General features: G+C 48.1%; 2 protein-coding genes across 8 annotated transcripts; one reads left to right on the forward strand and one right to left on the reverse strand.

The window, feature by feature from the left end:
* Nucleotides 1-19,158: 19,158 nt before the first annotated feature.
* Nucleotides 19,159-73,147, reverse strand: PLD3 (phospholipase D family member 3). Of its 5 annotated transcripts, none has more exons than XM_063937675.1 (12): nucleotides 73,015-73,147; nucleotides 50,127-50,182; nucleotides 49,599-49,667; nucleotides 48,615-48,769; nucleotides 41,028-41,211; nucleotides 24,387-24,507; nucleotides 23,592-23,719; nucleotides 22,721-22,921; nucleotides 22,173-22,312; nucleotides 20,861-21,026; nucleotides 20,638-20,737; nucleotides 19,159-19,826 (listed from the first exon to the last, which is right to left on the reverse strand). In XM_063937675.1, the coding sequence occupies exons 2-12, from the start codon at nucleotides 50,151-50,153 to the stop codon at nucleotides 19,633-19,635; spliced, it is 1,485 nt and encodes a 494-aa protein (XP_063793745.1). In that variant the 5' UTR covers nucleotides 50,154-50,182; nucleotides 73,015-73,147; the 3' UTR covers nucleotides 19,159-19,632. The 5 variants fall into 5 exon arrangements, with proteins under 5 accessions (XP_063793745.1, XP_063793748.1, XP_063793746.1 ...); XM_063937678.1 differs by lacking the exon at nucleotides 73,015-73,147 and adding an exon at nucleotides 72,938-72,958; XM_063937676.1 differs by lacking the exon at nucleotides 73,015-73,147 and adding an exon at nucleotides 72,748-72,915.
* An 88-nt stretch (nucleotides 73,148-73,235) lies between these two features.
* C8H19orf47 (chromosome 8 C19orf47 homolog) lies at nucleotides 73,236-119,289 on the forward strand. 3 transcript variants are annotated; one of them, XM_063937680.1, is made up of 10 exons: nucleotides 73,277-73,337; nucleotides 93,966-94,056; nucleotides 95,264-95,306; nucleotides 95,455-95,542; nucleotides 96,498-96,612; nucleotides 97,824-97,899; nucleotides 98,635-98,769; nucleotides 99,976-100,122; nucleotides 100,250-100,320; nucleotides 118,500-119,289. In XM_063937680.1, exons 3-10 carry the CDS (start codon nucleotides 95,288-95,290, stop codon nucleotides 119,037-119,039), a joined length of 1,191 nt encoding a protein of 396 aa, XP_063793750.1. In that variant the 5' UTR covers nucleotides 73,277-73,337; nucleotides 93,966-94,056; nucleotides 95,264-95,287; the 3' UTR covers nucleotides 119,040-119,289. The 3 variants fall into 3 exon arrangements, with proteins under 3 accessions (XP_063793749.1, XP_063793750.1, XP_063793751.1); XM_063937679.1 differs by lacking the exon at nucleotides 93,966-94,056 and having other exon boundaries at nucleotides 73,236-73,337; XM_063937681.1 differs by lacking the exons at nucleotides 73,277-73,337; nucleotides 93,966-94,056 and having other exon boundaries at nucleotides 95,109-95,306; nucleotides 98,638-98,769.
* Nucleotides 119,290-121,896: the final 2,607 nt, after the last annotated feature.

The following is a 121,896-nucleotide window of genomic DNA, read 5'->3' on the forward strand; positions in this document are numbered from 1 at the left end:
AGCGGCTCCGCAGGAGACTGGGCACAAAGTAAAAGCTTTAGGACTAGCTGGTGTGCACTGGCTCCTCCCCCTATGACCCTCCTCCAAGCCTCAGTTAGGATACTGTGCCCGGACGAGCGTACACAATAAGGAAGGATTTTGAATCCCGGGTAAGACTCATACCAGCCACACCAATCACACCGTACAACTTGTGATCTGAACCCAGTTAACAGCATGATAACAGAAGGAGCCTCTGAAAAGATGGCTCACAACAACAATAACCCGATTTTTGTAACAATAACTATGTACAAGTAATGCAGACAATCCGCACTTGGGATGGGCGCCCAGCATCCACTACGGACTATGAGAAATAGAATTATCGGTAAGTAAATTCTTATTTTCTCTAACGTCCTAGTGGATGCTGGGGACTCCGAAAGGACCATGGGGATTATACCAAAGCTCCCAAACGGGCGGGAGAGTGCGGATGACTCTGCAGCACCGAATGAGAGAACTCCAGGTCCTCCTCAGCCAGGGTATCAAATTTGTAGAATTTAGCAAACGTGTTTGCCCCTGACCAAGTAGCTGCTCGGCAAAGTTGTAAAGCCGAGACCCCTCGGGCAGCCGCCCAAGATGAGCCCACTTTCCGTGTGGAATGGGCTTTTACAGATTTTGGCTGTGGCAGGCCTGCCACAGAATGTGCAAGCTGAATGGTACTACAAATCCAACGAGCAATCGTCTGCTTAGAAGCAGGAGCACCCAGCTTCTTGGGTGCATACAGGATAAACAGCGAATCAGATTTTCTGACTCCAGCCGTCCTGGAAACATATATTTTCAGGGCCCTGACTACGTCCAGCAACTTGGAATCCTCCAAGTCCCTAGTAGCCGCAGGCACCACAATAGGCTGGTTTAAGTGAAATGCTGAAACCACCTTAGGAAGAAATTGAGGACGAGTCCTCAATTCTGCCCTGTCCGTATGAAAAATTAGGTAAGGGCTTTTATAGGATAAAGCCGCCAATTCTGAGACACGCCTGGCTGAAGCCAGGGCTAACAGCATTACCACTTTCCATGTGAGATATTTTAAGTCCACAGTGGTGAGCGGTTCAAACCAATGTGATTTTAAGAATCCCAAAACTACATTGAGATCCCAAGGTGCCACTGGAGGCACAAAAGGAGGCTGTATATGCAGTACTCCCTTGACAAACGTCTGAACTTCAGGAACAGAAGCCAGTTCTTTTTGGAAGAATATTGACAGGGCCGAAATTTGAACCTTAATGGACCCTAATTTGAGGCCCATAGACAGTCCTGTTTGCAGGAAATGCAGGAAACGACCCAGTTGAAATTCCTCTGTAGGGGCCTTCCTGGCCTCGCACCACGCAACATATTTACGCCAAATACGGTGATAATGTTGTATGGTTACATCCTTCCTGGCTTTGATCAGGGTAGGGATGACTTCATCCGGAATGCCTTTTTCCTTCAGGATCCGGCGTTCAACCGCCATGCCGTCAAACGCAGCCGCGGTAAGTCTTGGAACAGACATGGTCCCTGCTGGAGCAGGTCCTGTCTTAGAGGTAGAGGCCACGGGTCTTCCGTGAGCATCTCTTGAATTTCCGGGTACCAAGTCCTTCTTGGCCAATCCGGAGCCACGAGTATAGTCTTTACTCCTCTCCTTCTTATGATTCTCAGTACTTTTGGTATGAGAGGAAGAGGAGGGAACACATACACTGACTGGTACACCCACGGTGTTACCAGAGCGTCCACAGCTATTGCCTGAGGGTCCCTTGACCTGGCGCAATATCTGTCCAGTTTTTTGTTGAGGCGGGACGCCATCATGTCCACCTTTGGTTTTTCCCAACGGTTCACAATCACGTGGAAGACTTCTGGGTGAAGTCCCCACTCCCCCGGGTGAAGATCGTGTCTGCTGAGGAAGTCTGCTTCCCAGTTGTCCACTCCCGGAATGAACACTGCTGACAGTGCTATCACATGATTCTCCGCCCAGCGAAGAATCCTTGCCACTTCCATCATTGCCCTCCTGCTTCTTGTGCCGCCCTGTCTGTTTACGTGGGCGACTGCCGTGATGTTGTCCGACTGGATCAACACCGGCTGACCCTGAAGCAGAAGTCTTGCCTGACTTAGGGCATTGTAAATGGCCCTTAGTTCCAGGATATTTATGTGAAGTGACGTTTCCATGCTTGACCACAAGCCCTGGAAATTTCTTCCCTGTGTGACTGCTCCCCAGCCTCTCAGGCTGGCATCCGTGGTCACCAGGACCCAATCCTGAATGCCGAATCTGCGGCCCTCTAGGAGATGAGCACTCTGTAACCACCACAGGAGAGACACCCTTGTCCTTGGAGACAGGGTTATCCGCTGATGCATTTGAAGATGCGATCCGGACCATTTGTCCAGCAGATCCCACTGAAAAGTTCTTGCGTGGAATCTGCCGAATGGAATCGCTTCGTAAGAAGCCACCATCTTTCCCAGGACCCTTGTGCATTGATGTACTGACACTTGGCCTGGTCTTAGGAGGTTCCTGACTAGGTCAGATAACTCCTTGGCTTTCTCCTCCGGGAGAAACACCTTTTTCTGTACTGTGTCCAGAATCATCCCTAGGAACAGCAGACGTGTTGTCGGAATCAGCTGCGATTTTGGAATATTTAGAATCCATCCGTGATGTCGTAGTACTACTTGAGATAGTGCTACTCCGACCTCTAACTGTTCTCTGGACCTTGCCCTTATCAGGAGATCGTCCAAGTAAGGGATAATTAAGACGCCTTTTCTTCGAAGAAGAATCATCATTTCGGCCATTACCTTGGTAAAGACCCGGGGTGCCGTGGACAATCCAAACGGCAGCGTCTGAAATTGATAGTGACAGTTCTGTACCACAAACCTGAGGTACCCTTGGTGAGAAGGGCAAATTGGGACATGGAGGTAAGCATCCTTGATGTCCAGAGACACCATATAGTCCCCTTCTTCCAGGTTCGCTATCACTGCTCTGAGTGACTCCATCTTGAACTTGAACCTTTTTATGTAAGTGTTCAAGGATTTCAGATTTAAAATTGGTCTCACCGAGCCGTCCGGCTTCGGTACCACAAACAGCGTGGAATAATACCCCTTTCCCTGTTGTAGGAGGGGTACCTTGATTATCACCTGCTGGGAATACAGCTTGTGAATGGCTTCCAATACCGCCTCCCTGTCGGGGGGAGACGTTGGTAAAGCAGACTTCAGGAACCGGCGAGGGGGAGACGTCTCGAATTCCAATTTGTACCCCTGAGATACTACCTGCAGGATCCAGGGGTCCACTTGCGAGTTTGCCCACTGCGCGCTGAAATTCTTGAGACGGGCCCCCACCGTGCCTGAGTCCGCTTGTAAGGCCCCAGCGTCATGCTGAGGACTTGGCAGAAGCGGGGGAGGGCTTCTGTTCGTGGGAAGAGGCTGTTTGCTGCAGTCTTTTTCCCCTTCCTCTGCCCCGGGGCAGATATGAGTGGCCTTTTGCCCGCTTGCCCTTATGGGGACGAAAGGACTGAGCCTGAAAAGACGGTATCTTTTTCTGCTGCGAGGTGACTTGGGGTAAAAAGGTGGATTTTCCAGCCGTTGCCGTGGCCACCAGGTCCGATAGACCGACCCCAAATAACTCCTCCCCTTTATACGGCAATACTTCCATATGCCGTTTGGAATCCGCATCCCCTGACCACTGTCGCGTCCATAATCCTCTTCTGGCAGAAATGGACATCGCACTTACTCTTGATGCCAGAGTGCAAATATCCCTCTGTGCATCTCGCATATATGGAAATGCATCCTTTAAATGCTCTATAGTCAATAATATATTGTCCCTGTCCAGGGTATCAATATTTTCAGTCAGGGAATCCGACCAAGCCACCCCAGCACTGCACATCCAGGCTGAGGCGATTGCTGGTCGCAGTATAATACCAGTATGTGTGTATATACTTTTAAGGATATTTTCCAGCTTCCTATCAGCTGGTTCCTTGAGGGCGGCCGTATCAGGGGACGGTAACGCCACTTGTTTTGATAAGCGTGTGAGCGCCTTATCTACGCTAGGGGGTGTTTCCCAACGCGCCCTAACCTCTGGCGGGAAAGGGTATAATGCCAATAATTTTTTATCGGGGGAAACCCACGCTTCATCACACACCTCATTTAATTCATCTGATTCAGGAAAAACTACGGGTAGTTTTTTCACACCCCACATAATACCCTTTTTTGTGGTACTTGTAGTATCAGAAATGTTCAAAACCTCCTTCATTGCCGTGATCATGTAACGTGTGGCCCTACTGGAAAATACGTTTGTTTCCTCACCGTCGACACTGGAGTCAGTGTCCGTGTCAGTGTCTGTATCGATCTGAGGTAACGGGCGTTTTATAGCCCCTGACGGTGTTTGAGACGCCTGTACAGGTATTAACTGATTTGCCGGCTGTCTCATGTCGTCAACAGTCTTTTGTAAAGTGCCGACACTATCACGTAATTCTTTCCATAAGACCATCCAGTCAGGTGTCGACTCCCTAGGGGGTGACATCACTAACACCGGCAATTGCTCCGCCTCCACACCATTTTCCTCCTCATACATGTCGACACAGCGTACCGACACACAGCACACACACAGGGAATGCTCTGATAGAGGACAGGACCCCACTAGCCCTTTGGGGAGACAGAGGGAGAGTTTGCCAGCACACACCAGAGCGCTATATATATATAGGGATAACCTTATATAAGTGTTTTTCCCTAATATAGCTGCTGTATATATTAATATGCCAATTTAGTGCCCCCCCTCTCTTGTTTTACCCTGTTTCTGTAGTGCAGGACTGCAGGGGAGAGTCAGGGAGCCTTCCTCCAACAGAGCTGTGAGGAAAAAATGGCGCTTGTGTGCTGAGGAGATAGGCTCCGCCCCTTTTTCGGCTGCCTTTCTCCCGCTTTTTTGTGGAAAACTGGCAGGGGTTAAATACATCCATATAGCCCAGGAGCTATATGTGATGTATTTTTAGCCATTTAAGGTATTTTCATTGCGTCCCAGGGCGCCCCCCCCCAGCGCCCTGCACCCTCAGTGACCGGAGTGTGAAGTGTGCTGAGAGCAATGGCGCACAGCTGCGGTGCTGTGCGCTACCTTATTGAAGACAGGACGTCTTCTGCCGCCGATTTTCCGGACCTCTTCACTCTTCTGGCTCTGTAAGGGGGCCGGCGGCGCGGCTCCGGGACCCATCCATGGCTGTGCCTGTGATCGTCCCTCTGGAGCTAATGTCCAGTAGCCTAAGAAGCCCAATCCACTCTGCACGCAGGTGAGTTCGCTTCTTCTCCCCTTAGTCCCTCGATGCAGTGAGCCTGTTGCCAGCAGGTCTCACTGAAAATAAAAAAACCTATTTAAACTTTTACTCTAAGCAGCTCAGGAGAGCCACCTAGATTGCACCCTTCTCGTTCGGGCACAAAATCTTAACTGAGGCTTGGAGGAGGGTCATAGGGGGAGGAGCCAGTGCACACCAGCTAGTCCTAAAGCTTTTACTTTGTGCCCAGTCTCCTGCGGAGCCGCTATTCCCCATGGTCCTTTCGGAGTCCCCAGCATCCACTAGGACGTTAGAGAAATATATACCGTATTTTTCGGACCATAAGACGCACCTAGTTTTTAGAGGAGGAAAACAGGAAAAAAAATATTCTGAACCAAATAGTGTAATATAATATTTAATAAACTGAGGGGGGGGGGGGGGGGGGGGAGTCACTTTATTATGGCAAATATTTAAGAGTAAACTTTGGCATTTGCTGAAATTGCGGTAGATCTTTACACACACACACACACACTCTCACTGTAAACACAGGTTTCCCGCATCCAGCCAGCATTAAACACACACACACACACACACTGTAAACACAGGTTCTGAGAAAGGAAGAGGTGAGGGGGGGAGAGCGGGGGGACTCACTTTATTGCCTGTCACAGCCTGTCAGTTTACGCTGCCCAAAGCACTCTACTCTGAGGTAGGAATCGGAGGAGGTGAGGGGAGGGAGCGGGGGAGTCACGTGATGCCGGCGCTCTGCTGCCGCGCTCTCAGATGCCGGGCTCTGAGATGACGGCACAGCAGCAGCAGACAGGACCCGCCGCTACCCGCACCCGATAACTGCTGCATCTCCCACCCAGTGCGCTCCCACCCAGCGCATTGAGAGCGCTCCATAAGGTTTTTATTGCTCTGCATATGTATTATTCGGACCATAAGACGCATGTACTTTTCCACCCACATTTTTGGGGAGAAAAAGTGCGTCTTATGGTCCGAAAAATACGGTATATCTCTTAAGACAGCATCTTTAATATATATATATATATATATATCTCTATATATACACACATATATATATATATATATATATATATATATATATACTAGGTGCTTCAGCGCGCCCTACGGGCGCTCTTCACACCGTCGCAAGGGGCTACGCCCCCTTAACCCTTGCATTCCTTTCTGGGGTTCAATATTTGTATTATATGGAGTATAACCTGCATTCTTTTGTTAGTGGTTAAATATTGCACAATGAAAGGGGTTTGCGATGGTGAAGGAGGCGCAGCCCCTTGCGACGGCGTGAACAGCACCTGCAGGGCATGATGTACAGAATGTAGCGGGTGCGGGGGGGGGGGGGGGCTGCAGATGGGGGAGGGTGTCTGTAGATCCTGCTGGTGGAGGGGGGGCGGATGCGGGTGGGGGGGGGCTCGGATGGGGAAGGGTCGGGAGGAGCTGCGGGTGGGGGAGGGGCAGAGGAGTGGGGGCTGCAGATGGGGGAGGGGTCCGGAGGCACTGCAGGTGGGGGAGGGGTGCCATGGGTGGGGGAGGGGCAGATGCGGGGATGTTGCGGATGGGTGAAGGGTTCAGGAGGTGCTGTGGGATGGGAAGGGGCGGGGGTGCCGGGGGTGGGGTAGGGGGTCTGGAGGCGCCGCGGGTGGGGGAAAGGCAGGTGCGGGTGGTGCTGCGGATGGAGAAGGGGGTCCAGAGGCGCTGCAGGTGGTGAAGGGGCAGGTGCGGGGGTGCCGTGGGTGGGGGAGGGGTGGGTGAGGGGGGGACCGCGGATGGAGGAGGGTGTCTGCAGATGCTGCAGGTGGAGGGGGGGCAGGTGTGGGGGAAGACATATATGGGGGGTGGATGGTGGAGGGGGTCTGGAGGTGCTGTGGGTGGTGGAGGGGCAGGGGAGTGGGAGCCGCGGGTGGTGTAGGGGGTCTGGAGGCACAGCGTGTGGGGGAGGGGTGGAGTGTCGCATGTGGTGGAGGGAAAGGTGCGGAAGAGTGGTGCATTGGGGAGGGGTCTGGAGGCGCTGCAGGTACTGTAGCTGCCAAAAATGTAGTTGGAGGGTATGCAGTAACAGGGCCAGGACTGGGGTGACGGGGCCAGGACAAGGGCGACGGGGCCAGGACAGGGGCGACGGGGCCAGGACAGAAATTACAGGGACAGGATAGGGGTGACAGGGCCAGGGTAGGGGCAGCAGGACCAGGACAGGGGTGACAGGGCCAGGATAGGGTTGACAGGGCAAGCACAGGGGTGACAGGGCCAGGATAGGGGTGACAGGGCCAGGATAGGGGTGACAGGGCCAGGATAAGGGTGACAGGGCCAGGATAGGTTTGACATGGCAAGCACAGGGGTGACAGGGCCAGGATAGGGGTGACAGGGCCAGGATAAGTGTGACAGGGCAAGGCCAGGGGTGACAGGGCAAGGCCAGGGGTGACAGGGACATGACAGAACACAGGGCATGGGAGAGATTGGTATTAGAGACAAAACAGTGGTGACAGACAGATGTGTCTTACCGGAGTCACTGCTGCTGGCTGCTGCTGTTCCACTCCAACCTGTTGGGATCTGCTGCTGGTGGAGACTTGGCATGGCTGACTCTCTCAGGCTGGAGTCCTGCTTCCTCTGCCTGTCCGCATCCCTCCCCCCACTCCTCGGTCACACACCGCGGAACTCGCGTGGCTGCCGGGCACTGTGGTTAGGGGAGACTGGGAGGGACTGGTTAGCCCCCAGGAGACGCTGCGGCTGGAGGGAGGAGGGGGTCGGAGCCTGCAAGCAGCACGGACTTCTGCAGCGCTGCCCGCTGGCTAAAGTGTGTGAAGGAGCTGGGCGCACCTCACTGCGGACGGCAGCGCTGCAGCTAGCGGTGGGGTTGCCGGGGCTGGAGATAACAGAGGCAGTACGGAACCTGCACAGCGGCAGGTGCCCCACAAAACTGCAGCTAAGAAGCGTGGAGTGTGCCAGAAAGTGATGCTTCTCCACGCCAGTATGCTGATGTGGGGGGTCAAGCACACAGTGAGCCAGTGCCTGTCTGTACGGCATACCCCCTCACACACCCCCATACCTCCCCACTGTCCCGATTTTCGCGGGACAGTCCCGTTTTTTTGGGTCTGTCCCGCTGTCCCACCCGCGAGCCGCAGTGTCCCGCAGTGGGGTGGGGGGTTGGGAAGCTCCTGTACTCGCTGTTCTGCTTAGCAGAGCAGCGGTGAATAGACGCTGTGCGCATGCGCACAGTGTCTATTTAGTGGAGACAGAAGGAGAGGGGGCATCAGGGGGTACGGATTAAGGGGGGGGGGGTTCCAGCAGCAGAGCTCTGTCCCAGCTCTGAAGCTCCCCCGTCCTGCCAGCAATAGCAGCAGCATGATTGTGCTACAGTCAGCACACGCTGCTGCGTGTTGGCAGGTCTGTGGTGTTGCAGGGAGGCAGCAGCCTCCCTGCTTTCTTCTGCCTGTGCGGGTGTGTAGGGGGGAGTGACCACCCCCTCTGGATTTACCCCTAGCTGAGGGGCCAAAATCACATAAAATAAAAAAATCCTGGAATTTGCATAAGGGGGCGTGGTCACGTGGGAGCGATTAGGCCACGCCCCCAAACTCCGCCCAGCGTTAGCAAATGAGGCACAAAGTCACAGATCTGGGCTATTATATAGGAGATATATACATACTAGGGTCTCAATCTCTGCTGATAAGGTACCTGTCCACGCTGCTACAGCGCTATAAACCCATGCCGACACAATCGCCGGTCTGAGTAGTGTACCAGAATGTGCACGCTATCTGCAGGATCCCTGAGAATAGCTGTTACGTCAGGGCTACCTTTTGGGCAAACGTGACACCCTAGGGGAAGATTCCCATTGTATCCTGGCCCTAGTAGGGAAAGGATACTCCCTGAGAATTCTTTTTGGGAAGCTGCAGCTTCTTGTCTGGAAATTTCCGCTCTTTTTCATCATGAGAGGAGGAAAATTTACCTCAGCTTTCTTCCCCTTAAACATGTGTACCCTTGTGTCAGGGACAGATGAGTCATCAGTGATATGCAAATCATCTTTTATTACAATAATCATATATTGAATACTTTTCTGCCATTTTGGCTGTAACTTTGCATTATCGTAGTCGACACTGGAGTCAAACTCCGTGTCGATATCAGTGTCTATTATTTTGGATAGTGAGCATTGAGAGACTCTGAAGGTCTCTGCGACATAGGGACAGACATGGGTAGATTTCCTGTCTGTTCTCTAATCTTTTGTGCAATAAATTAACCTTAGCACTTAATTACACATATCCAAACAGGTGTCGGCGTTGTCGACGGAGACACCCTCTCACACACATATTTGCTCTATCTCCTCCTTAGGGGAGCCTTTTACCTCAGACATGTCGACACACACGTACCGACACACCACACACTCAGGGAATGCTCATCTGAAGACAATTCCCCCATAAGGCCCTTTGGAGAGACAGAGAGAGAGTATGCCAGCACACACCCCAGCGCTATTAACCCAGGAATAACACAGTAACTTAATGTTAACCCAGTAGCTGCTGTTTATATTGATTTTTGCGCCTAATTATGTGCCCCCCCTCTTTTTACCCTCTTCTACCGTGTAACTGCAGAGGAGAGACTGGGGAGCTTCCTCTCAGCGGTGCTGTGGAGAAAAAACATGGCGCTGGTGAGTGCCGAGGAAGAAGCCCCGCCCCCTCGACGGCGGGCTTCTGTCCCGCTTTCATGTACAATTTTGGCGGGGGCTCATACATATATACAGTGCCCAACTGTATATTATGCAAACTTTTGCCAAAGAGGTCTCTAATTGCTGCCCAGGGCGCCCCCCCCCCCCCCCTGCACCCTACAGTGACCGGAGTATGTGGGTTTAATGTGGGAGCAATGGCGCACAGCTGCAGTGCTGTGCGCTACCTCAGTGAAGACTGGAGTCTTCTGCCGCCGATTTCGAAGTCTTCTTGCTTCTTTCACCGGCTTCTGTCTTCCGGCTCTGCGAGGGGGACGGCGGCGCGGCTCCGGGATCGGACGACAAAGGGTGAGATCCTGTGTACGATCCCTCTGAGCTAATGGTGTCCAGTAGCCTAAGAAGCAGGACCTATCTTCAGAGAGTAGGGCTGCTTCTCTCCCCTCAGTCCCACGTTGCAGAGAGTCTGTTGCCAGCAGATCTCTCTGAAAATAAAAAAACCTAACAAAATACTTTCTTATAGCAAGCTCAGGAGAGCTCACTAAGTAGCACCCAGCTCGTCCGGGCACAGATTCAAACTGAGGTCTGGAGGAGGGACATAGAGGGAGGAGCCAGAGCACACCAGTATCCAAATTCTTTCTTAGAGTGCCCTGTCTCCTGCGGAGCCCGTCTATTCCCCATGGTCCTTACGGAGTCCCCAGCATCTACTAGGACGTTAGAGAAATATTGTTGACCCAGGTCTATGGAATGGTTTCGGCTTCCTGAAACTCTGTCAACCGCGCGTCCACCTTGGGAGATCCAAGGTGAGCTGGTAGACCATCATGCCACAGTCTTTTCAGTGGGCTTAGGGTCCTTTTTACGGCCAGTTGGCTGGGAACGTCCCCTGCCTCTATTACCACGAGATTGTCCTCCATAACCTCTACCTCTGGCACGAAAGGAGTTCTGAACGAAGTGAAGGTTGGTCCTGAGTACCCTCGTCTGGCCGTGGGTGTGGATTTAGGATATGGGGGGTAATTCAGAGATGATCGCATCAGCAAATTTGTTTGTATTTTGTAGCAGTTTCTGGTTTACAAACCCCACACCACCGCTGTAATTGCAGGAGGATTCAGGCTTGTCTATTTCTTTCTCCCTCTAGCACGAAATGACTGCCTCTCTGATGCCTCTCTTGCCGGACCTGTCAGCAGAGAGATAGGCAAATATATGATTAGAAGTGAGGAGCAGTGAGTTTCCTCCCCTGCCTTTCCCGCCTGCAGATCGCGCCTGAATAATTTTAAAATGGCCGGCGCTTCAATATATGGAGCACATCGTAGTGTTAACAGTAGCAGGGGGAAGCGCCTGAACAAACGTAGCGGGATGCTCCGTCTTACCTCAGAGCCGTTCCGTCCCTCCGATCGGCACCTCTCCTCCGCGGCATCCCCAGCGCTATGTTCCCCATGCGGCAGAACCTGCGCCGCCGCTGCCTGACTTTCCGCGTCTCCGACAGCGTAACCTGACCGGAGACGCTGCACTACACCGCCAGTTGCTACGGGATGGGAACTGTGCTGCGGGACCTATGGCTGGCGATTCTTAACAGAATACACACTGACTAAATACCCTAGACGCTGTGGGGGAAGGGGGAGGAAGTACTCACTGTGCTCCTACTGTGATCAGCGGATCCTTTGTGACAGGATCTTGGTCACTGTTAACCAGCAGAGTAACTTAAACACCGTGGTCTCACCCTTTATTGGGTGGGAGTAGGTTACTGCACTTGTTAAATAAAATCCTAACAGGAGCCTGAGCTCCCTCTTGTGCATCTTCCTCCGTAACACAATTTTTCAAACTGGAGGAAGAGGGGCGTGAAGGGGGAGGAGCCAGCTGAACACTTCAATAAATTTACATATATTGTGCCACCTCCGGTCTCCATTCTTCACACTCCAGCTGTCTGATCTCCAGTGTCCCCTAGTGGATGACAGAAATATTAGAGGGCAGAATGTGCCTGATATAAAAGAGAAGTATCCACAGTCATTTGAAGGGCCTTTGCTCTATGTAGAGTTGACCTACAACTCCACATAATTCTCCTCAATGTCCCACACTCGGGGGGTAATTCCAAGTTGATCGCAGCAGGATTTTTTTTTAGCAGTTGGGCAAAACCATGTGCACTGCAGGGGAGGCAGATATAACATGTGCAGATAGAGTTAGATTTGGGTGGGTTATTTTATTTCTGTGCAGGGTAAATACTGGCTGCTTTATTTTTACACTGCAAATTAGATTGCAGATTGAACACACCACACCCAAATCTAACTCTCTCTGCACATGTTATATCTACCTCCACTGCAGTGCACATGGTTTTGTTCAACTGCTAAAAAAAAAATCCTGCTGCGATCAACTTGGAATTACCCCCTCTGTTCCCTCTAACAACAAGTTCAGCCCCTTCCTCTGTAACGGCTTTAGTACCCCCCTCAAATGGCCCATTTGTGTTAACCAATTCCTCCTAACACCCACTCTACTCCCAGCAAAAACACCCTTTTTAGACCGCGAGGACCGGCCTTCCCCGACATGACAGCGCGCTGAATTGAATAACACTGCAAGTTAATTCCCAGCACTATTCAATCTGCGCAGAATTGAATCGAGCCCTATATCACTTTATTTGCTGTACCCAAATTTTCCCTAAATAAAAGGTTTAAATTCATGAAAAACAATCTAAGAATGTTTTTATTCTGAAAACAGTGACATTTCATCACAAATGCATTACAGACTCAGCAAGAACAGGCCATAGAGACAAAAATGAGTCATATCGTCATTTATTAGGATCATATTTAGTAGAAAACAATGACATCAGAAATTTAAAATATAACATAAGATGATTTCAACATCTTTCAGTAGCCACTATGATCACTTAGTGGCCTACATATAGAATTATATAGCATTCAGGGTCTATTCAGACCTGGACACAGCCACGTGTTCGCACGCAGCGGCCACATCCAGGGGGTCTGTGCACACGCACTGGCCACACCCTTCACCATACGGCCGCATACCGCAATGTGATTGACATCGGTGCTGAAGCATTTTGTAGGCGCGGTCAGGACAAGGCAGGCGTGTCCGAACCGTTTTCGGGGTGGCTGCATGACGTCATACGTAGCCACTCCAATAAAAAAAATAAGAATTTACTTACCGATAATTCTATTTCTCGGAGTCTGTAGTGGATGCTGGGGTTCCTGAAAGGACCATGGGGAATAGCGGCTCCGCAGGAGACAGGGCACAAAAAGTAAAGCTTTAGGATCAGGTGGTGTGCACTGGCTCCTCCCCCTATGACCCTCCTCCAAGCCAGTTAGGTACTGTGCCCGGACGAGCGTACACAATAAGGGAGGAATTTTGAATCCCGGGTAAGACTCATACCAGCCACACCAATCACACCGTACAACTTGTGATCTAAACCCAGTTAACAGTATGATAACAGCGGAGCCTCTGAAAAGATGGCTCACAACAATAATAACCCGATTTTTATAACTATGTACAAGTATTGCAGATAATCCGCACTTGGGATGGGCGCCCAGCATCCACTACGGACTCCGAGAAATAGAATTATCGGTAAGTAAATTCTTATTTTCTCTATCGTCCTAGTGGATGCTGGGGTTCCTGAAAGGACCATGGGGATTATACCAAAGCTCCCAAACGGGCGGGAGAGTGCGGATGACTCTGCAGCACCGAATGAGAGAACTCCAGGTCCTCTTTTGCCAGGATATCAAATTTGTAGAATTTTACAAACGTGTTCTCCCCTGACCACGTAGCTGCTCGGCAGAGTTGTAATGCCGAGACCTCTCGGGCAGCCGCCCAAGATGAGCCCACCTTCCTTGTGGAATGGGCCTTAACCGATTTAGACTGTGGCAGGCCTGCCTCAGAATGTGCAAGTTGAATTGTGTTACAAATCCAACGAGCAATCGCCTGCTTAGAAGCAGGCGCACCCAACTTGTTGGGTGCATACAGTATAAACAGCGAGTCAGATTTTCTGACTCCAGCTGTCCTGGAACATATTTTCAGGGCCCTGACAACTCCTAGCAACTTGGAGTCCTCCAAGTCCCTAGTAGGTGCAAGGCACCACAATAAGCTGGTGCAGGTGAAACACTGACACCACCTTAGGGAGAGAACTGGGGACGAGTCCGCAGCTCTGCCCTGTCCGAATGGACAAACAGATATGGGCTTTTTTGAGAAAAAAACACCAATTTGACACTCGCCTGGTCCAGGCCAGGGCCAAGAGCATGGTCACTTTTTATGTGAGATGCTTCAAATCCACATATTTGACTGGTTTTAAACCAATGTGATTTGAGGAATCCCAGAACTACGTTGAGATCCCACAGTGCCACTGGAGGCACAAAAAAGGGGTTTGTATATGCAATACTCCCTTGACAAACTTCTGGACTTCAGGAACTGAAGCCAATTCTTTCTGGAAGAAAATTTACAGGGCCGAATTTGAACCTTAATGGACCCCAATTTGAGGCCCATAGACACTCCTGTTTGCAGGAAATGCAGGAAACGACCGAGTTGAAATTTCTTTGTGGGGCCTTCCTGGCCTCACACCACGCAACATATTTTCGCCACACGTGGTGATAATGTTGTGCGGTCACCTCCTTTCTGGCTTTGACCAGGGTAGGAATGACCTCTTCCGGAATGCCTTTTTTCCCTTAGGATCCGGCTTTCCATCGCCATGCCGACAAACGCAGCTGCGGTAAGTCTTGGAACAGACATGGTACTTGCTGAAGCAAGTCCCTTCTTAGCGGCAGAGGCCATAAGACCTCTGTAAGCATCTCTTGAAGTTCCGGGTACCAAGTCCTTCTTGGCCAATCCGGAGCCATGAGTATAGTTCTTACTCCTCTACGTCTTATAATTCTCAGCACCTTAGGTATGAGAAGCAGAGGAGGGAACACATACACCGACTGGTACACCCACGGTGTTACCAGAACGTCCACATCTATTGCCTGAGGGTCTCTTGACCTGGCGCAATACCTGTCCCGTTTTTTGTTCAGACGGGACGCCATCATGTCCACCTTTGGTATTTCCCAACGGTTTACAATCATGTGGAAAAAACTTCTCAATGAAGTTTCCACTCTCCCGGGTGGAGGTCGTGCTGAGGAAGTCTGCTTCCCAGTTTCCATTCCCGGGATGAAAAACTGCTGACAGTGTTATCACATGATTTTCCGCCCAGCGAAAAGTCCTTGCAGTTTCTGCCATTGCCCTCCTGCTTCTTGTGTCGCCCTGTCTGTTTACGTGGGCGACTGCCGTGATGTTTTTCCCACTGGATCAATACCGGCTGACCTTGAAGCAGAGGTCTTGCTAAGCTTAGAGCATTATAAATTTACCCTTAGCTCCAGTATATTTATGTGGAGAAAAGTCTCCATACTTGATCACACTCCCTGGAAATTTTTTCCTTGTGTGACTGCTCCCCAGCCTCTCAGGCTGGGCTCCGTGGTTACCAGCATCCAATTCCGAATGCCGAATCTGCTGCCCTCTAGAAGATGAGCACTCTATAACCACCACAGGAGAGACACCCTTGTCCTTGGATATTGGGTTATCCGCTGATGCATCTGAAGATGCGATCCGGACCATTTGTCCAGCAGATCCCACTGAAAAGTTCTTACGTGAAATCTGCCGAATGGAATTGCTTCGTAGGAAGCCACCATTTTTACCAGGACCCTTGTGCAATGATGCACTGTTTTTAGGAGGTTCCTGACTTGCTCGGATAACTCCCTGGCTTTCTCTTCCGGGAGAAACACCTTTTTCTGGACTGTGTCCAGAATCATCCCTAGGCACAGCAGACGTGTCGTCGGGATCAGCTGCGATTTTGGAATATTTAGAATCCACCCGTGCTGATTGTAGCAGTATCCGAGATAGTGCTACTCCGACCTCCAACTGTTCCCTGGACTATGCCCCTATCAGGAGATCGTCCAAGTAAGGGATAATTAAGACGCCTTTTCTTCGAAGAAGAATCATCAATTCGGCCATTACCTTGGTAAAGACCCCAGGGTGCCGTGGACAATCCAAACGGCAGCGTCTGAAACTGATAGTGACAGTTCTGCACCACGAACCTGAGGTACCCTTAGTGAGAAGGGCAAATTTGGGACATAGAGGTAAGCATCCCTGATGTCCCGGGACACTATATAGTCCCCTTATTCCTGGTTCGTTATCACTGCTCTGAGTGACTTCATCTTAATTTGAACCTTTGTAAGTGTTCAAAAAAAAATTTTTAGAATAAGTCTCACCTAGCCTTCTGGCTTCAGTACCACAATATAGTGTGGAATAATACCCCTTTTCTGTAGTAGGAGGGGTAATTTAATTATCACCTGCTGGGAATACAGCTTGTGAATTTTTTCCCATACTACCTCCTTGTCGGAGGGAGACTTGGTAAAGCAGACTTCAGGAGCCTGCGAAGGGGAAACGTCTCGACATTCCCATCTGTACCCCCGGGATACTACTTGTAGGATCCAGGGGTCCTGTACGGTCTCAGCGCCATGCTGAGAACTTGTCAGACGCGGTGGAACGCTTCTGTTCCTGGGAATGGGCTGCCTGCTGCAGTCTTCTTCCCTTTCCTCTATCCCTGGGCAGATATGATTTTATAGGGACGAGAGGACTGAGGCTGAAAAGACGGTGTCTTTTTCTGCAGAGATGTGACTTAGGGTAAAAAACGGTGGATTTTCCAGCAGTTGCCGTGACCACCAGGTCCGATGGACCGACCCCAAACAAGTCCTCTTCCTGTATACGGCCATACTGTGCCGTTTGGAATCTGCATCACCTGACCACTGTCGTGTCCATAACATCTTCTGGCAGTTATGGACATCGCGTTTATTCATGATGCCAGAGTGCAAATATCCCTCTGTGCATCTCGCATATATAGAAATGCTCTATAGTCAATAAAATACTGTCCCTGTCAAGGGTATCAATATTTTTAGTCAGGGAATCCGACCAAGCCACCCTAGCTCTGCACATCCAGGCTGAGGCGATCGCTGGCCGCAGTATAACACCAGTATGTGTGTATATACTTTTTATTATATTTTCCAGCCTTGTCAGCTGGTCCTTGAGGACGGCCCTATCTATAGACGGTACCGCCACTTGTTTTGATAAGCGTGTGAGCGCCTTATCCACCTTAAAGGGTGTTTCCCAACGCGCCCTAACTTCTGGCGGGAAAGGGTATACCGCCCATAATTTTCTATCGGGGGGAACCCACGCATCATCACACACTTTATTTAATTTATCTGATTCAGGAAAAACTATGGTAGTTTTTTCACATCCCACATAATACCCTCTTTTGTGGTACTTGTAGTATCAGAAATACGTAACACCTCCTTCATTGCCTTTAACGTGTGGCCCTAATAAGGAATACGTTTGTTTATTCACCGTCGACACTGGATTCAGTGTCCCTGTCTGTGTCTGTGTCGACCGACTAAAGTAAACGGGCGTTTTAAAACCCTTGACGGTGTTTTTGAGACGTCTGGACCGTACTAATTGTTTGTCGGCCGTCTCATGTCGTCAACCGACCTTGCAGCGTGTTGACATTATCACGTAATTTCCTAAATAAGCCATCCATTCCGGTGTCGACTCCCTAGAGAGTGACATCACCATTACAGGCAATTGCTCCGCCTCCTCACCAACATCGTCCTCCTACCTGTCGACACACACGTACCGACACACAGCACACACACAGGGAATGCTCTGATAGAGGACAGGACCCACTAGCCCTTTGGAGAGACAGAGGGAGAGTTTGCCAGCACACACCAAAAACGCTATAATTATATAGGGACAACCTTATATAAGTGTTTTCCCTTATAGCATCTTAATATATATATAAGCATATCGCCAAATTAGTGCCCCCCCTCTCTGTTTTAACCCTGTTTCTGTAGTGCAGTGCAGGGGAGAGCCTGGGAGCCTTCCCTCCAGCCTTTCTGTGAGGGAAAATGGCGCTGTGTGCTGAGGAGATAGGCCCCGCCCCTTTTTCGGCGGCCTCGTCTCCCGCTCTTAACGGATTCTGGCAGGGGTTAAATATCTCCATATAGCCTCCGGAGGCTATATGTGAGGTATTTTTAGCCAAAATAGGTATTCATTTGCCTCCCAGGGCGCCCCCCTCCCAGCGCCCTGCACCCTCAGTGACTGCCGTGTGAAGTGTGCTGAGAGGAAAATGGCGCACAGCTGCAGTGCTGTGCGCTACCTTTAGAAGACTGAGGAGTCTTCTGCCGCCGATTCTGGACCTCTTCTTACTTCAGCATCTGCAAGGGGGCCGGCGGCAAGGCTCCGGTGACCATCCAGGCTGTACCTGTGATCGTCCCTCTGGAGCTGATGTCCAGTAGCCAAGAAGCCAATCCATCCTGCACGCAGGTGAGTTCACTTCTTCTCCCCTAAGTCCCTCGTTGCAGTGATCCTGTTGCCAGCAGGACTCACTGTAAAATAAAAAACCTAAGCTAAACTTTCCTAAGCAGCTCTTTAGGAGAGCCACCTAGATTGCACCCTTCTCGGCCGGGCACAAAAATCTAACTGGCTTGGAGGAGGGTCATAGGGGGAGGAGCCAGTGCACACCACCTGATCCTAAAGCTTTACTTTTTGTGCCCTGTCTCCTGCGGAGCCGCTATTCCCCATGGTCCTTTCAGGAACCCCAGCATCCACTAGGACGATAGAGAAAATGGCTTTGGACCGCCTGCCAGGCCAACCTTAAATCAATGCGTCCGCAATTAAATTGCAGACACATCGCAGTGTGGCGCCACACATATGCCAGCCGGCCATGCCCTGTGATGCGCAGCCCCCCGCATGTGAGTAGATGGGCGCAGATCTTTCTGCGGGAAGAAAGATCTGTGTCCATCTCTGAATAACCCCTTCAGTACCCACTATGATCAACAAGTGGACTACTTATAGGTTACCTGCAACAAGTCACCTTCAATGTTTTTGGTGACATATCTTTCAATAAAACTCTTGGAAAATATATAAAACCATCTCGCAAGTGTGTATTGGGGCTTAGCCCTGTCCCGTTTTCCTATGGACTCCAGACGCGAGAATCTGGATCCAACACACCATAGCAGCTATAATTTTATTCTACTTATGCACAGAATCACATTGTGTGATGCATTTTGTGCAGCCATCCTTTATTTTAGAACAGCTCCTATAGAGTACAATCCCCTCACCAGCTCACCATACCCCATTTCCAGTTCCTGTATAATCTACAAGTGGTTAAAGCAATGGGCCCCAGCAACACTCCTAGCCGAGCCAGAACTGCAATCAACATACAAAAGACCGTTCATGTCACTGCTACGTGTAATGTTTTATTGTGAGGGGTATAACCAAAACAGATGGCTTGCTTGAGAGCAGATTTGTTCTAGGCTCATACAGATGCACAGGAATAACCACACGTATTGGCTGAGGTAGTGAAAACTCAATATAAAGTGCTGTGCTGTTTTGACCTAAATCAGACAATTAATAGAAGCCCTATCTGTGAACAGAGATAGGAGCCATATTTGCTTACCCCTTTATAATACTTCAGCACCTACTGTGTTCTCATTGGGGGGTATTCAATTGTTTGAAAAGTCAGTTGGGTGTCTGTTTTTTTCCTATCTAATAGACAGGAAAAAACAGGCACCCAACCGACTTTTCATACAATTTAATTCCCCCCATTATGTTCAATTAGCCTTCAAGTTCAAGTATTCTAGTATGATCCCCAGGAAATGACAGGGATAGAACAATCATTGCCGTAGTGTGGCCTCTCCGAGCTGTAACTCCCTAGAAGATGCACTTCTCCTTAAAGGAAGTCAGTGAGTGCATAGTGTGGCTGTAGTCTGAATTCCAGTCTCTCATGAACACGGCCTGTAGCTGTTCCTGCATGGTGCCTGTGGCATTGTCTGCGCAGGTCTGATTCACCACTAGTGCAGCTCCTGCTGTGCGGATAAAGTAGTCTCCAGACCAGTTGGAAGTACCTGGGTGGACAAACAGCTTCTGTCAGCAAACAAATGTAATAACAAGATAATACAGCATGTATAGTCAGGCTCAGTCATACACTACATCTACTCTGGCCATCAAAGCCATTTACTGCACTTAGGGGGATACTCCACTAAACGTGATGGACACAATGTGCTGTTCCAGAACGGCACTTTCCATCTGCCAGCATCACAAGTTTTCACTCACACCCCACAGAGGTGTAGAAAACTTCCCTGCCTGCTTCCCGTACTCTGTACTGGCTCCGCCCCCTTTGCATCATCCAGCAGCCGTTGTAGGAGCGGATGCTGGGGTGGAAAACACTGCAACACAGTATCTTGCCAGCATCGCAGAGGTGCCGATTATCGGAGTGCGTCCCCACTAAGGTATTACTGAACACCTGCAAAACATTGATATATATGCAAGGGATTAAGGGGGTAATTCCAAGTTGATCGCAGCAGGACATTTTTTAGCAGTTGGGCAAAACCATGCGTACTGCAGGGGAGGCAGATATAACATGTGCAGAGAGAGTTAGATTTGGGTGGGTTATTTTGTTTCTGTGCAGGGTAAATACGGACTGCTTTATTTTTACACTGCAATTTAGATTGCAGATTGAACTCACCACACCCAAATCTAACTCTCTCTGCACATGTTATATCTGCCCCCCTGTAGTGCACATGGTTTTGCCCAACTGCTAAAATATTTCCTGCTGCGATCAACTTGGAATTACCCCCTAATAGTAGAACACGACACACAATGTTCAGCTCTTGGAACAATAGTTTAATATGATCAGTGATACAGCCACACTTATACCTATATAAGCCACTCTGTCCGTCACCATATACTTGTTGTGATTGACTCGGGCATAGGGGATATGTTTCTGCTCAGGAGACACAGGTACCACGAAAATTTTCTGTATGATAAAAGGAGAAACAACTGGAGTCAGAAAGGAGAATCCTGGGAGATCAGGGACGCATTGAGCCCTACTCGTGACATCACACAGTAAGCAAATAAGCAAGGAGTTAGGCAGTCCTACCACGTCTATGTTGTAATGCGTCTTGTTACTGTGCAGGGCAGCCAGGGAGTTCAGGAAGGGGAACATATAAGGTTTAGTATTCGCCCAGCAGCTGATCAGCAGTTGGACAGTCACATGTCTCTCATAAATAGCTTTCCTCAGGCGGTTATCAATTTCTGGCCAATACCTAATACACATTACAGTGTAAAATATAAATACATAAAAGTTGATACATAAAAGTAAAACAGGATATGGATTTGCACTGAGAATTTTTTTTACTACAGGTTGAGTATCCCTTATCCAAAATGCTTGGGACCAGAGGTATTTTGGGTATGGGATTTTTCCGTATTTTGGAATAATTGCATACCATAATGAGATATCATGGTGATGGGACCTGAATCTAAGCACAGAATGCATTTATGTTACATATACACCTTATACACACAGCCTGAAGGTCATTTTAGCCAATATTTTTTGTAACTTTGTGCATTGTACAAAGTGTATCTACATTCACACAATTCATTTATGTTTCATATACACTTTATACACACACAGCCTGAAGGTCATTTAATACAATATTTTAATAACTGTGTGTATTAAACAAAGTTTGTGTACATTGAGCCATCAAAAAACAAAGGTTTCACTATCTCACTCAAAAAAGTCCGTATTTCGGAATACTCCGTATTTCGGAATATTTGGATATGGGATACTCAACCTGTATTAACTGTAGCAAGTGCCAAATAATTACAAGACAACTAAAATGGTCTTCTGCAAGTTCTCCAAATGACAGTGCACCTGGTAGTGGAGCCGGCACACAAAGCCCCACCACCACGTGGACACTACCACAAACCACTGTGCAAGAAGGTGTACATGTACAATGTTAAAATAATACAGGTAATAAATAGCAAATAAATATATAGATTTGCAAGTCTTAAGCGGTACATGGCAATTATAGGGAAAATATATCAAACCTTCTAAGGGGAACAAATGGAGACGTCACCCATAGCAACCACCAGATTCTACATGTTTTATAGTACAGGGGTAGGCAACATGTGGCACTCTAGCTGCTGGTATGTGTATTTCCACAGCAGCAGGAGGGCCACTGTTTATCTAACCCTGCTACAGAATGTACTAGATAAATAATAGTTGGAAACGGATAGGTTGCTATGGGTAACTACCAACCTAGTCCACTTTATAAGGTTTGTTGCATCTCCCCCCACAAAGAGAACAGATGGGAATTTGCCTAGTATCAGATTATACAGACGCGCCTGAAGTTACTCTTTTTTCGCTTCAGTGTTCCAGGGGGCACATAGAGCGCTGATCTCCACATTACCTCTTTGGCACAATGAATTCCTCAGTGGGGGTATAATCCATGACGGAGATATAAATAAATTTCTTGGCATCATCTATCACGCTCAGGATGGACTCAATGTCATCTGTTCTCCCCTTAGCGGAGAGCGGTGGTGGGGAGCTCTGACAAAGGTGGGAAGAGGATAAACCCAAATAACGTACAGCAATCAATAAAAGTGTCACATTTCTATGCATGCATAAGATACTGTTTGTAGGGGAGTACATTTATTTACTACAGGTATAATCTATATTGTGTTTGACTACAGGCTTGTATGGGACAGAGCCGTACTACAACCATCTCCATGGCTTGTCCCTTTACTGTGCTGTCTAAATTCTACAATAGCCACGATCACATTAGTCCCAGAATCAATTAAGCCACCAGGATGTCTTTGAACTTTGTGTGAAGAAACTGGAGCACCTAGTGAAAACCTCCAAGCACAGAGGAAATCCCCACAAACAATAATGTGAATAAATAAGCCATCGGGATGGCGATGAACACTGCGTGTGGGGTGGACTGACAGAAACACTTACCGAGAGATAAACGTGAGATGGTGTGTTGTTCAGAGTCACTTCCATGGGAGTTTCCTTGTTGAAGATGGTGGAGAACTTGTCCGGCCATGGAGAGGGAATGGTGGCATTGGGTTCCCCCAGTGCCCAGTAAGCCTCAAACATTTTCCCCAAGTCTTGAGCAAGACAACTGCAGTTATAGATTGTGGATCCCAACTCTTTAACCTGTCAGTGACAGATACAGATATAAGTACACTATATTTACAGAATGGAAGAAGAGACAGACACCCACCAAATGGGTACATCCTACCATTTGGGCCAAACAAATGGATGCTGCAGAGCTTAGTGTGATTGGCAGATCATTGCCATCAATAACAAAATATCTGTACAAGTAGGTCACTAGTTTGAGCAGGCAAAGTGGACCATGCAATACACAATAAGAGATTAGGAGTACGCTAAGGAAAGAAAGTTCCCCAAAGGGAGTAGAAGGGGAGGGCGAGTATATAAAAGGAAAGGAGCATGCACAGTAATAACCGCAGATACTTGTCCGTAACCGGAGTTGTACGCAACTATGTGTCCGCACTGTCCCTTATTCATACACTTGGTTTCCTAGCTGCTATCACTATCAGCCCGCACCTAAAAGAACCCTATCCCTGGTGCAAGAGGTCAGTCTGAATAAAGACAGATTTTTGTGTAAGCACATCTCTGCCGAGCCATAGTCTATGTGTGAATACCCCGTTACCATCCAGCCATGTTGCTTATGACTCCGAGTCGCCCTGAGATGCAAATGCATGGCTTCGGTGCATGCACATCGCGGAAAAATACAAGTTCCATCTGCAACACAGCGTAAGCCCTATTGTAGGCAAGCAGAGGTTCAGTGCCAGAAATACAATACCTGTGTTAATGCTCTCCAGTCCATGTTTGCACTACCAATATACAAGTGCTTGCCATCCACCACCCAAAATTTAGTGTGCAGAACACCGCTAGTTAGCTGCTGCATGTTTACATCCCTAACCTCAGCTCCTGGAATGAGAGGGAGAACATAGAACGTTGGCAGGTCATCGGAGACACAATCAAATTATAAATGAATGATGGTGGAAGCTTAATTAGAGGGAATAAAAATGTTCTCAGGAAAGAAAAGCCTACTGTGCGAGAAACCTGTATCACAGTTACCTAGCACCAATTCACTGCACCTGGTAATCACAGGCTCTCAGAGGATGCTGGGACAAAGTTCTACAACAGCTCTAGAGCCAGGAGGTTGCTGTAGTCTGTATATGGGGTTATGTCAGCATACAGCAACTGTATACAAATCAAATGCACTAATCTCCATACTGTATTTTCATTACTGCATGTAACATAGGGGAAAGCATGTGTTGGCCATTACTTTATGCCATATCCCACTATAGAGGCTAAGGGGTGTATTCAATAACTGTCGGAAGCGGCTGTCTTGTCGGAAAGACGGCAGCTTACGACAGAAATAGGTCGGAAGGGGTTTCGACCATAGGGGTTGTTTTTTTCCAACAAGTCGGGAATTCCTGAACTTAGTTCTAAAGTCACTGACTGGTAATCGCATGGAAGTACTCTTATTTATGGTTATAAGCCAATGCGGGAGGACAATCTCTATACAGATATGTGTCTGAAGTAATGGTAGCTCCCACTGATACAGTACAGCTAAGGTTAGCATTCTTACCGCTGTTTTTGAGGGCAATAAGGTCATCATCCTTCTTGGGAGATGAAGCCAGGTTGACTGCTATTCTCAGGGTGACACCACGCTGCTTTAACTTCAGCATTTCTTTTAGGATTGCTTCGCCCTGTCAGAGAAATCCATTATTTCACAGACTGTTTATTGCTCGATAGTTCACTATTATTATTTTTTTTAGCTGAAAATCCCTCTAAGGATGGTTTGAGTGCACGTCCATTTGGCCAGTGCACCACCTCCTACATAAACACAAAGGGGAGGGGGGGGGGGGGGAATTCAAATGTTTGAAAAATAAGAATTTACTTACCGATAATTCTATTTCTCGTAGTCCGTAGTGGATGCTGGGGACTCCGTCAGGACCATGGGGAATAGCGGCTCCGCAGGAGACAGGGCACAAAAGTAAAAGCTTTAGGATCAGGTGGTGTGCACTGGCTCCTCCCCCTATGACCCTCCTCCAAGCCTCAGTTAGGATACTGTGCCCGGACGAGCGTACACAATAAGGAAGGATTTTGAATCCCGGGTAAGACTCATACCAGCCACACCAATCACACTGTACAACCTGTGATCTGAACCCAGTTAACAGCATGATAACAGCGGAGCCTCTGAAAAGATGGCTCACAACAATAATAACCCGATTTTTGTAACAATAACTATGTACAAGTATTGCAGACAATCCGCACTTGGGATGGGCGCCCAGCATCCACTACGGACTACGAGAAATAGAATTATCGGTAAGTAAATTCTTATTTTCTCTGACGTCCTAAGTGGATGCTGGGGACTCCGTCAGGACCATGGGGATTATACCAAAGCTCCCAAACGGGCGGGAGAGTGCGGATGACTCTGCAGCACCGAGTGAGAGAACTCCAGGTCCTCCTCAGCCAGGGTGTGCCCCTGACCAAGTAGCAGATCGGCAAAGTTGTAAAGCCGAGACCCCTCGGGCAGCCGCCCAAGATGAGCCCACCTTCCTTGTGGAATGGGCATTTACATATTTTGGCTGTGGCAGGCCTGCCACAGAATGTGCAAGCTGAATTGTACTACACATCCAACTAGCAATCGTCTGCTTAGAAGCAAGAGCACCCAGTTTGTTGGGTGCATACAGGATAACAGCAAGTCCGTTTTCCTGACTCCAGCCGTCCTGGAAACCTATATTTTCAGGGCCCTGACAACATCTAGCAACTTGGAGTCCTCCAAGTCCCTAGTAGCCGCAGGTACCACAATAAGCTGGTTCAGGTGAAACGCTGACACCACCTTAGGGAGAAACTGGGGACGAGTCCGCAGCTCTGCCCTGTCCGAATGGACAATCAGATATGGGCTTTTGTGAGACAAAGCCGCCAATTCTGACACTCGCCTGGCCGAGGCCAGGGCCAACATCATGGTCACTTTCCATGTGAGATATTTCAAATCCACAGATTTGAGCGGTTTAAACCAATGTGATTTGAGGAATCCCAGAACTACGTTGAGATCCCACAGTGCCACTGGAGGCACAAAAGGGGGTTGTATATGCAGTACTCCCTTGACAAACTTCTGGACTTCAGGAACTGAAGCCAATTCTTTCTGGAAGAAAATCGACAGGGCCGAAATTTGAACCTTAATGGATCCCAATTTGAGGCCCATAGACACTCCTGTTTGCAGGAAATGCAGGAATCGACCGAGTTGAAATTTCTTCGTGGGGCCTTCCTGGCCTCACACCACGCAACATATTTTCGCCACATGTGGTGATAATGTTGTGCGGTCACCTCCTTCCTGGCTTTGACCAGGGTAGGAATGACCTCTTCCGGAATGCCTTTTTCCCTTAGGATCCGGCGTTCAACCGCCATGCCGTCAAACGCAGCCGCGGTAAGTCTTGGAACAGACATGGTACTTGCTGAAGCAAGTCCCTTCTTAGCGGCAGAGGCCATGAGTCCTCTGTGAGCATCTCTTGAAGTTCCGGGTACCAAGTCCTTCTTGGCCAATCCGGAGCCACGAGTATAGTTCTTACTACTCTACGTCTTATAATTCTCAGTACCTTAGGTATGAGAAGCAGAGGAGGGAACACATACACCGACTGGTACACCCACGGTGTTACCAGAACGTCCACAGCTATTGCCTGAGGGTCTCTTGACCTGGCGCAATACCTGTCCAGTTTTTTGTTCAGGCGGGACGCCATCATGTCCACCTTTGGTTTTTCCCAATGGTTCACAATCATGTGGAAGACTTCCGTGTGAAGTCCCCACTCTCCCGGGTGGAGGTCGTGCCTGCTGAGGAAGTCTGCTTCCCAGTTGTCCACTCCCGGAATGAACACTGCTGACAGTGCGATCACATGATTTTCCGCCCAGAGAAGAATCCTTGCAGCTTCTGCCATTGCCCTCCTGCTTCTTGTGTCGCCCTGTCTGTTTACGTAGGCGACTGCCGTTATGTTGTCCGACTGGATCAGCACCGGTTGACTTTGAAGCAGAGGTCTTCCTAGGCACAGAGCATTGTAAATTGCCCTTAGCTCCAGTATATTTATGTGGAGAGAAGTCTCCAGACTTGACCACACTCCTTGGAAATTTCTTCCCTGTGTGACTGCTCCCCAGCCTCTCAGGCTGGCATCCGTGGTCACCAGGACCCAGTCCTGAATGCCGAATCTGCTGCCCTCTAGTAGATGAGGACTCTGCAGCCACCACAGAAGAGACACCCTTGTCCTTGGAGACAGGATTATCCGCTGATGCATCTGAAGATGCGATCCGGACCATTCGTCCAGCAGATTCCACTGAAAAATTCTTTCGTGAAATCTGCCGAATGGAATCGCTTCGTAAGAAGCCACCATTTTTCCCAGGACTCTTGTGCATTGATGCACTGACACTTGGCCTGGTTCTAGGAGGTTCCTAACTAGCTCGGATAACTCCCAGGCTTTCTCCTCCGGGAGAAACACCTTTTTCTGGACTGTGTCCAGAATCATCCCTAGTAACAGCAGACGTGTCGTCGGAATCAGCTGCGATTTTGGAATATTTAGAATCCACCCGTGCTGTCGTAGAACTACTTGAGATAGTGCTACTCCGACCTCCAACTGTTCTCTGGACCTTGCCCTTATCAGGAGATCGTCCAAGTAAGGGATAATTAAGACGCCTTTTCTTTGAAGAAGAATCATCATTTCGGCCATCACCTTGGTAAGGACCCGGGGTGCCGTGGACAATCCAACCGGCAGCGTCTGAAACTGATAGTGACAGTTCTGTACCACGAACCTGAGGTACCCTTGGTGAGAAGGGCAAATTGGGACATGGAGGTAAGCATCCCTGATGTCCCGGGACACCATATAGTCCCCTTCTTCCTGGTTCGCTATCACTGCTCTGAGTGACTCCATCTTGATTTGAACCTTTGTATGTAAGTGTTCAACTATTTCAGATTTAGAATAGGTCTCACCGAGCCGTCTGGCTTCAGTACCACAATATAGTGTGGAATAATACCCCTTTCCTTGTTGTAGGAGGGGTACTTTGATTATCACCTGCTGGGAATACAGCTTGTGAATTGTTTCCACTACTGCCTCCCTGTCGGAGAGAGACGTTGGTAAAGCAGACTTCAGGAACCTGCGAGGGGGAGACGCCTCGAATTTCCAATCTGTACCCCTGGGATACTACTTGTAGGATCCAGGGGTCCACCTGCGAGTGAGCCTACTGCGTGCTGAAACTCTTGAGACGACCCCCCCCACCGCACCTGAGTCCGCTTGTACGGCCCTAGCGTCATGCTGAGGACTTGGCAGAAGCGGTGGAGGGCTTCTGTTTCTGGGAATGGGCTGCCTGCTGCAGTCTTCTTCCCTTTCCTCTATCCCATGGCAGATATGACTGGCCTTTTGCCCGCTTGCCCTTATGGGGACGAAAGGACTGAGGCTGAAAAGACATTGTCTTTTTCTCCTTTAAACGGCAATACTTCCATGTGCCGTTTGGAATCTGCATCACCTGACCACTGTCGTGTCCATAAACAACTTCTGGCAGATATGGACATCGCACTTACTCTTGATGCCAGAGTGCAAATATCCCTCTGTGCATCTCGCATATATAGAAATGCATCCTTTAAATGCTCTATAGTCAATAAAATACTGTCCCTGTCAAGGGTCTCAATATTTTCAGTCAGGGAATCCGACCAAGCCACCCCAGCGCTGCACATCCAGGCTGAGGCGATCGCTGGTCGCAGTATAACACCAGTATGTGTGTATATACTTTTTAGGATATTTTCCAGCCTCCTATCAGCTGGCTCCTTGAGGGCGGCCCTATCTGGAGACGGTACCGCCACTTGTTTTGATAAGCGTGAGCGCCTTATCCACCCTAAGGGGTGTTTCCCAACGCGCCCTAACTTCTGGCGGGAAAGGGTATACCGCCAATAATTTTCTATCGGGGGAAACCCACGCATCATCACACACTTCATTTAATTTATCTGATTCAGGAAAAACTACAGGTAGTTTTTTCACACTCCACATAATACCCTTTTTTGTGGTACTTGTAGTATCAGAAATATGTAACACCTCCTTCATTGCCCTTAACAAGTAACGTGTGGCCCTAAAGGAAAATACGTTTGTTTCTTCACCGTCGACACTGGAGTCAGTGTCCGTGTCTGTGTCTGTGTCGACCGACTGAGGTAAAAGGACGTTTTAACGCCCCTGACGGTGTTTGAGACGCCTGGACAGGTACTAATTGGTTTGCCGGCCGTCTCATGTCGTCAACCGACCTTGCAGCGTGTTGACATTATCACGTAATTCCTTAAATAAGCCATCCATTCCGGTGTCGACTCCCTAGAGAGTGACATCACCATTACAGGCAATTGCTCCGCCTCCTCACCAACATCGTCCTCATACATGTCGACACACACGTACCGACACACAGCACACACACAGGGAATGCTCTGATAGAGGACAGGACCCCACTAGCCCTTTGGGGAGACAGAGGGAGAGTTTGCCAGCACACACCAAAAACGCTATAATTATACAGGGACAACCTTTATATAAGTGTTTTTCCCTTATAGCATTTTAATATATATAGTCATATCGCCAAATAAGTGCCCCCCCCTCTCTGTTTTAACCCTGTTTCTGTAGTGCAGTGCAGGGGAGAGCCTGGGAGCCTTCCTACCAGCATTTTTGTGAGGGAAAATGGCGCTCTGTGCTGAGGAGAATAGGCCCCGCCCCCTTTTCGGCAGGCTTCTTCTCCCGTTTTTCTGAGACCTGGCAGGGGTTAAATACATCCATATAGCCCCCAGGGGCTATATGTGATGTATTTTTAGCCAGAATAAGGTACTATCATTGCTGCCCAGGGCGCCCCCCCCCCAGCGCCCTGCACCCTCAGTGACCGCTGCTATGAAGTGTGCTGACAACAATGGCGCACAGCTGCAGTGCTGTGCGCTACCTTATGAAGACTGAAAAGTCTTCTGCCGCCGGTTTCTGGACCTCTTCACTTTTCGGCATCTGCAAGGGGGTCGGCGGCGCGGCTCCGGGACGAACCCCAGGGTGAGACCTGTGTTCCGACTCCCTCTGGAGCTAATGGTGTCCAGTAGCCTAAGAAGCCAATCCATCCTGCACGCAGGTGAGTTCACTTCTCTCCCCTAAGTCCCTCGATGCAGTGAGCCTGTTGCCAGCAGGACTCACTGAAAATAAAAAACCTAACAAAACTTTTACTCTAAGCAGCTCTTTAGGAGAGCCACCTAGATTGCACCCTTCTCGGCCGGGCACAAAAATCTAACTGAGGCTTGGAGGAGGGTCATAGGGGGAGGAGCCAGTGCACACCACCTGATCCTAAAGCTTTTACTTTTGTGCCCTGTCTCCTGCGGAGCCGCTATTCCCCATGGTCCTGACGGAGTCCCCAGCATCCACTTAGGACGTCAGAGAAAGTAGGTTGGGTGTCTGTTTTTTCCTGTCTATTAGATAGGAAAAAAAGAAACCCAGCTGACTTTGCAAACAATTGAATTCCACCCAAAGCATTTTGTGTGGCCTCCCCCATGTTGCATATCTTTGCCTTCGCTTTGCAACATATTGTTATGAGAATTACAGAACGTCTGCCTAAAGTTGGCCAGGATCGACAGATGCTGGGTCTACAGCGACTCATCTGTAACAATGCTGGAAAGACGTATAGTATACAGATGCTGGGTCTACAGTGACTCATCTGTAACAATGCTGGAAAGACGTATAGTATACAGATGCTGGGTCTACAGCGACTCATCTATAACAATGCTGGAGAGACAGTAAGTATACAGATGCTGGGTCTACAGTGACTCATCTATAACAATGCTGGAGAGACGTATAGTATACAGATGCTGGGTCTACAGTGACTCATCTGTAACAATGCTGGAGAGACGTATAGTATACAGATGCTGGGTCTACAGCAACTCATCTGTAACAATGCTGGAGAGACGTATAGTATACAGATGCTGGGTCTACAGCAACTCATCTGTAACAATGCTGGAGAGACGTATAGTATACAGATGCTGGGTCTACAGTGACTCATCTGTAACAATGCTGGAGAGACGTATAGTATACAGATGCTGGGTCTACAGCAACTCATCTGTAACAATGCTGGAGAGACGTATAGTATACAGATGCTGGGTCTACAGCGACTCATCTGTAAATGCTGTAGAGACGTATAGTATACAGATGCTGGGTCTACAGCGACTCATCTGTAACAATGCTGGAGAGACAGTAAGTATACAGATGCTGGGTCTACAGCGACTCATCTGTAACAATGCTGGAAAGACGTATAGTATACAGATGCTGGGTCTACAGCAACTCATCTGTAACAATGCTGGAGAGACGTATAGTATACAGATGCTGGGTCTACAGTGACTCATCTGTAACAATGCTGGAGAGACGTATAGTATACAGATGCTGGGTCTACAGAGACTCATCTGTAACAATGCTGGAAAGACGTATAGTATACAGATGCTGGGTCTACAGTGACTCATCTGTAACAATGCTGGAGAGACGTATAGTATACAGATGCTGGGTCTACAGCAACTCATCTGTAACAATGCTGGAGAGACGTATAGTATACAGATGCTGGGTCTACAGCAACTTATCTGTAACAATGCTGGAGAGACGGTATAGTATACAGATGCTGGGTCTACAGCGACTCATCTGTAACAATGCTGGAAAGACGTATAGTATACAGATGCTGGGTCTACAGCAACTCATCTGTAACAATGCTAGAGAGACGTATAGTATACAGATGCTGGGTCTACAGCGACTCATCTATAACAATGCTGGAGAGACGGTATAGTATACAGATGCTGGGTCTACAGCAACTCATCTGTAACAATGCTAGAGAGACGTATAGTATACAGATGCTGGGTCTACAGCAACTCATCTGTAACAATGCTGGAGAGACGTATAGTATACAGATGCTGGGTCTACAGCGACTAATCTATAACAATGCTGGAGAGACGTATAGTATACAGATGCTGGGTCTACAGCAACTCATCTGTAACAATGCTGGAGAGACGTATAGTATACAGATGCTGGGTCTACAGTGACTCATCTGTAATAATGCTGGAGAGACAGTAAGTATACAGATGCTGGGTCTACAGCAACTCATCTGTAACAATGCTGGAGAGACAGTAAGTATACAGATGCTGGGTCTACAGCAACTCATCAATAACAATGCTGGAGAGACGTATAGTATACAGATGCTGGGTCTACAGCAACTCATCTGTAACAATGCTAGAGAGACGTATAGTATACAGATGCTGGGTCTACAGCGACTCATCTATAACAATGCTGGAGAGACGGTATAGTATACAGATGCTGGGTCTACAGCAACTCATCTGTAACAATGCTAGAGAGACGTATAGTATACAGATGCTGGGTCTACAGCAACTCATCTGTAACAATGCTGGAGAGACGTATAGTATACAGATGCTGGGTCTACAGCGACTAATCTATAACAATGCTGGAGAGACGTATAGTATACAGATGCTGGGTCTACAGCAACTCATCTGTAACAATGCTGGAGAGACGTATAGTATACAGATGCTGGGTCTACAGTGACTCATCTGTAATAATGCTGGAGAGACAGTAAGTATACAGATGCTGGGTCTACAGCAACTCATCTGTAACAATGCTGGAGAGACAGTAAGTATACAGATGCTGGCTCTACAGCGACTCATCAATAACAATGCTGGAGAGACGTATAGTATACAGATGCTGGGTCTACAGTGACTCATCTGTAACAATGCTAGAGAGACGTATAGTATACAGATGCTGGGTCTACAGCAACTCATCTGTAACAATGCTGGAGAGACAGTAAGTATACAGATGCTGGGTCTACAGTGACTCATCTGTAATAATGCTGGAGAGACAGTAAGTATACAGATGCTGGGTCTACAGTGACTCATCTGTAACAATGCTGGAGAGACGGTATAGTATACAGGTGTTGGGTCTACAGCAGGGGTGGGGATACTTTGGCCCTCCAGCTGCTGTTGAACTACACATCCCAGCATGCCCTGCAACTGTTTTAGCATGGCCAAATAACAAAACGGTAGCCAGGCATGCTGGTATGTGTAGTTCAACAACAGCTGGAGGGCCACAGGTTCCCCACCCCTGGTCTACAGCGACTCATCTGTAACAATGCTGGAGAGACAGTAAGTATACAGGTGTTGGGTCTACAGCAACACAACTCTAACAATGCCATACCACTATGGAGGTACAGATGTGTCCTGTTACATCTTTGCTTCGTGAGCTACAAGTCGAGTTACACATAACGCTTGAGTGCCGTTTGACTCAGTAGCACCAAGCATCTTTTATTTTGTGAAAATGCATCTTAGATGCAAAGTAATGTAATAGGATGCACAAGCATTAAAATGATATGCAGCATGCCTATATTCTGTGTGTGACTGCGACTGTATTTCCATACAAAATGCTCTGCTACAGTGTTTTCATGGAAAACTCTGTAACGTGGCATTTCGGATGCAGATGGAGCCGCAATTACACACAGAATATAGCTGCATATCATTTTAATCAGCAGAAGCTGCTTGTGTGTCCTATTACTTTGCATCTAAGATACATTTTCGCAGAAAGAAAAATGCAAAAAAAGACGCTCTGCGCTACAGAGTCCCGCCATGGCATGGCACAACATCAAGGGCCGTTTAGCATGAGTGCAGCAAGGATGGAGGAGGACACATCTGTATAGCTACACAGCCCATCACCTCTGTCACATTTTCAGAACAATGTTAAAAAGTATGCTGGCGTCTGCCAAAGGGGATGCCCACTGCTTCCCTGCAATGGCCAGTGACCACTCGCAACTGTACAGCCGGTACATTGCCAGAGCTCACTGTCAGTCAGTTTTAGATATTTCACATTTAGGATTTGTTTTTTGATAATCAGTTTTAATTGTTTTTCAATAAAGTGCAAAAAGTCAACAAATACAATTTCCATCAATACACAAAAAAGTATCAAGTAAAACAAAATAAAACAAAACAATACAGTGCAGTAGCAAAAGATAAATGGGATTGAAGTCTAAGGTCACATAGTAAATATGAGGCAATATACACAAGTCCATAATATGGACCAAAACAGAATCAAAATAAGTATGACACAAAAACATAAAAAAAAAAATAAGATTTTACTCACTGGTAAATCTATTTCTCGTAGTCCGTAGTGGATGCTGGGGACTCCGTAACGACCATGGGGAATAGACGGGCTCCGCAGGAGACTGGGCACTCTTAAAAGAAAGATTAGGTACTATATCTGGTGTGCACTGGCTCCTCCCTCTATGCCCATCCTCCAGACCTCAGTTAAGGAAACTGTGCCCGGAAGAGCTGACATTACAAGGAAAGGATTTTGGAATCCAGGGTAAGACTCATACTAGCCACACCAATCACACCGTATATCTCGTGATAAACATACCCAGTCAACAGTATGAACAACAACAGAGCATCAGACAAACCTGATGCAACCATAACATAACCCTTATTTAAGCAATAACTATATACAAGTATTGCAGAAGAAGTCCGCACTTGGGACGGGCGCCCAGCATCCACTACGGACTACGAGAAATAGATTTACCGGTGAGTAAAATCTTATTTTCTCTAACGTCCTAGTGGATGCTGGGGACTCCGTAAGGACCATGGGGATTATACCAAAGCTCCCAAACGGGCGGGAGAGTGCGGATGACTCTGCAGCACCGAATGAGCAAACACAAGGTCCTCCTCAGCCAGGGTATCAAATTTGTAGAACTTTGAAAAAGTGTTTGAACCCGACCAAGTAGCTGCTCGGCAAAGCTGTAATGCCGAGACCCCTCGGGCAGCCGCCCAAGAAGAGCCCACCTTCCTTGTGGAATGGGCTTTTACTGATTTTGGAGGCGGCAAGCAAGCCGCAGAATGAGCCTGCTGAATCGTGTTACAGATCCAGCGAGCAATAGTTTGCTTTGAAGCAGGAGCACCCAGCTTGTTGGATGCATACAGGATAAACAGCGACTCAGTTTTCCTGACTCCAGCCGTTCTGGCTACATAAATCTTCAAAGCCCTGACTACATCTAGTAACTTGGAATCCTCCAAGTCACGAGTAGCCGCAGGCACCACAATAGGTTGGTTCAAATGAAAAGATGACACCACCTTTGGCAGAAATCGCGGACGAGTCCGTAATTCTGCCCTGTCCATATGGAAAACCAGATAGGGGCTTTTACATGACAAAGCCGTAAATTCTGACACACGCCTAGCCGAAGCTAAGGCCAATAGCATGACCACTTTCCACATGAGATATTTTAACTCCACGGTCTTAAGCGGCTTAAATCAGTGAGATTTCAGGAAACTCAACACCACGTTAAGATCCCAAGGTGCCACTGGTGGCACAAAAGGGGGCTGAATATGCAGCACTCCCTTTACAAACGTCTGAACTTCAGGTAGAGAAGCTAGTTTTTTATGAAAGAAAATGGATAGGGCCGAAATCTGGACCTTAATGGACCCCAATTCTAGGCCCAAAGTCACTCCCGACTGTAGGAAGTTAAGGAAACGGCCCAGCTGGAATTCCTCCGTAGAGGCATTCCTGGCCTCACACCCAGCAACATATTTTCGCCGTATACGGTGATAATGTTTAGCCATCATGTCCTTCCTAGCCTTTATCAGCGCAGGAATAACCTCATCCGGAATCCCTTTTTTTCTACTAGGATCCGGCGTCCAACCGCCATGCCAACAAACTCAGCTGCGGTAAGTCTTGGAACATACAAGGTCCCTGCTGCAACAGATCCTGCCCTAGAGGCAGAGGCCATGGGTCCTCTGTGAGCATTTCTTGCAGCTCTGGATACCAAGTCCTCATTGGCCAATCCGGAACAATGAGTATTGTTCTCACTCCTCTTTTCCTTATGAATCTCAGCACCTTGGGCAAGAGAGGAAGAGGAGGAAACACATAAACCGACTGGAACATCCACGGTGTCACCAGTGCGTCTACAGCTATCGCCTGAGAGTCTCTTGACCTGGCGCAATACCTCTGTAGCTTTTTGTTGAGGCAGGATGCCATCATGTCCACCTGTGGCAGTTCCCACCGACCTACAATCTGCGCGAAGACTTCTTGATGAAGTCCCCACTCTCCCGGGTGGAGGTCGTGCCTGCTGAGGAAGTCTGCTTCCCAGTTGTCCACTCCCGGAATGAACACTGCTGACAGTGCGCTTACGTGATTCTCCGCCCATCGAAGAATTCTGGTGGCTTCTACCATCGCCACCCTGCTCCTTGTGCCGCCTTGGCGGTTTACATGAGCCATTGCGGTGATATTGTCTGACTGAATCAGAACCGGTTGGTCGCGAAGCAGGGTCTCCGCTTGACTTAGGGCGTTGTATATGGCCCTTAATTCCAGGATATTGATGTGAAGGCAAGTCTCCTGCCTTGACCACAGCCCTTGGAAATGTATTCCCTGTGTGACTGCCCCCCACCCTCGGAGGCTTGCATCCGTGGTCACCAAGACCCAGTCCTGAAAGCCGAATCTGCGACCTTCGAGAAGGTGAGCACTCTGCAGCCACCACAGGAGAGACACCCTGGCTCTGGGGGATAGGGTGATTAACCGATGCATCTGAAGATGTGATCCGGACCACTTGTCCAGTAAGTCCCATTGGAAGGTCCTCGTATGGAACCTGCCGAAGGGAATGGCCTCGTATGATGTCACCCTCCTTCCCAGGACTCGAGTGCAGTGATGCACTGACACCTGTTTTGGTTTTAATAGATTCCTGACCAGAGTCACGAGCTCCTGAGCTCTCTCTATCGGGAGATAAACCCTTTTCTGGTTTGTGTCTAGGATCATGCCTAGGAGAGGCAGATGAGCTGTAAGAACCCACTGCGACCTTGGAATATATAGAATCCAGCCGTGTTGCCGTTACACTTCCAGAGAAAGTGATACGCTGTTCAGCAACTGCTCTCTTGATCTCGCTTTTATGAGGAGATCGTCAAGTACGTGATAATAGTGACACCTTGCTTCCGCAGGAGCACCATCATTTCCGCCATTACCTTGGTGAATATTCTCAAGGCCGTGGAGAGACCAAACGGCAACGTCTGAAATTGGTAATGACAATCCCGTACCGCAATTCTGAGGTACGCCTGATGAGGTGGATAAATGGGGACATGAAGGTATGCATCCTTTATGTCCCGAGTCACCATAAAATCTCCCCCTTTCAGGCTTGCAATGACCGCTCTTAGCGATTCCATCTTGAATTTGAACCCTTTCAGGTATATGTTCAGGGATTTTAAATTCAATATGGATCTGACCGAACCGTCTGGTTTCAGGACTACAACATGGTCGAATAATAACCCCCTCCTTGTTGAAGGAGGGGAACCTTGACCACCACCTGTTGAAGATACAATTTGTGAATTGCAGTTAACACTGTTTCCCTCTCATGGGGGGATGCCGGCAGGGCCGTCGGCGAGGGGGCATCTTCTCAAAGTCCAGCTTGCATCCCTGAGACACAATATCTATTGCCCAGGGATCTAACAGGGAGTGAACCCACTTGTGGCTGAACTTACGAAGGCGTGCCCCCACCGGGCCTAGCTCCGCCTGTGGAGCCCTAGCGACATGCGGTGGATTTTTGTAGAGGCCGGGGAGGACTTCTGTTCCTGGGAACTAGCTGTGTTGTGCAGCTTCTTTCCTCTGCCTCCGCGTCTGGCAAGAAAGGACGCACCTCGAACTTTCTTGTTTCTTTATTCGAAAGGCTGCATTTGATAATGTCGTGCTTTCCTAGGCTGTGCAGGAATAAAAGGCAAAATATCAGAATTACCAGCTATAGCTGTGGAGACCAGGTCCGAGAACCCTTCTCCACACAATCCTCAGCCTTCCATATGTCTCTTAAGTCGGCATCATCTGTCCATTGCATATTCTACAGGACACATCAAGCAGAAATCGACATAGCTTTGACTCTAGGACCCAGTATACTCATGTCTCTTTGCGCATGTTTTATATATACATATCTCTTAAGACAGCATCTTTAATATATATATCTCTATATATATATCTATATGCATACTAGGGTCTCAATCTCTGCTGTTATGGTACTTGTCCACGCTGCCACAGCGCTATAAACCCATGCCGACACAATCGCCGGTCTGAGTAGTGTGCCAGAATATGCACGCTATCTGCAGGATCCCTGAGAATAGCTAGGGCTACCTTCTGGGCAAACGTGACACCCTAGGGGAAGATTCCCATCACATCCTGGCCCTAGTGGGGAAAGGATACTGCCTGAGAATTCTTTGTGGGAAGCTGCAGTCTCTTGTCTGGAGATTCCCACCCTTTTTCCTCATGAGAGGAGGGAAATTTACCTCAGCTTTCTTCCCCTTAACATGTGTACCCTTGTGTCAGGGACAAATGAGTCATCAGTGATATGCAAATCATCTTTTATTACAATAATCATATATTGAATACTTTTCTGCCATTTTGGCTGTAACTTTGCATTATCGTAGTTGACACTGGAGTCAAACTCCGTGTCGATATCAGTGTTTATTATTTTGGATAGTGAGCATTGTGAGACTCTGAAGGTCTCTGTGCCATAGGGACAGACATGGGTAGATTTCCTGTCTCTTCTCTAATCTTTTGTGCAATAAATTCATCTTAGCACTTACACATATCCAAACAGGTGTCGGCGTTGTCGACGGAGACACCCCCTCACACACATATTTGCTCCATCTCCTCCTTAGGGGAGCCTTTTACCTCAGACCTGTCGACACACACGTACCGACACACCACACACACAGGGGATGCTCTATTTGAAGACAGTTCCCCCACAAGGCCCTTTGGAGAGACAGAGAGAGAGTATGCCAGCACACACCACAGCGCTATATGACCCAGGAATCACACAGTAACTTAGTGTTAACCCAGTAGCTGCTGTATATATTGTTTTTACGCCAAATTTATGTGCCCCCCCCCTCTCTTTTTCACCCTCTCTATCGTGCTTCTGCAGGGGAGATCCTGGGGAGCTTCCTCTCAGCGGAGCTGTGGAGAGAAAATGGCGCTGGTGAGTGCTGAGGAAGAAGGCCCCGCCCCCTCAGCGGCGGGCTTCTGTCCTGCGATTTTGTGTAAAAATAATGGCGGGGGCTCATGCATATTACTGTGCCCAGCTGTATATATGCTGCTTTTTGCCAGGAGGTACTCAATTGCTGCCCAGGGCGCCCCCCCCTGCGCCCTGCACCCTACAGTGACCGGAGTGTGTGGGTTAGTGTGGGAGCAATGGCGCACAGCTGCAGTGCTCTGCGCTACCTCATATAAAGACAGGAGTCTTCTGCCGCCGATTTTGACGTCTTCTTGCTTCAACCCGCCGGCTTCTGTCTTCTGGCTCTGCGAGGGGGACGGCGGCGCGGCTCCGGGAACGGACGACCAAGGTTAAGTTCCTGTGTTCGATCCCTCTGGAGCTAATGGTGTCCAGTAGCCTACGAAGCGCAACCTAGCCGCAGTTAGTAGGTTTGCTTCTCTCCCCTCAGTCCCACGTAGCAGAGAGTCTGTTGCCAGCAGAAGCTCTCTGAAAATAAAAAACCTAACTAAAATACTTTCTTAATAGCAAGCTCAGGAGAGCTCACTAAAATGCACCCAGCTCCTTCCGGGCACAGATTCTAACTGAGGTCTGGAGGAGGGGCATAGAGGGAGGAGCCAGTGCACACCAGTAGTACTAAATCTTTCTTAGAGTGCCCAGTCTTCTGCGGAGCCCGTCTATTCCCCATGGTCCTTACGGAGTCCCCAGCATCCACTAGGACGTTAGAGAAATAACACAAACTAGGGGAAGGGATGGGGCGCCAGGTGTAGCATTTTTCTAAAGATAACATCTGTTTTGCTGTTAATAAAAGCACTGCTCTAGATTTGAAATGCTTTTACTTAATTCCAATAATAAAACATAGGATACATCTCTGGTGCTAGAAACGTATTAGTGTGTTGTATTTACAATATGTTTTGCATTACAAAAGAAGTAGAGTTGACTGTCACAAGTGCGCACAAAATGCTGCTACTATTCACCAACACTCCAAAAAACCCGTGAAGAAAAAGAAAAACCACCACACAAGTATTGCACACAGATTATACTTATACAGAATGAATAGCTGGGATCACTACCTAGTGTATTGAAACGCGTTGGTGCGGAGAGGCCCAGCAGCCTTTGGACAACTATCCAGTATGGGGGTGGGGGGGGATTATCTCCAGGGACGCCTGTGGTTTTCCTTTACTCCTGCGCTTAAAGTCTACTTTCGTTTGGTAGACCATTCCATCTGGTAGGGGTCTGTTTGCTATCTGTCATCTGGGCACCGTTTTATGCTATATTTGTCTACTTACATGCAGTAGACCACCATTTTTGGTGGGAGGCCATTTTTATCCTGTGTATTTGTATAATAAAATTTTACTTGAGTTGTTTTACACTATGGAAGTTATTTCTTATGTTTATATGTGAATTTGGAGCGTGTATCGTTACAGGAACAGGTGCAAGTTATCGTTCCCACAACTCTTCACACGGACATCTCCACTCCCTTGGGCTCATATTGTCTATCACTAATCTGATACGATTATATCATACACGGGTACGAGTTTCCAATGAAAATTACTCAATTTCAAAGAATTGTGACAATATTACGATATGGTATGTCTATTTAACTCTTTTTGGAGGTCTCAAGGAACACTGAAAAGTTTATAGAACCTCAAGAGTGATTCCAGCTATTCATTCTGTGTAAGTATAATCTGCGTGCACTACTTGTGGTTGTTCTTTTTCTTCATGTGTTTTGTATTAGTTTCTTTAGCTGACCAGCTTTAGGGGCGTATATTGGAATTTAATCTTTATAATTCCTCATACCTATCGATCTATTGCATAGCTAACCAACTCATAGCTATCAATCTACCTACTTCATATGTATCTACCTACCTCATAACTATATAGCTTCTATCTATCCATCTACCTCATATCTATATAGCTACTATCCATCTAGCTCATATCTATCAAGATATCGCTGATATCTATCCGATTTTTCTCTCTCTCATATCTATCGGATATTTGTCTATCTTATATCCATCTAATGGCAGACTAGATGGGACAAGTGGTTCTTATCGGACATCACATTCAATGTTTCCATGTTTTAATGTCTCCTTATAGATACAGTGCAAATATATTTCCCTAAAAACCAAAGTCCAAAATGTTTCTACTGCACCAGGGCTGGACGCTCATAAACTACCCCTGCAAACAGCCTTTGGTATATTACCTGATAGGCGGAGGGATGCTTGGTGTGGGTGTCATTGTTGGTCAGCGTCCAGTAGAAAGACGCAATGTCTACACTGCTCTTGGCCGCACTTAGAAGGTCCATCCAGGACTGGTATGTGGAAGGATTAGTTGAGGCATTTGCAGGGTACACAAGTCCTTCAGGTATACTCTCCACCAAAACCATCCTAGTAACAAGGAGAGCAGATGTACATATCAGTACTATAATGAAGTCATTGCAGTCCTGCCGTTGGAGAGATCTGGTGGCTGATCAAAGACTCTGCCTCTAGATTCACTCAGCTGAGTCCCAGTGGTAATAAAGAGACACACGTATTTCAGACTACAACATTGTGAACCTTATTTAGATGGTAAGTTTTCCAGAGCAGCATTATAACATACTGTAGCTCATTTATAAATTATGCAAGTGTATCAAAAGCCCAACGTGATATGGAGGTTTATCCCTGAACCCAGTGTCAGTGACACATGAGGGTGCATCTGTACACATGCCTGGTGGGAGCAAGATAAAAATGAATAAACACATAAAGGGATAAAGTGACACCTCTTTAAAAAAGTGATCCCCATCAGTCCACATTCGGTTACCTGCTCAGCAGAGATGACAGGACACCGCACAAACAGTGTAGATTTAGTTATTCACCTTCCTGGGGGCCATGTGGTTACCCTGGGACCTTGCATACCATAATAATGAAGGATCTCTGGGAAAGAAGCCTTGTTTTTTTTTTTGTTGGATCTCTTCCCTGGTGAAAGTGATCACTGAATCAGCCAGAAGTGTGCATGGGACAACACACAGGCGTTGTAAGAGAGGCTGAGAAAGCCATATATGACAAATGGCATTGAAGGTATGATAGATATGATCGGTATCTCCAGTAAATACCAGTCACAGGTTATGAAACAGGTTCACAGGTTGCGAAAACCAGAAGCAAAAAACAGGATTGGAACAGTGCATCGCTGTCCCATATAGTATAACCTAGTTACTGGGTATCTGGCCCCCCAGACGGAGCGTGTTCTAAGTAGGCATGATTTGAATGTGGGGAGACTGCAGGTGTATCCTTCAAATGGGGGGGGGAGGGCAAAGCGGGGCAACTGGGGAGAGGTACGGGTTCTGCCACTTGAAGGAAAAATATATCTTCTGTTCAGAATGTGGGTAGCCATTTTATGTGAGAACAGCATAGGTAAAATCTAGGGTACATTTATCTCAATACCCGATCTTTGGAAAATAATGGCAATTTATATAAAGTATGATTCTGGAGACACAATATATTGATAGAATCAATCCAAAAATCACTATGTAGATAGCAGCGATATATTTCTGGTCCCTGGCATAACTGCGCATGCGTTTAGTTTTTTCTTTAAATATATTGATCTCATGAAAGATTAAATAAGAATTTACTTACCGATAATTCTATTTCTCGTAGTCCGTAGTGGATGCTGGGAACTCCGTAAGGACCATGGGGAATAGCGGCTCCGCAGGAGACTGGGCACATCTAAAGAAAGCTTTAGGATCACCTGGTGTGCACTGGCTCCTCCCCCTATGACCCTCCTCCAAGCCTCAGTTAGGATACTGTGCCCGGACGAGCGTACACAATAAGGAAGGATTTTGAATCCCGGGTAAGACTCATACCAGCCACACCAATCACACTGTACAACTTGTGATCTGAACCCAGTTAACAGCATGATAATAGAGGAGCCTCTAGAAAAGATGGCTCACTACAACAATAACCCGAATTTTTTGGTAACAATAATTATGTACCAGTATTGCAGACAATCCGCACTTGGGATGGGCGCCCAGCATCCACTACGGACTACGAGAAATAGAATTATCGGTAAGTAAATTCTTATTTTCTCTGACGTCCTAGTGGATGCTGGGAACTCCGTAAGGACCATGGGGATTATACCAAAGCTCCCAAACGGGCGGGAGAGTGCGGATGACTCTGCAGCACCGAATGAGAGAACTCCAGGTCCTCCTCAGCCAAGATATCAACTTTGTAGAATTTTACAAACGTATTTGCTCCTGACCAAGTAACTGCTCGGCAAAGTTGTAAAGCCGAGACCCCTCGGGCAGCTGCCCAAGATGAGCCCACCTTCCTTGTGGAGTGGGCATTTTAAGATTTTTGGCTGTGGCAGGCCTGCCACAGAATGTGCAAGCTGAATTGTACTACAAATCCAACGAGCAATCGTCTGCTTAGAAGCAGGAGCACCCAGTTTTTTGGGTGCATACAGGATAAACAGCGAGTCAGATTTTCTGACTCCAGCCGTCCTGGAAACATGTATTTTCAGGGTCCTGACCACGTCAAGCAACTTGGAATCCTCCAAGTCCTTAGTAGCCGCAGGTACCACAATAGGTTGGTTCATGTGAAATGCAGAAACCACCTTAGGTAGAAAATTTGAGGACGAGTCCTCAATTCTGCCCTTTCAGAATGAAATATTAAGTAAGGGCTTTTATATGATAAAGCCGCCAATTCTGACACCCGCCTGGCTGAAACCAGGGCTAACTCGTCACTTCCATGTGAGATATTTTAAGTCCACAGTGGTGAGTGGTTCAAACCAATGTGACTTTAGGAAACTCAACACAACATTGAGATCCCCAAGGTGCCACTGGAGGCACAAAAGGAGACTGTATATGCAGTACCCCTTTTACAAATGTCTGAACTTCAGGCATTGAAGCCAGTTCTTTTTGGAAGAAAATCGACAGGGCCGAAATTTGAACCTTAATGGACCCTAATTTTAGGCCCATAGACAGTCCTGTTTGCAGGAAATGGAGGAAACGACCCAGTTGAAATTCCTCTGTAGGGGCCTTCTTGGCCTCACCCCACGCAACATATTTTCGCCAAATGCGGTGATAATGTTTTGCGGTTACGTCTTTCCTGGCCTTGACCAGGGTAGGGATCTTCAGGATCCGGCGTTCAACCGCCATGCCGTCAAACGCAGCCGCGGTAAGTCTTGGAACAGACAAGGCCCTTGCTGGAGCAGGTCCTTTCTTAGAGGTAAAAGCCACGGTTCGTCCGTGAGCATCTCTTGAAGTTCCGGATACCAAGTCCTTCTTGGCCAATCCGGAACCACGAGTATAGTTCTTACTCCTCTCCTTCTTATGATTCTCAGTACTTTTGGTATGAGGGGCAGAGGAGGGAACACATACACTGACTGGTACACCCACGGTGTTACCAGAGCGTCCACCGCTATTGCCTGAGGGTCCCTTGACCTGGCGCAATATCTGTCTAGTTTTTTGTTTAGACGGGACGCCATTATGTCCACCTTTTGTTTTTCCCAACGGTTTACAATCAGGTGGAAGACTTCTGGGTGAAGTCCCCACTCTCCCGGGTGAAGGTCGTGTCTGCTGAGGAAGTCTGCTTCCCAGTTGTCCACTCCCGGAATGAACACTGCTGACAGTGCTATCACATGATTTTCCGCCCAGCGAAAATCCTTGCAGCTTCTGCCATTGCCCTCCTGCTTCTCGTGCCGCCCTGTCTGTTTACGTGGGCGACTGACGTGATGTTGTCCGATTGGATCAATACCGCCTGACCCTGAAGCAGGGGTTTCGCTTGACTTAGGGCATTGTAAATGGCCCTTAGTTCCAGAATGTTTATATGAAGAGTTGTCTCCAGGCTTGACCATAAGCCCTGGAAATTCCTTCCCTGTGTGACTGCTCCCCAGCCTCGCAGGCTGGCATCCGTGGCCACCAGGACCCAGTCCCGAATGCCGAATCTGCGGCCCTCTAGAAGATGAGCACTCTGCAACCACCACAGGAGGGATACCCTTGTCCCTGGTGACAGGGTTATCCGCTGAAGCATCTGAAGATGCGACCCGGACCATTTGTCCAGAAGGTTCCACTGTGCGTGGAATCTGCCGAATGGGATTGCTTCGTAGGAAGCCACCATTTTTACCCAGAACCCTTGTGCATTGATGCACTGAGACTTGGTTCGGTTTTAGGAGGTTCCTGACTAGCTCGGGTAACTCCCTGGCTTTCTCCTCCGGGAGAAGCACCTTCTTTCTGGACTATGTCCAGAATCATCCCTAGGAACAGAAGACAAGTCGTCGGAACCAGCTGTGATTTTGGAATATTGAAAATCCAATCGTGCTGCCGCAACACTACCTGATATAGTGCTACACCGATCTCCAACTGTTCCCTGGATCTTACCCTTATCAGGGAATCGTCCAAGTAAAGGATAACTAAAATTCCCTTCCTTCGAAGGAATATCATCATTTCGGTCATTACTTCAGTAAAGACCCGGGGTGCCGTGGACCATCCCTACGGCAGCGTCCGAACTGATACAGTTCTGTACCATAACCTGAAATACCCTTGGTGAGAAGGGTAAATTTTGACATGAAGGTAAGCCTCCTTGATGTCCCGAGACATCATGTAGTCCCCTTCTTCCAGGTTTGCAATCACTGCTCTGAGTGACTCAATTTTGAATTTGAACCTCTGTATGCAAGTGTTCAAAGATTTTAGATTTTAAAATCGGTCTCACCGAGCCGTCTGGCTTCGGTACCACAATAGTGTGGAATAATACCCCGTTCCCTGTTGCAGGAGGGGTACCTTGATTATCACCTGCTGGGAATACAGCTTGTGAATGGCTTCCAAAACTGCCTCCCTGTCAGCGGGAGACGTCGGTAAAACAGACTTTTGGAAACGGCGAGGGGAATAAGTCTCGAATTCCAATTTGTACCCCTGAAATATTATCTGAAGGATCCAGGGGTCTACTTGCGAGTGAGCCCACTGCGCACTGAAATTCATTGAGAACGGGACCCCACCGTGCCTGAACTTGTAAAGCCCTAGCGTCATACTGAGGGCTTGGCAGCGGCGGAAAAGGGTTTCTGTTCCTTGGAACTGGCTGATCTCTGCAGCCATTTTCCTCTCCCTCTGTCACGAGCAGAAAAGAGGAACCCTTTTGTCCGCCTGCCAACCAGGACTGCGCCTGATAATACGGCGTCTTATTTTGAGAGGCGACCTGGGGTACATCCCCTCTTTTAAGGCAATACTTCCAAATGCCGTTTGGAATCCGCATCACCTGACCACTTTACTGGAATAATTGGACAACGCACTTATACTTGATGCCAGTCGGCAAATATTCCGCTGTGCATCCTGCATATATAGAAATGCATCTTTTAATTGCTCTATAGGCAATAATATACTGTCCTTATCTAGGATATCATATTTCCAGTCAGGGAATCCGACCACGCCAACCCAGCACTGCACATCCAGGCTGAGGCGATTGCTGGTCGCAGTATAACACCAGTATGTGTGTAAATACATTTTAGGATACGCTCCTGCTTTCTATCAGCAGGATCCTTAAGGGCGGCCATCTCAGGAGAGGGTAGAGCCCTTGTTTTTACAAGCGTGTGAGCGCTTTATCCACCCTAGGGGGTGTTTCCCAACGCACCCTAACCTCTGGAGGGAAAAGGTATACTGCCAATAACTTTTTAGAAAATATCAATTGTTATCGGGGGGAAACCCACGCATCATCACACACCTCATTTTATTTCTCAGATTCAGGAAAACTACAGGAAGTTTTTCCTCACCAAACATAATACCCCTTTTTTTGGTGGTATTCATATTATCAGAAAAGTGTAAACTTTTTCCATTGCCTCAATCATGCAATGTGTGGCCCTATTGGAAATCACAGTTGTCTCTTCACCGTCGACACAGGAGTCAGTACCCCTGTCGGCGTCTGTATCTGAGGTAACGGGCGCTTTAGGGCCCCTGTATAAGACGTCTGGACACGCACAAGCTGAGTAGCCGGCTGTCTCATGTCAACCACTGTCTTTTATACAAAGCTGACACTGTCACGCAATTTCAACAGTACATCCACTCAGGTGTCGACCCCCTAGGGGGTGACAACACTATTTCAGACACTCTACTCCGTCTCCTCATCATTTTTCTCCTCATACATGTCGACACAAACGTACCGACACACAGCACACACACAGGGAATGCTCTGATAGAGGACAGGACCCCACTAGCCCTTTGGGGAGACAGAGGGAGAGTTTGCCAGCACACACCAGAGCGCTATATATATACAGGGATAACCTTATATAAGTGTTTTTCCCTTTATAGCTGCTGTATTGTTATATACTGCGCCTAATTTGTGCCCCCCTCTCTTTTTTAACCCCTTTCTGTAGTGTAGTGACTGCAGGGGAGAGCCAGGGAGCTTCCCTCCAACTGAGCTGTGAGGGAAAATGGCGCCAGTGTGCTGAGGAGATAAGGACGCCGAGAAAGGGGCGGAGCCTATCATCCGTTTTTCTATATGTTTTGGCAGGGGTTAAATGCATCCATATAGCCCAGGAGTTATATGTGATGCATTTATTTTAGCCATATAAGGTTTTATCGATTTATTGCGTCTCAGGGCGCTGCCCCCCCCAGCGCCCTGCACCCTCAGTGACCGGAGTGTGAAGTGTGCTGAGAGCAATGGCGCACAGCTGCGGTGCTGTGCGCTACCTTATCTGAAGACAGGATCGTCTTCTGCCGCCGATTTCACCGGACCTCTTCGCTCTTCTGGCTCTGTAAGGGGGCCGGCGGCGCGGCTCCGGGACCCATCCAGGCTGAACCTGTGATCGTCCCTCTGGAGCTAATGTCCAGTAGCCTAAGAAACCCGATCCACTCTGCACGCAGGTGAGTCCGTTTCTTCTCCCCTTAGTCCCACGATGCAGTGAGCCTGTTGCCAGCAGGTCTCACTGAAAATAATAAACCTAAACTAAAACTTTCACAAAGAGCTCAGGAGAGCCCCTAGTGTGCACCCTTCTCGTCGGGCACAGAAATCTAACTGAGGCTTGGAGGAGGGTCATAGGGGGAGGAGCCAGTGCACACCAGGTGATCCTAAAGCTTTCTTTAGATGTGCCCAGTCTCCTGCGGAGCCGCTATTCCCCATGGTCCTTACGGAGTTCCCAGCATCCACTAGGACGTCAGAGAAATATTATTTTGCCGATTGCTTAAATCTTCAATTCAAAATAAACGCATAAATGAGACGACGTGAAGTTATACTTTGCGTGGCAGCACACTGAAGACGCCTCGTTCTTGATTAAGTTTTGTTATTAAAAAAAAAATCAATTGTGGGGGGACGGACAGTGTGGGCTACCAGCACTAAGCAATAACAAGACGGGTTGGTGTCACTGTAACATTGGTTCCTCCGGTCATATTAAAGTCACTCAACTCAGTCTGCTCAGGCCGGGGCTCAATGCCCTGCTGAAGTATTAGAGCTCTTTCCAACACCTATTTCCATGAGGGGCAGAGGGGCAGTTACTGTTTATTTAAGCAATTTTGGCTCCGATTGGTCAGAGTATGGGAAAGCTGCTCTGTATCGGATTATAAACGTTACACCACATGTGGGGTAGAACATTAATGAATTGCAGTGTAACAGATGATTTAGCCTCATCATAGCAGGACCACAGACAAGGGAATCCTAACAGCGGAAATGCCCACTTATTCAGGAGCTTCAGTTCGTTCTCTGTGCTGCGTCCTCCTGCTGACACCCACAAATAAACTCCACGAGTTGCAGACCAGCAGGGCTCACTTATAAACCCATTATAGCACATCTAGACTGCAAGCTCTTTAGTACAAACCTCCCATGTGATCACTTACGTGCATGGGTCACTGCATGTGTTGCCCTGGCTGAACATAGTCTCAGTCCTCACTGTGGAGCCGGTACAAAAGAGGGGTAAGAGGAGAAGCTGAGCAGCCAGGAGAAAGAACAGCCCAGTGACCAGGACGGCAATGACAAGGGCACAGCGGTAGTACTGCAAGAGAAGGAGTATTATTACTACCCATTCACCATCATGCTGCTCTGTAGCGTTCAGTCACCACACCAAGAAAATGCTCTCTTCCACTTTTATATAGAGATGAGCGGATTCGGTTTTACTCGGATTTACTCGGTTCTCAAAACGGCATCTTATTGGCTCACGGATGTCACGTGTTTTGGATAGCCAATCAGATGCCGTTTTGAGAACAGAGTAAAACCGAATCCGCTCATCTCTACTTTTATATTGAGCAAATAAAACAAAGGAGGTCATTCCGAGTTGATCGCTAGCTTCCGTTGTTTGCTGAGTAGCGATCAGTGAAAAAAACGGCTAATCTGCCAATGCGTATGCACCGCAATGCGCATGCGCGTCGTACGGGTACGAAGTCCATTGTGGTTTTGCACTGGTTCTAGTGACGATTCCAATCGCACAGCCGAACGCAAGGAGATTGACAGAAGGAGGGCGTTTATGGGTGTCAACTGACCGTTTTCTGCGAGTGTTTGGAAAAACGCAGGCGTGGCCGGGCGGTTATCTGACGTCATTACCGTGTCACTCGTCACAGCAATCATCGTACAGGATAAGTAACTACAGGGCTGGTCTTGTTTTGCACAAAATTTATTTGCAGGCGCACTGCTGCACAGGCGTTCGCACTCCTGCAAAGCGAAAATACACTCCCCCGTGGGCGGCGACTATGCGTTTCCACGGCTGCTAAAAACTGCTAGCGAGCGATCAACTCGGAATGACCCCCAAAGTCTTATAGAACACTTCTAGCAGAAAAAAACATTATAACGTAAGCAGGTCTGATCATACATAGGGTCCATGTCCTTACCCTGAGAGCATTGTCCTGCAGACGGCCCAAGCCAATAACAGGATCTTCAGGCTGCTCCGGGGAGGAAATCTGCAATGATAAGGAAGTCATTATATGTAATTATCTAATAAGAGGCTGCTGGGGAAAGGGTGTATAATGTATTAACAATCCCACATGATATATGCTATTCTCTACTGTAAATAAGGATAATACAAGTCACCATTGAGCTCCTTCCCAACACATAAGCACAAGGCCATGGAACCATTATACTGTATGCATCATGGATATCTGTGGTGACTTCTATCATTCAAGAAGTGGTATCCCTTATAATACACATGTATCCCGAATAAACACTGACCTGTATCAGATAGATATAATCACAGAATATGTTCAACACTTGTATATAATAAACATGTTACCCAGAATGTGTACAAAAGTAAAATTCCCACGCGTTCTATACAGAAGCATGCTGGGAGTATCGGGGGAAAGACTGAGGAGCACACAATCTATATGAAGAAAAACATTACATAAAACCTGATGAACACTCACCGGCTTGTACACCACTTTCAGCTTCATCGCGTCACAAGATCTGTCGGGTCACAGTCCTGACGGCACACAGGATATACTATCATTTTTTGCACTTACTAAAGGCTGGAGTCAGATTTAGAACGTACATACTTATCTGTGTATTTACAGCCAGTAATGATAAATGAAGAAAAAGTTCCAAGAAATTTAAAAACCATCCATCTCATTTACCTGTAAATATTACAGCAGTGCCAACAGAAGCTTTACTACCATGTTACTTTAGCTATACTCTGTTATGTGCATACAGGGGTTTAGGACATAAGGCGCATTCATCAGATTTAAACAAGGTCAGATGTCTTTTATTATATTGCTGTCCAATCACGTGCAAGGCCACAACACTCTATAGCCTGTGCTCCATAAGAAAGGCTGGCACTGCATGCCCCAAGATATCATTGTGGTTACTGTAGCACTTCCCGCCGGTCAGGCTGTGTAATCAGTTTCACAGAAGAAGCTCTGCATGTGACAGGAGCATAGTGACCACAATTCATTTGTGTTACCCACAGTATACAAAGACCGGAATGGACTAGAAAATATTGCAAGGTGCTCATTATAATACATGTGACACTGACAGAAGAATGGAATAAGAGGTACTCTCATCTACAGTTGCAACATTTGACATCATACAATATATACTGTTTGGTACAGTGTAGTATAGGGTATTCCATATACTTGGAATGCTCAGAAGGCAGGAGTATAATGCTCCCAAGTATAAACTCAGGTACACGTTAGAACGATATCTTGACGATTTGTTATATTGGAACGACAAACATCAAGATCTAATGTGTATGTAGGATTGCACGCTCCCACGAATGACATATGATATCGTTAGATTGACTATACTGCACGGTCAATCCAACGATATCATGTGGGCGGCTGTGCATATTAATGAAGGACGGAACGGTTCATTAAATCGTCTGTGTACCGGCGATAGACCAGGGTGAAGGGAACTCGGGACGCAACGTCCATCGCCACAGCTGCCAGTCATTCTGAGGTGTACCTGGCCTGTCATTTAAAAAAATTATATATATATATATATATATATATATATATATATAACCCCTTTGCACACATCTTGACAAAGGGGTTGAAGTCCCCGAAACGTCGATGGATACTTTATTGATGTTTTAATACAAACTACGTTTTCACAAGACCCTGAGTGCCGCAGACTTTTTTGTTTGTTTGAGATAGATATAATATATATATATATATATATATATATATATATATATATATATATATATATATATATATATAATAAGAATTTACTTACCGATAATTCTATTTCTCGGAGTCCGTAGTGGATGCTGGGGTTCCTGAAAGGACCATGGGGAATAGCGGCTCCGCAGGAGACAGGGCACAAAAGTAAAGCTTTCCGATCAGGTGGTGTGCACTGGCTCCTCCCCCCATGACCCCCCTCCAAGCCAGCTAGGCACTGTGCCCGGACGAGCGTACACAATAAGGGAGGAATTTTGAATCCCGGGTAAGACTCATACCAGCCACACCAATCACACCGTACAACTTGTGATCTAAACCCAGTTAACAGTATGATAACAGCGGAGCCTCTGAAAAGATGGCTCACAACAATAATAACCCGATTTTTGTAACTATGTACAAGTATTGCAGATAATCCGCACTTGGGATGGGCGCCCAGCATCCACTACGGACTCCGAGAAATAGAATTATCGGTAAGTAAATTCTTATTTTCTCTATCGTCCTAGTGGATGCTGGGGTTCCTGAAAGGACCATGGGGATTATACCAAAGCTCCCAAACGGGCGGGAGAGTGCGGATGACTCTGCAGCACCGAATGAGAGAACTCCAGGTCCTCCTTAGCCAGGGTATCAAATTTGTAGAATTTAGCAAACGTGTTTGCCCCTGACCAAGTAGCTGCTCGGCAAAGTTGTAAAGCCGAGACCCCTCGGGCAGCCGCCCAAGATGAGCCCACCTTCCTTGTGGAATGGGCATTTACATATTTTGGCTGTGGCAGGCCTGCCACAGAATGTGCAAGCTGAATTGTATTACACATCCAACTAGCAATAGTCTGCTTAGAAGCAAGAGCACCCAGTTTGTTGGGTGCATACAGGATAACAGCAAGTCAGTTTTCCTGACTCCAGCCGTCCTGGAACATATTTTCAGGGCCCTGACAACATCTAGCAACTTGGAGTCCTCCAAGTCCCTAGTAGGTGCAAGGCACCACAATAAGCTGGTTCAGGTGAAACACTGACACCACCTTAGGGAGAGAACTGGGGACGAGTCCGCAGCTCTGCCCTGTCCGAATGGACAAACAGATATGGGCTTTTTTGAGAAAAAGCCACCAATTTGACACTCGCCTGGTCCAGGCCAGGGCCAAGAGCATGGTCACTTTTTATGTGAGATGCTTCAAATCCACAGATTTGACTGGTTTTAAACCAATGTGATTTGAGGAATCCCAGAACTACGTTGAGATCCCACAGTGCCACTGGAGGCACAAAAGGGGGTTGTATATGCAATACTCCCTTGACAAACTTCTGGACTTCAGGAACTGAAGCCAATTCTTTCTGGAAGAAAATCGACAGGGCCGAAATTTGAACCTTAATGGACCCCAATTTGAGGCCCATAGACACTTCCTGTTTGCAGGAAATGCAGGAAACGACCGAGTTGAAATTTCTTTGTGGGGCCTTCCTGACCTCACACCACGCAACATATTTTCGCCACATGTGGTGATAATGTTGTGCGGTCACCTCCTTTCTGGCTTTGACCAGGGTAGGAATGACCTCTTCCGGAATGCCTTTTTCCCTTAGGATCCGGCTTTCCACCGCCATGCCGACAAACGCAGCTGCGGTAAGTCTTGGAACAGACATGGTACTTGCTGAAGCAAGTCCCTTCTTAGCGGCAGAGGCCATAAGACCTCTGTAAGCATCTCTTGAAGTTCCGGGTACCAAGTCCTTCTTGGCCAATCCGGAGCCATGAGTATAGTTCTTACTCCTCTACGTCTTATAATTCTCAGCACCTTAGGTATGAGAAGCAGAGGAGGGAACACATACACCGACTGGTACACCCACGGTGTTACCAGAACGTCCACAGCTATTGCCTGAGGGTCTCTTGACCTGGCGCAATACCTGTCCCGTTTTTTGTTCAGACGGGACGCCATCATGTCCACCTTTGGTATTTCCCAACGGTTTACAATCATGTGGAAAAAAACTTCCCGATGAAGTTTCCACTCTCCCGGGTGGAGGTCGTGCCTGCTGAGGAAGTCTGCTTCCCAGTTTCCATTCCCGGGATGAAACACTGCTGACAGTGCTATCACATGAGATTCCGCCCAGCGAAAAGTCCTTGCAGTTTTTGCCATTGCCCTCCTGCTTCTTGTGTCGCCCTGTCTGTTTACGTGGGCGACTGCCGTGATGTTTTTCCCACTGGATCAATACCGGCTGACCTTGAAGCAGAGGTCTTGCTAAGCTTAGAGCATTATAAATTTACCCTTAGCTCCAGTATATTTATGTGGAGAAAAGTCTCCAGACTTGATCACACTCCCTGGAAATTTTTTCCTTGTGTGACTGCTCCCCAGCCTCTCGGGCTGGGCTCCGTGGTCACCAGCATCCAATCCTGAATGCCGAATCTGCGGCCCTCTAGAAGATGAGCACTCTATAACCACCACAGGAGAGACACCCTTGTCCTTGGATATAGGGTTATCCGCTGATGCATCTGAAGATGCGATCCGGACCATTTGTCCAGCAGATCCCACTGAAAAGTTCTTGCGTGAAATCTGCCGAATGGAATTGCTTCGTAGGAAGCCACCATTTTTACCAGGACCCTTGTGCAATGATGCACTGTTTTTAGGAGGTTCCTGACTAGCTCGGATAACTCCCTGGCTTTCTCTTCCGGGAGAAACACCTTTTTCTGGACTGTGTCCAGAATCATCCCTAGGCACAGCAGACGTGTCGTCGGGATCAGCTGCGATTTTGGAATATTTAGAATCCACCCGTGCTGTTGTAGCAGTATCCTAGATAGTGCTACTCCGACCTCCAACTGTTCCCTGGACTATGCCCTTATCAGGAGATCGTCCAAGTAAGGGATAATTAAGACGCCTTTTCTTCGAAGAAGAATCATCATTTCGGCCATTACCTTGGTAAAGACCCGGGGTGCCGTGGACAATCCAAACGGCAGCGTCTGAAACTTATAGTGACAGTTCTGCACCACGAACCTGAGGTACCCTTAGTGAGAAGGGCAAATTTGGAACATAGAGGTAAGCATCCCTGATGTCCCGGGACACTATATAGTCCCCTTCTTCCTGGTTCGTTATCACTGCTCTGAGTGACTCCATCTTGATTTGAACCTTTGTAAGTGTTCAAAAAATTTTTTAGAATAAGTCTCACCTAGCCTTCTGGCTTCAGTACCACAATATAGTGTGGAATAATACCCCTTTTCTTGTAGTAGGAGGGGTAATTTAATTATCACCTGCTGGGAATACAGCTTGTGAATTTTTTCCCATACTGCCTCCTTGTCGGAGGGAGACCTTGGTAAAGCAGACTTTAGGAGCCTGCGAAGGGGAAACGTCTCGACATTCCAATCTGTACCCCTGGGATACTACTTGTAGGATCCAGGGGTCCTGTACGGTCTCAGCGCCATGCTGAGAACTTGTCAGAAGCGGTGGAACGCTTCTGTTCCTGGGAATGGGCTGCCTGCTGCAGTCTTCTTCCCTTTCCTCTATCCCTGGGCAGATATGATCTTATAGGGACGAAAGGACTGAGGCTGAAAAGACGGTGTCTTTTTCTGCAGAGATGTGACCTAGGGTAAAAACGGTGGATTTTCCAGCAGTTGCCGTGGCCACCAGGTCCGATGGACCGACCCCAAATAACTCCTCTTCCTTTATACGGCAATACACCTTTGTGCCGTTTGGAATCTGCATCACCTGACCACTGTCGTGTCCATAACATCTTCTGGCAGTTATGGACATCGCATTTACTCTTGATGCCAGAGTGCAAATATCCCTCTGTGCATCTCGCATATATAGAAATGCATCCTTTAAATGCTCTATAGTCAATAAAATACTGTCCCTGTCAAGGGTATCAATATTTTTAGTCAGGGAATCCGACCAAGCCACCCCAGCTCTGCACATCCAGGCTGAAGCGATCGCTGGTCGCAGTATAACACCAGTATGTGTGTATATACTTTTTATGATATTTTCCAGCCTCCTGTCAGCTGGTCCTTGAGGACGGCCCTATCTATAGACGGTACCGCCACTTGTTTTGATAAGCGTGTGAGCGCCTTATCCACCCTAAGGGGTGTTTCCCAACGCGCCCTAACTTCTGGCGGGAAAGGGTATACCGCCCATAATTTTCTATCGGGGGGAACCCACGCATCATCACACACTTTATTTAATTTATCTGATTCAGGAAAAACTATGGTAGTTTTTTCACATCCCACATAATACCCTCTTTTGTGGTACTTGTAGTATCAGAAATATGTAACACCTCCTTCATTGCCTTTAACGTGTGGCCCTAATAAGGAATACGTTTGTTTATTCACCGTCGACACTGGATTCAGTGTCCCTGTCTGTGTCTGTGTCGACCGACTAAAGTAAACGGGCGTTTTAAAAACCCCTGACGGTGTTTTTGAGACGTCTGGACCGGTACTATTGTTTGTCGGCCGTCTCATGTCGTCAACCGACCTTGCAGCGTGTTGACATTATCACGTAATTCCCTAAATAAGCCATCCATTCCGGTGTCGACTCCCTAGAGAGTGACATCACCATTACAGGCAATTGCTCCGCCTCCTCACCAACATCGTCCTCCTACATGTCGACACACACGTACCGACACACAGCACACACACAGGGAATGCTCTGATAGAGGACAGGACCCACTAGCCCTTTGGAGAGACAGAGGGAGAGTTTGCCAGCACACACCAAAAACGCTATAATTATATAGGGACAACCTTATATAAGTGTTTTCCCTTATAGCATCTTTTTTATATATTTCTAACGCCAAATTAGTGCCCCCCCCTCTCTGTTTTAACCCTGTTTCTGTAGTGCAGTGCAGGGGAGAGTCTGGGAGCCTTCCCTCCAGCCTTTCTGTGAGGGAAAATGGCGCTGTGTGCTGAGGAGATAGGCCCCGCCCCTTTTTTGGCGGCCTCGTCTCCCGCTCTTAACGGATTCTGGCAGGGGTTAAATATCTCCATATAGCCTCCGGAGGCTATATGTGAGGTATTTTTAGCCAAAATAGGTATTCATTTGCCTCCCAGGGCGCCCCCCTCCCAGCACCCTGCACCCTCAGTGACTGCCGTGTGAAGTGTGCTGAGAGGAAAATGGCGCACAGCTGCAGTGCTGTGCGCTACCTTTAGAAGACTGAGGAGTCTTCTGCCGCCGATTCTGGACCTCTTCTTACTTCAGCATCTGCAAGGGGGCCGGCGGCAAGGCTCCGGTGACCATCCAGGCTGTACCTGTGATCGTCCCTCTGGAGCTGATGTCCAGTAGCCAAGAAGCCAATCCATCCTGCACGCAGGTGAGTTCACTTCTTCTCCCCTAAGTCCCTCGTTGCAGTGATCCTGTTGCCAGCAGGACTCACTGTAAAATAAAAAACCTAAGCTAAACTTTTCTAAGCAGCTCTTTAGGAGAGCCACCTAGATTGCACCCTTCTCGGCCGGGCACAAAAATCTAACTGGCTTGGAGGGGGGTCATGGGGGGAGGAGCCAGTGCACACCACCTGATCGGAAAGCTTTACTTTTTGTGCCCTGTCTCCTGCGGAGCCGCTATTCCCCATGGTCCTTTCAGGAACCCCAGCATCCACTAGGACGATAGAGAAATATATATATATATATATATATATACATACATACACACACACACACACACACACATTCTTTTTTTTTACATAAAATGATTAGGGTGAGGATTTCACTTGAGGTTGGAGGTTGCAGTAAGGCCCAAGCTCCAGTCTATACACTACAGAGACGGGTGTGGTATTGAAAGTCGACAGTAACTAGGTCGACCACTATTGGTCGACAGTAACTAGGTCGACAGGGTGTCTAGGTTGACAGGGTCTTTAGGTCGACATGTTCTAGGTCGACAGGTCAAAAGGTCGACATGAGTTTTTAACGTTATTTTGGTGTCGTTTTCTTCGTAGAGTGACCGGGAACCCCAATTAGTGCACCGCTTCGCTCGCCATGCTTCGGGCATGGTGCCTTCGCTCGGCACAGATTACCGTTCCAATCGTAGTCCACGTGGATCGTTAAGTATGAAAAGGTTCAAAAAAAGGGAAAAAATTGTGGAAAACTCATGTCGACCTAAAGACCCTGTCGACCTAGACACTCTGTCGACCTAGTTACTGTCGACCAATAGTGGTCGACCTAGACATTGTCGACCTAGTTATTGTCGACTTTCAGTCCGGATCCCACAGAGACTGCTAAAGCCTTTTGTATGGGTTTGTTGGGCACTGTGTAGGATGTCTGGATCCTGGAATACGGAAGCAGTGGCTGCACTGTCAGCAGCTGATTTAAGCACTTGTCACACTGGTTCTGTCACATTGTACAAAGTTTCCCAATACTCAGATGCAATACTGCAATACAAGGTGTAGGTCAGCAGAAAAGATATCCAATCATTCCACAAACAGTACACAGAGGATAGCTCTACATGACTGGCTGTAGGTAAAGCTTCCCTACAGTGGTAGCACATATGACCAGTGCTCCGGTCATGCTCAGGTTGGGGGTGCAGTGTTCTATACATAGTAACACAGTATCGGAGGTTGAAAAAAAAGACAATTGTCCATCGAGTTCAACCTATTTGTGGTCTCCTATGCATGATGATTTGACTAAAATTTCTGACTGATGCTGCTGTCAGCCGTTGCATTTTATCCCTATTTATAGTAACTATAATGCATGACTATGCACCATACCCCTGGATATCCTTATCCATTAGGAATTTATCTAACCCATTCTTAAAGGTGTTGACAGATTCCGCCATTACAACTCCCTCTATAAGACAGGCTATTTTATAAAGGTAGACGAATCAGATAATGGGGGTCATTTCGAGTTGTTTGCTCGTTGCCAATTTTCGCTATACTGCGATTAGTCGCTTACTGCGCAAGGTTCGCAGAGCGCATGCGCATAGTTATTTTACACAAAAGTTAGGTATTTTACTCACGGCATAACGAAGCTTTTTCATCGCTGTGCTGATCGTAGTGTGATTGACAGGAAGTGGGTGTTTCTGGGCGGAAACTGTCCGTTTTATGGGAGTGTGCGGAAAAACGCAGGCGTTCGAGTTGCAAAACGCAGTAGTGGCTGGAGAAACGGGGGAGTGGCTGGGCGAACGCAGGGCGTGTTTGTGACGTCAAACCAGGAACGAAACGGGCTGAGCTGATCGCAGTGTAAGAGTAAGTCTCGAGCTACTCAGAAACTGCTAAGAAATTTCTATTCGCAGTTCTGCTAATCTTTCGTTCGCAATTCTGCTAAGCTAAGATACACTACCAGAGGGCGGCGGCCTAGCGTGTGCAATGCTGCTAAAGTCTGCTAGCGAGCGAACAACTCGGAATCACCCCCAATGTTCCAAAGGGAACATATGTTAAACTCGAAACAATATATGCTATATCGAGGTTTAAAATTTGGAGCAACCTAAACCCCACCCCAGCAGCCTAACTCTAACCCTCTCTCTCTCTGGAGGTGCCTAAAGCTAACCCCCCCTAAACATAACACAGCCCCCCCCCAAGTGCAGTTGAGATTCCAGCGTTGGTATTCCACCTGCTGGGATCCCGAACGGATCCCGTTGGGGGTGTAGTGCCCTATGTCTGTATAGAGTGTAGTATGACTATGGGGGTAACTCCAAGTTGATCGCAGCAGGATTTTTTTTAGCAATTGGGCAAAACCATGTGCACTGCAGGGGAGACAGATATAACATGTGCAGAAAGAGTTAGATTTTGGTGGGTTATTTTGTTTCTGTGCAGGGTAAATACTGGCTGCTTTATTTTTACACTGCAAATTAGATTGCAGATTGAACACACCCCACCCAAATCTAACTCTCTCTGCACATGTTATATCTGCCTCCCCTGCAGTGCACATGGTTTTGCCCAATTGCTAACAAAAATCCTGCTGCGATCAACTTGGAATTACCCCCTATATTCTATGATCATGGCCAGTGGCAGGACCAGGTTGGGAGGTGCAATGTCCTTTGTCTGTATACAGTGTAATATAGCTTTATTGTCCACTCTGAGCAGCGCACAATACATTTTATTTATCACACCCAGTGCTCAGTCATGTTAGGGAATGTGTCCAATGTTTACAAATGCTCCCCCACTTACAGAGTCTCCTGCCAAACAGTAAAGTGTCCATGAGAACATCTTTCTAACACTTGTAAGAAGGATGACCACTAACAAGGTCAGATGCACCCAGGAGCATGTACCTATACTTACACCTCACACTGAGCTCTCTGTACCAACACAGATCATATAAGAAAGGCTGCAGCTGGGTAAATATAGAAATGTAAAGAGATACAGTGCACAAGTCCCATGAGGATACTACTGTGTACAGCAGGGACGTGCAGTCAGGGGAGGCAGTGCCTCCCCTGTCATAATTATTAAAATAATAAGATATTTATAACACAGAGAATGTGATAAATATCTTCATTTATTATTTTAATCATTTCCCCCCTGTGTATGTGGCTGCATCTGAGGGTTGGAGGCAGCGGGAGAGGTGCCTCCCGCTGCTAACATTAAAGTCCGGGCAGCGGGAGGCAGGCAGGACGAAGCAATGGGCTGTGAAAGCCCATTGAAAAAGCATGGGGAAGCGGCACCTATACTGGTGCCTCAATGACAGGGGCGTGCATTCAGCCCCGATGAATGCATGCCCCTGTCAGTCCCCCAGACGTGATTGGCCCAGCGGATCCAGTGCTGGATCCGCTGTCCAATCAGTAGCAAGCCGCATATCAGTAGTGAGCCGCATACCTTTTCCCCCCCGGCTGCAGCAGGCGCCGTGGGCTGTGTGGGCGCCCGCTGCAGCCGGCGTCACTGACTGACACTAGAGGTCATAACTGACCCATAGTGTCTGAGCGGCGATACTATGGGAGAGACATCATGACGTCTCTCCCATAGCAGAGAGGAGCCGGCGGACGGAGACTGAGGACAGCGCAGCAGGAGCGGTAAGTATTGTGTGTGTATTTTTTTTTTATTTTTTATGTGTGTGTTTGGGGCATTGGCACAGCTAGGGGGCACAACTACTGGGGGCACTGACACAGATACAGGGGCACAACTACTGGAGGCACTGGCACAACTACAGGGGTCACAACTGCTGGGGGCACAACTACTCGGGGCACAGCTAGGAGGCACAGCAACTGGGGGCACTGACAGATACTGGGGGCACTGGCACAACTATAGGGGTCACAACTGCTGGGGGCACAGCTACAGGGGGAACAACAACTCGGGGCACAGCTACTGGGGGCACAGCTAGAGGGGGCAAAGCTACAGGGGTCACAACTACTGGGGGCACTGCTACAGGGGGGTACAAGTACAAGGAGATAACTGTGGCCAAGCCCCTTCCCTATGAAGAAGCCACGCCCTGGGCTCCACAAGGTCTAGAACCGGCCCTGTGTCCAATCACCCACAGGCGGCGCTGGAGGCCTGTAGGACCCCCCCTCATTCCTCCTCCAGCGTGGCGCGTGTGTGCGGTGGCCGGGTAGGAATAGGAATCCCCCCTCGTTCCTACTCCGGCGCCTGCTCCGTCCTCCCAGCCAGCAGCAGCACTCCCCCTGTCTGTGCTAACATCCTCCCGTGTCAGTGAGTGCATAATATTCATTCATTTCTCTCTCTCTCTCTCTCTCTCTCCTCCTGTGGATTACTTTGTTTGTAAGTATAATTTTCAATTTTACAGGTACCCCTATTTGATTTTACATGGACAAGTGGACGTGATTCTCGGCGTGGGATGTAGGTATGTAATCTCTCTCTCATTTTTACAGGTACCCCTATTGGATTCTACATGGACAAGTGGACGTGACCGGCGTGGGATGTAGGTAAGTATGTGTGAGTGTGTAAGTGTGTTTTTAATAAATTTTTACTTTCACGGTGTGTGTGTTGTGTTTTTATTTGGGGTTTTTCTTCTGTAGAACTACAGGTACCAGTGGGCCCGTTATTTCCCCGCATGCTGGTACTTGAGGTTCTCCAAGTACCAGCAAGCGGGGGAGGCTTGCTGGGCCTTGTAGTTCCACAACAAAAAACAATATTCTTTTTTTACACACTTATGGCTATCAGCCCGACACCCACCGCCCAGGGGTGCTGTGGACAGCCTCGGGCTTCACCCCTGGTCCTTGGGTGCCTGGAGGGGGGGGGGCCTTGATTTAAGGGGTCCCCACTCCTCCAGGGAACCCCGGCAAGGGGTGACTAGTTGGGGGGGGGCAATGCCAAGTCCGCAGGGACCTACATAAATGTGTCCCCCGACTGTGGCATTATGTCCCTGGCTAGTGGAGCCCGATGCTGGTTTTAAAAATACGGGGGACCCCTACATCTTTTGTCCCCCGTATTTTTGGAACCAGGACCGGACTAAGAGCCCGGTGCTGGTTATCTAAATACGAGGAACCCCTGTCCAATTTTTTTCCCAGTATTTAAACAACCAGGACCTGCTCAAGGCTGGTTATACTTAGGAGGGGGGACCTCACGTATTTGTTTTTTTTGTTTTTTTATCCATTCAGACCCTTCTCCATTAAGTTAATGGAAGCCCTGGACAACAAAATTGCATTCATGTCCTCCTCCCACTCCCTTCCCAGTCCCAAACACTAATTTTTATTTTATTTTTCTGTAAAAATGTACAATATATCACAAGTAGGCAGGCAGCGGGCATTGGCGGCATCGAACTGAGATGCAAATTAGTGGCGGAGGGCTAGGTCAGTTGATGGTGGGCGAGTTTGTAAGCCATTGGCGGTGGCAGCGGGCATCGGCACAGAGGCAGTAGCGGGCATTGGCTCGGCAGCAGTAGGGGTCATCGGCAGGATTCGGCGGACATTATGGCTGTAGTACCTCACCAGCCACTGACCTCACCACACGCCACTGGTGTACAGTACACCCCATCACCAACTACAATGGTCAGCCCCGCTACCTTACCCATCAATAGTTCCCCACAACTCTTAGGTGCGGATTTCATTACCTGTGAGTGCCGCCAGAACAGTTCCGGAGGTCTCAACGCATAGTGCTATGTAGTAAGCTGGCACTTTTAAAATAAAGGAGACTAATAAGTCAATGAAAAGCGTCAGTAATGTTATAAAGTTCTACTTTAGTGGAAGAGAACTGCGGGAACAAGCTGCAAGCATAATGAATATAGGGGGGAATGGGAATTTAGCACCCAGGGTAAGTGCCGGGAGCTGTGTAATTAATTCCCATCATGACGGACACGTTTAAGCACCAAAATGCACGAGATTAGACGCATTAAACAGCGTCTTCCGTGCTAAGTGCCAGGCACACTGCAATTATGGCGTCCCTAATAACGTAAGACCAGCCCCAAAGCCCGAGGATTTCTGCTTGCACATCAGAGAGTGTGAGCAAAAAAACAGTTTTATGGTAAGAACTTACCTTTGTTAAAACTCTTTCTGCGAGGTACACTGGGCTCCACAAAGACAGACATAGGGGTGTAGAGTAGGATCTTGATCCGAGGCACCAACAGGCTCAAAAGCTTTGACTGTTCCCAGAATGCATAGCGCCGCCTCCTCTATAACCCCGCCTCCCAGCACAGGAGCTCAGTTTTTAGTTAACCAGCCCAATGCAGTAGCAGGAAAAGAGACGACAACGGTTAGTAGCCACATACACCACACTCTCACAACAAGAGAAGTGTCAGCAGCTAATGCCATACCAACCCAAAGAAGCTAAGTGCGTCAGGGTGGGCGCCTGGTGGAGCCCAGTGTACCTCGCAGAAAGAGTTTTAACAAAGGTAAGTTCTTACCATAAAACTCGTTTTCTGCTGCGGGGTACACTGGGCTCCACAAGGATAGACATAGGGGATGTCCTAAAGCAGTTCCTTATGGGAGGGGACGCACTGTAGCGGGCACAAGAACCCTGCATCCAAAGGAAGCATCATGGGAAGCGGCGGTATCGGAGGCATAGAACCTTATGAACGTGTTCACAGATGACCACGTAGCTGCCTTGCACAATTGTTCAAGGGTCGCACCACGGTGGGCCGTCCAAGAAGGTCCCACAGACCGAGTAGAATGGGCCGTAATGTGAGCTGGAGCCGAGAGGCCAGCCCTCACATAAGCATGTGCAATCACCATTCTAATCTATCTGGCCAAAGTTTGCTTGTGAGCAGGCCAGCCCCGTTTGTGAAATCCAAACAGCACAAAGAGAGAATCAGATTTCATAATAGAAGCAGTTCTCTTCACATAGATACGGAGAGCCCGTACCACATCCAAAGACCGCTCTTTGGGAGAGAGATCAGGAGAAACAAGTGCCGGAACCACAATCTCCTGGTTAAGGTGGAACGAAGAAACCACCTTCGGTAAGTATCCAGGACGAGTCCTAAGAACCGCCCGGTCACGGTGAAATATCAGATATGGGGAACTACAGGACAAGGCACCCAAATCCGACACTCTTCTAGCTGAGGCAATAGCCAGCAGAAACACCACCTTAAGAGAAAGCCACTTAAGATCAGCTGAACCAAGAGGTTCAAACGGAGACTCTTGTAATGCCTCCAAAACCACCGACAAGTCCCAAAGAGCCACAGGCGGGACATAGGGTGGTTGGATACGCAACACACCCTGAGTAAAGGTATGCACATCAGATAAGGTCGCAATTTTTCTCTGAAACCACACCGACAAGGCAGATATTTGAACCTTGAGGGAGGCCAGACGCAGGCCTAAGTCCAGGCCCTGCTGAAGAAAAGCCAACAACTTGGCTATACTAAACTTGGAAGCGTCATAATCGTTAGATGCGCACCAAACAAAGTAAGAATGCCAGACCCTATAGTAAATCCGAGCCGAAGCCGGTTTCCGGGCCCGCAACATAGTTTGAATGACCGCCTCAGAAAACCCTTTAGCCCTTAAGACGGAAGCTTCAAGAGCCACGACAGCCGGGCTAGGTCCTGGTAGACACAGGGGCCCTGAACGAGGAGGTCTGGGCGTTGTGGAAGTAGAATTGGACGCTCTGACGATAGGCCTTGCAGGTCTGAGTACCAGTGCCGTCTGGGCCAAGCTGGAGCTATGAGAAGCAGAATTCCTTTTTCTTGCTTGAACTTCCGAATTACCCTGGGCAGGAGTGACACCGGAGGGAACATGTACGGCAGCAGAAACCTCCATGGCACCGCCAGCGCATCCACAAATGCTGCTTGAGGATCCCTTGTCCTTAGTCCGAAGACCGGAACCTTGTGATTGTGTCGAGACGCCATCAGATCCACGTCTGGAATGCTCCACTTTTCCACTAGGAGTTGCAACACTTCTGGATGGAGGCCCCACTCGCTGGCATGTACGTCCTGACGACTGAGAAAGTCCGCTTCCCAATTCAGGACTCCCGGAATGACTATTGTCGATATGGCCGGTAGATGGCGTTCCGCCCAATGTAGAATCCGTGAGACTGTACTTGAACAGGACGGTTCTGAATTAAATGCTGGGCTAGGTTCAATGCATTGAAGACCACCCGCAATTCCAGAATGTTGATTGAGAGGAGGGACTCCTCCTTGGTCCACCGACCCTGAAGGGAGTGTTGCTCCAGCACCGCGCCCCAACCTCTTAGACTGGCATCCGTCGTCAACAGGACCCAGTTGGATATCCAGAAGGGACGGCCCCTGCACAATTGTTGGTTCTGGAGCCACCAGAACAGCGACAGACGAACCTCCGGAGTCAATGAGATCATGCGAGACCTGATCCGGTGAGGCAGGCCGTCCCACTTGTCAAGAATTAGCTTCTGGAGGGGGCGAGAATGGAACTGAGCAAACTCCACCATGTGGCCCAGCACCTGCATTGCCGAATGTATCGACACGAATCCGGTACTGAAGCTTCAGGACTTTCTCCTAAGACAAGAACAACCTCTGGTTATGAGTGTCCAATAGCGCTCCCAGGTGCACCATGCTCTGAGCAGGGACCAGGGAAGATTTCTTCCAGTTGATGAGCCACCCGTGGGCTTGTAGAAACCGGACCGTCATATCCAGATGACGTAGGAGAAGTTCTGGGGAATTTGCCAGGATTAACAAGTCGTCCAGATACGGCAGTATCCTGACCCCTTGACGGCGGAGCACCACCGTCATCACCGCCATAACTTTGGTGAAGACTCGCGGTGCCGTAGTTAAACCAAAAGGTAACGCCCGAAACTGGTAATGGAGGTTGCCAATAGCAAACCTCAGGTATTGGTGATGTGACGCTGCTATAGGAATATGCAGGTAAGCATCCTGTATATCCAGGGAGACCATGTAGTCCCCAGGTTCCAAGGCCAGAACTATAGAGCAAAGGGTTTCCATACGGAACTTGGAAATCTTCACAAACCTGTTCAATGCCTTGAGGTTGAGAATGGGCCGGGAGGACCCATTCGGTTTCGGGACTAGAAACAGCGGAGAATAGTACCCCCGGCCCCTTTGAGCAAGAGGCACCTGTACTACGACTCCTGTATCCAGGAGGGTCTGTACCACCGAATGTAGAGTGTTTGCCTTTGTCTGGTCCAACGGGACGTCTGTCCGGCAAAATCGTTGAGGGGGTCGGTTTTTGAAGGCTATGGCGTAACCTCGAGTGACGACTTCCCGTACCCAGGCATCTGAACTGGTCTTCAACCATTCCTGGGTATACCCTAGAAGCCAGCCCCCCACCCTGGGATCCCCCAGGGGGAGGCCCGCCCCGTCATGCGGCAGGCTTATCGGTCTTGGAAGCTGGCTAACGGGCCGCCCAGGCTCTCATGGGCTTTGGCTTACCAGGTTTGGAAGTGCGGGCCTGCTTGTTGTACGCCTGACCTTTTGCTTTACCTGAAAGACGAAAGGGGCGAAAGGAAGTACCTTTAGCCTTCGACACAGAAGGAGTGGTACTTGGCAGACAGGCAGTACCCAAGTCAGCCACTATCTTATATAAGTCCTCCCCAAACAGAATATCTCCCTTGAAAGGGAGTAACTCCAGGGTTTTTCTAGAGTCCAGATCCGCAGACCAGGATCTCCGCCACAATATCCGGCGAGCCAGGACTGACGTAGTAGAGGCCTCGGCTGCTAGGATACCGGCATCAGAAGGCGCCTCTTTAATATAGCGAGAAACTGTGACAATATATGACAAGCATTGTCTAGCATGGTCAGAAGAGATTTCAGCTTCTAACAACAAAGCCCATGCAGCCCATGTTGCTGCAATAGTGGGCCTTTGTGCAGCACCCGTAAGGGTGTAAATCGCTTTCAGACAACCCTCCACACGTTTATCCGTAGGCTCTTTTAGAGACATGACGGTAGTGACAGGTAGAGCTGAGGAAACCACCATCCTAGCCACATGTGAGTCTACTGGAGGAGACTTTTCCCAATTTTTAGACAGCTCTGGTGCGAGCAGGGCCGGATTTAGGGGGGGGGGGGGCGAAGGGGGCGACCGCCCCCCCCCCCCTAACACAGTCATAGCCACGGCCACTTTTGAGCAGAAGAGAGCTCTCCGGGGAGAGCCTGAGGCAGAATGATGTGCTGCAGCCCATACCACAGCAGCACAGAGGAGCCAGGAGAGCAAGAGTTAGAGCATTTGCCCCTCACTTGCTGGTGGCTAATAAATACAATTACCCCTCAGCACAGTCACATGTACATAGAACAATCACAAAGCTCTATCTTAGTCTCACTCAAAAAGTTCAGTCAGAATTGAGAGAGGAGGATGGGAGGAGTTGGGACTGGAGAGGGGAGGAGTTAAGATTAAACAGTAAACCGCCCCCCCTAAAAGAAAAGTCTAGATCCGTCCCTGGGTGCGAGGGGATAGCGAGCCAGCATCTTCTTTTGAGGCACAAACTTCTTACCCGGGTTTTCCCAGGGTTCCTGACGTATATCCACTAGGTGGTCAGAGTGAGGTAAAACTTGTTTAACCACCTTCTGACGCTTGAACCTAACTGGTTTCTTAGGAGGAACGGATGGCTCGGGATCATCTGTAATCTGTAAAATCAGCTTAATAGCCTCCAAAAGATCAGGAACATCCACATGTGAACTACCCTCCCCATCAGCAGTATCTGAGTCAGAATCTGTGGGGTCAGTGTAAGTGCTGTCTTCATCCGACGAGGTGTCAGTGACAGCAGTGGATTGTGAGGAGATAAGAGCTCGCTTAGAGGACCCCTTGGGCTTGGGCGAGCGAGGGTCAGACTTTTTAGTAGTCAGGGACTGGTTCAACTTCTTCAATTGAGCAGATAAATCGTCCGCCCAAGGCGGGTTAGCTGCAGGGACCACATACGGTTGTACCGGCATAGGGGGTCCCATAGGGGGTGTTAGTTTATTAACTACCGTGTGTAGAAGCGTGGAAAAAGCGGCCCACGGTGGGTCATTATACCTCCGTTGCCACTGTCCCACTGGGGGGCAAGGGGCCCCCAGAACCAGAGCCCACAGCTGCTATATTCTCCTCATAGGGATTTGTGGCTACAGCAACACCGACAGTGTGTTCAGCCCCACAACCGTTACCCTCAGAAGCAGACATGAATCTACGTATGTTACTACAATGCCAAAATGTGTTTGACTTACAGGATACCCAACTATGTTTTACTGAGCAGACTAATAAGGTGTAGTACCCCTTTAAATGTTAGTGTGCCTATATTCCCTCTGTTCACTCTACAATAACACAAAGGTTTATAATCCTAAAGGGCCCCATACACTAGAACGATAATGCCCGATTTCATCCAATTTTGGGCATTCGGCCCGATATATCGGATGAAATCTGGCATTTTGGATGTTCATCCAATCCAATCCGATGCGCGTTCCCGTGAGGGTCGGATCGGCTCCCCTAGATCGTTAGTGCTGCACTGGTGATATGTCGGTTGCCACAGGCATGGCTGGGATCGCATACAAAATGTACCAAATCGTATAGGAATAGTAAGGAACCACTCCCGGGAAGCTCCCGGGAGAGTTCAAGGGAAATCGCCTCCGACTTCAGCCTCAGACATATCGTTGTAGTGTACGGTGCCCTTTACAAATATGTGGCTGCCATATTTACACAGCAATGAGATTATGTAAGGTGACTGAATGAATACTTTCAGGGCGTAACACATATGGATATAGGTGTAACTAGAACAATTACCCTGACAATCTAAAGCACTACATTTTTCCACATCTAGCAATTAGTCTTGAAATTGAAACTTCAGAACTAGGCTAGCAAAATGTAAAGTAATTAAAAAATACCAATCATATTATAATGCCTGCCCGAGAAAGGCACACCGTACATATGCATTTGCGGATATGCAGCAGTCTCGTATAATTGCAACATAAAGGGACATATCTCAGTTACAAGGGTTGCTGGGACACAGAGTGCTAATTCCTTTCTCAAAACGTATTATCTGTATGACATAGCTATGCTCTATAAGCCATTAATTCAAACAAAAATAATAATTAGATATAACGGCAAGAATTCAATTTGGAACGGCACATCGCGTCTGACGGAATTGCAGTTTTTCCCTTGCACCCCATATAGATGTGATGTCGTCACTATCATATCTGGTCAATATGTACATCACACGGAACGTAACTCTTCCTTTAATGTACCAATTTACATACAAGTGGTAAAGGCACATGGATGCTTTCCAGCGTCAGCTGTTCTTCTGCTCCAATATTTCAGTGTTATCACAGATGGAAAAGCACAGAACCCTTTACAGGTCACAGCTTGTAATGAGCATCAAAACGCTGTATGATACAGTCTGATGAAATATAATGGATCTGAATTAGAGAAGAGCACTGAGAACTTGTCCAAGTAACCGGTGAGTTTTCGGAATCACACAAGTGATTAAAAAGCATTTGTGTGACATCCTCTTTCTATTCCATGGTGAAACAAGTGGTTTCAGGCAGGAATGATCAGACACTGCACTTTACAGGTGGTATTTAAAGGGCCAGTGTAACACCACCCTTATAATATGAACCTGGTTCATGCCTGCTTCCACTGTTTGTCCACATGTACCCCACTATTCAGGTTCAGAAGGCATAGGACATTTATTTCAGCTCTTCCTTTGCCTATACAGACAATTGATATCACTGAAATTTAGCAACAGGTTTCTAGCTGTACATACAGATCATGAGAAATGAGTCCTGAACAAACAACTCTACTCCGTAACATTCAGAAACAAAACTATGAAGATAAATTAGTGAGGGGTGAAAACCCGGGACAATCACACCGGCAAACTGATTAAGGCAAACCATACTAAAGTTGCTGGAGAAGCAGGAAAAGTAATGGACTCTATATAGTGCACGTCAGCTGTGATGCAGTTTTACACATTATAGAAAGCTGATGTTTCTGTGAACACGTTGGTAGCAATTCCCAACATTTAATAGAGCAACTAAGCCAAAAGACAGTAACCAAACAGTACAGTGTCCAGAGAATGTAGGTGTTATTTTATATCAGGCATACATACCCAGCAGACACAAGGAAGTGCTCTTGTGTACGCCACTATCTGTAGAATAAGGAGCAGCTGACTGAGCCGACCCAGTGTACACACAAAGGAAGGGGGAGTCTTCAGCGAGTAGGAGGGAACACTCAGCTTGGGTAATACATGTTTATGCATGTCAGTGTCACACTCACCTCAGACAAAGGAACTCCATTTGCACGTCGATTATTCAGTTGCACTAGCCTAGGCTAAATTTCTTAACATCAACTACTTACATGAGACTAATGTTTTTTGCAATTACAAAAAGAAAAAACAAGAACTGAACATTATCACACTGCGGAAATGTGCAATGCTGGCACTGGCAGGGCTGCATTTGTTACACACCAATCTATGGGCCTAATTCAGACCTGATCGCTCGCTAGCATTTTTTGCATCGCTGCGATCAGGTCGGAACTGCGCATGCACCGCAATGTGCAGGCGCTGGTACAAAGCGGTTTGTTGCTCTGCGATGGGTTTGTGCGAAGAACCCATTCGCACGGGCGATCGCAAGGTGATTGACAGGAAGAAGGCGTTTGCGGGTGGCAACTGACCGTTTTCTGGGAGGTTTGGAAAAACAGGTGTTCCAAAGCGTTTGCAGGGCGGGTGTCTGATGTCAATTCAGGCCCCAGACAGGCTGAAGTGATTGCAGCAGCTGAGTAATGGGCCCTACACACTTACAGATCTCACTGCACGATATGAACGTTCTCATTCATTAATGAAAACTCGTTCATATCGTGCAGTGTGTAGGCACCAATGATTAACGATGCGTGGCCCCGCGCTCGTTAATCGTTGGTTCCGGGTTGCTTACGCATGCAGTCCAAAATGGACAATCTCGTCCATATTAGCATGCCCTGCTATGGAGCCGGGGGAGAGAAGAAACTTCACTCCCCCCGTCAACTTCCCCCCACGCCGCTGGGTCTCCCGTATCCGCCGTCGGGCAGCTTGGCGGCGGATCGCCGAGTGTCTAGGGCCCGTAAGTACTGGGCTACTCAGAAACTGCACAAGTTCGTTTGTACCGCTCGGCTTCACATGCGATCGCACACTTGCACAGCTAAAATACACTCCCTGGTGGGCGGCGAGTATGCGAACGCAGGACTGCAAAAAACAGCTAGTGAGCGATCAGGTCGGCATTACCCCCTGTAAGCGATAACTAGGGGTAAGACCCTTCCAATGGGATACAGTCATTAGGTCGACACCACTTAGGTCAACATGCATTAGGTCAACAGGGTCATTAGGTCGACAGTTCAAAAGGTCGACATGAGTTTTTCACATTTTTTTCCAATTTTTGGACTTTTTCATACTTTACGATCCACGTGGACTACAATTGGGAACGGTAACCTGTGCCGATCGCAGCGGTAGCGGAGCGAGGCACCTTGCCCGAAGTATGGCGAGCAAACAAGGTGCACTAATTAGGGTTCCCTGGAACTTTACGAAGAAAACGACACCAAAAAAAGTAAATAAAAACAAACCTCATGTCGACCTTTTGACCTAGTACATGTCGACCTAATGACTCTGTTGACCTAATGCATGTCGACCCAATGACCCATGCCCCTTCCAATAGTCAAGATTTTCTACTCTTGCTCATCTCAATAGAGAAATCTTATTTTAGCGGAAATCTTACGAAGAATCACGGTTTTGAGCATATGATTCACAAGGAGCAATTCAATAGTTTTTTTGGTGGTGATAATTAATGGGAAACCTATGGAGCAATTCAATTGTTTTGGCCACCCATGAGTAATCGCACTTGTTGAGCTCAGAAGCACCAGGTTTAGCCAAGCAAAGCTGCTAAACCTGTCTAAACGGATGGGCTCGACGTAGAAAAGTGCCATTTGGAGTGCCAATAGCTGGACTATTCACACATTTCTGCTCACCACCCGAGGAGGCTGCTAGCATAAGCCCGATCGAAGCATCAAATTAATTGCCACATCGGGCACCCATTAATTATCCCTACCTAAATAACCGCTTACTGCCTTAGTAGCAAATTAAAAAGAGTAACAAAATATGTGGAGTACATAGAAAAGGTTCCATCAAATTACATTTACCTACCACAAAATATGCAAGCAAGCAGTGCAGATATTCATGTGGCTGGGGGACAGTGCATAGGGTCCATGAGAACATAGCGATAGCCAAAATGACAGGTGGGTAAAGCCAAGTGGCACCTGCGTGATGAACAGAATTTTGTTTCCCTATAACTTGCGTACTATAAACGTAGATGCAATAATGTGCTCCCTACTTTAACTGATGGACGTGAAAAATTACTGCAGCCTTAAGGTTTCACACACACCGCTTTTCATCGGATGGCAAAAAGCCGGACAAACTTTGTCTGGCTTTTTGCTATCCGGCAGTGTCTTTCACACACAACGACTATGAGCCGTGTTTAATGCTGTGCGTATGCGCAGCAGCTGCAAAAAAAACTTGATGTGCGTGAAAGCGCCCATTCACACACTCAGTCCACTGCCTACAAGGACAGCACGGCAGCCGGCCTATTCAGTGGATATTTCCGGCTGCAACCCAGCAGCCGGGCCGGGGCCATGCTGTGTGAAAGGACCCTACACCTTGTATCAGTGGTTCTCAAACTCGGTCCTCAGGACCCCACACAGTGCATGTTTTGCAGATAACCCAGCAAGTGCACAGATGTATTAATTACTCACTGACACATTTTAAAAGGTCCACAGGTGGAGCTAATTATTTCACTTGTGATTCTGTGAGGAGACCTGCAAAACATGCACCGTGTGGGGTCCTGAGGACCGAGTTTGAGAACCTGTGCCTTATATTATTCATTAGAATACCGGCACGGCAAAAAGCCATCTGGCTTGTTCCCGTCTGGCCACAACCGCAGCATGTGAAATAGCCCTTACGCCTTGATATACATAATATCTGCAGATTTCCAGCAGGGTTGCACTGTGCCAAACACACCCTCCGGTATATGATCTGCATAAACAGAGAATTCCGCTTTCGCTAACCTGCATTAGCATTAGGAACATAAGCACATTGCAAGGCACAAAGTCACTTCTGATATCTGCACCAATGTACATCAGGGGCAGCATTGTGCCTTGCCCCAGATTCTGCCTGCACCTCCTGCACTTATGCCACCATGGTAACTTACATTATCCCTATCTGCTGCTGTAACCTTAAGCCTGTGCGCAAGCATACACCAAGGCAGACAGAACCCTGACCGCCAGAGCATGTGCGAGGAAGAAAAGAAGTTTCAATATATTGTGGCACTACAAGTCCCAGCATCATGAAGAGTGATCACCAATTATGTGTGTACAGCAGGCCATTGGGAGAGCACATACACGTGTAACCCACACTGGAGCTGAGAGTGTACATCTACATTACACAGAGGACACCCGACCAGGAGGAGGGGGCTGACCTGAGCACGCCCGGAGAGGGGCGGGAATAGCTGTGTGAAAGGAAGAAGATGGCGCCGTGTTTACGTCCCGGAATATACAGGGATTCCCTTCTGCGCCCTGCATGACGTCAACCGGCGGGAGCGGCCGAAAGAGAGGCGGGAACTACAACTCCCGACACACCCTGCGGCACAGGGAGGCGTGACGCGGGGACTCTATCCAATCAGCAGGACAGGGTATGGAGGAGAGCGTTAGCTGATTGGCCAGGGGTGGGGGACGTGGGGTCCGAGAGAGAAAGCACACAGGAAGAAGAGGAGCCCTGACGGAGCGGCTAGGGAGTGAGGAGGTGAGATTGGTAGTGCCCTTGTGTGTAGCCGCTCTCACTATACTGCTACGTGCGTCTACTCACTTACATACAGGAGGAGTCGTCACTCCGTGTACATAAACATTACTGTACATACCGGAGTAGTCACTCTGTGTACATATATATATACATGAGCAATCACTCCGTGTACATATACATTACTGTACATACAGGAGTAGTCACTCTGTGTACATATACATACATACATGAGCAATCACTTAGTGTACATATACATTACTGCACATACATACTGGAGCAATTACTCCGTGTACATATGTTACTGCACATACATACAGGAGCCGTCACTCCGTGTACATATACATTACTGTACATACAGGAGTAGTCACTCTGTGTACATATATATACATGAGCAATCACTCCGTGCACATATACATTACTGTACATACCGGAGGAGTCACTCTGTGTACATATGTTAGTGCACATACAGGAGCAATCACTCCGTGTACATATACATTACTGTACATACAGGAGTAGTCACTCTGTACATATACATACATACATACATACATACATACATACATGAGCAATCACTCCGTGTAAATATACATTACTGCACATACATGCAGGAGCAATCACTCCGTGTACATATGTTACTGCACATACATACAGGAGCCGTCACTCCGTGTACATATACATTACTGTACATACCGGAGTAGTCACTCTGTGTACATCTACATACATGAGCAATCACTCCGTGTACATATACATTACTGCACATACATACAGGAGCAATCACTCCGTGTACATATGTTACTGCACATACATACAGGAGCAATCACTCCGTGTACATATACATTACTGCATATACATACAGGAGCAATCACTCCGTGTACATATGTTACTGCACATACATACAAGAGCAATCACTTCGTGTACATATGTTACTGCACATACATACAGGAGCAGTCAATCCGTGTACATATGTTACTATACATACAGGAGCAATCACTCTGTGTACATATGTTACTGCATATACATACAGGAGCCGTCACTCCGTGTAGATATACATTACTGCATATACATACAGGAGCAGTCACTCCGTGTACATATGTTACTGCACATACATACAGGAGCAATCACTCTGTAAACATATGTTACTGCACATACATACAGGAGCAATCACTCCGTGTATATATACATTACTGCACATACATACAGGAGCAATCACTCCGTGTACATATGTTACTGCACATACATACAGGAGCAGGGACTCCGTGTACATATGTTACTATACATACAGGAGCAGTCACTCTGTGTACATATGTTTACTGCACATACATACAGGAGCCGTCACTCCGTGTATATATACATTACTGCACATACATACAGGAGCAGTCACTCTGTGTCCGTGTATATATACATTACTGCACATACATACAGGAGCAATTACTCTACATATGTTACTGCACATACATACAGGAGCAATCACTCCGTGTATATATACATTACTGCACATACATACAGGAGCAGTCACTCCGCGTACATATACATTACTGCACATACATACAGGAGCAATCACTCCGTGTACATATGTTACTGCACATACATACAGGAGCAGTCACTCCGTGTACATATGTTAATATACATACAGGAGCCGTCACTCCGTGTATATATACATTACTGCACATACATACATGAGCAGTCACTCTGTGTCCGTGTACATATACATTACTGCACATACATGCAGGAGCAATTACTCTACATATGTTACTGCACATACATACAGGAGCAATCACTCCGTGTATATATACATTACTGCACATACATACAGGAGCAATCACTCCGTGTACATATGTTACTGCACATACATACAGGAGCAGTCACTCCGTGTACATATGTTACTATACATACAGGAGCCGTCACTCCGTGTATATATACATTACTGCACATACATACAGGAGCAGTCACTCTGTGTCCGTGTACATATACATTACTGCACATACATACAGGAGCAATTACTCTACATATGTTACTGCACATACATACAGGAGCAATCACTCCGTGTATATATACATTACTGCACATACATACAGGAGCAGTCACTCCGCGTACATATACATTACTGCACATACATACAGGAGCAATCACTCCTTGTACATATGTTACTGCACATACATACAGGAGCAGTCACTCCGTGTACATATGTTACTATACATACAGGAGCCGTCACTCCGTGTATATATACATTACTGCACATACATACAGGAGCAGTCACTCTGTGTCCGTGTACATATACATTACTGCACATACATGTAGGAGCAATTACTCTACATATGTTACTGCACATACATACAGGAGCAATTACTCTGTACATATAACATTACTGCACATACATGCACACAGAAAGACAGTAGTGTTTACTGCATGTACCAGCAGGAGCAATTAATAAATATATGTACATATCTACATCCATTGTATGATGCGTGTTGTATGTTTGCTTTTATGTCTGTCTCTTGTGCTGCGCTTCATACACCTTGTGGTACATAAAAGATGATAATATTAATACAACCAATAGCAATAACCTCACAATCAAAAAATGACCTATAAATAAGTGTTGCCATAATATCCCTTTAATCTGAGACTGGTATGAATTACACAGGTTCTGTGGCTGGCTAAATGCAAGTCTGCATTTCACCTAGTTTTTATCAGCCACAGTACCTGTGTAAATCATAGGTGGATATTATGGCTAGCCTATATACACACTCCTACACCCAGGAGGAATGTGGGCTGATTCAGATTTGCACACAACTTGCAGATGGGTCTTGTGACCTTTGGCACGGTGCGTGCAGCTGAGCATACCCACTGTTCAGCAAATATGGGCCATTCAGCCCTGTGCATCTCGGTTGCATGTCAACATGCACATAAGGCTAAGTATTCTGAGTGTGGGCGTGTAGGAGGATTTGCAGTCTAGAGTTCTGCATACACAGAGCTGTCTGATTTCTCATAGTTTGTACCAATGTTAGGGCTGTTGTAATTGCCTGATGATGGCTGCTGTCACAAGTGGATGTATAGGGAGGCGATGCAGGTCATATACCGGCTGTCGGGATCCCGTCGATCAGAAGGCCAACACTGGAATCTCGACAGCTGGCGAAATACAGATGCCCGGAATCCTGACCGACGCAGGTTATTCCCATTCAGTTAGTGGGTCCACGCCACCAACAGAGTGTGTATATAACCTGTGGCAAACAAAGCGAGCCATCGGGCCTGAAGCGCGTCGAGCGGACTCGCTGCAGGGATTCCAGCAGACGGGATGCCTCTGTCGGTATACTGACAACTGTCATCCTCTCTGCTGGTGTAACATATGTATCCCATAGGGAGGTGTGGCCTGCTTTGAATATAGGTGAAGATCCTCATTCATTTCTAAGCATGCAGTGTGGTTGACTTGTGAATGAGCCCCTATGAATTTCATAATGCTGAACACTGGTACTCTTCTGTGTCTGACATATGCCTAGTAATGTACATAATGTCACTTAGATGAAGGCTCAATCCAGAACTCCAGTTTTCAAAACAAGCTTGGGTGCAGTGTCCTAATCCCCAGAGCTCCCTAGCATGTGTGACGCTGCTCCCTTACTCCTGCACACTATCATTGGCTGGGTGGTGTTGTTGGACTATAGACTGGGTTGGCATTTCCAATGTCAGCGCAGTAGAGATTGTTGGACTCGCCTTGCTCCATCCTTCTCTGTATTGTTGACAGGCAGAAAGCCTGCAGGGGCTAAGTATTTCTCTGACGTCCTAGTGGATGCTGGGTACTCCGTAAGGACCATGGGGAATAGACGGGCTCCGCAGGAGACTGGGCACTCTAAAGAAAAGATTAGGTACTATATCTGGTGTGCACTGGCTCCTCCCTCTATGCCCCTCCTCCAGACCTCAGTTAGAATCTGTGCCCGGCCAGAGCTGGATGCACTCTAGGGGCTCTCCTGAGCTTCCTAGAAAGAAAAGTATTTGTTAGGTTTTTTATTTTCTCTATCGTCCTAAGTGGATGCTGGGGTTCCTGAAAGGACCATGGGGAATAGCGGCTCCGCAGGAGACAGGGCACAAAAAAGTAAAGCTTTTACCAGATCAGGTGGTGTGCACTGGCTCCTCCCCCCATGACCCTCCTCCAGACTCCAGTTAGATTTTGTGCCCGAACGAGAAGGGTGCAATCTAGGTGGCTCTCCTAAAGAGCTGCTTAGAGAAAGTTTAGCTTAGGTTTTTTACTTTACAGTGAGTCCTGCTGGCAACAGGATCACTGCAACGAGGGACTTAGGGGAGAAGTAGTGAACTCACCTGCGTGCAGAGTGGATTTGCTGCTTGGCTACTGGACACTAGCTCCAGAGGGACGATCACAGGTACAGCCTGGATGGTCACCGGAGCCGCGCCGCCGGCCCCCTTGCAGACGCTGAAGAGAGAAGAGGTCCAAAATCGGCGGCTGAAGACTCCTGAGTCTTCATAAAGGTAGCGCACAGCACTGCAGCTGTGCGCCATTTTCCTCTCAGCACACTTCACACAACAGTCACTGAGGGTGCAGAGCGCTGGGGGGGGCGCTCTGAGAGGCAAATAAAAACCTTATTAGAGGCAAAAAATACCTCACATATAGCCCACAGAGGCTATATGGAGATATTTAACCCCTGCCTAACTTCAAAAATAGCGGGAGACGAGCCCGCCGTAAAAGGGGCGGGGCCTATCTCCTCAGCACACAGCGCCATTTTCTCTCACAGAAAAGCTGGAGAGAAGGCTCCCAGGCTCTCCCCTGCACTGCACTACAGAAACAGGGTTAAAACAGAGAGGGGGGGCACTGATTTTGGCGATATTGTATATATATAAAAGATGCTATAAGGGAGAAACACTTATATAAGGTTGTCCCTATATAATTATAGCGTTTTTGGTGTGTGCTGGCAGACTCTCCCTCTGTCTCCCCAAAGGGCTAGTGGGTCCTGTCCTCTGTCAGAGCATTCCCGGTGTGTGTGCTGTGTGTCGGCACGTGTGTGTCGACATGTATGAGGACGATGTTGGTGAGGAGGCGGAGAAATTGCCTGTAATGGTGATGTCACTCTCTAGGGAGTCGACACCGGAATGGATGGCTTATTTAGAGAATTACGTGAGAATGTCAACACGCTGCAAGGTCGGTTGACGACATGAGACGGCCGACAATCTATTAGGACCGGTCCAGGCGTCTCAGAAACACCGTCAGGGGTTTTAAAAACGCCCATTTACCTCAGTCGGTCGACACAGACACAGACACGGACACTGAATACAGTGTCGACGGTGAATAAACAAACGTATTTCTCATTAGGGCCACACGTTAAGGGCAATGAAGGAGGTGTTACGTGTTTCTGATACTACAAGTACCACAAGAAAGGGTATTATGTGGGAGTGGAAAAAACTACCTGTAGTTTTTCCTGAATCAGATAAAATAAAATGAAGTGTGTGATGATGCGTAGGGTTACCCCGATAGCAAATATTGGCGTTATACCCTTTCCCGCCAGAAATTAGGGTACGTTGGGAAACACCCCTTAGGGTGATAAGGCGCTCACACGCTTATCAAGTGGCGTTACCGTCTCCAGATACGGCCGCCCTCAAGGAGCCAGCTGATAGGAAGCTGGAAAAATATCCTAAAAAGTATATACACACATACGGTGGTTATACTGCGACCAGCGATCGCCATCAGCCTGGAGATGCAGTGCTGGGTTGGCTTGGTCGGATTCCCTGACTGAAAATATTTTATTCATGTAGAGCATTTAATAGGATGCATTCTATATATATGTATGTGAGATGCACAGAGGGATATTTGCTCTCTGGCATCAAGATAAGTGCGTTGTCCATATCTCCCAGAAGATGTCAGGGACACGACAGTGGTCAGGTGATACAGATCCCATACGGCAGATGGAAGTATTGCTGTATAAAGGGAAGGAGTTATTTGGGGGTCGGTCCATCGGACCTGGGGACCACAGCAACAGCTGGGAAATCCAACCTTTTTTACCCCAAGTTACATCTCAGCTAAAAAAGACACCGTCTTTTCAGCCTCAATCTTTCCTTTCCCATGAGGGCATGCAGGCAAAAGGCCAGTCATATCTGCCCAGACATAGAGGTAAGGGAAGTAGACTGCAGCAGGCAGCCCTTTCCCAGGAAAAGAAGCCCTCCACCGCGTCTGCCAAGTCCTCAGCATGACGCTGGGGCCGTGCAAGCGGACTCAAGGTGGGGGGGTAGTCTCAAGAGTCTCAGGGCGCAGTGGGATCACTCGCAAGTTGACCCCTAGATCGTACGAGTATTATCCCAGGGGTAAAGATTGGAGAGTCGAGACATCTTCTCCTCGCAGGTTCCTGAAGTCTGCTTTACCAACGGCTCCCTCCGACAGGGAGGCAGCATTGGAAACAATTCACAAGCTGTATATCCAGCAGGTGATAATCAAAGTACCCCTCCTACGACAAGGAAAAGGGTATTATTTTTCCACACTATATTGTGGTACTGAAGCCAGACGGCTTGGTGACACATAGTCTAAATCTAAAATGTTTTGAACACTTACATAAAAGGTTCAAATCGAGATAAAGTCACTCAGAGCAGTGATAGCGAACCGGAAAAAAGGGGACTATATGGTGTCCCTGGACATCAAGGATTACCTCCATGTCCAAATTTTGTCCTTCTCATCAAGGGTACCTCTGGTTCGTGGTACAGAACTGTCAATATCAGTTTCAGACGATGCCGTTTGAATTATCCACGGCACCCCGGGCCTTTTTACCAAGGTAATGGCCGAAAAGATGTTTCTTCAAAGAAAAAAGGCATCTAAATTATCCCTTACTTGCACGACCTAAAAAGGGCAAGTTCCAGAGAACAGTTGGAGGTCGGAAGAGCACTATCTAAAGTAGTTCTTCGACGGCACGACTGGATTCTAAATATTCCAAGAATCGCAGCTGTTTTCCGACGATACGTCTGCTGTTCCTAGGGATGATTCTGGACACGGTTCAGAAAAAGGTTTTTCTTCCCGAGGAAAAAGCCAAGGAGTTATCCGACCTGTCAGGAACCTCCTAAAACCAGGAAAGGTGTCTGTACATCAATGCACAAGAGTCCTGGGAAAAATGGTGGCTTTTTACGAAGCAATTCCATTCGGCAGATTCCATGCAAGAATTTTCCAAAGGGATCTGTTGGACAAATGGTCAGGGTCGCATCCTCAGATGCACCTGCGAATAACCCTGTCGCCAAGGACAAGGGTATATCTTCTGTGGTGGTTGCAAAAGGCTCATCTATTGGAGGGCCGCAGATTCGGCATACAGGATTTGATCCTGGTGACCACGGACGCCAGCCTGAGAGGTTGGGGAGCAGTCACACAAGGAAGAAACTTCCAGGGGGTATGGACGAACCTGGAAAAGTCTCTTCACATAAACATTCTGGTACTAAGAGCAATCTAAAATGCTCTAAGCCAGGCGGAACCACTCCTGCAAGGAAAACCGGTGTTGATTCAGTCGGACAACATCACGGCGGTCGCCCATGTAAACAGACAGGGCGGCACAAGAAGCAGGAGTGCAATGGCAGAAGCTGCCAAGATTCTTCGCTGGGCGGAGAATCACGTAATAGCACTGTCAGCAGTGTTCTTCCCGGGCGTGGACAACTGGGAAGCAGACTTCCTCAGCAGACACGATATTCACCCGGGAGAGGGGGGTCTTCATCCAGAAGTCTTCCACATGCTAATAAACTGTTGGGAAAGACCAATGGTAGACATGATGGCGTCTCGCCTCAACAAGAAACTGGACAAGTATTGCGCCAGGTCAAGAGATCCACAGGCAATAGCTGTGGACGCACTGGTAACACCTTGGGTGTACAAATCAGTATATGTGTTTCCTCCTCTGCCTCTCATACCAAAGGTATTGAAGATTATACGGTGAGGAGGAGTAAGAACAATACTAGTGGCTCCGGATTGGCCAAGAAGGACTTGGTACCCGGAACTTCAAGAGTTGGTCACGGACGACCCGTGCCCTCTACTTCTGAGAAGGGACCTGCTACAACAGGGTCCCTGTCTCTTTCAAGACTTACCGCGGCTGCGTTTGACGGCATGGCGGTTGAACGCCAGATCCTAAAAGGGAAAGGCATTCCAGAAGAAGTCATTCCTACCTTGATTAAGGCAAGGAAGGAAGTCACCGCGAAACATTATCACCGCATTTGGCGAAAATATGTCGCGTGGTGCGAGGATCGGAGTGTTCCGACGGAGGAATTTCAACTGGGTCGTTTCCTACATTTCCTACAATCAGGATTGTCTATGGGTCTCAAATTGAGATCTATTAAGGTTCAAATTTAGGCCCTGTCAATATTCTTCCAAAAAGAATTGGCCTCAGTTCCTGAGGTACAGACTTTTGTTAAAGGAGTACTGCATATACAGCCTCCTGTGGTGCCTCCGGTGGCACCGTGGGATCTAAATGTAGTTTTAGATTTCCTCAAATCCCATTGGTTTGAACCATTGAAAAAGGTGGATTTTAAATATCTCACATGGAAAGTGACTATGTTACTGGCCCTGGCTTCCGCCAGGAGAGTATCTAAATTGGCGGCTTTATCTTATAAAAGCCCTTATCTAATCTTCCATTCGGATAGGGCAGAACTGAGGACTCGTCCGCATTTTCTCCCTAAGGTGGTATCAGCGTTTCACCTGAACCAACCTATTGTGGTGCCTGCGGCCACTGGCGACTTGGAGGACTCCAAGTTGTTGGACGTTGTCAGAGCCTTAAAAATATACATTTCAAGGACGGCTGAAGTCAGAAAATCTGACTCGCTGTTGATACTATATGCACCCAACAAGTTGGGTGCCCCTGCTTCTAAGCAGACGATTGCTCGTTGGATTTGTAACACAATTCAACTTGCTCATTCTGTGGCAGGCCTGCCACAGCCTAAATCTGTTAAGGCCCATTCCACAAGGAAGGTGGGCTCATCTTGGGCGGCTGCCCGAGGGGTCTCGGCATTACAATTCTGTCGAGCAGCTACGTGGTCGGGGGAAAACACGTTTGTAAAATTCTACAAATTTGATACCCTGGCAAAAGAGGACTTGGAATTCTCTCATTCGGTGCTGCAGAGTCATCCGCACTCTCCCGCCCGTTTGGGAGCTTTGGTATAATCCCCATGGTCCTTTCAGGAACCCCAGCATCCACTTAGGACGATAGAGAAAATAAGAATTTACTTACCGATAATTCTATTTCTCGGAGTCCGTAGTGGATGCTGGGCGCCCATCCCAAGTGCGGATTATCTGCAATACTGTACATAGTTATTGTTAACAAATTCGGGTTATATTGTTAAGGAGCCATCTTTAAGAGGCTCTTTCTGTTATCATACTGTTAACTGGGTTTAGATCACAAGTTGTACGGTGTGTTTGGTGTGGCTGGTATGAGTCTTACCCGGGATTCAAATTGCCTCCCTTATTGTGTACGCTCGTCCGGGCACAGTACCTAACTGGAGTCTGGAGGAGGGTCATGGGGGGAGGAGCCAGTGCACACCACCTGATCTGGTAAAAGCTTTACTTTTTTGTGCCCTGTCTCCTGCGGAGCCGCTATTCCCCATGGTCCTTTCAGGAACCCCAGCATCCACTACGGACTCCGAGAAATAGAATTATCGGTAAGTAAATTCTTATTTTCAGTGAGATCTGCTGGCAACAGACTCACTGCTACGTGGGACTTAGGGGAGAGAAGCAAACCTACCTGCTTGCAGCTAGCTTGTGCTTCTAGGCTACTGGACACCATTAGCTCCAGGGGGATCGAACACAGGGCCCGACCTCGATCGTCCGTTCCCGGAGCCGCGCCGCCGTCCCCCTTGCAGAGCCAGAAGACGGAAGAAACCGGAGGAAATCGGCGGCTGAAGACTTCGGTCTTCATTAAGGTAGCGCACAGCACTGCAGCTGTGCGCCATTGCTCCCTATGCACACCACACACTCCGGTCACTGATGGGTGCAGGGCGCTGGGGGGTGGCGCCCTGGGCAGCAATTAGAGTACCTTACATGGCTAATTGACACATAATACAGCTTTTAAGCTGTATATGTGCATAATCCCCCGCCATTATACAGATAAAAAAGCGGGAGAAGTCCGCCGAGAAGGGGGCGGGGCTATCTTCCTCAGCACACCGGCGCCATTTTCTCTTCACAGCTCCGCTGGAAGACAGCTCCCCAGGCTCTCCCATGCAGTTTCCAGACATCAAGGGTAAAAAAGAGAGGGGGGCACTAAATTTAGGCGCAAAACTATATATAAAAGCAGCTATAGGGAAAATCGCTTTTGTTAGTGTAAATCCCTGATTATATAGCGCTGTGGTGTGTGCTGGCATACTCTCTCTCTGTCTCCCCAAAGGACTTTGTGGGGTCCTGTCCTCAGTCAGAGCATTCCCTGTGTGTGTGTGTGCGGTGTGTCGGTACGGCTGTGTCGACATATTTGATGAGGACGCTTACTTGGAGGCGGAGCAGGTGCCGGTAAGTGTGATGTCGCCCCCTGCGGGGCCGACACCTGAGTGGATGGATATGTGGAAGGTATTAACCGACAGTGTCAACTCCTTACATAAAAGGTTCGATGACGCAGCTTTGGGACAGCCGGCATCTCAGCCCGCGCCTGCCCCAGGCATCTCAGAGGCCGTCAGGGGCTCAAAAACGCCCGCTACCTCAGATGGCAGACACAGATGTCGACACGGAGTCTGACTCCAGTGTCGACGAGGATGAGACAAATATACAATCCACTAGGGCCATCCGATGCATGATTACGGCAATGAAAAATGTGTTGCACATTTCTGACATTAACCCGGTTACCACAAAAAAGGGTATTATGTTTGGGGAGAAAAAGCAGCCAGTGACTTTTCCCCCATCTGATGAGTTAAATGAATTGTGTGAAGAAGCGTGGGGTTCCCCAGATAAGAAACTAGTAATTTCTAAGCGGTTACTAATGGCGTACCCTTTCCCGCCAACGGATAGGTTACGCTGGGAGACATCCCCTAAGGTGGACAAGGCGCTCACACGCTTATCAAAAAAGGTGGCACTGCCTTCTCAGGATACGGCCGCCTTAAAGGAGCCTGCAGATAGAAAGCAGGAGGCTATCCTGAAGTCTGTGTATACACACTCAGGTACTATACTGAGACCTGCTATTGCTTCAGCATGGATGTGTAGTGCTGCAGCAGCGTGGTCTGATTCCCTGTCTGATAACATTGATTCCCTGGACAGGGACACTATATTGCTAACCATAGAGCATATTAAAGACGTAGTCTTATACATGAGAGATGCACAGAGGGACATTTGCCAGCTGGCATCTAGAATTAATGCAATGTCCATTTCTGCCAGGAGAGTATTATGGACTCGGCAGTGGACAGGTGATGCTGATTCTAAAAGGCACATGGAAATTTTGCCTTATAAGGGTGAGGAATTGTTTGGGGACGGTCTTTCGGACCTCGTATCCACAGCAACAGCTGGGAAGTCGACTTTTTTACCTCAGGTTCCCTCACAACCTAAGAAAGCACCGTATTATCAAGTACAGTCCTTTCGGCCTCAGAAAGGCAAGCGGGTTAGAGGTGCGTCCTTTCTGCCCAGAGGCAGGGGTAGAGGGAAAAAGCTGCACCATACAGCCAGTTCCCAAGAACAAAAATCCTCCCCTGCTTCCACTAAGTCCACCGCATGACGCTGGGGCTCCACATGTGGAGCCAGGTGCGGTGGGGGCCCATCTCCGGAACTTCAGCGACCAGTGGGTTCGCTCACAGGTGGATCTCTGGGTTCTACAAGTGGTATCTCAGGGATACAAGCTGGAGTTCGAGACGTCTCCCCCTCGCCGTTACCTCAAATCAGCCTTGCCACCTACTCCCCAGGACAGGGAGGTAGTACTGGCGGCAATTCACAAGCTGTACCACCAGCAGGTGATAATCAAAGTTCCCCTCCTTCAACAGGGACGGGGTTACTATTCCACAATGTTTGTGGTACCGAAACCAGACGGTTCGGTGAGACCCATTCTAAATTTAAAATCCTTGAACACTTATATAAGGAAGTTCAAGTTCAAAATGGAATCGCTCAGGGCGGTTATTGCAAGCCTGGAAGAGGGGGATTACATGGTATCACTGGACATCAAGGATGCTTACCTACATGTCCCCATTTACCCACCTCACCAGGTGTACCTCCGTTTTGTGGTACAGGACTGCCATTACCAATTCCAGACGTTGCCGTTTGGTCTGTCCACGGCACCGAGGGTATTTACCAAAGTAATGGCCGAAATGATGATACTCCTTCGGAAGAAGGGAATTATAATTATCCCGTACTTGGACGATCTCCTTATAAAGGCGAGGTCCAGGGAGCAGTTGTTGGTCAGAGTAGCACTATCTCAGGAAGTGCTACAACAGCACGGCTGGATTCTGAATATCCCAAAGTCGCAGCTGGTTCCTACGACGCGTCTGCTGTTCCTGGGTATGATTCTGGACACAGAACAGAAGAAGGTGTTTCTCCCGGAGGAGAAGGCCAAGGAGTTGTCATCTCTGGTCAGAGACCTCCTAAAACCACAACAGGTGTCGGTGCATCACTGCACGCGAGTCCTGGGAAAGATGGTAGCTTCTTACGAGGCAATTCCATTCGGCAGGTTCCATGCAAGGATCTTTCAGTGGGATCTGTTAGACAAGTGGTCTGGATCGCATCTTCAGATGCATCGGCTGATCACCCTGTCCCCGAGGGCCAGGGTGTCTCTGCTGTGGTGGCTGCAGAGTGCTCATCTTCTCGAAGGCCGCAGATTCGGCATACAGGACTGGGTCCTGGTGACCACGGATGCAAGCCTCCGAGGCTGGGGGGCAGTCACTCAGGGAAGAAACTTCCAGGGACTATGGTCGAGTCAGGAGGCTTCCCTACACATAAATATTCTGGAACTAAGGGCCATTTACAATGCCCTAAGTCAGGCAAAACCCCTGCTTCAAAACCAGCCAGTGTTGATTCAGTCAGACAACATCACGGCGGTCGCCCATGTAAACCGACAGGGCGGCACAAGAAGCAGGATGGCGATGGCAGAAGCCACAAGGATTCTCCGATGGGCGGAAAATCACGTGATAGCACTGTCAGCAGTGTTCATTCCGGGAGTGGACAACTGGGAAGCAGACTTCCTCAGCAGGCACAACCTCCACCCGTGAGAGTGGGGACTTCATCCAGAAGTCTTCCAGCTGATTGTTAATCGTTGGGAAAGGCCACAGGTGGACATGATGGCGTCCCGCCTCAACAAAAAGCTAAAAAGATATTGCGCCAGGTCAAGGGACCCTCAGGCGATAGCTGTGGACGCTCTAGTGACACCGTGGGTGTACCAGTCGGTTTATGTGTTCCCTCCTCTTCCTCTCATACCAAAGGTACTGAGGTTAATAAGAAAGAGAGGAGTAAGAACTATACTCATCGTTCCGGATTGGCCAAGAAGGACTTGGTACCCGGAACTACAAGAAATGATCTCAGAGGACCCTTGGCCTCTGCCTCTCAGACAGGACCTGTTACAGCAGGGGCCCTGTCTGTTCCAAGACTTACCGCGGCTGCGTTTGACGGCATGGCGGTTGAACGCCGGATCCTGATGGAAAAGGGCATTCCGGTTGAAGTCATTCCTACGGCTAGGAAGGATGTGACAGCAAAACATTATCACCGCATATGGCGAAAATATGTTGCTTGGTGTGAGGCTATGAAGGCCCCAACAGAAGAATTTCAGCTGGGTCGATTTCTGCACTTCCTACAGTCAGGAGTGACTATGGGCCTAAAATTGGGATCCATAAAAATCCAGATTTCGGCCCTGTCTATTTTCTTTCAAAAAGAACTGGCTTCACTGCCTGAAGTTCAGACGTTTGTCAAGGGAGTGCTGCATATTCAGCCCCCTTTTGTGCCTCCAGTGGCACCTTGGGATCTCAACGTTGTGTTGGATTTCCTAAAATCACATTTGTTTGAGCCACTTCAGACCGTGGAGCTAAAATATCTCACGTGGAAAGTGGTCATGCTATTGGCCTTAGCTTCGGCTAGGTGTGTGTCAGAATTGGCGGCTTTGTCATGTAAAAGCCCCTATCTGATCTTCCATATGGACTGGGCAGAATTAAGGACTCGTCCCCAATTTCTCCCTAAGGTGGTATCAGCGTTTCATTTGAACCAACCTATTGTGGTGCCTGCGGCTACTCGGGACTTGGAGGATTCCAAGTTGCTGGACGTAGTCCGGGCCCTGAAAATCTATGTTTCCAGGACAGCTAGGGTCAGAAAAACTGACTCGCTGTTTATCCTGCATGCACCCAACAAGCTGGGTGCTCCTGCTTCTAAGCAGACTATTGCTCGCTGGATCTGTAGCACGATTCAGCAGGCTCATTCTGCGGCTGGACTGCCGCATCCTAAATCAGTAAAAGCCCATTCCACGAGGAAGGTGGGCTCTTCTTGGGCGGCTGCCCGAGGGGTCTCGGCTTTACAACTTTGCCGAGCTGCTACCTGGTCGGGATCAAACACGTTTGCAAAATTCTACAAGTTTGATACCCTGGCTGAGGAGGAACTTGAGTTTGCTCATTCGGTGCTGCAGAGTCATCCGCACTCTCCCGCCCGTTTGGGAGCTTTGGTATAATCCCCATGGTCCTTACGGAGTACCCAGCATCCACTAGGACGTCAGAGAAAATAAGAATTTACCTACCGATAATTCTATTTCTCATAGTCCGTAGTGGATGCTGGGGACTCCGAAAGGACCATGGGGAATAGCGGCTCCGCAGGCGACTGGGCACAAAAGTAAAAAGCTTTAGGACTACCTGGTGTGCACTGGCTCCTCCCCCTATGACCCTCCTCCAAGCCTCAGTTAGGATACTGTGCCCGGGCGAGCGTACACAATAAGGAAGGATTTTGAATCCCGGGTAAGACTCTTACCAGCCACACCAATCACACCGTACAACTTGTGATCTGAACCCAGTTAACAGCATGATAACAGAAGGAGCCTCTGAAAAGATGGCTCACAACAACAATAACCCGATTTTTGTAACAATAACTATGTACAAGTAATGCAGACAATCCGCACTTGGGATGGGCGCCCAGCATCCACTACGGACTATGAGAAATAGAATTATCGGTAAGTAAATTCTTATTTTCTCTAACGTCCTAGTGGATGCTGGGGACTCCGAAAGGACCATGGGGATTATACCAAAGTTACCAAACGGGCGGGAGAGTGCGGATGACTTTGCAGCACCGAATGAGAGAACTCCAGGTCCTCCTCAGCCAGGGTATCAAATTTGTAGAATTTAGCAAACGTGTTTGCCCCTGACCAAGTAGCTGCTCGGCAAAGTTGTAAAGCCGAGACCCCTCGGGCAGCCGCCCAAGATGAGCCCACTTTCCTTGTGGAATGGGCTTTTACAGATTTTGGCTGTGGCAGGCCTGCCACAGAATGTGCAAGCTGAATTGTACTACAAATCCAACGAGCAATAGTCTGCTTAGAAGCAGGAGCACCCAGCTTGTTGGGTGCATACAGGATAAACAGCGAGTCAGATTTTCTGACTCCAGCCGTCCTGGAAACATATATTTTCAGGGCCCTGACTATGTCCAGTAACTTGGAATCCTCCAAGTCCCTAGTAGCCGCAGGCACCACAATAGGCTGGTTTAAGTGAAATGCTGAAACCACCTTAGGGAGAAATTGAGGACGAGTCCTCAATTCTGCCCTGTCCGTATGAAAAATTAGGTAAGGGCTTTTATAGGATAAAGCCGCCAATTCTGAAACACGCCTGGCTGAAGCCAGGGCTAACAGCATTACCACTTTCCATGTGAGATATTTTAAGTCCACAGTGGTGAGTGGTTCAAACCAATGTGATTTTAGGAACCCCAAAACTACATTGAGATCCCAAGGTGCCACTGGAGGCACAAAAGGAGGCTGTATATGCAGTACTCCCTTGACAAACGTCTGAACTTCAGGAACAGAAGCTAGTTCTTTTTGGAAGAATATTGACAGGGCCGAAATTTGAACCTTAATGGACCCTAATTTTAGGCCCATAGACAGTCCTGTTTGCAGGAAATGCAGGAATCGACCCAGTTGAAATTCCTCTGTAGGGGCCTTCCTGGCCTCGCACCACGCAACATATTTTCGCCAAATACGGTGGTAATGTGTAATGTTGTACGGTCACATCCTTCCTGGCTTTGATCAGGGTAGGGATGACTTCATCCGGAATGCCTTTTTCCTTCAGGATCCGGCGTTCAACCGCCATGCCGTCAAACGCAGCCGCGGTAAGTCTTGGAACAGACATGGTCCCTGCTGGAGCAGGTCCTTTCTTAGAGGTAGAGGCCACGGGTCTTCCGTGAGCATCTCTTGAATTTCCGGGTACCAAGTCCTTCTTGGCCAATCCGGAGCCACGAGTATAGTGTTTACTCCTCTCCTTCTTATGATTCTCAGTACTTTTGGTATGAGAGGAAGAGGAGGGAACACATACACTGACTGGTACACCCACGGTGTTACCAGAGCGTCCACAGCTATTGCCTGAGGGTCCCTTGACCTGGCGCAATATCTGTCCAGTTTTTTGTTGAGGCGGGACGCCATCATGTCCACCTTTTGGTTTTTCCCAACGGTTCACAATCATGTGGAAGACTTCTGGGTGAAGTCCCCACTCCCCCGGGTGAAGATCGTGTCTGCTGAGGAAGTCTGCTTCCCAGTTGTCCACTCCCGGAATGAACACTGCTGACAGTGCTATCACATGATTTTCCGCCCAGCGAAGAATCCTTGCCACTTCCGTCATTGCCCTCCTGCTTCTCGTGCCGCCCTGTCTGTTTACGTGGGCGACTGCCGTGATGTTGTCCGACTGGATCAACACCGGCTGACCCTGAAGCAGAGGTCTTGCCTGACTTAGGGCATTGTAAATGGCCCTGAGTTCCAGGATATTTATGTGAAGTGACGTTTCCATGCTTGACCACAAGCCCTGGAAATTTCTTCCCTGTGTGACTGCTCCCCAGCCCCTCAGGCTGGCATCCGTGGTCACCAGGACCCAATCCTGAATGCCGAATCTGCGGCCCTCTAGGAGATGAGCACTCTGTAACCACCACAGGAGAGACACCCTTGTCCTTGGAGACAGGGTTATCCGCTGATGCATTTGAAGATGCGATCCGGACCATTTGTCCAGCAGATCCCACTGAAAAGTTCTTGCGTGGAATCTGCCGAATGGAATCGCTTCGTAAGAAGCCACCATCTTTCCCAGGACCCTTGTGCATTGATGTACTGACACTTGGCCTGGTCTTAGGAGGTTCCTGACTAGGTCGGATAACTCCCTGGCTTTCTCTTCCGGGAGAAACACCTTTTTCTGTACTGTGTCCAGAATCATTCCTAGGAACAGCAGACGTGTCGTCGGAATCAGCTGCGATTTTGGAATATTTAGAATCCATCCGTGCTGTCGTAGTACTACTTGAGATAGTGCTACTCCGACCTCTAACTGTTCTCTGGACCTTGCCCTTATCAGGAGATCGTCCAAGTAAGGGATAATTAAGACGCCTTTTCTTCGAAGAAGAATCATCATTTCGGCCATTACCTTGGTAAAGACCCGGGGTGCCGTGGACAATCCAAACGGCAGCGTCTGAAACTGATAGTGACAGTTCTGTACCACAAACCTGAGGTACCCTTGGTGAGAAGGGCAAATTGGGACATGGAGGTAAGCATCCTTGATGTCCAGAGACACCATATAGTCCCCTTCTTCCAGGTTCGCTATCACTGCTCTGAGTGACTCCATCTTGAACTTGAACCTTTTTATGTAAGTGTTCAAGGATTTCAGATTTAAAATGGGTCTCACCGAGCCGTCCGGCTTCGGTACCACAAACAGCGTGGAATAATACCCCTTTCCCTGTTGTAGGAGGGGTACCTTGATTATCACTTGCTGGGAATACAGCTTGTGAATGGCTTCCAATACCGCCTCCCTGTCGGGGGGAGACGTTGGTAAAGCAGACTTCAGGAACCGGCGAGGGGGAGACGTCTCGAATTCCAATTTGTACCCCTGAGATACTACCTGCAGGATCCAGGGGTCCACTTGCGAGTGAGCCCACTGCGCGCTGAAATTCTTGAGACGGGCCCCCACCGTGCCTGAGTCCGCTTGTAAGGCCCCAGCGTCATGCTGAGGACTTGGCAGAAGCGGGGGAGGGCTTCTGTTCGTGGGAAGAGGCTGTCTGCTGCAGTCTTTTTCCCCTTCCTCTGCCCCGGGGCAGATATGAGTGGCCTTTTGCCCGCTTACCCTTATGGGGACGAAAGGACTGAGCCTGAAAAGACGGTATCTTTTTCTGCTGTGAGGTGACTTGGGGTAAAAAGGTGGATTTCCCAGCCGTTGCCGTGGCCACCAGGTCCGATAGACCGACCCCAAATAACTCCTCCCCTTTATACGGCAATACTTCCATATGCCGTTTGGAATCCGCATCACCTGACCACTGTCGCGTCCATAACCCTCTTCTGGCAGAAATGGACATCGCACTTACTCTTGATGCCAGAGTGCAAATATCCCTCTGTGCATCACGCATATATAGAAATGCATCCTTTAAATGCTCTATAGTCAATAATATATTGTCCCTGTCCAGGGTATCCATATTTTCAGTCAGGGAATCCGACCAAGCCACCCCAGCACTGCACATCCAGGCTGAGGCGATTGCTGGTCGCAGTATAATACCAGTATGTGTGTATATACTTTTTAGGATATTTTCCAGCTTCCTATCAGCTGGTTCCTTGAGGGCGGCCGTATCAGGAGACGGTAACGCCACTTGTTTTGATAAGCGTGTGAGCGCCTTATCCACTCTAGGGGGTGTTTCCCAACGCGCCCTAACCTCTGGCGGGAAAGGGTATAATGCCAATAATTTTTTAGAAATTAGCAGTTTTTTATCGGGGGAAACCCACGCTTCATCACACACCTCATTTAATTCATCTGATTCAGGAAAAACTACGGGTAGTTTTTTCACACCCCACATAATACCCTTTTTTGTGGTACTTGTAGTATCAGAAATGTTCAAAACCTCCTTCATTGCCGTGATCATGTAACGTGTGGCCCTACTGGAAAATACGTTTGTTTCCTCACCGTCGACACTGGAGTCAGTGTCCGTGTCAGTATCGACCTGAGGTAACGGGCGTTTTATAGCCCCTGACGGTGTTTGAGACGCCTGTACAGGTATTAACTGATTTGCCGGCTGTCTCATGTCGTCAACAGTCTTTTGTAAAGTGCCGACACTATCACGTAATTTTTTCCATAAGACCATCCAGTCAGGTGTCGACTCCCTAGGGGGTGACATCACTAACACAGGCAATTGCTCCGCCTCCACACCATTTTCCTCCTCATACATGTCGACACAGCGTACCGACACACAGCACACACACAGGGAATGCTCTGATAGAGGACAGGACCCCACTAGCCCTTTGGGGAGACAGAGGGAGAGTTTGCCAGCACACACCAGAGCGCTATATATATACAGGGATAACCTTATATAAGTGTTTTTCCCTAATATAGCTGCTGTATATATTAATATGCCAATTTAGTGCCCCCCCTCTCTTGTTTTACCCTGTTTCTGTAGTGCAGGACTGCAGGGGAGAGTCAGGGAGCCTTCCTCCAACGGAGCTGTGAGGAAAAAATGGCGCCAGTGTGCTGAGGAGATAGGCTCCGCCCCCTTCACGGCGGCCTTTCTCCCGCTTTTTAATGGAAAAATTGGCAGGGGTTAAATGCATCCATATAGCCCAGGAGCTATATGTGATGTATTTTTTGCCAAAAAAAGGTTTTTTTATTGCGTCTCAGGGCGCCCCCCCCAGCGCCCTGCACCCTCAGTGACCGGAGTGTGAAGTGTGCTGAGAGCAATGGCGCACAGCTGCGGTGCTGTGCGCTACCTTATTGAAGACAGGACGTCTTCTGCCGCCGATTTTCCGGACCTCTTCACTCTTCTGGCTCTGTAAGGGGGCCGGCGGCGCGGCTCCGGGACCCATCCATGGCTGGGCCTGTGATCGTCCCTCTGGAGCTAATGTCCAGTAGCCTAAGAAGCCCAATCCACTCTGCACGCAGGTGAGTTCGCTTCTTCTCCCCTTAGTCCCTCGGTGCAGTGAGCCTGTTGCCAGCAGGTCTCACTGAAAATAAAAAACCTACTTTAAACTTTTACACTAAGCAGCTCAGGAGAGCCCCTTAGCCTGCACCCGTCTCGTTCGGGCACAAAAATCTAACTGAGGCTTGGAGGAGGGTCATAGGGGGAGGAGCCAGTGCACACCAGGTAGTCCTAAAGCTTTTTACTTTTGTGCCCAGTCTCCTGCGGAGCCGCTATTCCCCATGGTCCTTTCGGAGTCCCCAGCATCCACTAGGACGTTAGAGAAAATAAGATTTTACTCACTGGTAAATCTATTTCTCGTAGTCCGTAGTGGATGCTGGGAGCCCGTCCCAAGTGCGGAATTCTGCAATACTTGTATATAGTTATTGCTTAACTATAGGGTTTTTCGTTCTGAGCCATCAGTTTAATGAGGCTCAGTTGTTGTTCATACTGTTAACTGGGTATAGTTATCACAAGTTGTACGGTGTGATTGGTGTGGCTGGTATGAGTCTTACCCTGGATTCCAAATCCTTTCCTTGTAATGTCAGCTCTTCCGGGCACAGTTTCCCTAACTGAGGTCTGGAGGAGGGGCATAGAGGGAGGAGCCAGTGCACACCAGATATAGTACCTAATCTTTTCTTTAGAGTGCCCAGTCTCCTGCGGAGCCCGTCTATTCCCCATGGTCCTTACGGAGTACCCAGCATCCACTACGGACTACGAGAAATAGATTTACCGGTGAGTAAAATCTTATTTTCACCATTCCACCTTACCATATGGATACTGCAAGCTTTGAGATTGCGATTAATGTTTCATCGGACCAGAGTAATATGTTTGCCACCATTCACTTAGATAGCTGCCTCTCTAGATGAACAACTATTAGAATGTGTATGTATATTCTGCGTTATGGCAGCGAATGTCGAGGACAGAATGCTGTCATGGTACTAGTGTTATCTTAGGTATTTTAACGGTGTCTGCATTATAGCTAGTGTTCATTCTAGCACCCTGTGCCTGTCACAGCCTGTACAGTTTCTCTTTCTTGCCTGGGGTGTAGCTCTTTGCTCTGGTCCTTCTAGCACACTCTGGTTTGTATCTCAGTGCCGAGATACAGACCAGAGTGTGCTAAAAGCACCAAAGCTGAGAGCAACACTCCAGGCAGGAAAGAGGAATGGCAGGAGTTGTGACAGGTGCAGGGTGCCAGAATGACCACTAATAACTGTAGCATCTTCCAGAACTACTAAATCCTCCAAAAACACTTGGACTCCTCAGTCTGTACACTTCAACATTAGATTATCACCTTTCCCTCCCTAACCAGTCCTGGCATACCCCCTCCCACATTCTTTGATGGATGAATATTCTATTAGTGCACTCGCCCACAATTATCCTAAAGACGGATCATTCTTGCACTGTAGCAGTGGCACTCATTTTTTTAGTATATTTATCTTTTTGCCTTTTGTAACCTTTCTTACCAAGTTTTAATGATTACTATGTCATTGTTTCTGATCTATGTGCCCTGTATTTTGTTATTCAGGAACTTACTACATTTTGTTTAATACAAATAAGTTATCCCTTTTATTCCTATATTATAACATTTGTCATAGAATGTTAATAAACCCACCACCAGCACCCACCACCAGCACATGGAAAGCTCTGAGCAGTGTATGTACATATCTCGGCCTTATCCCAGTCCTGGCCATAAATAGAGCACAGAGTTTGTGTGCAGTCAGGAGCTATTTCAGGCTCACAGCTGCCGCCCTGTGTGTGTGGGGTAGGGGGTTCACCGTGTCCCACCCACTGTGTCTATTCCTTTCTTCTCTAGCAGATCGTACCGTGTTTCTCTTAATGTCAAAACCTCCTTATGTGTTCACCATTAGTTTCTACTATTTCTACTCTGACTCATTATTATGGCACGTAGAGTAATGAATGATCTGTGATTTCCTTCTAGCTGTCCATATCTGAGGATCTCACCATGGTATCCGTAACACTGGGTAAGATTTACATCAATTAATATTCATTTGGTTATTTCCACGTACACTGTATCTCTGTAACTCTGAGCGTCCTTTACTTAGTTGATAAACGGCAGCAATATCTCCTGCAGTAAGTGGGGCACTATTACAGCTGTTTGTTCCTTTCCAGCCACTTCTGAATGGATCGCCTTCTTTAAAGAGGCCGGGATTCCTGCAGGACCTGCTGTCAACTATGCCGTGATGTTTGTGGACAACAGGTGAGATGGGCAGCGCTCTACGTAACAGCCATGACAATATTGCATTAGTGTTCACGCCAGGCTGTTTTAGCAGGGCGCCGCGCCCTGGCCAATTTTTTTAAGGGCAAACTCCGCCATGCCCTTTCTGCGGTGCCCTGCTAGAACAGCCGTCCGCTTCCTGCCCTCCCAGCGTGTAAAGATGCCATGCGCATGTGCACAGCATCCATTCACGCTGTGGGAGAGAGCTTGGGGGAAGCCCAGCACCTCCGTAGGTGCTGGGCACGCCCCCAACAGTGACGCCGCCGGCCGCCCACAACCCCTGTAATAACATCTGTGGGCCGCACCGCCCACTTCAATTACGTAGAATGGCCACACACCCTATTTTGCATGGCCACGCCCCCTTTTCGGCCACACACACATGACCCCCCCCCGTGGTCCGGCGCCCTTCCCTGCCCGATTCCTGGATTGAACACTATTGCATAATGACTTAGAGAAGTTCCAGGCCTGATTACTTTACCTGTATGAGTTCCTAATCTGTGGCGTGGAGAACGCTTATGAGTATCACTAATAAAAACATTTCTCTTTACTTTCTACTTGTAGTTAGTTTATTTTATCCTGTTAAATAAAGTCATAACTTACTGCAGTATAGACCTAGATCTGGAGGCCCAAATAAACAGCGAGATATGGTGCCAGCAACTCTGGCGCTAGAGTGATTGCCGCCATTTAGCTCATAAGCGTCAAAAAATGTAAAAGGCCAATTCGGGGAAATTTTTGCATTTTAAATAAGTGGCACTTTAAATCTACGGGCTAAAGTGCTGAAATGGCCCCAGTGCCTGCAGATCCCAGGCTGTTACACTTGAGCCGGAGTCTGTGTTGGGATAGCTTTCACGTTAAGTAGAGCAGTATTATTGTGCTGATGGCAGTTTTTACGCTGCTACAAGAGTTGCAAAATGTCGCAAAACACTTGTTCTTACAGGATCCAGAAAACAATGCTGATGGACCTCAATAAGGAAATCATGAATGAGATGGGGATAACCGCAGTGGGTGATGTTATTGCCATTCTAAAACACGCCAAGGTGGTTCACAGACAGGTGTGTATAACCATACGTGGGTATCTGGGCTTGGCTTAGAGGGTAATTCAGATCTGATCGCTGCTGGTGCGTTTTCGCACAGCGGGCGATCAGGTCCTAACTGCGTATGCACCGCAATGCGCATGCGCGTTGGACAACAACAACGGGCATCGCCGCTCAGCAATGGGATGGTGCGAAAAATCTGATTGCACGGGTGTTCGCAAGGTGCTTGACAGGAAGAGTCTTCAGTGTTTTCAGGGAGGGTGTCTGACGTCAGCTCCGGCCCCCGATCAGCCTGTTCTCATCGCACTGGAGGAGTAAGTCCTGGGTTACGCACAGACTGCACAAAGTGGATTTTTGCAGCTCGGAGTATGTACACATATGATCGCACACTTGCACAGCGAATTTACACTCCCCCTGGAGGAGGCGATTATCTGATCGCAGGACAGCAAAATTAGCAACCCAGCGGTCAGATCTGAATTACCCACTTAGGGGGTCATTCTGAGTTGATCGCTCGCAGCCATTTTTCGCAGCGACGCAAACAGGTTACTACTGCATATGCACCCGCAATGCACAGGTGCGTCGTGTGGCTACAAAGCGGATCGTTGCTGAGCGATGGAGTTAACAAAGAATCCATTCGCACAGCCGATCGCAAGAAGATTGACAAGAAGAGGGCGTTTGTGGGTGTCAACTGACCGTTTTCTGGGAGTGGTGCGGCGAACGCAGGCGTTTGCAGGGCGGATGTCTGACGTCAATCCCGGGACCAGGGTAAGTAACTCTTACCATGGTCTTGTTCTACACAAAACTTTTTTTGCATAGCTGGGCTGCACAAGCGATCGCAGCCTTGTTATACAAAAATACACTCCCCCCCTTCATAGGCGGCATCTAGTTGATTGCACTGGCTGCAAAAAGTTGCAGCGTGCGATCAACTCGGTATGACCCCCTTAGTTACCTATTGCTAAGTGCTGGTCCCTCTGATCCTACTTCTTACTATCATTTGTATCCTTACCACCTCCACCATAAACCAGTATGATTGGAGGCAGAACTTGTAGCATGTTCTTCTGGTTCTTAATCCTGGGGAGGGGGTATTTAGTCAGACCTGCAACCCCCGGTCTTCTGACCACTGAATGGCTGGTAGAGGGCGTATTCCCAGACAAGCAATAGTGTGTATGCTAGTGATAGAAGTCAGCCAGGGGTGAACCTTACCTGTGTCTTATTCCGCCCTCCATTAGGATATATGTAAAGCTTTGACAGAGCCCAACAGCCAGACCAGCATACAGACTGAGCTACGCCGGAGCGCTAACAGCCGTAAGTAGCAGTACACCGCATATTGCAAGACGCAGGGAAATATACAGATATAGAAATACATAGCTTGGAGTATGAGGACCTGGCTCTGCGCTGTAAGCTGTGAGTGCAGGTGGATGGGATGGCTGTGTTTTATATATTATGCGATACTTCTGTATAGAGCAGTGGTTCCCAAACTGGGTGTAGTGGCACCCTGCGGTGCCACTGGGCACATTCAGGGGTGCCATTAGTTGGTCCAGGGCAAAATTAAATTATTTATGGTCACTGTGATAGACCCATCACCATCTAACTGAACCTAAGGAAGACAAGTAAGCACAATTTACCTAATTTAATAACTTTGCTGAATTTCTCAAGAAGACACTTGTGGCTTAGGGGTGCCATGGAAAAGTGCTGATACTCTGGGGCGCTGTGATTCAAGAAAGTATGGCAACCACTGGTACAGAGGGTAGCATCAGGTCGTTGTGTAAGTGAGGGCATTGCACTTCTTTGAGTTCCTGCTCTGGAGTCTCCTTTTTCTTTAACAATCTCCTGTTTGGTCTCTGGGCCTTGTGGGTCTTATTACGTTCTCAATGCAAATCCCTATCTTATTATAGTTTCCATCTGTTTTTGTTTGGTATCATTGTTAATAACCGATAAGACAGATGTTGGGGAAAATGATGGGTCTGATGTATGGCGTCTAGGGGACCTCTCAGGTGTTGGTGCAGCTGAATATTAGCATACTTCCTGTTTTCATCTCAGCAGCTACAAGAATGATTGCCAATAGCCTGAGTCGCGATTCGCCACCATCCACACCGGTTCGCAGACCTGAACCAAGCACATCCAAGATCTCTGTGACAGTCTCAAATAAAGTGGCTCTGAAGAATGCTCAAGCAGGTAATCTTCATATCCTAGAAGAGACTAAAGGGTCCCATACACTAGACCGATAATGCCCAATTTCAGCCCAGTTGGGGCACTTGGCCCGATATATTGGGTGAAATCGGGCAATTTCGGTGTGCTTTTCCCCCGATCCGATCCACATTTCCATGTGCATCGGATCGGATCCCCCTAGATCCGACATATCACGAGTGCTGCACTCGTTATATGTCGGATCCCACAGTAAATGGATGGGAAAGTAAAAGATACATCGTATGCAAAAAAAACTGCATACGATATATCTAATGCTATCCTGCCAACGGGGAGGCTGCCGGGAGGTTGGAGGGAATCTTATATGACATGATGGACCGTGTATGGGGCCCTTGAAAGAAAAGGTCACGCTTAACCACCAGTCACACTAAAAACCATTCAACACGGCAGCTCCCACGGTAGTTTCTGCTGCCTACCACACAGAGAATGATTATAAAGAGCGTGGGGTGCTGGTTGTAATGGGCACATTTACTCTGCTGTTCTTAGATTTATTACATTATGTCGTAGCACATAAGTGTTTAAGATATAAAAGATGGGAAATCAACAACAGTCACACATCAGCTAGATAATGATGAGCCGTAAGTGTATCACTTATATAATGTCAGGAACAAGAGTATATGGTCATTCCAAAGTTGATTCTAGCATCCTCCAAGAAGTACTGTCCGCAGAGATACTGGTTCCAAAGTAAGGGATTATGGGAAGTTATCTCCTGGGTGAGTAAGACGACCCTTGGAGAATCCTATTGCCCAATAAGTACTCCGGCTGTTAGATCAGAATTCCGACGTGGCCTTCTCACTGTGAAAGTACTTTGTTTACTGATTCAGTTGATGGCAATATCTGCTGGCTGCTTCCTCTCCGCTAAAGTGCTGCTGTTGGTTGTGCAGTGCTCTATTCCACCAATCACTGAGATGGATGTAGGTACTTCTAGGGGGGGGGGGGGGGGGCTAAAGTCCTTGGAATGTCTATCATATCCTACTTCTATATCTGATGTGTGACTATTGTTGATTTTGGATCTTTTATATTTTAAAATACTTTTTGCTGTGTTTGCTCTGACATTTTACTTGAACTTTCTCACGAATACCAGAGTAAATGTACCCATTGCAACCATTTTCTTTGGATCCATCCTTCCTGTAATGTTCTGAAGGTGTGTAACGGATTGCCTGCTTCTCGTTACAGCCATGTCTGATCCAGCAGATGACACTGATGAGGTACCCCATAAACATCGCAGGGTGACAGCCGAAATGGAGGGGAAATACATTGTTAATATGCCGAAAGGAACCACGCCACGGACCAAGAAGATCCTAGAGGAGCAAGTGGCAATAGGTGGGTGTATTATTGCACTTTCTGAGCAGCTGGAACTGACCAGGCCTCATTTATTATTTTAGACATTTCCAGAGACCGTATTGGAAATAGTTTGTTTAGGATCACCTTTGTTTTGCACACATTACAGGCGTGACCAGAACGTCCGTCTTTGACAGGCTGGGGGAAGAAAGCAAATCGGATACTGTTGCTGGAGCGAAGGTGAGTAAATTGTATGGGGCATACTTATCAAGCATGCTTTTTTTCTGAAAATATACAGAAACTGTTTTTCTCTTACGTCCTAGAGGATGCTGGGGACTCCGTAAGGACCATGGGGTATAGACGGGCTCCGCAGGAGACATGGGCACCTAAAAGAACTTTCTAGTATGGTGTGCACTGGCTCCTCCCTCTATGCCCCTCCTCCAGACCTCAGTTAGATTTTGTGCCCAGAGGAGATAGGGTGCATTACAGGGAGCTCTCCTGAGTTTTCTGTAAAAAGAATTTTGTTAGGTTTTTTATTTTCAGGGAGCTCTGCTGGCAACAGACTCCCTGCATCGTGGGACTGAGGGGAGAGAAGCAGACCCACTTCTTAAGAGTTTAAGGGCTCTGCCTCTTAGGCTACTGGACACCATTAGCTCCAGAGGGAGTCGGAACACAGGTCTCACCCTGGGGTTCGTCCCGGAGCCGCGCCGCCATCCTCCTCACAGATGCCGGAAAAAAGAAGCCGGGTGAGTATTAGAAAAGAAAGAAGACGTCAGGCAGCAGAAGACTTCAGTTCTTCCTGAGGTAAGCTCGCAGCAGTAAGCTGCGCGCCATTGCTCCCACATAACACACACACACACACACACACATGGCACTGATGGGTGCAGGGCGCAGGGGGGGGTGCCCTGGGCAGCAATAAACCTCGTTTTGGCACAAAAGGATGTTATTAGGCTGCTGAGGCAGTAAATAAACGATTCCCCGCCATTATTTTCAGATACAGAACGGGACCGAAGCCTGCCGCTGGAGGGGGCGGAGCTTGATCTCTCGGCACTAATCAGCGCCATTTTCTCCACAGAAGCTGCAGAGAACGCTGGCTCCCCGGACTCTCCCCTGCTGAAGAGCTCAGAGGGCTGAAAAAAGAGAGGGGGGCACATAATTGGCGCAGTGAGTGGGGGAAATCAATATATATATATATATATATATATATATATAGTGTATAGCAAAAGCAGCGGCACTCAGCAGTCAGACGTAGATGAAGAAGTTGCGTTTATTTACAGGATGTAAATAAACGCAATTTCTTCATCTACGTCTGACTGCTGAGTGCCGCTGCTTTTGCTATGCACCATATTGGATCCCACTGTGGATTACAGAGGGCACCGCAGCAAGTATTCCAGTACCCTTACTTTTGAGTGCCGATCCCCACACCGCTATCTATATATATATATATATATATATATATAAGCGCTGTCTGGGTTTTCCTGGGTCAGTTTGGCGCTGGTGTGTGCTGGCGTACTCTCTCTCTCTGTCTCTCCAAAGGGCCTTCTTTAGGGAATTGTCCCCTTATAGTTATTTCCCAGTGTGTGTGGGGTGTCGGTACGTGTGTGTCGGCATGTCTGAAGCGGAAGGCTTATCCAAAGAGGAGGTGGAACAGATGAGTGGTGTGTCATAGTCGGCGGTGCCGACTCAGGATTGGATGGATATGTGGCATATGTTAAATGCAAGTGTAGCTTCACTACATAAAAGGCTGGACAAAGCAGAGTCCAGGGTGTCGACATCTACGGATGGCACCGACTCACAGGACCCGTCGGGGTCTCAGAAACGTCCCTTCTCACAAATAGGGGACACAGATACCGACACGGACTCTGATTCCAGTGTCGACTATGATGAAGCAAGATTGCACCCCAGGGTGACAAAAAGTATTCAGTGCATGATTATTGCAATAAAATATGTTTTACGTATCACTGATGAGCCCTCGGTGCCCGACACGAGGATACACATGTTTAAGGGAAGAAAACAGATTATGAATTTTCCTCCTTCCCATGAACTAAATGAGTTATGTGGAAAAGCTTGGGAAACTCCAGATAAGAAGTTGCAGAATCCCAAAAGGGTTCTTATGGCATACCCTTTCCCTACACAGGACAGGGTACATTGGGAATCCTCTCTCACAGTGGACAAAGCCTTAACACGCCTTTTCAAGAGGCGCTACCGTCCCCTGACACAGCGGCCCTCAAGGACCCTGCGGACCGCAGGCAGGAGACTACATTAAAGTCTATTTACACACATATTGGTACTTTGCTTAGACCGGCAATTGCGTCGGCATGGGTATGTAGTGCAGTAGCAGCGTGGACAGATACCCTGTCAGCTGACCTTGATAGGGATACAATTATGTTAACATTAGCTCATATTAAGGATGCAGTCTTATATATGAGGGACGCTCAAAGAGACATTGGATTACTGGGTTCGAGAGCCAATGCTATGGCTATTTCGGCAAGAAGAGCCTTATGGATCAGCCAATGGACGGGGATGCAGAATCAAAAAGGCATATGGAGGTTTTACCTTACAAAGGTGATGTATTGTTTGGGGACGGCCTCGCGGACCTGGTCTCCACAGCTACCGCGGGTAAGTCTACCTTTTTACCTTTTGTTCCCCAACAGCAAAAGAAACCTCCACAATATCAGATGCAGTCCTTTCGGTCGCATAGATCCAGAAGAGGTCGGGGCTCCTCTTTCCTCGCCAGAGGTAAGGGTAGAGGCAAGAGGACACTTGCTGCGGCTAGTTCCTAAGAGCAGAAGTCCTCCCCGGCTTCCGCTAAGTCCACCGCATGACGCTGAGGCTCCCCTGCGGGAATCCGCACAGGTGAGAGCACGCCTTCGACTATTCAGCCAAGTCTGGGTTCAGTCAGACGTGGACCCTTGGGTGATAGAAATAGTCTCCCAGGGTTACAAGCTGGAATTCGAAGAGGTGCCCCACGTCGATTTTTCAAGTCGGCCTTACCAGCTTCTACCCCAGAACGGGAAGTAGTGCTGGCTGCAATTCAAACGCTGTGTCAACAGCGAGTGATTATCAGGGTTCCCCTGAGCCAACAGGGAAAAGGGTATTATTCAACCCTATTTGTGGTCCCGAAGCCGGATGGTTGGTCAGGCCCATTTTAAATCTAAAATCCCTAGACCTGTACTTGAAAAGATTCAAATTCAAGATGGAATCGCTCCGAGCGGTGATAGCCTGCCTGGAAGGGGGGTATTTTATGGTGTTACTGGACATAAAGGATGCTTACCTTCATGTCCCCATATATCCCTCTCATCAGGAGTACCTGAGATTCGCGGTACAGGATGGTCATTATCAGTTTCAGAAAATTATGGTGATCCTGCGCAAGCAAGGAGTCACGATTATCCCATACTTGGACGATCTCCTGATAAAAGCGAGGTCAAGACAACTACTGGAGAACGTGTCACTCTCTCAGAGAGTGCTTTAGCAACAGAGTTGGATTCTCAATCTGCCAAAGTCACAGTTGGTTCCGACAACTCGACTGACGTTCCTAGGCATGATACTGGACATGGAACAAAAGAAAGTTTTCCTCACGTGGGAAAAAGTCCAGGACCTCCAGAACAGGGTCCGAGACCTGCTAAATCCGAAAAGAGTGTCAGTTCATCAATGCACTCGGGTTCTGGGGGAAATGGTGGCAACTTACGAGGCCATTCCCTTCGGCAGGTTCCATGCAAGGACGTTTCAATGGGATCTTCTGGACAAATAGTCCGGGTCCCATCTACAATTATCAAAAAATAACACTGTCCCCCAGGGCCAGGGTGTCTCTTCTATGGTGGCTGCAAAGTGCTCACCTTCTAGAGGGTTGCAGGTTCGGCATTCAGGACTGGATCCTGGTAACCACGGACGCGAGCCTCCGAGGATGGGGAGCAGTAACCCTAGGAAGAAATTTTCAGGGACTGTGGTCAGACCAGGAGTCCTGTCTACACATCAACGTGTTGGAACTAAGGGCCATATACAACGGCCTTCGACAAGCGGAGGGTCTTCTTCGCAACCTACCGGTTCTGATTAAATTGGACAATGTCACAGCAGTGGCTCATGGGAACCGCCAAGGCGGGACAAAAAGCACAGTCGCAATGGCAGAAGCCACCAGGATTCTTCGCTGGGCGGAAAATCACATAAGCGCTCTGTCAGCAGTCTTCATTCCGGAGCAGACTTCCTCAGCAGACACGATCTCCATCCAGGAGAGTGAAGACTTCATCAAGAAGTCTTTGCAGAGATAACGAGTCTCGGGGGAGTTCCTCAAATAGACATGATGGCGTCACGCCTCAACAAAAAGCTGAGGAGGTATTCTGCCAGGTCCCGGGACCCTCCGGCAATAGCAGTAGACGCTCTGGTAACACCATGGGTATTCCAGTTGGTCTATGTGTTTCCTCCTCTTCCTCTCATCACAAAAGTGTTGAGGATCGTAAGACGAAAAAGAGTACAGACAATTCTCATTGTTCCAGACTGGCCTCGAAGGGCCTGGTACTCAGATCTTCAGGAGATGCTCACAGAAGATCCTGGGCCTCTTCCTCTGAGAGAGGACCTGTTCTAAGACTTACCGCGGTTACGTTTGACGGCATGGCGGTTGAACGCCGGATCCTAGCTGAGAAGGGTATTCCGGAGGAGGTCATACCTACTCTAATAAAGGCTAGGAAGGAGGTGACGGCATAACATTATCACCGTATCTGGCGGAAATATGCCTCTTGGTGTGAAACCAAGAATGCTCTTACGGAAGATTTCCATCTGGGTCGTTTTCTCCACTTCCTACAGACAGGAGTGGATATGGGCCTAAAGTTAGGATCTGTTAAAGTACAGATTTCGGCCCTGTCGATATTCTTTCAGAAGGAATTGGCTTCTCTTCCAGAAGTCCAGATTTTTGTAAAGGGAGTGCTACACATCCTGCCTCCTTTTGTGCCCCCAGGGGCACCATGGGACCTGAACGTGGTGTTACAGTTCCTTAAATCACACTGGTTTGAACCCCTTCAAACGGTGGAGTTGAAGTTCTCACCTGGAAGGTGGTCATGTTGTTAGCCTTGGCATCTGCAAGGCTTGTGTCAGAATTAGCGGCCTTGTCTCACAAGAGCCCTTACTTGATTTTTCATGTGGATAGAGCAGAAGTGAGGACTCGTCCTCAATTTTTACCTAAGGTGGTGTCTTCATTTCATATGAAACAACCTATAGTGGTGCCTGTGGCTACGAGTGACTTGGAGGATTCCAGGTCCCTGGATGTAGTCAGGGCCTTAAAGATTATGTAGCCAGGACGGCTAGAATTCGGAAAACAGAAGCATTGTTTGTCCTGTATGCTGCCAACAAGATTGGCACGCCTGCTTCGAAGCAGACTATTGCGCGCTGGATCTGTAACACGATTCAGCAGGCTTATGTTACGGCTGGATTGCCGTTACCGCATTCAGTAAAGGCCCATTCCACTAGGAAGGTGGGCTCTTCTTGGGCGGCTGCCCGGGACGTCTCGGCATTACAGCTTTGCCGAGCAGCGACTTGGTCGGGTTCAAACACTTTTGCTAAATTCTACATGTTTGATACCCTGGCTGATGAGGACCTAGCATTGCTCAGTCGGTGCTTCAGAGTCATCCGCACTCTCCCGCCCGATTGGGAGCTTTGGTATAAACCCCATGGTCCTTACAGAGTCCCCAGCATCCTCTAGGACGTAAGAGAAAATAAGATTTTAAACCTACCTGTAAATCTTTTTCTCCTAGTCCGTAGAGGATGCTGGGCGCCCGTCCCAGTGCGGAAAATCTGCAAGACTTGTATATAGTTATTACTTACATAAGGGTTATGTTACAGTTAGTATCGGTCCAAGATCGATTCTGTCGTTTGTTCATACTGTTAACTGGTTATGTGTATTCCAAATTATATGTTATGATTGGTGTGGGCTGGTATGAATCTTGTCCTTAGATTAACAAAATCCTTTCCTCGTATTGTCCATCTCCTCTGGGCACAGTTCTCTAACTGAGGTCTGGAGGAGGGGCATAGAGGGAGGAGCCAGTGCACACCATACTAGAAAGTTATTTTAGGTGCCCATGTCTCCTGCGGAGCCCGTCTATACCCCATGGTCCTTACGGAGTCCCCAGCATCCTCTACGGACTAGGAGAAAAAGATTTACCGGTAGGTTTAAAATCTTTTTTCTTTTTCTTTCTTTTTTTAATGTGTTAAACACCCATGTTCATTCGAAGAACAACAGCTTGCTCTAAAAGGCTTTTTGTCTTCTTCAAGGTCCATAGGGCTCCACAGGAAATACCTTGGGGTTTAGATGGTGGAGACGACTGGGTACCAAACAGTTAAACATTTAAAAAGGCTTTTTTTTCCCCCAGAGCTTGAAGTCCATAGTTGAAGTTCTCTTCAGATGGTGATAGCAGGCACTTTAGCAGAGGCTGTGGGATAGATATCCCTCCCCAGTGTGTTTGCAGCTCCTCCTGTCTTGCCTCCCACTCTCTCTCCAGTTGTACCTGACATCAGAGACCCAGACCTTGTAGTGCACCTACAGCCACAACCTGACGTGAATTATAGCATTTGGATGATAACTATTTTTTCTACATTTGGAAAGTGAATGTCAATAATAGTTTTCACTCTAGGATTTTTTTAGGGCAGGGTGCTGATCATTGAGGAGGGCACATTTTTATTTTGAAGGGCACATTTTTATTTTGAAGGGCACATTTCTGATGTGACGCTCTGCGCACAAAGCATAGCGCATATGTTTATAGTTTTTGTACATACATTTTCCCGTTAGTGTATCATATACCCCCACATACATATAGGACACCCATGTAACACCTAACATCTGTACCGAGAAAAAATACTGTATATGTCCAGTCTTTTTGAAAGATCGTCTGTAGCATATACATACTGTAAGTAGATAATTATAAATGTCTCCTCCAGTGCTGAAGTAGTTAGAATCCTTGTGTTATAAAACAGAAAAGTGAAGCAGTGGGTTAAAATATATGGGGAAAAAATAAGTCTGTTCTACTAGGGAAATAGTGTAAGCAGTACATGCTCACTGCTTACCCTGTTCTTTCCCTCTTCATCAGAGTGCTGTTAAGCCGGCAGCCACAGCAGTGATACCATTTACAGTCCCTCCTCTGCCATACAGTTCGCTAAGTATAGAAATTGTTTCCAATTTAATTTCAGAGGTGGGCAAGGAGTAGACAACTACATTGTAACATGCACTCCTACTGTTGCATTCTGTATACAAGGGGGAGATTTATGATCCTGCAGGGTGCTTTTTTACATTTAAAAAATGGGCAGGGCGCAGCACCCTGCTGAAACAGCCTAGAAGGAACACTAAATAATAAATTTAACAATAGCAGCTTAAAAAGCTGCTATTCTGTCTGTGCTATGACATAACATTATATTATTATTTCTCTGACGTCCTAAGTGGATGCTGGGGACTCCGTCAGGACCATGGGGATTAGCGGCTCCGCAGGAGACAGGGCACAAAACTAAAGCTTTAGAATCAGGTGGTGTGTACTGGCTCCTCCCCCTATGACCCTCCTCCAAGCCTCAGTTAGGTTTTTGTGCCCGTCCGAGCAGGGTGCAATCTAGGTGGCTCTCTTAAGGAGCTGCTTAGAAAAAGTTTTTAGGTTTCTTATTTTCACTGAGTCCTGCTGGCAACAGGCTCACTGCATCGAGGGACTTAGGGGAGAGAAGTTCAACTCACCTGCGTGCAGGATGGATTGGCTTCTTAGGCTACTGGACACCATTAGCTCCAGAGGGAGTCGGAACACAGGTCTCACCCTGGGGTTCGCCCCGGAGCCGCGCCGCCGACCCCCCTTGCAGATGCTGAAGATTGAAGGTCCAGAAACTGGCGGCAGAAGGCTTTTCAGTCTTCATGAAGGTAGCGCACAGCACTGCAGCTGTGCGCCATTGTTGTCACACACTTCACACCAACGGTCACGGAGGGTGCAGGGCGTTGCTGGGGGCGCCCTGGGCAGCAATGTATAATACCTTATTCTGGCTAAAAATACATCACATATAGCCCCTGGAGGCTATATGGATGTATTTAACCCCTGCCAGGTCTCAGAAAAACGGGAGAAGAAGCCCGCCGAAAAGGGGGCGGGGCCTATTCTCCTCAGCACACAGCGCCATTTTCCCTCACAGAAATGCTAGTGGGAAGGCTCCCAGGCTCTCCCCTGCACTGCACTACAGAAACAGGGTTAAAACAGAGAGGGGGGGCACTTATTTGGCGATATGTATATATATATATATATATATTAAAATGCTATAAGGGAAAAACACTTATATAAAGGTTGTCCCTGTATAATATAGCGTTTTTGGTGTGTGCTGGCAAACTCTCCCTCTGTCTCCCCAAAGGGCTAGTGGGGTCCTGTCCTCTATCAGAGCATTCCCTGTGTGTGTGCTGTGTGTCGGTACTTGTGTGTCGACATGTATGAGGACGATGTTGGTGAGGAGGCGGAGCAATTGCCGGTAATGGTGATGTCACTCTCTAGGGAGTCGACACCGGAATGGATGGCTTATTTAAGGAATTACGTGATAATGTCAACACGCTGCAAGGTCGGTTGACGACATGAGACGGCCGGCAAACCAATTAGTACCTGTCCAGGCGTCTAAAACACCGTCAGGGGCGTTAAAACGTCCTTTTTACCTCAGTCGGTCGACACAGACACGGACACTGACTCCAGTGTCGACGGTGAAGAAACAAACGTATTTTCCTTTAGGGCCACACGTTACTTGTTAAGGGCAATGAAGGAGATGTTACATATTTCTGATTCTACAAGTACCACAAAAAAGGGTATTATGTGGAGTGTGAAAAAACTACATGTGGTTTTTCCTGAATCAGATAAATTAAATGAAGTGTGTGATGATGCGTGGGTTTCCCCCGATAGAAAATTATTGGCGGTATACCTTTTCCCGCCAGAAGTTATGGCGCGTTGGGAAACACACCTTAGGGTGGATAAGGCGCTCACACGCTTATAAAAACAAGTGGCGTTACCGTCTCCAGATACGGACGCCCTCAAGGAGCCAACTGATAGGAGGTTGGAAAATATCCTAAAAAGTATATACACACATACTGGTGTTATACTGCGACCAGCGATCGCCTCAGCCTGGATGGGCAGCGCTGGGGTGGCTTGGTCGGATTCCCTGACTGGAAATATTGATACCCTTGACAGGGACAGTATTTTATTGACTATAGAGCATTTAAAAGATGCATTTCTATATATGCGAAACTCTGGCATCAAGAGTAAGTGCGATGTCCATATCTGCCAGACGATGTTTATGGACACGACAGTGGTCAGGTGATGCAGATTCCAAACGGCACATGGAAGTATTGCCGTATAAAGGGGAGGAGTTATTTGGGGTCGGTCCATCGGACCTGGTGGCCACGGCAACAGCTAGAAAATCCACCTTTTTTACCCCAAGTCACATCTCAGCAGAAAAAGACATAGTCTTTTCAGCCTCAGTCCTTTCGTCCCCATAATATCTGCCCAGGGATAGAGGTAAGGGAAGAAGACTGCAGCAGGCAGCCCATTCCCAGGAACAGAAGCCTTCCACCGCTTCTGCCAAGTCCTCAGCATGACGCTGGGGCCGTACAAACAGGTGCGGTGGGGGGTCGTCTCAAGAGTTTCAGCACGCAGTGGGCTCACTCGCAAGTGGACCCCTGGATCCTACAAGTAGTATCCCAGGGGTACAGATTGGAAATTCGAGACGTCTCCCCCTCGCAAGTTCCTGAAGTTTGCTTTACCAACGTCTACCTCCGACAGGGAGGCAGTATTGGAAACAATTCACAAGCTGTATTCCCAGCAGGTGATAATCAAAGTACCCCTCCTACAACAAGTAAAGGGGTATTATTCCACACTATATTGTGGTACTGAAGCCAGACGGCTCGGTGAGACCTATTCTAAATGGAGTCACTCAGAGCAGTGATAGCGAACCAGGAAGAAGGGGACTATATGGTGTCCCTGGACATCAAGGATGCTTACCTCCATGTCCAAATTTGCCCTTCTCACAAAGGGTACCTCAGGTACGTGGTACAAAACTGTCACTATCAGTTTCAGACGCTGCTGTTTGGATTGTCCACGGCACCCCGGGTCTTTACCAAGGTAATGGCCGAAATGATGATTCTTCTTCAAAGAAAAGGCGTCTTAATTATCCCTTACTTGGACGATCTCCTGATAAGGGCAAGGTCCAGAGAACAGTTGGAGGTCTGAGTAGCACTATCTCAAGTAGTTCTACGACAGCACGGGTGGATTCTAAATATTCCAAAATCGCAGCTGTCTCCGACGACACGTCTGCTGTCCCTAGGGATGATTCTGGACACAGTCCAGAAAAAGGTGTTTCTCCCGGAGGAGAAAGCCAGGGAGTTATCCGAGCTAGTCAGGAACCTCCAAGAACCAGGAAAAGTGTCAGTGCATCATTGCACAAGGGTCCTGGGAAAAATGGTGGCTTCTTACGAAGCGATTCCATTCGGCAGATTTCACGCAAGAACTTTTCAGTGGGATCTGCTGGACAAATGGTCCGGATCGCATCTTCAGATGCATCAGCGGATAACCCTGTCTCCAAGGACAAGGGTGTCTCTTCTGTGGTGGCTGCAGAGTGCTCATCTACTAAAGGGCCACAGTTATGCATTCAGGACTGGGTCCTGGTGACCACGGATTCCAGCTTGAAAGGCTGGGGAGCAGTCACACAGGGAAAAAATTTCCAGGGAGTGTGATCAAGTCTGGCGACTTCTCTCCGCATAAATATACTGGAGCTAAGAGAAATTTACAATGCTCTAAGCTTAGCAAGACCTCTGCTTCAAGGTCAGCCGGTATTGATCCAGTGGGACAACATCACGGCAGTCGCCCACGTAAACAGACAGGGCGGCACAAGAAGCAGGAGGACAATGGCAGAAACTGCAAGGATTCTTCGCTGGGCGGAAAATCATGTGATAGCACTGTCAACAGTTTTCATTCCGGGAGTGGACAACTGGGAAGCAGACTTCCTCAGCACGACCTCCACCCGGGAGAGTGGGGACTTCATCGAGAAGTTTTTTCCACATGATTGTGCACCGTTGGGAAAGACCAAAGGTGGACATGATGGCGTCCCGCCTGAACAAAAAACTGGACAGGTATTGCGCTAGGTCAAGAGACCCTCAGGCAATAGCTGTGGACGTTCTGGTAACACCAGGGGTGTACCAGTCGGTGTATGTGTTCCCTCCTCTGCTTCTCATACCAAAGGTACTGAGAATTATAAGACGTAGAGGAGTAAGAACTATACTCGTGGCTCCGGATGGGCCAAGAAGGACTTGGTACCCGGAACTTCAAGAGATGCTCACAGAGGACTCAGGGCCTCTGCCGATAAGAAGGGACTTGTTTCAGCAAGTACCATGTCTGTTCCAAGACTTACCGCGGCTGCGTTTGACGGCATGGCGGTTGAACGCCGGATCCTAAGGGAAAAAGGCATTCCGGAAGAGGTCATTCCTACCCTGGTCAAAGCCAGGAAGGAGGTGACCGCACAACATTATCACCACATGTGGCGAAAATATGTTGCGTGGTGTGAGGCCAGGAAGGCCCCACGAAGAAATTTCAACTCGGTCGATTCCTGCATTTCCTGCAAACAGGAGTGTCTATGGGCCTCAAATTGGGGTCCATTAAGGTTCAAATTTCGGCCCTGTCGATTTTCTTCCAGAAAGAATTGGCTTCAGTTCCTGAAGTCCAGAAATTTGACAAGGGAGTACTGCATATACAACCCCCTTTTGTGCCTCCAGTGGCACTGTGGGATCTCAACGTAGTCCTGGGATTCCTCAAATCACGTTGGTTTAAACCGCTCAAATCTGTGGATTTGAAATATCTCACATGGAAAGTGACCATGATGTTGGCCCTGGCCTCGGCCAGGCGAGTGTCAGAATTGGCGGCTTTGTCTCACAAAAGCCCATATCTGATTGTCCATTCGGACAGGGCAGAGCTGCGGACTCGTCCCCAGTTTCTCCCTAAGTTGGTGTCAGCGTTTCATCTGAACCAGCTTATTGTGGTACCTGCGGCTACTAGAGACTTGGAGGACTCCAAGTTGCTAGATGTTGTCAGGGCCCTGAAAATATAGATTTCCAGGACGGCTGGAGTCAGGAAAACTGACTTGCTGTTATCCTGTATGCACCCAAAAAATGGGTGCTCTTGCTTCTAAGCAGACGATTGCTAGTTGAATGTGTAGTACAATTCAGCTTGCACATTCTGTGGCAGGACTGCCACAGCCAAAATATATAAATGCCCATTCCACAAGGAAGGTGGGCTCATCTTGGGCGACTGCCCGAGGGGTCTCGGCTTTACAACTTTGCCGAGCTGCTACTTGGTCAGGGGCACACCCTGGCTGAGGAGGACCTGGAGTTCTCTCACTCGGTGCTGCAGAGTCATCCGCACTCTCCCGCCCGTTTGGGAGCTTTGGTATAATCCCCATGGTCCTGACGGAGTCCCCAGCATCCACTTAGGACGTCAGAGAAAATAAGATTTTACTTACCGATAAATCTATTTCTCGTAATCCGTAGTGGATGCTGGGCGCCCATCCCAAGTGCGGATTGTCTGCAATACTTGTACATAGTTGTTGTTACAAAAAAATCGGGTTGTTATTGTTGTGAGCCGTCTGTTCAGAGGCTCCTACGTTTGTCATACTGTTAACTGGGTTCAGATCACAAGTTATACGGTGTGATTGGTGTGGCTGGTATGAGTCTTACCCGGGATTCAATATCCTTCCTTATTGTGTACGCTCGTCCGGGCACAGTATCCTAACTGAGGCTTGGAGGAGGGTCATAGGGGGAGGAGCCAGTACACACCACCTGATCCTAAAGCTTTAGTTTTGTGCCCTGTCTCCTGCGGAGCCGCTAATCCCCATGGTCCTGACGGAGTCCCCAGCATCCACTACGGACTACGAGAAATAGATTTATCGGTAAGTAAAATCTTATTTTTTATATCGTACTATATTATATATCAGACCTCCATATGTGCGTTCGGTGTATCGTCATGACAGCTAGTTTTCAGAGGTTCCGCAATGTTTATATTTTAGTGCTGTAATACTTGGGTTTTTTTTTTGTTTGTTGCGATAATTGACTTACATTATATGTGATTTTTCTCAAAAAATTATATAGGCCGCTACATTTCTCTGACGTCCTAGTGGATGCTGGGTACTCCGTAAGGACCATGGGGTATAGACGGGCTCCGCAGGAGACTGGGCACTCTTAAAAGAAAGATTAGGTACTATATCTGGTGTGCACTGGCTCCTCCCTCTATGCCCCTCCTCCAGACCTCAGTTAGTATCTGTGCCCGGCCAGAGCTGGATGCACCCTAGGGGCTCTCCTGAGCTTCCTAGAAAAGAAAGTATTTGTTAGGTTTTTTATTTTCAGTGAGATCTGCTGGCAACAGACACTGCTACGTGGGACTGAGGGGAGAGAAGCGAACCTACCTGCTTGCAGCTAGCTTGGGCTTCTAAGGCTACTGGACACCATTAGCTCCAGAGGGATCGAACACAGGCCCAGTCCTCGGTCGTCCGGTCCCGTAGCCGCGCCGCCGTCCCCCTTGCAGAGCCAGAAGAACGAAGAGAAAGTTGAAAATCGGCGGCTGAAGACTCCGGTCTTCATTAAGGGCCTTCTTCCTCAGCACACCGGCGCCATTTTCTCTTCACAGCTCAGCTGGAAGGAAGCTCCCCAGGCTCTCCCCTGCAGTATCCTGGTTCACAAAGGGTAAAAAAGAGAGGGGGGGCACATAAATTTAGGCGCAAACTGTGTATATTAGCTGCTATAGGGGAAAAATCACTCAGTATAGTGTACATCCCTGTATTATATAGCGCTGTGTTGTGTGCTGGCATACTCTCTCTCTGTCTCTCCAAAGGGCCTGGTGGGGGAACTGTCTTCAAATAGAGCATCCCCTGTGTGTGTGGTGTGTCTGTACGCGTGTGTCGACATGTCTGAGGTAAAAGGCTCCTCTAAGGAGGTGATAGAGCGGATATGTGTGTGGGAGGGTGTCTCCGTCGACAACGCCGACACCTGTTTGGATATGTGTAAGTGCTGAGGTAAAATTATTGCACAAAAGGTTAGGGAACAGAAAGGAAATCTACCCTGGTCTGTCCCTATGTCACAGAGTCCTTCAGAGTCTCTCTATGTTCACTATCCAAAATAACAAAGTATCGACACGGAGTTTAACTCCACTGTCGACTACGATAATGCAAAGTTACAGCCAAGAGGGCTAAAAGATATTCAATATATGATTATTGGAATAAAAGATGATTTGCATATCACTCATCTGTCCCTGACACGAGAGTACACATGTTAAGGGGAAGAATGCGGAGGTAAATTTCCCTCCTCTCATGAGGAAAAAGAGCGGGAATCTCCAGACAAGAGACGGCAGCTTCCCACAAGAGAATTCTCAGGCTGTATCCTTTCCCCACTAGGGCCAGGATGTGTTGAGAATCTTCCCCTTGGGTGTCCTGTTTGCACTAGCTATTCTCAGGGATCCTGCAGATAGTGTGCACATTCTAGTATACTACCCAGACCGGCGATTGTGTCGGCATGGGTTTATAGCGCTGTGGCAGCGTGGACAGGTACCTTATCAGCAGAGATTGAGACCCTAGTATGCATATAAATATTTTAAGATGCTGTCTTAAGTGATAGATATATAATTATAAAGCATGCCCAAAGGGACATGAGTATACTGGGTCCTAGAGACAAAAGCTATGTCGATTTCTGCTTGACGTGTCCTGTAGAATATACATTGGACAGATGATGCCGACTTAAGAGGCATATGGAAGGCTGAGGATTGTGTGGAGAAAGGTTCTCGGGCCTGGTCTCCACAGCTATAGCTGGTAATTCTGATATTTTGCCTTATATTCCTGCACAGCCTAGGAAAGCACGACATTATTAAATGCAGCTTTTCGAATAAAGAAACAAGAAAGTCTGAGGTGCGTCCTTTCTTGTCAGAGCCGGGGGCAGAGGAAAGAAGCTGTACAACACAGCTAGTCCCCAGGAACAGAATTCCTCCCCGGCCTCTACAAAAATCCACCGCATGTCGCTGGGGCTCCACAGGCGGAGCTAGGCCCGGTGGGGACACGCCTTCGTAAGTTCAGCCACAAGTGGGTTCACTCCCTGTTAGATCCCTGGGCAATAGAAATTGTATCGCAGGGATACGGGCTGGACTGTGAGAAGATGCCCCCTCACCGAGGACCCGGCGGGCTTCCCCCCAAGAGAGGGAGCCAGTGTTAACTGCAATTCGTAAATTGTATCTTCAACAGGTGGTGGTCAAGGGTCCCCTCCTTCAACAAGAGGGTGTTATTATTCGACCATGTTATAATCCCGAAACCAGACGGTTCGGTTAGACCCATATTGTATTAAAATCCCTGAACATATACCTGAAAAGGTTCAGGTTCAAGATGGAATCGCTAAGAGCGGTCATTGCAAGCCTGAAATGAATCGGGACATAAGGGATGCATACCTTAGTGTCCCCATTTATCCACCTCATCAGGCGTACCTCAGAATTGCGGTACGGGATTGTCATTACCAATTTCACCAAGGTAATGGCGGATATGATGGTGCTCCTGCGGAAGCAAGGTGTCACTTTTATCACATACTTGGATGATCTCCTCATAAAAGCGAGATCAAGAGAGCAGTTGCTGGACAGCGTATCACCTTCTCTGGAAGTGAAACGGCAACACGACTGGATTCTATATATTCCGAAGTCGCAGTTGGTTCCTACAGCTCATCTGCCTCGCCTAGGCATGATCCTAGACACAGACTAGAAGAGGGTTTATCTCCCGATAGAGAGAGCTCAGGAGCTCATGACACTGGTCAGGAATCCATTGAAAACCAAAACAGGTGTCAGTGCATCACTGCACTCGAGTCCTGGGAAGGATGATGGCATCATACGAGGCCATCCCCTTCGGCTGGTTCCATGCAAGGACAATGGAACTTACTGGACAAGTGGTCCGGATCACATCTTCAGATGCATAGGTTAATCACCCTATCCCCCAGGGCCAGGGTGTCTCTCCTGTGGTGGCTGCGGAGTGCTCACCTTCTCGAGGGCCGCAGATTCGGCGTTCAGGACTGGGTCCTGGTGACCACGGATGCAAGCCTCCGAGGGTGGGGGGCAGTTACACAGGGAAGAAAATTCCAAGGTTTGTGGTCAAGCCAACAGACTTGCCTTCACATCAATATCCTGGAACTAAGGGCCATATACAACGCCCTAAGTCAAGCGGAGTTCCTGCTTCGCGACCAACCGGTTCTGATCCAGTCAGACCGCAGGGGCTCATGTAAACCGCCAGGGCGGCACAAGGAGCAGGGTGGCGAGGGTAGAAGCCACCAGAATTCTTTGCTGGGCGGAGAATCAAGTAAGCGCACTGTCAGCAGTGTTCATTCCGGGAGTGGACACGACCTCCACCCGGGAAAGTGGTGACTTCATCAGGAAGTCTTCACGCAGTTTTGCAAATTGATGGAAACTGCCTCAGGTGGACTACATGGCGTCCCACCTCAATAAAAAGATAAAAAAGGTTTTACGCTGGGTCAAGGGACTCTCAGGCGATAGCTGTGGTCGCACTAGTAACACCGTGGGTGTTCCAGTCGGTCTATATATTCCCTCCTCTTCCTCTCAGACCCAAGGGCTGAGAATTGTAATAAACGGAGGAGTGTGAACAATATTCTTTGCTCCGGATTGGCCAAGAAGGACTCGGTACCCGGAACTGCAAGAAATGTTCTCAGAGGACCCATGGCCTCTGCCTCTCAGTCAGAACATGTTGCTACAGGGACCCTGTCTGATCCAAGACTTACCGCGGCTGCGTTGGACGGCATGGCGGTTGAACGCCGGATCCTAGCGGAAAAGGGCATTCCGGATGCAGTTATTCCTACGCTGATAAAGGCTAGGAAAGACGTGACAGCAAGACTTTTTCACTGTATATGGCGAAAATAGGTTGCTTGGTGTGTGGCCGGGAAGGCCCTACAGAGGAATTCCAGCGGGGTCGATTCCTGCACTTCCTACAGTCAGGAGTGACTATGGGCCTAAAATTAGGATCCATAAATGCCAAGATTTCGGCCCTATCCCTTTTTCTCTCAAAAAGAACTGGCTTCACTGCCTGAAGTTCGGACGTTGTTACAGGGGTGCTGCATATTCAGCCCCTTTTGTGCCTCCAGTGGCACCTTGGGATCTTAACGTGTGTTGGATTCCTAAAATCCCACTGGTTTGAGCCACTTAAGACCGTGGAGCTAAAATATCTCTCGTGGAAAGTGGTCATGCTTTTGGCCTTAGCTTGGACTAGGCGTGTGTCAGAATTGGCGGCTTTGTCATGTAAAAGCCCATATCTGATCTTCCATATGGAAAGGGCAGAATGGAGGACTCGTCCCCAATTTCTCCCTACGGTGGTATCATCGTTTCATTTGAACCAACCTATTGTGGTGCCTGCGGCTACTAGGGACTTGGAGGATTCCAAGTTGCTGGACGTAGTCCGGGCCCTGAAACTTTATGTTTCCAGGACGGCTAGAGTCAGAAAAACTGACTCGCTATTTATCCTGCATGCACCCAACAAGCTGGGTGCTCCTGCTTCAAAGCAGACTATTGCTCACTGGATCTGTAGCACGATTCAACTTGCACATTCTGCGGCTGGACTGCCGCATCCTAAATTAGTAAAAGCCCATTCCACGAGGAAGGGGGCTCTTCTTGGGCGGCTGCCCGAAGGGTCTCGGCTTTACAACTTTGCCGAGCTACTACTTGGTCGGGTTCAAACACTTTTGCAAAATTCTACAAGTTTGATACCCTGGCTGAGGAGGACCTTGAGTTTGCTCATTCGGTGCTGCAGAGTCATCCGCACTCTCCCGCCCGTTTGGGAGCTTTGGTATAATCCCCATGGTCCTTACGGAGTACCCAGCATCCACTAGGACGTCAGAGAAAATAAGAATTTACTCACCAGTAATTCTATTTCTCGTAGTCCGTAGTGGATGCTGGGAGCCCGTCCCAAGTGCGGACTCTCTGCAATACATGTATATAGTTATTGCTTAACTAAAGGGTTATTGTATGAGCCATCTGTTGAGAGAGGCTCAGTTATTGTTCATACTGTTAACTGGGTATAGTTATCACGAGTTGTACGGTGTGATTGGTGTGGCTGGTATGAGTCTTACCCTGGATTCCAAATCCTTTCCTAGTAATGTCAGCTCTTCCGGGCACAGTTTCCCTAACTGAGGTCTGGAGGAGGGGCATAGAGGGAGGAGCCAGTGCACACCAGATATAGTACCTAATCTTTCTTTTAAGAGTGCCCAGTCTCCTACGAAGCCCGTCTATACCCCATGGTCCTTACGGAGTACCCAGCATCCACTACGGACTACGAGAAATAGAATTACCGGTGAGTAAATTCTTATTTTTCTTCTTCTGGCTATGTTAAGCTTATGTGCCTATTATATGCCAATGTTTATCTTTCTGCAGCCCACCGGAGTATTTAGCCGCTTAGGGGATACGAACGAGCGATCAGAAAGTGATGACGATAACAGCGTTCTGCAGTATGCGGGTGTCTTAAAAAGAAAGTCTGCTCCTGTTTCTAGAGAGAGGCTGACCCCTGGGATCACTATCAAGGCCAAGGCCACCAGCTCTGAGCAGAAGCCGCCCCTCATTTCCACAATCAAGAAAGTGGCCACAAAGCCTCCGGCTAGTGCCCCTGCCAAGCTTTCTGCACCAAAAATCAGCCTGGCACAAAGGCTGGGCACCATCCAGCAGGTACCTCCTGAAGAGGAAAGAAAAAGAAAGGTGCCGTCAGCTGCCCTGGCGCGGCGTCTGGGAACACAGCAAGCAGTCGCTCAGGACAGCAAGGTCACCAGCACTAAGCCACCTCTAGCGCCATTTAGAGTCACCATCAAGAGGACTTTGGGGAACACCCGCGTGAGCAGTACCAGCGACAATAGCAGCGCTCAGATGGACAACACTGGGAGCGTCAGCGTCTTTAAGCGGCTGGGAAGGAAGACTGTATAAAATATACATAACTGAAGTTTTGTTTGGTTTAGAATGGAACGCACACAGGGCCATCCAGGTCCAGCCATCCTGTAGCTAGCGCACCAGACCTTGCCGTCATCTGTATTGGCTGGCTGGCAGGACTCCTGTTACACCGCAGCGAAGGAAGAGCGTGCAAGCAGGGTGGTCAAACTGCCACCACCATATTTATTACTAAGGTAATAGTAGCAGTGGTGTTTTTTTATGATTAAATATTTTATTAGAACACAAAGTTTGTATGTTGGCATTTTTGGTCCCCGAGGGATTCCATTACAATATACAGGGTGCGTGGGGAAGCCCGTCCTATATACGGATCACCTAATTTAAACTCTGCTGATCCGTTGCATCTTGTTAAACTGATCCTGGAATAATCCCTTCCTCATCTCGGCCTCCCCACCGCGTGTGTTTTGCATATTCTGACAGCTGGGATATATTAGGATGTGATAAGAAAAGATACGAGGGGGATCCTGCACTCATCACCTTGACCTTGGACTATAGAGGTCCCAGAGCCACCCTTTCTGCTTCCCTTTAACCCAAGTAACTCACACTCCATGTGATGTTCTGTATTCTGAGTACACAGAAATAGCCAGTTCTGCAGGCCAGCGAGTAGATTACAGATCAGAGTGATTTCCAGCTCCTATTCCGGTTTCCAAACACAGATATGAACTATTATGAAATTTGAACTATTTATTATCTACACACACACATTCACACTTAAGGGCTTCTGTAATAGCCTGCAAGCTACAGGCTGTGCGGGATTACCCAGTAGTTTGGTCCGTATTTTTAAAGCTGCAAACCTTTTACAGGGAAAAATCAACTTGGGTTTGCCTTGTAAATGATTGCTGATTTAAAAATATGGCCCGGCTCGCAGGCTATTACATTATTTATTTATTACCAGTTACTTATATAGCGTACACATATTCCGCAGCGCTTTACAGAGAATATTTGCCCATTCACATCAGTCCCTGGGCTAGATGCGTCATCGCTTGGAAAGTGATAAAATGGAGAGTGAAAAAGTACCAGAAAATCAGCTCCTAACTGTCATGTTACAGACTGTGGTTGAAAAATGGCAGTTAGGAGCTGATTGGCTGGTACTTTTTCACTCTCAATTTTATCACTTTCCAAGCGATGACGCATCTAGCCCCTTGTCCCAGTGGAGCTTAAACTCTATATTCCCTATCACATGTACACATTCACACTAGGGTTAATTTTGTTGGAAGACAATTAACCTACCAGTATATTTTTGGATTGTGGGAGGAAACCGGAGTACCTGGAGGAAACCCACGCAAGTACGGGGAGAATATACAAACTCTGCACAGTTAGGGCCATGGTGGGAAATGAACCCATGACCTTAGTGCTGTGAGGCAGTAATGCTAACCATTACACCATCCGTACTGCCCTAGGCCCCCTTCATTGTTTTTTGAGGGCTGTTTCCAATTTCAGGTGAATTTTGTAAATTGGCTTCTAGATGCACTCTCTGACATTAATATATGCAGAGAGCAGCTTGGTGTCCCCTTTTATTTGCAACAATGAGTGGCAACTTCTCCCTGATGATATCAAGTCATGACTGAAAAGTATAGATGCTACATAGAAAGAGATGTGTAGAAATGCATTCAGTAAAAGTTGCGTGAGGGCACGTGCAGACTAATAAACTTAAGTAGTCGGTACTTGGAAAATACCTTAAACCTGAGCGCCTGCTGCCATACTGGGTTCATGGATAATGTAATAAGTTCCGGCAGTGACGTAGAATTTTCATAGTAAATTCTAGAACTTGATGTAATACTCCCTGAACAGAATCTCTCACACACCCTTGTGTTACATTCATCAAGGTCTGACAAACATTGCTTCAGAATAAGTAATGTTTCAGTAGACTCACCCTTAATTTGCTGATGTTGGGCTATCTAGCAGTTTCCAGATGTACAATAATTGAGTCAGGGGAAACAGAGGATAAAGTTTAAGAAATAGGCCACTAGGACAGTATATGAGTGATGTAAACGGCTCTAGGACACCTGCCTGTCACACAGGTACATCCTTTAACAAGATAGAAGGGATTTTCTGTGCACCATATGCTGCTCTGTAAACGAGCTTGTAATCTGCTGGACTTCTGCCATGGTGAGAGGGGGCAACGGTGGCATCTACAGCCTGGCGATGACAGCCCCCCAGAATAATGTGTTCTTGTGACAGCTGGAAGGTGGTGGCACTCTGACGCTACTCTGTGCTTTCACTAATGTTTCTCTTTAGTAAACCAACAGGGAAAAACACAGCTAAAGCTTTCTCGCCGTTTGCGAGCCATAAAAGTTTTCATTTTCCTTTATATTAGTGTTAGATGTTTCTTTTGACTTTGCAGGATGTTACAAGTCACAGGCACAAAGCAGGTGTTGGCCTGAGTGGCTGGATCAGCCCAAAGCTACAGTGGATACTGCAGAGTATCCACGTGGGAACTTTCACTAGTGCAGACATGGCCTCATCCTGCATGTCCACGTGTTAATTACTGAATGGAAATGTAATCCGGTCCTGTTTAATGTCCTGCAAGCCTCGTGTTTGTGATAGGCATGTCCCACTGACGCCCAGCCGAGTGATGGAAACAATATCAGATACTGTATTGTCCCGTGATGGACATGGGAGGCTGATGATGAAATTGGATCTGACACTTTGATGTCCTAATAGGAAGTGTACCAAACGGCGGCTTTATTCTGTCATGCGAGTGGGTTGATCTAATTGGATTAACACCCTGGTGTCCTCTTGTGTGCAGCCTGCCCCGTCGCTGTGGTGCTCAGTGCATTCGGTGGATGCAGCCGGCACCTTGGTGTCAGTCAGCTCGGCGACAACCATGTAAGTG

This window comes from Pseudophryne corroboree, chromosome 8 (genome assembly GCF_028390025.1).
Source record: "Pseudophryne corroboree isolate aPseCor3 chromosome 8, aPseCor3.hap2, whole genome shotgun sequence".
Taxonomy (NCBI): domain Eukaryota; kingdom Metazoa; phylum Chordata; class Amphibia; order Anura; family Myobatrachidae; genus Pseudophryne; species Pseudophryne corroboree.

What these genes read in the sequence shown, in the direction of transcription:
- PLD3 (XM_063937675.1), bottom strand. Translation starts at nt 50,153, where the DNA reads ATGAAGCTGAAAGTGGTGTACAAGCCG. An exon ending in ACATGCAGTGACCCATGCAC is followed by an intron (nt 41,212 to 48,614) that starts GTAAGTGATCAC and finishes CCTTGTTACTAG; the next exon opens with GATGGTTTTGGTGGAGAGTA. An exon ending in CGCATTACAACATAGACGTG is followed by an intron (nt 20,738 to 20,860) that starts GTAGGACTGCCT and finishes TTTATCATACAG; the next exon opens with AAAATTTTCGTGGTACCTGT.
- C8H19orf47 (XM_063937679.1), top strand. An exon ending in GTGATGTTTGTGGACAACAG is followed by an intron (nt 95,543 to 96,497) that starts GTGAGATGGGCA and finishes TTGTTCTTACAG; the next exon opens with GATCCAGAAAACAATGCTGA. An exon ending in AGAGGAGCAAGTGGCAATAG is followed by an intron (nt 100,123 to 100,249) that starts GTGGGTGTATTA and finishes CACACATTACAG; the next exon opens with GCGTGACCAGAACGTCCGTC.